At 40.3% G+C, this 139852-nt stretch overlaps 14 protein-coding genes across 25 annotated transcripts in view; 12 read left to right on the forward strand and 2 right to left on the reverse strand.

Moving 5' to 3' along the window:
- The first annotated feature begins 1398 nt into the window (after nt 1-1398).
- LOC114142063 (zinc finger protein 629) lies at nt 1399-11507 on the forward strand. The gene is made up of 2 exons (XM_028013113.1): nt 1399-1813; nt 7816-11507. The coding sequence occupies exon 2, from the start codon at nt 7874-7876 to the stop codon at nt 10862-10864; it is 2991 nt and encodes a 996-aa protein (XP_027868914.1). The 5' UTR covers nt 1399-1813; nt 7816-7873; the 3' UTR covers nt 10865-11507.
- Nucleotides 11508-12401: 894 nt separating this feature from the next.
- Nucleotides 12402-16571, forward strand: LOC114142307 (uncharacterized). The gene is made up of 2 exons (XM_028013522.1): nt 12402-12598; nt 14544-16571. Exon 2 carries the CDS (start codon nt 14589-14591, stop codon nt 16116-16118), a length of 1530 nt encoding a protein of 509 aa, XP_027869323.1. The 5' UTR covers nt 12402-12598; nt 14544-14588; the 3' UTR covers nt 16119-16571.
- A 1608-nt stretch (nt 16572-18179) lies between these two features.
- Nucleotides 18180-26201, forward strand: LOC114142002 (zinc finger protein 729). Of its 3 annotated transcripts, none has more exons than XM_028012990.1 (4): nt 18180-18331; nt 19930-20003; nt 20146-20311; nt 21545-26201. In XM_028012990.1, exons 1-4 carry the CDS (start codon nt 18287-18289, stop codon nt 24845-24847), a joined length of 3588 nt encoding a protein of 1195 aa, XP_027868791.1. In that variant the 5' UTR covers nt 18180-18286; the 3' UTR covers nt 24848-26201. The 3 variants fall into 3 exon arrangements, with proteins under 3 accessions (XP_027868791.1, XP_027868792.1, XP_027868793.1); XM_028012991.1 differs by having other exon boundaries at nt 20146-20269; XM_028012992.1 differs by lacking the exon at nt 19930-20003 and having other exon boundaries at nt 18199-18331.
- A 2708-nt stretch (nt 26202-28909) lies between these two features.
- LOC114141716 (trypsin-3-like) lies at nt 28910-30174 on the reverse strand. Its single transcript, XM_028012445.1, has 5 exons — nt 30008-30174; nt 29773-29929; nt 29428-29681; nt 29217-29353; nt 28910-29134 (listed from the first exon to the last, which is right to left on the reverse strand). The coding sequence occupies exons 1-5, from the start codon at nt 30045-30047 to the stop codon at nt 28985-28987; spliced, it is 738 nt and encodes a 245-aa protein (XP_027868246.1). The 5' UTR covers nt 30048-30174; the 3' UTR covers nt 28910-28984.
- Nucleotides 30175-33407: 3233 nt separating this feature from the next.
- LOC114141715 (myb-related transcription factor, partner of profilin) lies at nt 33408-38488 on the forward strand. Of its 2 annotated transcripts, none has more exons than XM_028012443.1 (3): nt 33408-33979; nt 35917-36342; nt 36415-38488. In XM_028012443.1, exons 1-3 carry the CDS (start codon nt 33724-33726, stop codon nt 37221-37223), a joined length of 1491 nt encoding a protein of 496 aa, XP_027868244.1. In that variant the 5' UTR covers nt 33408-33723; the 3' UTR covers nt 37224-38488. The 2 variants fall into 2 exon arrangements, with proteins under 2 accessions (XP_027868244.1, XP_027868245.1); XM_028012444.1 differs by having other exon boundaries at nt 36421-38488.
- Nucleotides 38489-39693: 1205 nt separating this feature from the next.
- LOC114141714 (zinc finger protein 62 homolog) lies at nt 39694-51240 on the forward strand. 2 transcript variants are annotated; one of them, XM_028012440.1, is made up of 2 exons: nt 39694-40145; nt 46032-51240. In XM_028012440.1, exons 1-2 carry the CDS (start codon nt 39746-39748, stop codon nt 49466-49468), a joined length of 3837 nt encoding a protein of 1278 aa, XP_027868241.1. In that variant the 5' UTR covers nt 39694-39745; the 3' UTR covers nt 49469-51240. The 2 variants fall into 2 exon arrangements, with proteins under 2 accessions (XP_027868241.1, XP_027868242.1); XM_028012441.1 differs by lacking the exon at nt 39694-40145 and adding an exon at nt 40156-40367.
- Nucleotides 51241-52268: 1028 nt separating this feature from the next.
- Nucleotides 52269-61936, forward strand: LOC114141769 (zinc finger protein 91). 2 transcript variants are annotated; one of them, XM_028012574.1, is made up of 3 exons: nt 52269-52639; nt 54635-56197; nt 60433-61936. In XM_028012574.1, exons 1-3 carry the CDS (start codon nt 52522-52524, stop codon nt 61713-61715), a joined length of 2964 nt encoding a protein of 987 aa, XP_027868375.1. In that variant the 5' UTR covers nt 52269-52521; the 3' UTR covers nt 61716-61936. The 2 variants fall into 2 exon arrangements, with proteins under 2 accessions (XP_027868375.1, XP_027868374.1); XM_028012573.1 differs by lacking the exon at nt 60433-61936 and having other exon boundaries at nt 54635-59618.
- Nucleotides 61937-62262: 326 nt separating this feature from the next.
- On the forward strand, nt 62263-72502 carry znf576.1 (zinc finger protein 576, tandem duplicate 1). The gene is made up of 10 exons (XM_028012572.1): nt 62263-62357; nt 62812-63279; nt 64772-65290; nt 65418-68869; nt 68953-69226; nt 69760-69957; nt 70036-70128; nt 70206-70392; nt 70553-70763; nt 70860-72502. The coding sequence occupies exons 1-10, from the start codon at nt 62324-62326 to the stop codon at nt 72099-72101; spliced, it is 6678 nt and encodes a 2225-aa protein (XP_027868373.1). The 5' UTR covers nt 62263-62323; the 3' UTR covers nt 72102-72502.
- Nucleotides 72503-74101: 1599 nt separating this feature from the next.
- znf576.2 (zinc finger protein 576, tandem duplicate 2) lies at nt 74102-77817 on the forward strand. Its single transcript, XM_028013331.1, has 5 exons — nt 74102-74208; nt 74913-75097; nt 75179-75294; nt 75568-75711; nt 76119-77817. Exons 2-5 carry the CDS (start codon nt 74941-74943, stop codon nt 76959-76961), a joined length of 1260 nt encoding a protein of 419 aa, XP_027869132.1. The 5' UTR covers nt 74102-74208; nt 74913-74940; the 3' UTR covers nt 76962-77817.
- A 3031-nt stretch (nt 77818-80848) lies between these two features.
- On the forward strand, nt 80849-87705 carry LOC114141321 (zinc finger protein 354C). 2 transcript variants are annotated; one of them, XM_028011777.1, is made up of 4 exons: nt 80849-81129; nt 81276-81716; nt 83435-84402; nt 86281-87705. In XM_028011777.1, exons 2-4 carry the CDS (start codon nt 81305-81307, stop codon nt 87088-87090), a joined length of 2190 nt encoding a protein of 729 aa, XP_027867578.1. In that variant the 5' UTR covers nt 80849-81129; nt 81276-81304; the 3' UTR covers nt 87091-87705. The 2 variants fall into 2 exon arrangements, with proteins under 2 accessions (XP_027867578.1, XP_027867569.1); XM_028011768.1 differs by having other exon boundaries at nt 80850-81108.
- A 1272-nt stretch (nt 87706-88977) lies between these two features.
- On the forward strand, nt 88978-93480 carry LOC114141346 (zinc finger protein 135). Of its 2 annotated transcripts, XR_003594816.1 has the most exons (4): nt 88978-89370; nt 89483-89756; nt 90219-91993; nt 92109-93480. XR_003594816.1 is itself a non-coding variant. In XM_028011806.1 (3 exons), exons 1-3 carry the CDS (start codon nt 89344-89346, stop codon nt 91697-91699), a joined length of 1782 nt encoding a protein of 593 aa, XP_027867607.1. In that variant the 5' UTR covers nt 88978-89343; the 3' UTR covers nt 91700-93480. The 2 variants fall into 2 exon arrangements, 1 of the variants encoding a protein (XP_027867607.1); XM_028011806.1 differs by having other exon boundaries at nt 90219-93480.
- A 12-nt stretch (nt 93481-93492) lies between these two features.
- On the reverse strand, nt 93493-107828 carry LOC114141334 (discoidin, CUB and LCCL domain-containing protein 1). Of its 2 annotated transcripts, none has more exons than XM_028011789.1 (15): nt 107635-107828; nt 103592-103813; nt 101808-101945; nt 100707-100758; nt 100221-100293; nt 100009-100142; nt 99883-99920; nt 99432-99623; nt 98343-98455; nt 97943-98117; nt 97749-97844; nt 97576-97669; nt 96297-96334; nt 96105-96215; nt 93493-94960 (listed from the first exon to the last, which is right to left on the reverse strand). In XM_028011789.1, exons 1-15 carry the CDS (start codon nt 107735-107737, stop codon nt 94542-94544), a joined length of 1998 nt encoding a protein of 665 aa, XP_027867590.1. In that variant the 5' UTR covers nt 107738-107828; the 3' UTR covers nt 93493-94541. The 2 variants fall into 2 exon arrangements, with proteins under 2 accessions (XP_027867590.1, XP_027867599.1); XM_028011798.1 differs by having other exon boundaries at nt 97749-97841; nt 107635-107827.
- Nucleotides 103881-119351, forward strand: LOC114141352 (glucocorticoid modulatory element-binding protein 1-like). The gene is made up of 11 exons (XM_028011826.1): nt 103881-107041; nt 108851-108977; nt 110642-110774; nt 111056-111114; nt 111309-111430; nt 112847-112950; nt 114662-114846; nt 115066-115203; nt 116882-117019; nt 117898-118005; nt 118099-119351. The coding sequence occupies exons 3-11, from the start codon at nt 110659-110661 to the stop codon at nt 118515-118517; spliced, it is 1389 nt and encodes a 462-aa protein (XP_027867627.1). The 5' UTR covers nt 103881-107041; nt 108851-108977; nt 110642-110658; the 3' UTR covers nt 118518-119351.
- Nucleotides 119352-125838: 6487 nt separating this feature from the next.
- The window catches only part of ptprub (protein tyrosine phosphatase receptor type Ub), a 222382-nt gene continuing 208368 nt past the window's right edge, over nt 125839-139852 (forward strand). For 3 of the 4 annotated variants that reach the window (XM_028012576.1, XM_028012578.1, XM_028012579.1), the window contains exon 1: nt 125840-126098. In XM_028012576.1, the coding sequence (XP_027868377.1) occupies nt 126020-126098 (79 nt within the window). In that variant the 5' untranslated portion in view covers nt 125840-126019. Of the gene's footprint in view, nt 126099-139852 lie in introns of all 4 variants that reach the window. The other variant, XM_028012575.1, reaches the window with a different exon arrangement.

The raw sequence follows: 139852 nt of genomic DNA on the forward strand, positions 1-139852 counted from the left end.
TCTGGACTTTCTGCTCCAGAACGTTCACACAGTGGTTTTGAAGCCACTCCTTTGAGATCTTGGTCATATGTTTTGGGTCTTTGTCCAGCTGAAAAATTAACTATCGCCCCAGTGTAAGGTAAAGGTGCTCTGGAACAGGTTTGCATCCAGGATGTTGCTGTACATTGCTGCATTCATCTTTCCCTCTTCCTCACTAGTCTGCCAGTCCTTCTGCTGCAAATAAATCCCATAGCATGATGCTGCCACCACCATGCATCATCACCATGTAGGAATGGCATTGGCCTGCTGATGATTCATGCCTAGTTTCCTCCAAACTTGATGCCTGGCAAACACACCACAGAGTTCAACCTTTGTCTCAGGTGCCTTTTGCAAACTCCAGACAGGTTACCATCTGCCTTTTATTAAGAAGTGGCTTTTACCTGGCAACGCTACCATATATATATGGAATATTTATGTTAATGTGATTTCTTGATTCCAGTAAATTTCCCAAAATCCCAAAATAAAACATACCCACATTGTCATAATGGGGTATTTGTGTGTAAAATTTTGAGGAAAGAGATTAATTTAATTCTAGTTCGGACAAGGCTGTAACTTAACAAAATGTGGAAATAGTGAAAGGGCTGCGAATATTTTCCAGATGCACTGTTGTTATCGCTATTCATTTTATACACAATGTGTGACAAGGTGGTGCAGTTCTCAGCATTGGGACCTTGCAGCAAGAAGGTTTTGGATTTAATTGTAAGTCTGGGGTCGTTCAGCAAGAAGATCACATATTCTTTTGTAAATGATTTCTCTCCAGGTACTCTGACTTCCTGTCAGTATACCTTACTCTAAATTGCTCTTGGGTTGAGTGTGTCCACGCATGGTTATTTGTCTTTTTGTTGTCCTATGATGGATGTATGTATGGATGGATGGACAGCCAGTCGTCCATAACATTGTGAACTAAACAAAGAATTCACAATGTTATTATTGTTAAGGAGCCAAACCTGCTTATTAGAAATATCTTAGTTTTGCCAGTGACTGCCTTATTTGCTGTGGATGATATGTTCGATCTATTTTTTTGTTATTTACAAACAGTTGTGAAAACTAACTATCTTTCTGCTGATAATGTTTCAGGGTATCACAACAGACCACAGAGACACACAATTTAGCCACAATCCCTTACGGAACTACCTTGTGCAACTTTTTGCTCAAGTCTTAACAAAAATGCTCCTCACAATGTGGCAGCAATATTGGAGTTGAACAAAGACTGCAATGGATTGTTTACGCCTTTCCATCTACATTTGGGCCCAACTAATCTGTATTTATACTAAAACAACACACAATCGACCAGGAAAATTATTAACTATTTCATACAACTTTTTTTTTTTTAAATCCTGATGTATCCCTTTAAGAGTTGACTCTAGCACTGAAATGGGGGGAGGAGGATAGAAGGCGGTGGGGGTTGGTTGGGGGAGGTTTGTGTGCCTTTGTCTATTTCTTGCCCCCCAGCGGTAAAATGCAATGACCACCCCTGCTCACTTTGACCTGTCAAATTCACTGTGGGCTCGGACACGAATGCCGTCCAAGCACGCATGCGCCTTGCGCAGTATTCCGCGCCTTCTGCAGGAGCGGTATGAGCTCCAGGGCTCGGTGATCTTCCTCCTGGCACAGCATCACGTTTGTTCAGCACCGAGCCCAGCTGCCACAGTCGCGGTGCTTCCCCAGAGAGACCAGGCTTCGCATGGCTAGATGTCTGCCGAGCCCATTGCTCCTCTCCCTCGCTGCCTTTGTGTTTGTTTTCCGACAGAAAACGGTCCTTTCCCAGTAGCTGGTGAGTATGTTTGGGTGGTTGCTCTGGTCCTGGAGCTCCGCAGCTCTCCACCGCTGGTTGTTTCGTACCTCTCGGGCCTCCTCCAGAACGTGGTCAGCCTCGTCCTTCCCGTGGTTAGCCTTCAGTCTAGCAGCCCCTCCGAGATGTTGGAGGACAACCTAGCGTGAAGGCTAGATGCTAACCTAAACAATTGCCGCAGAGAAAACGGAGCACATTTTTTTAGCGGCTCTTCAACTTAAACAGAACAAGTCGGCATTTTATTTACAACACATTTAGCGATAGATTGAAACGTAAATGTGGAAACCTGTTACCTCGGTGCTCCGGGGGTTTTACCCTAATTAGCCAGCTAACCTTGCTGCTCGGCACTGTTTATTTTTTAAAGCAGCGTCGATGTGTTGAGTTTCTGCTCACCGTGACTCTCTGACCTGCTTACTTGCCAATTAGCATAGACTCCTGAAACAGAAATGTGAAAATCTAGATGTTTTCTTGGCTGATTTTAAACTAATTTAACTAATGAATGCTTACGCTTTAAGTTTGATTCTGAACGGCCCTTCTGCACATTTTGCTCCGAGGTGTGTTATTATACTCTTACTTCCAATACTTGCACTAGTTGTTTGTTTTTTTTACCCTAAACCGTTTTGTAATAACACATCAACAAATCTGTGTATTTGATTTGGATTTATGTGATAGACCATCACCGTATAGTACATCATTGTAAAGTGGAAGATAAATAATAGATGGTTTCGCAAAAGAAATTTGAAAATTGTGGTTTGCATAAGTATTCAGCTCCCTGCACTCTGATATCTCAACCTAAACTCTCATGCTGAGGAGGGATAGCTGTAATGGCATAAGATAAGATGGATAAGATAGATAGAGATAAGATAAATCTTTATTGTCATTGTCACAAGGACAACGAAATTCAAAGGGTGCCATCAGTCGGTGCACATGCCCAAAAACAAAAAATAACTGTCTCACAATTCACACACAACGCAAGAATCAACAAACAACTGGCAAAAAAATAAATAAATAAAAATAAGAACAGCCACATTCTCACATACATCATTTATGATGATTAATGGTTGTTTTTGATTGCATTTAGTTTTGTTATTGCTATCGGGTAGAAACTGTCTCTGAGACGGTTGGTTCTTGTTCTGGTTGCTCTGTATCTTCTGCCTGAAGGCAGCAGTGTGAACAGAGAAGGTCCGGGGTGAGACGTGTCCTTTGTGATGTGTTGTGCTTTTCTTAGACAGCGGTCGCTGTGCAGGTCCTCCAGTGAGGGGAGAGGGCAGCCAATGATTTTTTGGGCTGTATTCACAACCCTTTGGAGAGCTTTCCTTTAAGCAGCCAATAGGCTACGTATGATTGAAAACTTATGGCTCACACCACCCTGAACGTACTATTTTGATGCATGGTGGTAGCTGCATCATCGCCTGAAGCTCTGGTGAGGTTTGACCTTCCAGCAGAACAGTGACCCTAAAAGAAAAAGCAAAACGTTTCAGTCTGCAGATGTGCAAAGCTAGTGTAAATCCTTAAAGACTTGCAGCGTTGCAGTCTCGCTATTTTACACATTAGGAACTCAGAATAATTATAAATGCACAGTCTGACATGTATATATTTAATAACTTTAAAACTGTGTCATTCTTCCCCAGTTTTACGTAATGCACAACGTTTTGTTGCTCTATCACATGAATATGTTTATGGGTTTTGAATACTTCTGTTTGGAACTTTTTCATCTAAGCTGAAATAAGCCTGATAGAAATAATTGAAACTGAAATTATTTTTATTTGGTGTTTAAGGGGTGGAGATGAAGATGAAGACTTTATTCAATGTTTCTCTCTGACATATGAGAATAATAAATTAGAGGGAGAATGAAAAAGTTCATAAGCATTATACCTTAACAGCAAAAGGGAAATACAACAGAAAAAGACATGATTTGCTCTCCTTGAGGAAGAGTGAATGTAGCCACCATGTTTTGTAGTTGAAGCTGAAGTAGATGTGTTCCCAATGGAACTGGGAACTGCAGATCCCAGTGGATTGACAGTTTCTGTCCATATCTAAGGATTTCAGACACCCTTCACAAACCTTCTGGCAAAAATAAAATCATAACTCTTAGTAGTCAGATTTACTTTGCTGCTAAAATATTAGAATATTTGCATTCTGTATTTTATCTCCAAAGTACATAAATTGTACTATGAAGCGAGAAATGTAATCAGTTTTTTCTTGGACCTTTTCTAGCTTTTATGGCAACATGAATTGTTTAAGGCAGTGTTCTCGTATTGCAAATTTTATCTGTGTCTCTGCTTCAGCACACCTGGCTCCAGTATAAGCTCAGTAGCAGAGCTCTGCAGAGTGAATCCGTTTTACCATTTAATTAAAGTGTGTAGGACAAGGGACGCATCTAAAAGTTGCAGGACTCCAGCCCTGGAGGAATGGAGTTTCAGACCACTGGAGTACATCCTCGGTGCATTCAAAGCTTACTGAATGCAAAATGAAAAGCGTCAGTGAATAAGCTGTTTGTTAATTAATTTACTAATCAAAGAAAATGTGAATCTTTGGTCTTGATGCAAACAAAGTATGTTTCTTTGTATTAAAGCTGTCGATTACTAATGAGGAAAAATTAGCTTCTTTTAACTGACAGATTCATTATTGTATACCCAGGGTTCTGGCTTTATGAGAGAAAAAAACATAAAGGCTACAGACACTTGCTTTGATGTATAATTTCTCAATTTTCTGTTAGATATAAACCTTTGCAAGTTTTACCTCAAGGTCGAACAATCAAACAACCAAGCATCCTATTGATTACATCAGATATATGGGCTTACAGAGAATTTTTTAAAATCTGTGTTACATTCTCTTTAAGCATGCTCGTATATAAACTCCATAGTTTCTCAAAAACTTCTCTGCCTTTTCTTTAAAGGAAATCCTGATTTCTGCTGCATGCTGGCTCTTATGTACTCTAATCCGCCATCTTTCCAGCTTTGATTACAGCTCTCATGGAGTCAGATGTGATTTTCAACATGTGTGTATGTGGGGAAACTAGGATTTCTCTCCAGACCTGATTCTTCAGACACTATCAGATGTTATGTAGGGCTGCGTATTAGAAAGTCTTGCCGTGGCAATAGTATTGCGATCATGGCATGTGGCAGTTGTCTTCCTTCTTCTCTTTCTGATCTGTTCTCTCATAACTCTGTGGCCTTTAGCATTCAGGACAAGGTCATTTGTGTCCGGTTTAAGCATCTGCTGTCGTGAGAATCTGTCCAACTAGATAAATATTACATTAGCATAAACAATCCAAGAATATAACAGTTGGAATGTATTGGCCAAAAATTATAGCACTACAAACAGTGATGATATAATGTGCAGTCCTGATGTCATGTAATAAAGCAGCTCAATGATTGAAACAAGGGAAAATAATTGTAGTACACAAAAATATTAATATATCAGATTTTGTTTATTATTATTACATTAAAAAATAGATTGTTTCTTTAATTTTCTTTTGTTTATGTAATACTATGTCACTTTAAATAAAACTTGATTTAAAAATATAATTTTTTTGTTCAGGAATATGAACTTTAACAAAGATAAAATAGTAGAACAGATTATTCCCACACTAAGACATTTTGACTTAATAAATACGTTAGGAAAATATCTGAAACATAAAGCTGGTCTAACTTTGTACAGAATGATGGCAAGTAATATAGTTTCATTTACATGTTGCAAAGGTTTCAGCGGCTTTGTTGTGTCTCGTGAAGCTTTCTCCACATTCTAGTTGGTCTCAATTCAGTGAGTAATGTCTTCTCCCAGATGGTAGATTAACTCACGACTTGGTGGCTCTCTTGACTAGTCGGTAATGATTCAGTAGGCTCCCTTTTAGTATTCCTCCTTCAAAATGATCACCAGCGAAGGAACCAAGACCCTGATGACTCTCTAGTCATCCTTACCGATCGTTGCAGTCTTCCTGTCAGCTAGACTGCAGTTCCTGTTGCCAAGATGGGAAAGCAGCTTGTAGGGGAGGCTCTGAGGACTGCTGTGGTGAGGATGGAGGAGGGGAATTTTCTCCTGCCTTAGCCTCCCGAGGAGTTGTTCTCGCTGCAGAGCTTTCTTCATCAGTCATGTGGACTACTAGATATTTAGCACTGCTGTACCACTGATAACCTTTATAGGGGAGCTGCTGATGCTCAGTGGAGATAAATATTTATATTCAGCCTTTTTTCTAAAGCTGCCAATAAGGGATGTGGTGCTTGGTCTCCACACCACCTCCACAAGTACTTTTCTTGTCGTTTCATTCTTTTCCCAAGGAGTCCCACTGCGGTTGTATCATTGATGTATGCAATACACTGGTTTGGGTTGAATTTGGTATCACAGTCATGCGCCATCTTATTGCCTGACATTGTCCTAAATTAAAGGCCTCATAGCTATACTGATGTAAACATGATTGTCAATATACATTCCTGGCATCCTGTTGCATGATTCTGGATGGGATGTATTAGAAAGCAAGTGAACATTTCGGCGTCATTGTAAAGCAGACACAAAGCACAGACTAAAGGATTAGTGATTGGGTCAAAACATCTCCAATACTGCAGCTGCTAAGAGGTGCTTTCTGGCAGGACAATGGACTCTACCACTAAACAAAAAATGGTTTTATGAGCTTGGACATTGGAGGCCCTGCCTTGCTAGTTGCAAGACTCAAATAATCTACTGTCAATGTTTTAGTGCCAGAGAACAAGTGTTATGTCTGATTTATATAATTCAAGCTGTAATTTTACTGTGATAAAAGGTTTTTGTTTATATTTTACCTAAATTACCCAACCCCTATCTGCACTGTTAAAATTTTTGCAACTAATCTATGGTTACATACCTACAGGTATATTCCAAAAAAAAAACTGTCTTCAAGTTACAGAAAGCTCTGACGACTTGGCAGCTTTTGTGACCTTGTTCTTGGGTGGGATGTTGTCAGAAACAAAAACATGCGTATCATGATTGAAACAGTCCATGTTAAGGCATTTCAATACTACAAGATATTAAGATGACAATAGCAGGTGTATTATTGGTATGTAGAATGCATGTTCAATTGGAAGAGATCATCTAACAATTACAGAACTTCTTTCTGATGTGAATATGGGATACACTGATATTGCTACGACAGTTTATTCAGAATATATTGTGCAGCCCTAGATCTGTGGTCACTGTTTATGACCGATTCACTGTTGGAGGTCTTTTACAATCCAGCAGAACTAAAACCACGCCATTTAATGTGATCTTTTTTTAATATTATTATTAAAATTACACTAACTGATCAATTTTAGTGAAACTTGAATACAAAAAAAAAATTCTGAAAAAGCATGGACATAATGGTATATTGTTCAGCAGCAAACAACAGCTACGAAGAACATGAGGAGTTTAAAATATAATTTTTTTCATCATCTGTGACAAGAATGAACTCAAAACCAACTTTTTTGTCCTTGTAGAGATCTGGTTAGAATCTACTGCTGCAGAATATAATTTCTGTAAAAAGAAACCTGATGACTCTGCTGATGGCAATTTGGCACAGCTGTCTCTTTAGGTCAGAATCCATCTTCTTCCTCAGGTGCTCTGTGAGGTCAGGTGTTGAAGAAAACGTAGCCAATACACCCGGAAGGCCTGCCAAAGCAGAAGGATTGTAGCAGCTTTTAATTGTTTATATATTTAATGTAGTAAAAATGAAGTGCTTATATGTTTCCCTGATTGAAATGACAATATTGTTTCTTATACCGTTTTTGAAAATGAAATCCCTTACACTGTGGGGGGTTTTTTCTTGTAAGATTTGCAATGTCCAGCTCCTTCTTTGTTACATGTATAGAATATTTTTTTAACTTGTAATTAATGGTTCACAGAATAACCCTTTTTATGGACAGAAAATGAATTAAATGATCAATTTAGGGTTGGTAGTGAAAATATTTTCACTCGAAAACATGTTTTATGTTGGTGACATTAATTTGTGTGTGTTTGTGTCTGATTTATAGGAATCCCAAGAGCTTCACCAGAAGACCACGCTTTGCATTGTGACGTTTCACCGCCACAATGCTGGGGTTGCAGGGAAATTCTTCAACGCCCAAAGTGTATCGCTGCGTGGCGTGTTCAGACACCTTCAATGGATTAGCCTCCCTATTGGTACATCAGGCTACTCATGCGAGTGCCGAGCCCAAGAGCTCTACCCCCCCTCCAGCACGGCCTAACAACAGTCTGGTGGAAAGCCAGGTTACGAATGATGTCCCAGCTATTGAAAAGCCTGTTTCATTGGCTCATCTGTCTGACAGCCCTGCAAATTCTTTCTACATTTGTGATTGTGGGGACGAATTTCTAGACTTCCATCTCATGCTGGAGCATAAACGTTCACATGTCCGCCAGCGACAGCAACCTGTGGAGGATAATGTTTCCCTGCCTGATGGAAGAGGGAATAATCATGTCTTTTCAGCCCAAAAAACATCATTCGCCCCCGTTCTAGAGGCAGGTTTAGACCTCAGCTCCCCTTCCACTTCCAAGTCCTCAGGCTCTGAGGTACCCACATCAAATGCACTTTCAAGAGATGTGGCCTTGGAAGACAGTGTTGCCATGGTAACCCCTCCTCATGGCCAGCACACACCCCCTCAAGATGTCAGTGTGAAACCAATTGAGGGCATGTCTACCACAGGAGAGCCTTTGCCAGAGAGCAAAGAAGACATGGATTTGGAGGAGAACACCAATTCTGTCTCACTCTCTGATCAGCTGGAAAATGTGCAAAAAAACAACATCCTCATGAAGCTGTTGGCTTCTGCGTATCAGAACTGCTTACTGTCTTCCGATTCTGAGAATGAAAGCAAACACAATGTCATCCCAAAGCAGGAAGACATTCCTATCGATATAAGCCCAGTAGCTAAAGCCGAAGCGTCTCAGAACAATGATCTCTCCATTGTCCAGATGAGGCGGCTGCTTGTTAAACCTGGAATAAAGACAAAGGCCCCACCCATCAGCAGAGTTCTGGCTTCAAGTAGGAAGAGAGTCGTTTCTCTTACTAAGACTATGTCTCCTGTTGTGGTTCTGGAGACCCGCCAAAAGCTCATGGATCCAACTTTAAAAGGGCTTTATGGAAGATATCAATGTGGCCGCTGTCGTAAGGTCTTTCCAAACTTGGACAGATTGACAGAGCATCATTTTTTGCACAAAAAAGAAAGGATTAAATGTTGCCGCCGTTGCAAACAGCTCATTATTGGACGGCTGCCTTTTTCTGACAATCACGTCTGCATTCAGATGAGAAACAACTGGCCAGCAAAGAATCTTCAAAACAAATCGCCCTTTGGCTCCAAAATGGTGCCATTTCATAGTCTGAGCAATGCCAAAAAGGTTTACTTCTGTCCGTTGTGCAAAAACAGCTATGCTCGAAGGTGGAACCTTAAAACACACAGGTGTCATGGTGCTAAGTCGGGCATCCAGGGTCAGGTTAGTCCTTCATTTCAGAGAATGTCAACGCTGACGTCAAACCTTGGTGCCCAGATGGTAGTCGAGGATGCAAATGAAGGATTTAAGACTGTCTCTGTGGGAACTGAACCTGGTGCTCACATCAAAGTTGAGGGGACTTCTCAAGATTCAGGGCTGTCTGCAGTTTCACAGTTGGCTTGGATGCCTCCTGCAAGAACTTTCCCCCCATTTTTCTTAAAAGCCTCCATGATCGATTCGCTTCAGGACCCTTCACTGGGTTCCCTCGAGGAAGAAGATGAAAACTGGAAAATGGAGGAGAGTAACAGGGAAAACGGCAACGAGGGGCAGTGGACAATCCCCTTAGACGATGAGATTCAGATGCTCAGTTCCACCAACAAACTAGGCAACAACAGACACCTGACTCAGTCTGGATCTGTCGAATACACAGAGATACCCCCCCATGCTCTGCCCTACTTTGTCAGAGAAGGAGTAAGGCGTTACCCTTGTAGCAGGTGTCACAAAACCTACAGTAAAGCGTCGACTTTGAGACGCCACCTGCTGCTCTGTGGAGTCAGGCCACCTGGGTTTGGGACTGTAGCTCAGAGTCAGCCTCACCGTGCCACACCTCTAAACACCACTAACATGAAACCGATGTTTTCCTGCTTTGTCTGTGGGAGGGCCTTCAACCGCAAAGACAACATGATGACCCACAGGAAGAGATGTCAGCTGAAGCGAACAATGTCTGGTCTGGATGGAGGGATCATGCTGCAGGGCTTGCAAGGCGACACGCCAGCTGATGGTCAGATCCAGGAGGAGAGCAGTGCTGGAAACTGGGGCATCATGTCTCTGCCATCTGTGCTCCCAAGGAGGGTGACGTGCGAGTGTGGGGTGGGATTTACATCCCCGAGGCTCCTCCTAGAGCATCTACAGAAGCATGCACAAGAGTCTTACACATGCCCAACCTGCGGAGAGACCGTTAATTCCTGGGCTGACTATGAGGTTCACCTGCAAATCCACATGCATCCTCAGCACAAGCTGGCAAAGGGACACCGATCGCAGCCTCTTTTACTAAGACTGCAGCAGCCACAGCCCACCCAGTCAGTGCTTCCACCACTGCAGAAACCGCCACGCTCAGAGCCATCCCAACACCTACATCTGCTCTCCGTAAAAAAGGGGCAGCGGATTGTGTGCACCCGGTGCGGGAATAGTTTTGCCACCCGCTGTTCCCTTCGTAGGCACATATCCTGGAATCGCTGCAAAGGCATGCGGGCCGTGAACCCCCCCACAAATCCACCCAAAACCTTCCACTGTTCTCACTGCAACTCTGACTTCCCCAACAGCATCAGCCTTGTGTTCCACCAGAGGAACGGCGCATGCAAACCTGCCATCAAGCCCGTCCGCTGCCCTGTTTGTTTTCGCTGGTTCGGCACCATGGACAGTCTGCAGAAACACCTGCTCACTCACAAGCAGTCCGACTCGTTCCGCTGCGACGTGTGTCAGGGAACGTACCGGAGCCTCAAGTCGCTCAAGAATCACCGTAGGAGGATTCATCGCATTCTGATCGGACAGCCAAAGTCAAAGCCGACTGCCGAATGCCATCTGGATTTAACTGACTGAAGGTCTCTCATAAAAATTGTGTGTATAAAAAGTGTCCATTTTTATATATTTTTTGTTCTTTTCATAATTTCAGATAATTTTCACTTTGCAGAGTCTAAGGTACTGGAGGGCAAATTTGTAAGCTGTTTTAGAAAAACTTTTAGAAGTTATTTTAGCTTGCAGCTGCTTATAAATTAACTTTGTCAGAGTGTACATTTTAGGTTTGAATTTAATCCCTGCCATTCATTAACCTTTTGAGTCTGTAAATGATTCCATAACTACTTAATAATCAAAATTCGTTCACGTTTGGTGATGTAGCTTCTTGTTGTTCTTGATGTTAATAAACATACAAGGGTGTGCAATGTCTTGAGTGTATTTTTAGTTCTGATACATTGATTTAAGGTAAAGTCATTTTTTTATATTCTTAAAAATGTAAGTTAAATTCATGAAGTTTGACTTGACTTAATATACCCTTCTTAGCACACTACAGCAATTAATAGAAGCTTAACACTTAAACTCAGTATAACCCACATAGGGTAACAGGTCTTAAGTGTAAATTTGCATTTCAAGTCATGTATTTTTATTTTTTATTTTTTTCTTCCCCTCAAGGTTTGTATCCTTAAAATGTGTGGAGCGGTAATAAAGATGCAGCAGAAAAAATGAATGTACTTCACTGTCTTCATTACAAAGTGTCAGGTCTTTAAATTAGAATTTTGTAGATGAAATAATTCATGTTTTGAGAAGTTAAAAATGTGGTTTAGGGATTTAATATGAAACTTAACGTATTGCAGTTGCTGCATCTAATTTTTACTTGGTGTGAAAAAAATGCTTAATCTGTTGCGAAATTTGAAGTCAAATGTTTTAACTGACCAAAAACAAGCATTTATAATCTGCGTTGAACATGCCTTTAACAGTAAATCCCCTGAATGTTGCCTGTACTAAAAACGTCTATTTGGGTGACACAAAAAACGAAATTGTCTGGTATTTGTTGCAATCTAATTTACATACATTCAAATTGTATTTCTACACAGTTTTGTGTGATAGGAAGACACCTGACTGAGCTCTGGAAATAAGTAACAATTTGTTTTTCTATTTGTTTAGGTTGTGATTTCACAATTAAGAAGCGAAAGAGAAAGATACATGATTGTCAATTTTCTAGAAACTAAATTTTAAGAGTTTTAAAGTCATATGTACCTACATATTTATATTTTAAGTGGTTAAAAGGAAATGTAGATCTAGTACACATATATCATCAATAACCATTTCTTACACCTTCATCTGTTATGAATATGAAAGGTGTTCAATGATTGGAAGGAACAATTTTTTAAGATTTTACAATAGGCTTATATTTCTACCTCATTTTATTTAGTTAGTGGATGACTGTCTCTACGTTTTCTGGATGTCACGCAAAAATAATAAAAAAATTTCCTCAAAGGTTTTTTTGTTACCAAAGGATGCTTTACAGTATTTAGACACGTTTTCTCAGTCACCCTTGAAAGAAGGAGGAAGTTCTTCAGCCGATAGGGGGCGGTAAAGCTAAGAAAACCCGGATGTGGATGTAGAAGAAAATACGTCCCCCCCGCCCCCTCTCTCGTTATTCGGATTGATTTGGAGGGCTAACTATCTGCTACTTGTTAGTGTGTAACACCAGCAAGTGGGCCAAGTTCTTACTGTTTCCGGAAACAACAGAGGACAAGCTTTTTTACTGTTTCAATCCAAAGATATGACACACTTTTGAGTGACGTTAACCTGAAGGTAAGGCGGTGGTAGCAACCGTGGTCTGTTTGATGCTAATGTTAGCATTGCAGGCTAATAGCAAGACAAGCCCGCGTTTAACAAAGTAAGGCGGCGAGTCGATTAAATGTGTTTAATGTCGCAGGATTTCTTTATTTCGCGTTATTACAGCGAATTATGTTCAAATACTCTTCTAGGGTTCCAGTGGAAACCTGTTTAGTACATTGTAATTATCTAGACGAATAGTTCATTCGCTGTTCGTGAGTTGTATAATTTTTTGGGGGTGATGTGCAACACCATATTTAGAAAAATACCCAAAGCCATTTTCTGAAATTATTAATGTTTGTTATCTTGAAAATTCATTTTTGCATTTTTGTAAATAGCGGGAAATGATAATTAAACTATTAAAAATGAAGGCTTCCCAGTTTTACCCAGCACTGAATTTAGTATCTTGAAGTTTTGTTTTTCAAGAATGATTTAAGTGACAGACCTGAAACAAAAGAAGGGAATCCGCTGGAGTTACTGTTAATGTTTATGTAGAAAAAAAAATATAGGAAGGGAGAAGGCAATGGTGTTATATGGGACATTAAGATCAAGGACGTGTATTTTTCTAATCTCCAATTATCTCAAATTCGAAGGTGTCTTCAAATATGTTTACAAGCAATGGTCTAGAATTTGTGTTAGAAAACAGGAATTAGGTAGGTATGGTGGGTTTTTGTCATTTTTCCACAACAGTTGTGTTAGGTATGCACGATATTAAGAAAATATGCAATTCTATTGGTGAATGCTGCGATGACGATACAATACAACTGAAATGAGCAAAAACCAGGTGCAAGATTCCTTCTGCTTGTGATTTATAGTGAGCAAGGATCCCAGATATTTGAGTCCATCTAACTACTGAAAAATATACAACTATTTCTATTCTAATAAGAATGTTTTATGTAAAATGGTGCTTTTAGTTTATATCTATTGTCTTGGTATTAAAACAATTTACTTGTGATTTCTTTATTACTCTGCCACCTTACTAACTCTAACATTTTTATGCTGCGTTAAACAACAAACCCCACGTCTCGCCTAATTACTGCTGAAGATGGGCACCAGCTCCACCTGCAAGGAGTCACGGGATAAACAAAAGATAGATGATTTGACAAGTGTCACCAAATGTATTACAGGCATACATGGACTATTCTTAAATAATTGGCAGACATTTGATGCAGTCCAGACAGTTCTACTCATCTAGCATATGTTTTTTTTTTATTGTAACAGTAAATATGCAATATCTTCTGCAGCATTATTTTGTGTGTCAAAACAGACAATTTTAATAAAAAGAGAATTAAGTGATCTAAGGTCACGTGTGTGGGTTTCCAAACATGGCTACTGTGTTTACAAAGCTACAATTTTGGTTTCATTTATGTTCCTGAGTTTACTTTAAAACCTGAAATGTTACACTGAAATGTTACACATCATGATCTGGGGTTGATCTGCTGCTTTTGGGCTTGGATACATTGTAAATTATTTTGTAATAGAAAATCTTGAGGGGTAATATTTGGCAAACACAACCAGCATACTAACTATGAGTGATATAAAATACACAAAATAAAGGTTTTAAATAAAGTCCGGACTAAACTCTGAATAAAAGGCTTTTTGTATTTACTTGTCTCTTAAAATAATTTCATTAACTAAACAGTAATGTGTAAAAGGTTAGAGGGCAGGATCAGATAAGTTTATATTTTTGTCTACTTGATTGTCAAACAAATAGTTATCTTGTATTTGCATTGTGAATGGGAATATGTGTGAAATAAATAAACTATGTTAAACGTGTAACAAATGAGCAAAAAAGTAAAAGAAAACAAATTATACGGGGGGAAATACTTTTCCGTAGTTGTGTAACTTAAAAAGCAAAAGATGCAAACTAAAGCTGTATTGTTATTTTTGACGTGCATTAATTATCTGTTTGACTTTACAGGAAAGGTGTTCTTGCAGACTCCACATCAGCTGTGATCGCACACGTATGCCCAGCCTGATCATGGAGCGCAAGAGAAAAATCCTGCAGAGCATCCTCGAGGATGGCAACACCATAGACCTAACAAACTCGGGCCACTTCTGCTTCAGCTGCGAGCAGATCTTTGCCAATCAGAAATGCCTCGAGGAGCACATGTGTCCCCTGGCGAGTTTCATCTGCTCCTGTGGAACGGAGTTTACCGAGTACAAAGACATGCTGGAGCACAGCACGACACACGAACCTGGGCATCAAGTGCTCGATCATAAAACGATCCGAAAGCGAAGGATCGAGAAGTACAGGGAAGAGGAGGAGAAGCTGAAAAGGTTGCAAGACGGTGAGGTTGTCTGGAAGGCACCTAATGAGGGCAGTGTACCCTCAGTTTCCAAACTTCAAGTACCCAATTCTTCAGGTCCCCCTTCTTGTGTTCCTCCACAAACAGCGCAGATTCCACAAGTGCCTGAGTTGCTTTCAAACCCTCTCCCCCAAGCTGCAGCCGTGCAGAACATCTTCGCAGATGTTGGTGCACCAACTGTGGACCTTTGGACGCTTTATCAGCCCGTTGTACTGTTGCAAACAATGACAAATTTCAGAAAGACACAGCCATACACTTGTGGTAAATGTGAGCAGGGGTTCATGTCAAAGGTGGCCCTAATTTCCCACCACAGCTCGCATGTGGCAGATAAAGTCTCCGGCTGCATAGGATGCGGGTTGCTACTGTCGAGCAAAAAGCTAGTGCCTCGATTTCACATTTGCAACTCCAGCTATCAGAGCAAGTATCGACTCATCACCGCGAAACCGTTGAGTTACAAGCCCCGAAGTGGAGCCAGTCCTAAAAAGAATCAGCCTTCGCGTCCACCTCAGGTTGTTTTCGCTCAGCAGCTGGAAAACCAAAATCCAAGTGAAGCTGGAAAGAGGAGTCGGCTACTTCTGGCCGCGGTCGCAAAGAAGAATCAGAACATCAGAACATACAACAATAACGCCAACCGAGTACCGACCATCACTGCTCCTTTGCAGTTGAAGAGTCAGAATGCCACGGCGTCCAAGCCTTACTCTGGTGTTTCCATCACAGCGAAGACTCCAAACACCGGCGCGTTCAGTCCGGGCGCTCAGAGGGATCGCGTCAGTCCTGCTGCGGTGCAGAAGGCGTCTGAGGACCCCTCGTCGCAGGGCAACTTCACCTGTCGGGTCTGTCATCTTCCGTTTGAAAGCTCCCAGCGGCTCCAGAGGCACAAGTGTGTCAAGGCCCAGGAGTTCATGGCGAAGCACATGATTGGTGGCAAACGAGATTACAAAATTGTAAAGGTAACACCAAGCGCCCCGCAAATGAACGGTGAGAGGAAGCTGGGATTTCCCCCTGCTGCCAGCATAAAGAAGCCCCAACACACGCCTGTCAGCCTGGAGAAGGTGAAGACATCGACCCCCGTCAACGGAGGCGCAGGAGGGGAGTCTGATGATGACTGTTTCATTGTTGAGAGTGGACCTGAAAAACCCGCTGAGATGATTTATCAAGTAACCTCATCAGTCCCCATAAAGAGTTGACTAGTGGTGTAGTGCAGCACATTATGTTTGCATGTCACTGTTTTATGTTGATTACCAAAAATCAACGTATTTCATCACACGGGGACTACATGCTTCTGAGCTTTCCTCAAACTGCTTTAGGAGTAGGGAATAGTGGTTCAAATGCTTCTTTCATAAGCCAGCTACCTTTTTCTAATAAAGTAAATATTCATGTAGACTGTTCAGGAGTTTGAAGTTGCTGCCCCTCGAAATGGGAATTTGTGTAAATTAAGTTCCTCTTCATGATATATGTGCATGGTTCATCCACTGTAGATGGGGAAACCAGGTACTGTGTAAAAGTTTTGTTTTCAATCAGGTTTTTAGTCGGGTGAGTTTGTTGTTGAAGCTGTGGGACTGAAACCTTTATTCCTTGTGTGTTCCTACCAGCTTTATGAATACAGTATATGATGTAATAAAGTATATTTTCAAACTTGTTTTCTTATTTTCTTCTTGGAAATATGCAAATTGTACTGGCAAGGCTTTCTAATAAAAACATAATACAGACAAGCCCAAAATTATTCATACTGCTGACAGATTTAAGCACAAAGAATTTTAAATTTTGCCAACATGTTTCCTCTGACTTGAAGTACTTTTACCAGTTTGGAGTGGGCCAGCCATCGCCCAATTTGAGTGTGATTTGTGGGGAATACTTTAGGTTAGGGTGATGGCCAGGAGGCCCTACAACCCCAAAGAGTTGAGGCTTATCACCAAAGATAAACTTTGGTAAACATTAAAGCGCTCTTCAGCAATTATAAGGATTTGATTGCTGTAATGCCAATGAATGGTTTATTATAAATGGCATAGATAATCATTGTCATGCCATTTATCATTAAAATGTAAATAAAACCATTTTTTTACAGTTTCATCTTTTGAGTGTTTTATTTGCTGTCACAAACATACTCCATTACATGATCATCGTATTATAGACATGAATAATTTTGGGCTTAACTGTTTGTACACAGTTAATCTAAATTTGTCCAGATGCCAGAAGAATAGTAAAATGGATATTTTCCAAAATTTCGACTTTGAAGTAAATATCAGCGGGGTTTATACCTTGAGGACAGGTAATTAAACGCTTTTGTTGTTAAATGTTCAGAAATATCTTTCTACAAATCTAACTTGTTCGTTTTTAAAAAACTGTCTGTTTATAATAGCACAATTATTTAAGTTGTGCCTCAGTTCTCTTGTCCACTCACATTTCGGAATAACCCCAACCCAACTACACAGGTTCTCCAGCAGAGGGAGTAGCTTGAAATAAATTTAAAAAAAACAATTGTGATTTAGCAAAGTAGATCGTCATCAATGCGTTTATGAGGCATTCACGGACTGCTTGGGAAAGCGTCATAACACACCGAGCGCCAGTGTAAATACCAAACAAATTACATTCGGAGGGTTGACTTAATTTCCTCTGTTTAATATTGTAATAAGGGAAAAGTGTAAAGTGCTGTTTGAAAATACAATTAGAAATTTGGTGAACAGGATGAGGTGCCGGGGGGAAAAAATGTGTCATTTATGTTTAAAGAGCAAAACAGCTTTTTGCCACTACTTTAGTTATCTTTGTATGATTATATTTTATGATATATGTGACGAAAACAAAAACAGAAGGAAAAGGGAAAATACACTTTTTCACAGCATTTATGCACAATTCTTGTTTTACTTTGTTGTTGTTTTTCCACATTGTAAGAAATTAATGTTTCCAATGTAGAACCGAAAGGCAAAACTCAATGCCATTCATGCGTCTGATGAGCGTCACATCAAAACTTTAAATACCATAAATCTCAGTTTAATCTCTATATCAGGCGTTCCGTTTATTCAGATCCAGTGTTACATTGAAGGCATTTGCACACTACACATTTTAATTTGTATCCAAAATGTTAGGGAATATATTCAAAGTAAAACATATTCGTGTATGCTGTTATTATTCCTAAAACATGCATTCCGGTCAGCGTCTTTTTAAATATAGCCGTCTAGTTATTGCTCTGTTTTGTCAAAAGCCCGTTGTGGTATTCCTCATTACTGTGGAAGCATCTTGGGACTTGGTGCAGTTTTTGCTATTTCTCTAGGAGAACACTCCCATTTCCGACGGAACGGGAAGTAGACGCTCTGTTAACCCCCACAGCGCTATTAGCATTAGTCTGGCCGCTTTGTGCATGGATAACGAGTGTCGTACTGCAGAAAACTGGCCCGAAAAGAAGGTAACGCCTTGTTCCCGTATGCAACTCCGCGTCTGGGTCACTGTTACACCGCAGAAAGTTGCCAAACAGAGAAAGAGAGCCAGGTTTGAGTTAGCTAGTGCTAGCTAGCGGAGCAACGCTTCGTGCACGCGACGCAGAAACCAATCCCGACTTGGTTTTTACCCCACGCAGGCAGTGCAGTGCAAGGCAGGCACTTTGTGTTTATTTCCACCCTTCACGCTCCACGAACCACAGCTGTAAAACTATTCGCTTACTCCTTATTGTTTATAAACAAAGTTTTGCCAGTAGACGCTGGGGTTAACGGGTTGGTGCGGTTGGCCTGCGACGTTTTAGGAAACCGAGCTAGCTAACTGGCCTGCAGAACCGTAAATGCCTCACGTTCACTGTTGGTCATGCTGCTATTAATTTCTAATGTTAACTGGTATCTGGATTCAGAGGTGAAGCCTTACTGAAAGGCTTGGGGAAATAAGTTCGTGCCGTTTTGTCTGATCGGTATAAATGGGGTTAAATATGAGGCACAGACACAAGTCATTGTTAGTCAGGAAGTCTCCATCAGATGTTCAATGGAGGAGAAGAGCGGGCTGATGTTAGCAGCAGCCTCTACATCCTGACATGCAGTTTCCCCCATGTTTTTCTATTTATTGGTCATGTGCAGTGCTGTGAACACGTTACTGTGTTTTTGTTAGTGCACGTCTCCACGTGTAAATGAGCTATTTAGGGATGCGTTATCAATAATCTCCAACTAACCAATAAGTTATTCTGTAAAAAGTCGTGTTTTTATGTGTTTAATTTAGAAACATATAATGAGATGAGAAATCTCATTATATGTCTGCAAATACCGATTTTATTCAAGTCCTATAGAAAGAGCAAAAATAGTTGTTTTAATTAACTTTTTGAGTAACAGGGACATGCTCATAGTAAAATAAAATCAAACAATTTCTGTAAAATGGCCCACATCCACTCTCTCAAAGCATTACTAAAAATCTCCTAATAAAGCCAAATTAAATATTTTAAAATGTGCAAACTAATACAAAATGCACACTTTTTGCATTCTGGCAAAACAGATGCTGAACACCATTCTGTAGGGACAACCCACTCAGTGACACACTTGTTTTTTTTCCATATGATTGACCCAAAGGAAGACGGATCCAAAGCAGCATTCACGTAACCAAACCATGCTTCAGCAGACTGGTTTGATGCATTTGCTTCATGAACTGCTGCACATGTGGCAGCTTCAGTTCACTAGTTTTCCCTCAGTAGCGACTCGTGCACCAGAAAGAGTTATTTTCAAAGTTACCTCTGATGTATCATGTGTCCACTTACTGGAAAAAGAAGTACATTTTGTTTTCCAGTTTGCTGATTGCTGATCAGTCTAAATCAAAATTGTCATCAGACAATTTCTCAGCGCACCTGATGCTTTTAGTGTTTTTAATGTTGCAGCTAGTGGATATTGCATACAGCAGACAAGTTACATTGAATGTAATAAGGTTATGTTGCTCATTTTTAAGTAAAAACTGTAACCTCTATAGCTGTATAGAATAGTATATTTTATGTTTTCTCCCACTGATATGCAATGAAGATTCCTTTGTCTGCTTCAGATTTATACCACCATTAACGATGATGCCCATGCTTGTTTATCATCTTCATACAAGCACAATGCAAACAACTACTTGTAAGCTGCTGACACAAACCACCACTGTGGCACGTTTTTCATGCTTTTCTGCTGTAAATGCTACATATTGATGTCAGACATTATAATTATATTGTTCTTGCATTTCACATCACTGCTTTGTTTGTCATTTTCTTTCCTACAGACTTTTTGCCATGGGGACTAAAATGTCGTTCGGCAAAGGAAGCGGTGATCAAAATACAGAATCTGATTTAACTTCTGCAAGCTCCCCCTGCAGTTTTGTTCACGCTCCATCAGACTGCAAGCAGGTAGCCACTGAAGAAGAAAAAAAAGTGCATGGAAAGCAAGAGGTATAAGAAAGGGCTGATGTTGAAAACTCGCCAGTTTTAGCAGTGCATGTATACAGTTTTAATTTTAAAGTACATCATATTATCTCACAGTCCCAAGTATGGGAACCTGCAAAAGTATTCATGCCCTTTGAACATTTAAACATTTTATCCTCAAACACTAAAATTTTATCGGGTTTTTATGTGTAATACCAGCTAACAGTAGTGTGTAATTGTGAAATTGAAGCAAATGGATGCCTGGTTTTTATTTTTTTTAGAAATAGAAACCCAAAAGGTGTAGCATGCATGGCATTCATATTCACCCCAAGTCAGTATTTTACAGAATCACCTTTCCATGGAATTGCATTCTAAAGTATTTTTGAAATTACCAAGAGCAGTTTTCAATATTTCACACAGATTTTCAATTAGATTTATATCTGAACTTTGACTGGGCCATTTCAACACATGAGTATGTTTTTATGTAAACCATTCAGTTGTAGCTCTGGCTTGATATTTAAGTCAATGCAGTGGTGGAATGTGAATATCTGCTCCAGTCTCAACAGTTATGTTGCTTCTAACAAGTTTACTTTCTTTGTCACCCTATCCATATTTCTGTCAGCTATCCATATTTCTGTCAAAACTTACCTGCATCTGCTGGGAAAAAAAGGATCTTCACAGCATGGTGCTGCCACCATGTAGTGTTGCTTATTATATTAAGGCCCCATCCATTCTGGAATGTTTTTGTCTTTTTCAAAAAACTGCCTCGTACTCATGGAGCCATTTGCAGAAATGGTTTCATTCAAAAAGCCTGTTTTTATTCCACAGACCTGTAAGTCTGTGGTGTGTGGGACATTTGCACAAAGCCACAACACGAGGTTGGCTGTAAACACAGTGGAAAAAATAAATAAGAATGTGTAAAAGCTTTATTGAAGTCCTGCAGCAGTTTCCTTTTAGATATGGTGCACAAATGCTAAAAAATATTTTCATTTTAGGAAAAAAAAATGTACCAGTGTGGACAGAGCCTAAATATGAATAAAATACATTGTGGTTTCTGGTTGTAATGTGTGGCAGATTGTGAAAATGTTCGGGTGCGATCAAGTTTTTTGCATGGCTTTGCATTATTAGCTAACCTATTTATCTGCATGCTGTAGTTGCATGAGAAAGGTAACAGTGGATCATAAATTTGTTTAATTCTTTGGAGAGTTTTCCAACCGAACACTTGTACATTAAAGCCTCTTTTACCTCATTATTCAACAGACACCTGGGGATGAGAGGTGCGGAGAGGACATGAGTGCAACAGATCTAAATCGGTCTGCTCCAAGAGCGTCAGAACAAATGGAGTCTGACGTCCATACGAGCTCTACAATTGCAGACCTAAAATGTCAGCCAAGTGAGGACGCGTTGTCACAAATGGGGATGAACAGTGGACCTCAGCTGACCTCTGTGAGCTCTCCAACATATAAGAAAAGGGCCAAACGAAGACGTGGTAGGCATGTTAAAGGCAAACAGGCTTTGACTGAAGAGAAAAAGGATTCAGAGACTGCTAGTTGTGATGCAGATCAGCATAAGGACGTCAGCACCACGATAGCTTTGTCAGCAGCTTCAGTCAACCACATCACTGGTGATTCAGACCGTCATGTAATCAGCGGATCATCTCAAGATGAGAAATCAGGTTCTGACGCTGTCCTGAGTGACAAAGTAGATGGTGAGGTCACATTGCAGGTAAGAAGAAGACGAGGACGACCAAAAAAATCTGAATCTACAACTTCTCAGCAAACTGCTCCAAAGATGCCCACACCTCGTCGATCTAATAACCTCGGATGGACCCTGAGAAGTAGAGGAGAGCTACACCCTTCAATGGAGAACGGAAACTCTGATGGCAATACTGACATAAGGATAACAGAGGGGACTTCTACAGACGACAGTAACCCAATATACAATCATGGCATTAGGAGGAGAAGAAGGACTAAGCCTCTGGTTAATGAGAATGTTCCAGCCAAAGTGGCAAAGTTGGATGATTCCATAGAGGGATCACAAGTGTTGAGCATTGAGGCAGGGGAAGCAGAGACGGATAAACAGGTGGAAAACAGTGCTGATAAACAGGAGACTGATAGGAACAGTAATGCTGATGAGCCTTTGGTACAAGAGTTGCAATCCTTTCCAGAGCCCGAAAAGAGTCCTGAAAAGGATCTGAACAGTTTAGATTTAGTGGATCCCTCTCAAACGGAAAGCTCTGATATAAAGATGTCCTTGAGGACAAATGGCAGAGAGGAGTCTCAGTTACAAATTCCTAATTCATCTGCTCATCCAGTAAATGCAGATGTGCAGAGGGCAGAAACGGCTGGCATGGCTTTAGAATCATCCTCTGATAAAACACTACAACCTATAACTGTGAAATCTGAGAATATTGAGATAGAGGTTAATGCTTTACCTCCTGTGTCAGATAATCATGCCTCTCAAAACAGTGCAGACGCCTCAGTTACATTACCAAACAGGGCTCATACAGTCTATAGGTGTAAGAAAGGTGGCAAAAGAAAGAGAAGAGTTTTTAAGGTTTCCACGAGCAACAACCATGTAGAAAAACAGGAGGCTACCCCTGAAGTTGAACAGAAACTTGACTGTGGCAATGTGAAGACAGAAGCCAACTCAGATGTCAACGATAATATCATTTATGTTAAAAAAGGGGGCAAAAACATGCTAAAATGCAGCTACTGTGGCCGTCTATTTAAATTTCTGTCTCAGTTGATCGTCCATCAGCGCATTCATACAGGAGAGAGGCCCTTCAAATGTCCAGAATGTGGGAAAGGTTTTACCAAAAACTCCAACTTGAATCTCCATCTCAAGATGCACCTAAAGAACAACATGTATCAAAAATGCCAGCTGTGCAAAATCAGAGTCTCCATCTCGCAGTTCGCCGCACATATGGAGACACACACTCAGGGGGTGAACGAGTCGGCCCTTATGTATCCCAACAGGAGAATAGAAAATCTAAGCCAACCCAGAAGCAACAAGAGTGCCCAGGAAATTCAGAAGGAATCTGCAGAGAAAAAAAGCAGCAAAACATGTCAGTACTGCGGCAAGACGTTCCCATTCCAGTCCGCCCTCAAGAGACACGTCCGCATCCACACGGGAGAGAAGCCTTACAAGTGTGACATATGTGGCAGAGCTTTCGGGCAGTCTTATTTCCTCCGCGTGCATGAGCTGACGCACTGGACTGTGAAGCGCTACAACTGCACCCGCTGCGAGAAGTCCTTCTCCCACTACAGCAATGCCAAAAACCACCCGTGCAAACCGGTAAGCGGCAGCAACGACTCCCAAGCCAACAGACGCATAAAGCCGCTGCTGACGTACACGTGCTACATCTGCAAGAACGTTTTCGAGCACCTGCAGAACTTCAACAATCATATGAAGGAGCACACGGGCACCAAGCTGTTCCGCTGCTTGTATTGCGACAAGCTGTTCAGCGTGATGTCTGATTTCGAAGCCCACCGGACTCGATGCACAGCAGAAAGGAACGTGTTCAGCTCAATAAAAGAGGAGGAGATGATGTCGATGATTCGTTACAGAGTGCCTTCGCATAGCACTTCGAAATGCAACAGTCCACCTCGTGTCACGCCTTCAGATTTTAAACCCCAGAAAAAACAGCAAAGCATTGTTCGTAAAAGACGCCCCGCTCATTTAAGCAAGCCGCTTCAGATCCCAATCAGCCCCCCTCTGCCTGTCTCGTATGTTGTCTCAAAGCTAAACAAGTTGGATAACAGATCCGATCCCAGGAAATACTTGTGTCCGAGCTGTGGGCGTCAATTCCGGCACATGGGCAGGCTGCGGGCCCACATGCTCACCCATTCTCCCAACCAGACATTCCCCTGTACCCAGTGCGGAAAGACGCTGGGTAGCTGGAAGAAACTATGGATTCACCAGAGGGTCCATCGGCAGCCAAGCGGCCGTTTCACGTGTCCCCGGTGCGGGCAGGGTTTCCGATTCGCCAGTTCTTACAGAGAGCACATGAATCAGCACCCCGACTACTACTGGATCAAAGAGAGGCCAAAGAAAGTTTCACTGCCTTATCAGTGCGAGCAGTGCACATGTAGCTTTGGGACTCTTGATCTGCTGTTCACTCATCAGCTCTGCCATTCGTCAGTGCTAGACCTACGCAAGGAGCCCAATTTAGTGTTGCTCACTGATGCTCACAGTTCTCAGTCGAGAGCCAAAATTGCCCCACCTAGCGAATTTGCACCATCTGCTGGCAGAACTAGCTCTGTTTTATACTCCTCACAAAAACACCCAGATCTAAATCCTCCAATGCAACCTTTAGACGTAAATTATTCTACTCATTGTCCCAACAGGAAACATTTAATTGGCACCAACAAAGTTAAAGAAAATGGCCCTGGAAAACCTTCTACACTCCTAAAACATGTGAACTCAACCCGGACTCACAATACCAGCAAATCAAACAAAGACTCCTCAGACAGTTTAGAGTGTGCTGTGTGTGGAGTTATATTTCCTTCAGTCTCAGACCTATTTCACCACTATATGGACCACGCAAGAGGCCTGGTTTAAAGTAATACATTTTAAACACTTGTCAGTGTCCTACACATCACTGTAGAGCGAGGTTAGACTAGTTCCACTGAAAGGTTATGGTTAAGAGTTTACATTGAAGGAATCATAGGATAATCTATAGACACCAGCTTAAATTTAGAAAGATGACTCTGTATGATTCTTCCCTTTTAACATGAGATTCTTAAAAAAAGATGAAAACGGTATAAAGCTGCCTGTGCTATCAGCCATCGGCCGGTTAATGCCATCAAGGTATACTGAGGTTTTAAAAAAAGTTACATTTTCATAACGTATAAAATTTTATATCACAAAAAGGAAATGGGGCACAATGTTGCTCTTGAATGGCCTATTAGCCGTTTAAAATTGTCTCTTTTTCTCGTACTGATAAGTACCTATTTGGTTGTTTGGGAATATTCTCTTATGCTATTTTGTTTGTTTTCTTAATACATAGATATTTTTACACAAGGTTGTCATATAGATTTTCATATTCATGGAGACAAACCCATGCCTAATTGTTAAAGTTTATTCTGTATATGCGCCTTACCTTAGTTTGTCAACGTAGTTTCTGTCTGTTTGAACAAACTACCTGAAAACCTTTAGATGTGGAGCTCTAAAACTTTAAAATTGCTCAAGTATGTCTAAAACTGTAGCTGTGTGTCAAAAAAAGCATGTTGGATTATTAGTGTTCTGGGTAGCTGAGTTACTCACCAGACTCCAATATTTAATAGTGGGATTGGATTTGTTTCTGAAGAATGTGTTTGGCTACGCATAAATTACTCTACATAGAAAAAGCATAATAGCCCCCCCAAGAATCTTCTTCTTGATCATCAGGAATTTAATAATGGCGTGAGAAGGTTTTGTTTTATGTGCCTGTTCTAAAATAACATGAGCTGGTTCTGTAAGCATACTACTTTGAATTGATGGCTGAATATTTTTCCTGACAGTCAATTGCAGAGGGTGTAATTGATCGTGAAATGTCACTGTGAACTGAACATCCACCTGGTGTTTTCTGGACTTGGTTTATTTCTATGGGAACAATCAGAAATGAAAAGTGATTTGGTCGCAGACACCCATCAGTATTTTCTAAGATTTTAAGACTGATTACCGGCTTTGTACATGTTCGTTATGATGGATTTCAATTTGATAACATCCTGATCAGTACACTGGTCGACAAACATGCCCCTCCTGTAGTATCTGAACTCTCGCAGAACATTAATGTTTTGCTCCTTGTCTTGTTGCCTTGAGTATTTTGGAACCATGAAATACAGTTTTTTTTTAAGAAACACATTTTGTTTTGTTGTGTATAAATTTATGCTATAGTTTGTCTTAAAAATAAAGTTTCTTTTTCCATATAAAACTGTCTTTTTCTTATGCTTATAAAACTTTGTGAGGATGTGGTTGATTCATCCTTTTATTTTCTTGAAGATGAGAGGAATCTTGACACTCCAACACTAATACAGTTATTGGAACATGTAAAATGTTTGAAAAAACAAAGATGCTTGAACATTGCAGGATTCAATATTTGGCTCTTCATCAGACAAACGGATACAAATCATAAGTCAGTGTGCAGATCTCTGTTCATTCAACACAAATTACTGAGTTTTCTTTTATTATAACTTGCATAGCTGGTAAAATAAGTATTAAATGCAATGAGGCGTTGATATAAATTCATACCAGTCAGTAACAACCTAAGAAATCTACTATGAATTTAAGGGTAGTAGGAATTTGAAGTATTGAAACTGCTAACATTTTTCAAGTGTTTTCTGGAAAAGCCTTTTTAATAACTACTAACATCAAGACATTTTCTGTATGGAGAAGCTAGTCATGTTTTTCTTTGATGTGACTTTGACACAATCGTTCTCATAAACTCTTAGAAACTCCACAGGGTCTTTTCTATGCTCGCTGAATTTATCTCCACTGATTTTTTTATTATATACCAGTAAGGTGATTGAGTGAGTTTAGCAGATTTACATTCTTTCTTTCAAACCAGTTACAACTTTCTTTGGGTTTCTTTGATTGGGTCTTGCTTGGAAATGTTTTTATATTCAGATTGTTATTAAGAACCTGATACATATCTCCTTTCATCCTTCCCTTAATTAATGTAGTTCCAAGCTTACATTTTATTTTGTGTTGTGAAACATTGTTCTTTGTATTACAGCTGTAACAATTTAAAATGTATGTAGCAAGTCAATTTTAAATCTGTACATAACTAAATTTGACTTTTTGTATACAATATATGCACATTTGCTTTAATGCAGTGTCTTCTAAAGTTGCTTATTCTGTACACTATATCACTTTTAAATTCTGTCAGGCTAGTCAGGGTTGAATTGTCAGCACAATTAACCATAGAAGAATGAGCAAAGTAAAAACCAACAGAAAAACTCGGTATGTAATTTTAATTATCTATTGGTCACATTGGCATGGGTTGCTGATGTTTGCATCACTTGTATCTATTTAACAGATGGCTTCATGCTGCACGTTTCCAAACGTGTCTGCTTAGTTGGAGGATATGGCGTAGATATAATCTATTTGCAAGACAATGAGAAAAAAAATGTGTTTCTATATGTACAGCGACTGTAAATTCTTGATATCAACTCTACATGCTAATATTCCTTCAATCTGCTATTTTAAAGTAAAAAGAGTATTTGCTCCTGAATATTTCTCTGAGTTGTTTGAAATTGTGTTTGTGTAATGTTTAGCCACACTGTGTACTGCGGTGATGTAAAACTAGTAATTTCAAGAGGAATTTGTGATGTGTTTTACATTCTTGTGAGCTTGTTTTTCTTTTTAATCCAGGTGAGCAAGAAGGTATACGTACAGCCTTACCCTGGAGCCTTCAGCCTCTAAAAACTGTCTGCAATGGAATCCCCTTTCAGAGTCCATGTCCATTCCAGATGTTCCCAGTTCATCCTCACAACTAATTAGGATTTACCTGGTCCGTCTGGCAGTCCCACCCAACCGCAGATCAAATTCCCCGACCTTCTGTTCGCCAAAGTCTTCAAGACATAACAAACCAGTTCTGTGGATACAATACACAAATTTGATCGTATACCTTTGGGCTGGCATCACATTATGAGACACGTGATGTTTAAATTAGCATGCTGTGATGTAAAACAGTGCTTTTTTGCTCGCCATAAAAAAGCACTGTGCTTCAGATCAGGGAGGAGATTCCTCAGTACCGTACCCCGCCAGCTAACAAAATGGTTGAACGCACTCCATAGTCACTGACGTTTCTCATCAGCACGTCAGAACACCCAGATGGCATCTTTTCCAGGACACCATCCAGAAACACCAAAATGTCTGACTAATCTAAGCTGACATTCGATGCAAAAATACAGACAACAGACAGAGCTTTCCTTCTTGTAGCTTGCAGCACATTGAGGCTCAGTGGCTGTGCCTTTAATAAATGCCATGATAATCTTTGTCATCTACCAGTGGAAAGAATCAGTGGTCAGTTTTCATCAATTATAGATGACTATTTTATGTTTTTAGATAGTTTATTCTATATTTTATTAATTTAGAGAAGTTCTTATAGCTGGTAAGCTTTCTCAGTGGTGGATGTTGTGAAGCAAGCAAAGGTAGAGATGTGAATTGAAGCCATTTATTGTTGTCATATTGAAGGTTTCTTCAGATACAGCATGGACAATATTTGTTTAACTCAGTTTGAGAACATGATGTTGCAAGTCCAGATGTTGTAGTTGCACACTTTGCCATGAACATCGGACCTTTTTCTCATGGCACAGCTGTAACACCAGACCACTCTGCCCTGTAGCTTGTGTGTCCTGGGGCCACGGGAGACAATGATACACAGAGGAGAGAAGATGAGGCAGGGGTCCTTACCTCCCTCTAGGAATTTGGCGCAGATTATGTTGGAGTTGTAGTGTGTTACTCAGATTCAATTTAAAGTGAAGAGTGCATTTTATTATCTTTGGCCAGATGTGATGGTAATGATGGCATGAGTGTGCAATCTGTTTTTGTTAATCATAGCTTTCTATTTTCTAGTTTATTTTGTGCTGATTTAGAAAAGGAAATTGTTTATCCAGGGAAATAAAACAAACAAGAACATTATTTTCACCATTTATTTGTCATAATGTCAGATTCTTCAGTTTCATGACAGATCTCAATGACTTTATTTTCCATCTAGTTGGAGGACATGGTGTTGCGGATCCAGGTGTTGTAGTTGCAGACCTTGGTGTAGACGCCAGGCCTGTCCCTCTGGGCGCAGCCATAACCCCAGGACACAATGCCCTGAAGCTCACCATTGCACGCCACGGGGCCACCAGAGTCACCCTGAAACACAGAGAAGGTATGAGTTAAAGACTTCTGAAGATGTACCTGTTTTACCAAATGCTGTTTTTTGTTCATGTTCTACCTGGCAGGAGTCCTTGCCACCTTCCAGGAATCCGGCGCAGAACATGTTGTTGGTGATCTCTCCAGGGTAGGAGTTCCTGCAGCTGGTGTCGCTCAGGATGGGGGCATCCAGGCACATCAGCTTATCAGGGTAGTTGGCTAAAGCATCATAAATAAATATGACTATCCATACGAAACTACAATGCATTGTATATAAATGATGAGGCACTGACTTCCAGAGGTGAGGGTGTTTCCCCATCCAGAGATCAGACAGGTGGTGCCGGCGCTGGCGCAGGTAGAGGGCAGGGACACGGTGTTCACGTAGCTGTTCAGGCCAGCAGGGGAGTTCAGCTTGATCATCATGATGTCATTGTCCAGAGTGTAGCTGTTGTAGCTGGGGTGACGGATGACAGTTGAGGAGTCGATGAACTGCTCTGTTCCCTCGCTGACAGCGATGTTGTGCTCGCCAAGACGCACATTGATGCGGCTGCAGAGAGAAGGAAGGTTGCACATGTCTCCTGAAACTTTGTGAAATGTAAGAGATTCTTTTGAGCTAAATCCACAGATGATTGACTTACGACTGGTAGCAGTGAGCGGCGGACACCACCCAGGAGCTGGAGATCAGGGAGCCTCCACAGAAGTGGTAGCCAACGTTCAGAGACACCATGTAGGGCACAGAGTTCTTCCTGCACTCGTAGCCGCCAATGATCTTGTCGTCCTCAAGGGGAGCAGCATCTGTAAACCAAAGTGTAAGACTTTTAAAACCTTGCTTAATATAATACAAGAATAAATGAATCCTTGGGAGGAACTTACAAGCTGCAGCAACAAGAGCCAAGAGAATGAAGTACTTCATGGTTGCACTTAATGAATCCACACACCTCTGGAGCAGATTCAGTGGGTTTATATAGATGGGAACTCTCTAACTTCACCGCTCTTTATCGGTCTTTATCAGTCCCCGCTCTCAAGGTTTTTCCATCTAACTTGCTCAGTGATTAAATATTATCTCACCTGGGAAAAAGCCTCCTGGTCGAAGATAAAAAAAACAAACACAGAATCCCACATATCACCAGTTTTTAAGCTGACTTGTCTAACATTCTTTAATATGTCTGTGCACTTAAAATCAAATATGTTAAGACTTACGGTGGCTCCTAGATGTGTATACATTCCAGTCATAATTTCCAGATTTTATCACGTAAAAAATGAGTTCCAGATGAATCACCTCAAACGTTTTTACATCGTGAAGTGACATTCTGCACCACTCAGATGAAAAATCAAACAAGTCTACTAAAGAAAAATATAAATAAATCTGCAACAACTTGCTTTTTCATAAACATGTATACCCTTCAAAAATGTTTGTTGAAGTATTTTTTTATTTTATTTCTGCTTTCAGTCTTCTTTGACTATCACCATGAAATGTCACATATTGTTTTGGCAATATTTCCATCGCTCTGGTTTGTATAATTTTTTTTCTAATCTATCAGATTGTTATCACATCTTCTCTTCATCTGACCCCCCAAAAATTCTGCCAAATTTACACATGAATTCTCCTTATGCTATTCCAAAACCTTTCAGCTTTTCTCAGTTAAAGCAAATCTTTTGTTACTTTGATTGTGGACAATAAAGTCCCTTGTCATACTTGGTTTCTAGTTAACAGTAAATGTTTTGGGTCAAAGCTAACTACTGTTTGGAAATGTTTATGATTTCATCCAGTTTGACAGAAATTATGGTTCCATCTGATACAGCTGTATAATTACATCATGTTGAGCCTTTGAAACCTCTCCAAAACTGTCTTTGGTTAAAGAGTGTAAATCACCAGATGTTAAATGAATTAAAATAGAGTCCCTAAAATTAGTGGCAGGTGTGTTCCAATAAGACTGAATGCTGAAACTGAACTAAAAGGTGCGTAAACAAAGTATTAGCTCAGTGTCAACCCAACCTTGCAACGTTTTAAATAAACATATTCCTACCTCCAACAGTTTTCTTAATTTTGCAGCTGAATAATACCGTTAAAATTTGGAAATTGTTCATCTTGTTTCTTTTATTTTGACGACAAAATCTAGCAACTTTTTATATTGCAAAATATAACTTGAGCATTTGGGGATCCAATCTTAGCGAGGAAATATATACGCTCTGTATTTGTTTAAAGTCTTAAATAACTGATGTTGAAGCTCATCTGAGTAATTTCCTATATTCTTTATTCTATATATTTCTTACGTTCACAACTTATGTCCTTCTCGCCGCAAAATACACAAATAAGTTAAAATATCTAGTGTTATTCTCTAAGTAATTTAAAATGGTTGGTTTTGTTTATTAAATGCAACATTTTTGTGTTTGTTGGTCATTTGAGAAAGTTAGAAGAACCCAAAGTTTTTAAACCTACAATTTTGTGTACTTTGAGAGATTGCCTTTGGACAAATTCCTTATCTTTGTATGCTTAACACAGCTGGTCAGAGCAAGAACTTACTTTCTTTTTTCTAAGAAATCAACTAATGTGACGTGTGAAAATTATGCTGCTTCATTAAATTATGAATAGTTACTTGGGGAATTCTGACATATTTGTAGGCACCTTAATTGGCTTCTCACCATTTAACATAAATTAAAGTTAAGAGTTTTAACATGCAGTATAGAAAAGTCACAAAATCTGTCTTTGCATTGGAAATCTGCATTTTTAGGCTGGTCAAGAGCAGAACAAAGGAAAACTCTTAATTATTTATTTCTGTTTAAACATAATATTTCTAGGTTTCAGACTGCACTACTTGCTCTAGTCAGTGACTCCGAGAATTGTTTAGGTCTTTAATTCTGAAATTTTTGTATAAATATAAATTTACATATAAATATGACACTATGTATAGTATTAAGTCTACATATTTCTTAATTTTTTCCCATTTTGCGGTCTTAAGCCTCTATTGCAGTTGTATTGTATGTGTCAGCCTTACTCAAAGTGGTGCATATTTGTGTTGTATATCTGAAAAGTGTGGTGAGATTTTGCATTCAGTCCCCATATTTTGCAGAAATTATGACATCTTTTAGCGAATGTCTGCAAGCTGTGCACATCTTTGCCTGCATTTTCAATTGGAATTAGGTCTGGTCATTCTAAAATATGACTATGTGTGGAGCTTCATTACTTTATAGTAAGTCTGGCTACACTCTAAGTGTTATCTTCTTGTTTCTCCCAACACTGCCCAGTATTTACCTCCATCACATCTTCCCATCAAATTAGACCAGCTTCAAAGTCCTAAAGCTGTTTTGGAATCTAACTCTGCTTAAAAACTATTGTTCTTTAACAAATATTTGAGATCTTCAGAGAACAGCTGTATTCACTGAATTTAAATGACACAAAGAAGAACTAATTATGTGACTTTTGAAGATAACTGGATGTACTGTTAAATAAATATAAACGTTAAATAAATATAAACGCATGCCACACCTTGCAGATTTTTGTATAGGGAAAAAAAACATTTCTTCCAGTTCATATGTTCTATTTTGTGATGGTCTGTCAAATAAAAGCACAGAGGATACATTGCAGTTTGTGGTCCTGACATAATGAAATGTGAAGATGAAGAAGAGGTGCTGGTATTTTCTCCCACAGCACTGCAAATGTTCCAAAAAGGCATCATTTTAGTCAAGCTTAGGCATGTCGGATAAAAAAAAAACTTGAAGCCTCGAGCTGACTGTTCCTGAACGCCGCCCACCAATGACGTAGATATTAAGCGACAGTCTCCGGGTCTGTATCGGCTGCTAACAGGAGCTTTTTCAGTGTTGTTGTTTGGTTTCACCTCCCATGTGGACTCGTCTTCAGGTAGGACTCACCGTATTATCCCCCCGTTAACCGCCTCAGCCCAGCTCGACGCCGACAGCTCACAGGAAGCGGCTGCTTTGCCCCGCAGCTCAGGCTAACAGCTAGCTCCATTTCAACACCATCTCTTAATGTATGCGGAATGCGCAACCATTGCGGATGTTGTGCAGAGAAAAATGCGCAGCGATGCGACACAGAGCAGGGGAAACGGCGTTTTGAATGGGCAAGCAGCGGTATCATGACTGTGCAGCCCAACTGTTAGCAATGTTTTGTTTTGTGTTTCAGATCTAGAGGAGAGTCTCCACCTGGAGGATGCTGCTGTGTGTCAGACAGGTGGAGGGGTTCATGTAGCCCCCCAACCTGCACCTTATACACCCTCAATGTGGGAGTAATAACACAACAGTGCAGCTGAAATGGACTGAAGGTGCCACAAATAGACAGTAAAGTGTCTATAAATGTACAATCAGAGAACATGATTGTTTTAATTGCCATTCTTCCAGTATGACTTAGACTTTTTTCAAGGGATACTGTTTAAAACAGTATTTAAAAATAGTTACATTTTATATTTCCAAAAAGGAAAAATAAAATAAAATCACTTCAGAGTGTCTGTGCAACTGTAGCCATGTTAAAATGCAAGCTTTGTATGAAGCTTTGAGCTGCAGTTAATGGGGAGGGGGCTGCCAGTACCAGAATTGGCCCGCCAGTCAGTTCTGCTCTAAACCAGGTCTGATCCATGACTGAGTACTACGAGGAGGGGGGGCTGCTGTACGAGCAATCACCTCCCATGCACATCAAAGTGGAGTCCCCGGAGGGAGCCTTTGGAGGGGCAGCCTCAGAGAACGGCTTCCCCAGGGAGGATGAAGACTCGGAGAACAGCTGTGACCAGACCAGCGCCTTACCTGGAGGACTTCCCTTCAACGTGGTAGTGGTGCATCCCAACATTATGGCCCCCGGCATGTCATCAGATGACCTTTTGACCATTGAGCAAAGTAAGTTTGTAAAGGGCTGTTTGTTTGTTTGTTTCTATGTAAGTCAACAATCAACTCTGAACAACTTCCCTGTTCCTACTGAAGAAAAGCTTTTCCCACAAAATGATGCTGCCACCATCATGGTTCACTGTGGGGATGTGTTTTCACGAAGTTGAGCAAAATTAGAGATTTGTAGATTTGCAGTTTAACCAGAGGATCTTGTTTTGTGCCTGCTGTAATCACCACAGCGCTTGTGGCAAAAACAAATCAACTCTGAAAAGTCTGGATGTTTTTCTAATTAAGCCACTGATGTTCTAAAAAAAACTGTTTATGCTGAGATTAAATGACTGTAAGATGGACTTTTTATGAATTAGGTGTTTCTAGAAGACAGTTGGTAGTATAGGATGATTATGAGGAGATAAATTCAAGCACACCAAAAGTTTTGAAAATAAGGCAGAATTTAATTTCTCTTTACAATTATGCAGCTCTAAATAAAATCAAATCCCAATAACAATATTTAAGTTTGGAGTTGTAAAATTAAACTGTAACTAAAATTATTGTCAGGCATGTAAGCCATTATAAGATTTGTTGCTACTAGTTAGTTAATCTTCTTTCTTTATACGCTGTTCTGAAATGCAGTTAAGTTTATCTTTAAAATCAAAAAGACAGTTTGTTTGTTGCAAAAAGCTCTGCTTTAATCGATGAGGGGAAAGAAACATCTTTCGACATTACTTTATCCATCTAAAAATGTTGAAACGAGTCATTTATGTAAGTAAATATTAAACAAAAGTACATTCCTACAAATCTTTTGTGTCAATTATAAGGCTTGTATTTTCAAATGTGACTCAGAATTATAGCAGAAACAATATAATCAACAAAAAATTATTTAATTAAAATTATTATGACTACATTTCACTTTGCTCCTACGTTCTTATAATGTTCTTTGAGTGTACTAAATGCAGAAGGTATTTTATTTATTTACTTCTTTTTTTTGCATAACTCAGCAGTCCATGTTCATGTTGGAAGCATAGTGCAGTGCATGGAATAGGACAAGTTAATGGCAAATTTCATATAAATAAGAGCTGGCCTTTTGGTATTTTTTGTTAATTCTCTATGCTATAACAGGCTTGTATCTGTGTTTTACTATATGTTTCCAGAGGTTGTGGTTTTGTGACTCTAGATACATTCTATGTAGTGAAAATACGTGGTAAATGTTCATAAATGTTACAAAATAGTGCCCCTACCTACACTGACCAGCAAATCATTTCAGCTGTACTAATGTCTGGCAGCAACAGCAAATTGTATTGAGGTTTTATCACTAATCGTCCCCAAATGGTAACTAAAAACAACCGAAATACTGACTCCTATATTTTCCTTGAACATTTGTTTATGAATAAGAATTCTGTTTATTTAGACAGATGAAAGCACTTTGAGATTTCTTTAATTGTACATTGTGTTTATGTAATATTATCAATTTATCGTAAAAAGTTTACAGAGTAGAAGACGATTCAAATCAAAATTTTGTAGGAATCACAACAATACATATTAACTACATATTACAATTTACTTGCTAATGACTAGTTAAGTGAAAGAAACAGACCAAGATGAACCTAAGCACTGCTAAAGTTAAAATTATTTTTCCTAGTGGACCAGTGTTCAAAATCATATCGTTTATGTTGATTAGAGGTATAAATTTAGATGAAAAAAATTTTTAAGCAAAAATATATAATAACGAATCTCACATTAGATGTTTGTGTTTTTGCAAATTGATCACTTAAGTAAAATGTGCCATCTTATTATCCATGATTATTACAATCCAATTAAACATGTTTTGTTTGACAGAAATTAGAGTAAACTTCTTTAGGTAATTTTTGGTTTTTCTGATTTCATGTCTGACAATTTGAAAAAGAAAGTTTTTTTTAATTCAGTGTAAGTAAAAATATGACTTTTCTCCACAGACAGAGCCATGTCGGCGGCGCTGGCCGCTGGCGGAGCAGGTAAAAGGAAGAGTCGTTTCAGCGGGGCGGAGCTGGAGGTGCTGGTGTCAGAAGTCACCCGGTGCGAGGGCGAACTCTTTGGTCCCGCCGGGCGACTCCGGCGGAGAGAGAGAGAGCGCATATGGGCGGGGATCCTGGAGAGGGTCAACGCCGTGTCCCGAGTGCCGCGCACGCTTCGAGAAGTCAAGAAGCGCTGGGACGACCTGAAGCGGCGCAACGGAGGCAGGCTGGCAGATGCCCGCCACCGCAGCTGCTACCTGCCGTCCAGCAGGGCGGCGTCGATGCTCGGGCGCTCCTCTCAGCCGAGTCCGAGGCTCCAGCAGCAGAGACAGAAGCAAAGCAGCAGACCAAAGCCTATTTTCCCCTGCTTCCCGGACTCTGACCCAGGTAACAACAGATCTTTTTTCTTCTTTTTTTTGTGCAGCTAGATTTGCAGTAACTTCTGGTCCCATCACGCAGGTGTAGGAGTGGATGGATCAGACAGGGATGCTTTGGAGAAAGAGGAGGACATTTCTGAGCGTGAGAGAGACATGGGGGAGCCTGAGTGTGAGGCAGTGGAAAACAGCATAGATGACAAACTGGGATTGGGTCTGGGTCTGGGAATCGGACCCCCTCCTACGTCAGAACGATGGCTGCCTCCTTCTCCTCTCTACAGCGCTCCTTTCTTGAACGGCAGCCCCCAGCCCAGCAGTCCCCAGCCGTCACTCGGGACGCAGCAGGGTCCTCTTGAAGCCCCGCCCCGCAGCTCGTGGCTCGAAGATGAGCTCCGAGGCTTAGGGGAGGCTGCGATTCAGCTGGGGAATCGGGTGGAGAAGAGCCTGCGGGAGTTCGGGGAAAGCTTCAGACAGGACATGAGAACCCTCGTCGCTTCACAAGAGGCACTAGCAGTCAGTCTGCAGCAAAACAATGTCCTCTTGCAAAGGCTTCTGGGAGTGCTGGAAGCCCAGCAGCAACCGCAGCCCCAGCAGCATCGAGGACAACAAGCCCACACCTCACAAATGCCTCAGCAACAGCAGCACTTACAGCCACAGCAGCTACAGCACATAGAGCAACAGCATCTGCAGCAGACGCAGCAGCATCACATGCACCTACAACAGCAGCCGCAGGTAACCCAGCACTCTAATAATCAGCCAGCGGTAGCATCAGCACCATCATCCCCAGAAATACACGGCACTTTTCCCCCTGACCCCGCCGCAGACACAAGCGGAAACCTGCACCGGCCGCGACGAGGGAGAGCTCTTGACCACAGGCGCAGGAGACGGCGCTGAGAATGTATTTAAAAAAAAAAGAAAACTGTCAATGTTTGAAAATGTGATGCTCTTTTTACTTGCAGTATTTCTGTAAAAAATGCTAGTTATATATCCTGTTTCTCATCTCACTCCATATCCGTAAGCCATTGTGTACTTAGGTCTGTTTTACAGAAAGGACTGAAGCAGTTTGTTGAAGTAGACTCACGTTAATAGGGTGGCCTTTACATTACCCTTGGTACCACAAAAATGTGTGCATAAATCTGTGGTAAGAAAATATTTAAACAAAGTGATGGATTCACTTTACAAACTTTTCTAAGAGAAAAAAACAGGATTACTATGGTCTCTGATGCTCAGTTCGCATGTTTCTCTGCAAAGTTCAGTGATGCACTTACAGATTCAATCCTGACTCGGTTTTCCTAACTAACTTACATCATCATCATCATAAAGTACTTGTGATCTGCACTTGTTTCCATTAATTGTAGTTTTGCAGTTTTTGTAAGTACCTTCTAATGTATGCTTGTGCTTTTTTGGATTTTCTGCTCCCTCACTGAAAGGAAACAAAGTTAGGGAAAATAAGAAAATCACATTGAACCAGAATGGTGGCACTTCTATTCAGGGCATTTGGTCGCCACTAGGCATGGGCTGGAATGAGGCACTCGTTTCATGATAAGCTTCAGTGAAAATATCAAGTTTCAGAGTATTAACATGAAAATTTAAAGGAAATATATGAAACCTAGTTCAATTTGAGCTTTTAGTTAAACAAGCTGTCAGCTGAAGTTTTACCTTAATGAGAACAAAACATAGCACTTTTTTAGTTTCCACACCATGACAATCCATGTTTTTTTGTAACCAAAAATATTTTCCAATAGGCAGGTTTCTATGTTATAAACAACTTTTCTTTAGGTGGTGACAGGCCTATGTTTGTACAGCACTTTATCAAGTCTGAGGACTCCAAAGCGCTTTACACTAGAATCCGTTTTTCACACAATGATGGCACCACCGTCAGCAGCCAAGCCAGGTGAAATGTCTTGCGGAAGGACTCGACGACAGAGACAGACGGGGCGTCAACCCACTGGGTACGGGACGGACTTCCACCCCTGAGCCACTGTTGTCTTTCTTTAAGTTTACAGCAATAGGTCGGGGAGGGTCTCCCTTTCGCCTCCAATCAGTAGTTTTTTTTCTGGCACTGTGTGTAAAAGAGTTTTCAAACTGACTTTTCAAAACCCGGGTTCACTTGGCAGCAGAATCAGGGCCTCTACCAACTAGTTTATGTAAACTATGATTTATTTATAATGATTGTTCATATCAGTATTTGTCTTAAAACCTTTTCTTTTCTTTTTACAAAAGTTTGCAAAATTTTTGTGATTCTATAGTTTCCACAGGAAAACTGGTAATATTTCTTAAAAGGTACATTGGTTTTTCCTTGTGTCAGAAAAAAAATTAGAAATCAGCAGATAGGCAGTGTGCAGCAAGAAGTTAAAGACGGGCCGACCTGCCGTTACAACTGGGAAAAACTTAAATGTGATACTTTCTCTGGTATGTTGTGGTTTTTTGATGATACTACTAACTGGCCCATGCCTAGTCACCACTTGCTTGTTCTGTTTCAATAGTTTTCGTTATACTTTTCCAGGTTTTGTCTGGACAACATTAAGCTATGTTCTAAAGGTGCATTTTGAGACAAAATTGTTATATTTTAAAGCCTTTTTAAATATATATATATATATAGCTATATATATGAAAAAATACTGTTACGCATCACAGTATGATTCAGACTTCAGCTCGTGTTTATGATGAACTTTTAAAGCATTCATTAGTATCTTGCAGCTATTGATAATCTTGCATGCAGTATCATGGACGTGTTTGTAAATAGTTACAGAGGAGCATTAAATGGCCATCATCTATGTAGTTTTGCACAAGTTATATTTTGTAGATAGATGCCATCAGATGAAATGTAACTAAACTTAATAAAATACAACTATGAGCTGCATAAAAACAACGCATTGTTCACTTGTGGATTTGTTACAGCATATAAAAAGTCATTTATATATTACCGAGGTATACATTTTATTTTAATGAATCCAAGTTTGTGGTCATTAAAAAAATTGAAATGATAGAAATGTAATAAATCCAAGTCCTTGAATTGTTTGCGATAATTAAAAGTGTAAGTAAATTATAGAAACAGGGTTAAAATTCAAAACTGATTACATAATTTAATTTAAAACTAATTAATAAAAAAAACTGGTAATCATTAGAAGCACATAAAGTTAATGTTGTTTGACAGACCCTGCTGCTTGACCCCATGTCGAGTTGAAAAGTTATGGTGACTTATAATAAAGTTTTACGTGTAGTGTGTGCAACAACAAAGTCACAACAGCAGTAAACTGGAAATGTGTAATTTAAAGCTTCTAATGTTTTTCCTAGATAATGAAGCGCGTCTGTTTGTCAGCAACAGGGGTTTTATTTTGAAGGTGCCGACCGGAAATGCAATCCTGGCTTCATGATCCTTGTGTGCTTCGGACAAGGGGGTGCATGGGTGAAACATGGCCGCCGCAGACCCGAAGTCTCCGAATCGACAGAAAACCCCCGCAGAGGAGGTGGACACATCTGGGGAACAGGCCGCGGCGGCGAAGTCCGGATGCAGCCCGAACCAGACGGATGGGGCGGCGGGCGACAAAAGCAGGGTCTGCCCCAACGGCGAGCTAGGAGCCGAGGATGTTGGCAGCAACGGCGGCGCCTCTGTTGCCAGCCATTCTGGGGAGGTTGCTGTCGAGTCCGTTGCTGGAGCAGCAGACAAAACGACATGCGTCTTACCGGAGGACCGTGCAGCGACCGAAAAAATGGCCGAGTCCCTCGACAGCCAGCAGCAGGCTTTCGACTGGTCAGAGACTGAAGACGACGAGGAAGGGGCGAAAACCCAGACGAAGGAAAAGGATAAAAGTGGTATGCCAACAATGTTGATGTGCGTTAGAGTTAGCTTTAGCCTGGGGCTAACCTGAGGTAAACTATCCCCTCCTGCTCCCGTGCAGACTCTAATCTCTGCTAACGTTATTTTTCATAGCAAAATCAAACCCACGTTGTAGACTAGCAGCTTTTAACATGACTTTCTATTTTTATGCATGCAGTTGACCAGCGTGGCAATGTTTACTTTCCGACTTTTCGGAGGTTGGTCTTTATTTTGTTTATCATGTGCACAAACAGAAAAAAATATATATTATTGCAGATTTAACCAATTCCTATTTGTAGTGCAGCTCTGCACAGAATAAGAGATGGGCGATATAATCTGAAGGTAAACGCTCCACTGCTAGTTTTCAGGTTAATTTTAAATAATTAAATAGTTCTACCAGAATACTAATAAAAAAGAATAATATTGCTTACAAGTGAAATATTTACCAGTCATCAGAGAAAGTGAAACTCCTATATTATATAGAATCATCACACACAGCGATATATTCCAAGGCTCGGTTTCTATTAATTCTGTTGATTTTGGCTTGCAGATAACTAACATCCAAAATTCAGTGCCTCAGAAAACCAAAGTACCTTGAAAAAGATCATTAATTGCAATTCATGGTGCCACACCCTAATCAGCTAACTAACTCAAAGCACCTTCAAATGTTTCCTGAGTCTTTGAACCGGCTCTCAGTCTGGGTCAGTAGGCTACACAATCAGGGGATGAGTGCTGATTCGACAGATGTCCAGAAGACAGTCATTGACACCCTTCACAAGGAGGGTAGGGTCATTGCTGAAGAAGCTGGTTGTTTAAAAGTTCTGTATCCAAGCATATTATCAGAAAATTAAGTGGAAGGAAGAAGCGTGCAACAATGTGCAACAGAAAGGACCGTCAAATTAAATTCATTACAGAAGTGCCGACACACATAAAGACGAATATTAGAAATGTCACATTTCCCATTTCAAGCCTTTTCTGAACATCAGACGCATCTTACCTGTGCTAAGGGGAAAAGGAACTGGACTGTTGCGCAGTGGTCCAGAGTTCTGTTTTCAGATGAAATTAAATGAATTCTGCATTTCATTTGGAAATTAACATTCCAGGGTCTGTAGGAAGAGTGGAGAGGCACAGAATCCTTATTGCTAGACGTTCAGTGTGAAGTTTCCACAGTGATGGTTTAGGGTGCCATGTCATGCTAATGTTGGCCCACTATGTTTCCTGAAGTCCACAGTCATTGCTGCCGTCTACCAGGAAATTCTAGAGCATTTCATGATTCCCTCTGCTGACAGGCTATATGGAGATGCTGATTTTATTTTCCAGCACCACTTGGAGCTGCCCGCACTGCCAAAGGTACCAAAAGTGTTCCTGTTCTTGATTGGCCAGCAAGCTCCCCTGACCTTTAACCCCATAGACAATCTATGGACTGTTTTCAAGAGGTACATGAAAGACACCAGATCCAACAAGGCAGACGATCTGAAGGCCGAAGCAATCAGGGCTTCTTTTACACCTCAGCAGAGCCACAGGCTGCCATGGCACATTGATGCAGTAATTCATGCAAGAGGAGACTCAAGAAAGTATTGAGTGCATAGAAATGTACATACTTTTATGTTCTTTACCATTAAGCCATAATCATCAAAATTGCAAAAACTTAAAAGCTTGAAATATCTTAATCTATGTGTAATGAATCTCAATAAAAGGATTGTTTCACTTTCTGCCAAGAAATATGCCACTTTTATGTAATATTCCAATTTTGTAGGTGTACTAACTTATTCAGACCTCATTACCGCCAACTTTTGCTACTTTTGTAAATGTATATTTAAGTAATTCATAATAACTAAAAACCTCCATCCATTGAGTGTGAAGAAAATGAGACCATAACAAATATTTTCTGTTATTATTCCACTTAATTACAAAAGAAAAACAAAGTTATTGCTTTGATAAAAAAAAATATATTTATATATCCAGAGCACTTAAAATCTCCTGCATCCTCATAGAGCGAAGGGTGTGACACAAAAAGACTCCAGTGTATGATAAGAACAACACACTGAAGCATTGTGGTGGTTGCTTCATGCTCTGGGGTCACATTTTTCCCCACCAAACCAGTTTCAGTGCTTAACTGGTGCTGGCCTGGTGGATACCTTTTTCTGCGTCCACCGCGTCGCAAAGTCCAGGCCTAGCCCTGAAAAACCTGTTCTAACGCAGCACCTGCTTGCAGCATGAACAGAGGAAAGAACTTATTTTGTTTGGATGTAAAAAGGCCGGTTCATGGAGAGCACCAGCCAATCAAAATGCGAAGAGCTCCATTTTTTAAATAATTCTCAATCAGACAGATTTAAAACAAAGACAAACTGAAACCAGAATAGTAGAAATAGTAAAATGACAAACAAGCATAGGAATAACATTGACTGACTCCCATATTCCTGCAGTTTATTTTGAAATCACCCATGACAGATTTAAAGTAGGTCAATGCCCTGCTCACAGCTGATTATTTCCCCCTGAATTCATACGTTTTTTTTGGACTCAGGCTGTTAATGCCCCACCCCTGAACATTTCTGATTTTTGACCACAAGTAGACATCTAGTGTCTGAGACACTTTTTTTTCTTTTTATATGACTGTTTACACTAGAGCCACTTTGTATGTTTTTTTTTGTTGTTGTTTTTTTTAGATGCAGTACTGAAAATCCAGTTGCTTTTGCGTCCAAGCTGGTCACATTCTGGAGCTCTGAGTTTACCTCCCATTTTCCAGCTGCTGGTTTAGATGAAAGATCAGCAGAAAAGGATTGTGATGCGTTCACAAACACTACATGTGGTTTAAAGAGGCTTTGTTGTAGTATTGTGGGGATATTAGGGTGTCTGTTGGCAGGAATAGTGGCACAAAGATTATATTTGTGTGGTTAAATTGTCCCGATTCGCTGTGATCAGTCACAGAAACCAGGAAGAGATGGGATGAGGCGTTTATGACGTGGTTGAAAACCAAATGGGTTATTTTACAGAACATGTTAAGAACCGAAACTTAAACTATGGAAAAGTCCTGAGAATGGATGAAGTTATGAAAAGGTTCAATTTCCCATCAGTTTTGATGTGAAACCTTCAGTTGTCTAGTAGCTCAAAGTTGTAAGTATAAAACTGCTTTTTAAAATCTGATGCACATCTGTGAGAATTTTCAGGAATCTTAGAAGAAGAGGTGATTGGCTAATTTAAAACTCAGTTTTAACTCATCTATTGGCCAAAACTTTACAACTGACTGGCTGGTCCCTGACCTTCCTCCTCTCACCTTAGCTCAGAAGTGATAGAGGAACAAAAATATCATTACGTTATAATCTTCCTCCTTAAGACCAAAGAAGTACCTGATACTTGATAAATTTGGCGGTTTTGGTCAGCTCAATTCTTGATAACGATATTAGGCAGTCATGTGTACCTTACCAATTGTGTGGCACAGAATTATGGTAGATATTTAGGCTGTCTTGACATTTGCTTTAAGGTTATTTTTGTAAATTTATAATAGACACTGATTAGCACCAGACATTTGCAGTTCTTCTTATGACCTATAGTAAACTATTTGTTTTCTACTAAGTTTCTTAAGAATTCAGAAATCTCGTATTTTTTCTTAGAGCAGTTTAAGACTACCTGGAAAGGTGCAAGATAAACTTTATTGAAACTGTAATTCTGAACTGCTTTTGACAACTAGTAAGATTTGTTAGTTTATGGATATTTTAAATTTTCTGATAAAAGCAGAAAAGTAATTTTAACAAAATTAATATTCAGGATTTTAATAATGCTGAAAATAAATAATGATTTTAAATAATGATTTTTAATAATAATAATTTAATAATATGGATTGACTTTAGGGCTGCATATTAGAAAATCATGCAGTGGTGATAATATCGGTAATTACTGACAATAACAGTTGTGATATGTGTCCGTTAACAATACAGATCTGCAACTTGTGTAATGTGCTGGTCAGCAAATAATGCACTCCAACCATTTTGTCATGATATTATTGCGCACGCTGATATTGCAATAATAATATATTGGCGACATATTGTGTCTGTCTAATACACTGAAGTGGAATTAACAATATTAAAGCTAATTTCATTCGAGTGCAACTTAATAGGAAAAATAATCTATCTTTATTAAATGTTTCATTTGTAGCACTAGAGACTCTCATTTCTATGAAACATAAATATTGGTTTTATATATTGTATGCATTATTAATAGCTTTGTCTCTTTTAAATGTTAATATTGAACTACTGACTACAACCAAAATTTAATATGATTTGAAATGACCAGAAGCAAAACAAACACGGTTGGGTGCATAAAGCCTGGCCCAGGTTTAATTAAACCAAGGCCCAGATTGTGGGCCCAGAACCAAGGCCTTAGCATTTATTCAGTGGAAATTGTAGCGGATAGATATGTTTTGCATAATAATGCATTCAGCAGCCTAAACAAAAACAATATGTATTGTGCGGTGCTTTTGAGTCAAAGCTAAAATATCAGCAGAGCGGGGATACTGTGACTGTTGGGCAAAAGCGATGATGATGAGGAGAAAGATGTGTGCCAGAGGTTGTGCGCTCTGCCTCCTGCACCACCGTTGCTTTCCTGGTTTAGTCATATTCATTTGTGTAGATTACATCTGCACAAAATATCAAATCACAATCGTCACAATATTAATGTGTGTATTATCAGGAGCAACTGCTTGAATTCAATATTCGGTATACAAACGTATATTTGAATTGACAGACTTTCTAAAATATTCACTCTAAATTGTCCTTGCATGGTTGTATGTCCTGTGATGGATTATGACTACATAGCAACGATGGATTGACTTTACTGGCCTCAAATCCTAAACTTTATTGTTATAGTGTCTGAGATGCAAAGTGGTTGAGATGAAGAAAAAAGACAAGGCATAATAATTGACGTTTCCATTACAGTGTGCAGCAAGGGTTTACAGTTGCAATTGTTCCTGAAGTTTTGCAGCTCTTCTTGGAGAGCTTTTGAATATTTGAATACATTTAAACAGAAGAAACCTATAAATAATGCAAACTGTTCATAAATATATTTTAATCCCTTGATATTAAACTCCGCGACTGGGTGTTTATGTGCAGGCAACCAAATCAATTTTACATCATCCTATTTTAATTATCCTTAATAATTTAGCTGATATTAGTATATGAATGAATCAAATTTAAATTGGCTGAACTTAATTAAAACAAGCCACATACTTGCAAGTGACATGAAAATGTTAGTCTCTTACATTTTGAATAACTTGTGTAATAGAAACTGTTTTTTTTTGTTTTGTTTGTTTTTTCATCTTTGGGGCTGCATTTGTGATTTGAAATAAGGCTTAATTTAGTTCTCCAGTCCAGTCTTCTCTCGCTTGTTTGAAAAGTTCAGCAGGCACAAAACGGACGACTGCGGTATCCCCATTATATTTGTTCCAGGGGCTTTTCCTTGCACTTGAAGTGGTGAGGGGGGGGGGAAATAAATAGCTGTTTCCGTTAAAAGCTTTAGTGCAGCTAACATTTCAAGGACTGTGAATTAAACTGTACTTTTCAATAATACAAATGTCCAAATTGATGAACGTTCAGCAGTCGTTTAAGCCAACAACTGGTATAGATTTGAATGACCAAAATCAGAAGCCTTAAGAGTGTTGGAGAGATTGTGACAATGGAACAAAAGATGGTAGTAGGGAAGATGTTGGCTAGTTATAATTAAAATAATTACTCCCAAAGTTTTCCTGGTGTTATGCAACTCATTTCCTATTTTGCCAACTGGTAGCTCTATAGATAGCTTTAGATCTGCAAGTCTGCTGATAGTGCAACAATTTCTAATCCTGTGAAGTTTGATTCAGCTGTATGCTGTGGTGTGCTTTTGTCTTTCAGACCTCAAAGTTGCTGAGACTGTTAACAATGCGAGGCAGGACACTCCTGCTGAAGCAGAGTCAGAAAAGACTAAGGATGGGAAGAGTTCACCAGAGAAGTCGCCAGTTGAGGACCTGCGGGGTGAAGTCGACGCCACGGAGGACAGGGCAGATGACGACGAAGAGGCAGATTCTGCAGCTAAACAAAGAAAGTGTCGCTGGGAGTGTAAAGAGTGTGGCCAGAAGTTTAGCCAGCGCGAGATGTTCAACCTTCACCGGCACTTTCATGCGCACGAGGACGAGCTCCTGCCCCCAACCTGCAAAGAATGTGGCCTTACCTTCCAGCACCGCAGCAGCCTCATCAAACACAGGAACCAACACAAAGAAAAAGAGGAGAACCTCGAGACTACAAAGTTGGAGGACGAAACACGGGCTCCATTTAGGTATCAGTGTGCAGAATGCAAGAGGATCTTTTCTCAAGTGAGTAAACTGAGGGACCACGACTGCAACAATGCAGCAGAAAAGCCTTATCATTGCACTCTATGCCGCCAAGATTTCCAGTTCAAAGTATCTGTTACCAAGCACATGATGATGCATTCCCGCGAGTGCACCTTTAAATGCCAAGAGTGCAGCCAGACTTTCCCAAACATCATGTCTCTGCGCTTCCACCAGAAATCCCACGCTGCTCTTAAACCATATGAGTGTCCAGAGTGCGGCATGGCTTTCAAACACTACTCCGTCATGGAAGACCACCGGCGCAAGCATGTCGACAACAGCCGCTCTCACCTCTGCAACATCTGCGGCAAGACTTTCAAGTACAGCAGCCTCCTCCATCAACACCAGTACCTACACACTGGTCAGAAGCCTTTCCGCTGCCCAGAATGTGGCAAAAAATTTGCTTTCGCCCAGAACATGAAGGCTCACTGCCGCCAGCACAGGCAGCGAGTAACAAACTCATCTGGTGAGCCGCCTGCAAAGCAGCCTTTCACTTCTGGACATGAGGCAGCTAAAGGTCCCGAGAAGGAGAACACCCATACGAATGAGGATACAAAATGCACCTTCAGCTGCCCTCTCTGTCCTCAGACCTTCTATGTTGCAGCTAACCTAAGAGCGCACATGCAGTTCCATGAGGACGAGTATGAAAAGCAAGAGAGGCTACTTCAATATCAAGTGGTGCCCAACAAGCACTGGGAGAAGGGACACACCTGCCCACACTGCCCCAGTGTTTTTCGGGATGAGCCTGGTTTAAAAGGACATCTGTTAAGTGTCCATAAGCCAACTGCACAGTATTTAGAAACCTTAACTGCACCAAAAAAGCAGCTTACTCAAATAAGCAGCGATAACACGCAAGAGAAGGTATTAAATATTAAATCCTACAAGTGTTCAGAGTGCGGAAAATCATTCCGGCACCGCTCAGTGTTAGAGCTGCACATGCGAATACATTCCAAGGACAAGCCATACCAGTGCAAAGTTTGTGGCAAGGGTTTTAGATTCAGCAGCTACCTGCAGCAACATCTCATCATCCACACGGGCAAGAAGCCGTACAAATGTCCAGATTGTGGGAAGGACTTTGCCTTCCTTCAGAACATGAGGACTCACCAGAAGCTGCACCAGCAGAAGCCGTTCCGCTGCACCAGTTGCCGTAAAGGGTACAGCAGCGAGGCCCAGCTCCAGCAACACATGTTGTCGCATAACGGCGATAAGCCGCACAAGTGCGAGCTGTGTGACAAGAGCTTTGGCTTGGCATACTTGCTCCGCGACCACATGAATACGCACACAGGGGAGAGGCCTCACCGCTGTGAGGAGTGTCACAAATCTTTTTCCTGGTTCAGCAGCCTGCTGGTTCATCAGAAGATTCATGCTCGCAAGAAACAGGGTCTAAGTCACTACAACTCCTACCCCTCCGGTGCCAGGATGAGAGGCAGGGGCAAAAGAGGAGGGAGGTCAACGTGGGGGTGGCCGAGACCATCCGGGGTCTCAGAGATAGTTGCTCCTCAACAAAACCTTTACCCAGTTTCACCTCACAGGGACGCTGACTTGCACAGGCAAGTGCGTCAGCAGCCCTTGCGTCCACGCGTGGATTCACAAACGAGGCATCTGACCGAGGCGTGGCCATCTGAACCGCACTCCCAGTCGCTCCATTGGAGCTTGGACAGTAGAGAAGTGCCTGCACCCTCACAGCACCATCCTCAACCTCCACAATATGACACTCCAACTCAGCCACATCATCAGAGGAGTCCAGGATGGGCAGATATGCCCTTAATGGGTCTTGGATCGGCTCCAAACTTGGACTCCCACATGAAGGACAGTACTTCTTCTGTCCTGGGCTCTCATGTACCAAAAAAAACCAGCCCATCGGCAGTTAGTGAGATGACGCAACAGAGGCAGCATAAACTGTCGTCATGGAATAGCACATCAACATCCACAGCCATGGCCTCCACGAGCTCTTTGCAGCACGATTTCTCCGTTCCCACCTCCTACATGGACGGAGCAGCACTGTGGAGTGTCCGGCCCACTCCACTGACAAATTCTCAGAGTTCCCCAAACAAGCTCAGCCAAGACCTGCATCTGCCAAGATGGCCGGGTGGTCCCGAGCCGTCCACGCCTCCCAAGAAGGAGGAAAGGCTGTGGGACATCAGCAGTCCTCCAGTTATGTCTTCGACTGTTACTCAGCCAGAAAAGACGTGGAATGGCTGCGAGCCGCATAAACCGTGGGCATCTGGCCTTTCAGGTGCCCCCGCCTCAGCTCAGATAGACCAAACCAGCTCCATGCCAATTTCAGCTCCCACTTCTCACGGGGTTGCCAACAACTTGTGGGACATTCAAACGCCTCCAGGGGTTCCGAAGACTGTGAACTCTGTGGAAAAATTAGTAAATAACCATGAATTTCAGAAACAGGTGTCACCCAGCTGGAGCAGTGTGCAGACCCCCACGCAGAAGGTCCCCATCTCCATCCAGTACGAGCCTCACCGTTTCAGTCAGGGGATTGGGACTCCAGTGTGGGCCTTCCAGAACAACTCTGTCGGACCTCAGGCTCTGCTTCCCGGCCAGCTCAAACCAGGGGGCGGTCAGGAGCTGCAGCAGCAGCAACCAATGGCGACGGCCGCTCAGATAATCATAAACCAAGCTTCTCCTTTTTTCTCCCCTCCGCTCGCCCCTCTACCTCCTCTGGCTTTGCCCGGCCCACACCCCCTCCACTCTGTCGCGGTCCGTGCGATGCCCAGACCTCCACACCCGAATATCTTTTTCACGCCACAGTCGGTCATGACTGAGAGGCCACATATGCCGCAGACCCTGTCCCTACCTCAGCTCCCACCACAGACCGAACCTCACAAACTCGGATCCCGTCTGCCTTTTCCCCCGGAGCGGCTTCTCCAGTGCATGATCTGCGGGCTCTCACTTCCCCGCGAGCTGGATCTACAGATGCATTACCTGCAACATGCACAGGGGGAGATATGACATTTCTACACTAGTAACAAAACTTAGTTATGTTTTTATAACTGTCTGTAAAACCTCATTCATTTGACACTTTGCTGTTCTGAATCGAAATAATACAAAAAGAGACATATGTGAAACTAGACCCAATTTGCACATTTGATTTTAAAGTTTGTAAGACTGTGCAGTGTGTTTGAGTGGAGGATGTACACGTGTGTTAAATTGGTTTCACCGTCTTTTAAGATCATGTCAGTGGTTCAGATTAATGAGGTTCTGCAGGCTACATTTCATTTATTGCCAATGACGTTTAGATTTAGATCTTATTAGGAAGTTTTCTAGTTCAGTCCACGTCTTGAACCATTTGTACTGTGTTTCTCCATGTACAGTATACGGTGTGCCTTTTATGAGTACAGTCTGCATGTCTGCTGTCTTGGTATTCTAGGCCCTAGTTTGTGCTTTTAAAGTAGACTAAACAGTGTGACCTCATTTTGTTGAAGACAGCGCAATGCTAAATGTGCTGAAAAGATGGGTTATGAGGTCAAATTTATTTTAAAGCATACATTGACTTGCAAAAGTATTTATAACTCAACGTTTTTTGTTTTTTGTTTTTTTTTTGCATTTTTGACACTTTACAACCAGAAACTTGAATGCATCTTTGTGGGATTTTATGTGATAGAATTAAAAAAACTGCAAGGTGTATAATGAAGTCGACTGTACCAAATTACTTTTGAAGGCAACAGAATAAGCCTCTCTCAACAAGGCACACCAAATCAAATCAAATTTTATTTGTATAGCACATTTCAGCAGCAAGGCATTTCAAAGTGCTTTACATCATTACAAACACAGAAACACAATGCAACATAGAATCAATAATCAAGACACAGCATTAAGTCAAGTTCCATCAATAAATTTGTAATTGATTACATTTCAAATACAAAATGGCGCACCAGTTTATTTGCACCATTTTCCTTATATTTTGTGGTTATACGTTTTTCTCATAGCATAAAATCCTAATGCTATACATTGTTTGTGGTTGTATCGTGACAAGACATATAAAAAATTAAAGGGGTATGAATAATTTTGCAAAGCACTGTACAAATAAAAGCTGCTGACCTACCGGTGTAATCTCTGCTAGAAAGTTCTCGTATGCACACAGAGCCATGGGCCGGGTCCAAATGTCTTGCCAATCAACACAGTAACCATTGTGGGAATCTGGCTGAAGCAAACTGTCAATAACAAAACTAACTATATGTAATTTAGAAGCTCCTTTTATGTGAAAGGTTTTCAGTAAAATGGATCATGCATATTCACTCACAATTAGGAAAGTATGACACTGTTTGAAAGTGAGTTTTGTAATAAACCAGATTTCAATTTGTAATTTGTCTTCTTTTTTCCAACAATAAGACAAACTGGTGTTAAACTTTAGTTAAATTGATCCTGTATGAATTTAACAGAAATGTACCTATATTTATAAAACCAATTCCCACCTATAAGTGTTTAAATGTATTTTTGTGATCAAACATTTCATTCCATGACTGTAGCTTTAGTCAATTTCAGATTCTCATTGTCCCTGTTTTTTAAAATGGAGTAGCTTCACTGGGACATTTATCAGTCTGGAAACGTTTTACTGCTGTACAACAAACACCTTTATTGTTTGTAAAAGAATAATTATTTCCTTTTTTGTGCATTTATTGGTTACAAAACTGACCCTTCTACCTCTACCTTTGGTTTTAGCATGGAAGTTTCTCCCATCATGTCCTTACATTGGATTAAATAAAATCTGCCTTTGATTATAACTTTGTTTGGTCCTATGTTTCACAAATGTGAGAAGTTATTTTTTGTTTGCATGTTTATCCTATTTTATCTTGCAGTTTGGTGCTTTTGGAGACCCAAATGTCCTAAAGTGTCAGATTTTAATAAACATATACATAATTAAATGACTGCTTCAGATGCCAAAAATGGTTACAACTGGAAGCATACTTTAAAAATTTGTCAAATAGAATTGTTGTTGAACCTCTATATCAATTATTCACCATTGTATAATCAGTCAAAACTTACCCCAATTCAGTAGAACAAATTATTAAACATCATTTAAATTGGGACTCTTATTAATTATTCAAAACATAACTGACCTAGAAATTTTTATTTCCAGGCCATATTGACAGCCTGAATAATTTGTAATGGAATGGAAGCTGGGATAATAATAATAATAATAATTAATAAAAAAACAGAAATTAGAAAAATTATTTTACTAAATCTAAACTTGGCATAATAAATTACATGTAAGCAATTATGAGTGCATTCAACTGTTTATCAAATATATTTCAAACCTTGGTTGTGAATTTAAAAAGTATTTAAAGATTATCTTAACGTTTGACACAATGAGCACTTGATATCAAAAGCCCTGATATCAGCTCAAAACTGGCTCCATTAACATTTTGTAGAGTCCAGGTGTCATAAGTAAAAATATTTCTGATTTATAAAAGCTTGACCTAAAATTTTTAAAAAGAAATACAAAACTGAAACTGCATTTTTGCTTTAAGTTATTAGGAATGGAATTATGGAGATAATGTCAGCAAAACAAAACACAGAGATAACAAAACGAAATATACAAACATTGAAAACGTGCTTCTTAAAAACAGAACCATGTTCAGCTAACATTTGAACGAACGAGAACAATGAACCATTAAAAAAAAAAAACTAAAACATAAGTCACCTAAACATTTTTCCTGAATGAAACTCGTATTTATAACAAGTTTATTTAAGTCTGATAAGTCTCCAGCAGGAGGCACTAATCGTGCATAAGTAGAAACCAAAACAGCAGAAGAAGAGCTTACACTACAACCGACTGAAATGCGCATGTGTGAAACAGCAATCCGTTGATTAACAGTTGGTTTAATTGTGGTGATCATTTGTTCTGTCCTCTACTATAGTTCACTCTCGCTCGTATTATCATCTGCTAATCTTTTCCTATCCGCGCTGTTTGGGTATTATTACGGAGGGTACACTAAATCCGCAGCTTGCCCGACGAACATTAGCGAAAGGCAGCTAACGTTAGCAAACAGACACAAGGCAAGATGGACGAGACTTCTGCTGCAGCAGAGATCGGAGAGGAGAGAGCTGAAAACGTGGCCGGTAACGTCGACAAAGACGATGAAAACAACGAGCATTCATCTGCCAAGGATGCCGCTGACAGTGAGTATCCGCTCATTAAAAACCAGCACAAACCAGACCGATATGTTGGCCAACCATGCTGCGATGGTTACCTTTTCTGCACTAACTTTAACCTAATATCATAAACATGCAAGATTTAGACTAATATTCCAATTTAAATGTAAAAAAAATAGCACGAATTTGCCAACTTGCGTTATAGAATTACCGGGGCGACGAGTTTTGTTACATTAGTAATTGTTTTGATAGTCACCATGTGTGTAACACAAGACCAATGTTTTGTCAAGCCCTTTGTCCTAATTTACATTTTGCCTCTAAAAGCCTAAACGTTGTTGCTTATTAATGTTAGTTTTATTGATCGTTATTAGTCTAACCAGGCTTTCTGAAGGTCTACATTTTATTTAAGAAGCCGGGAGCTTTTTCAATCAGTATTATTAGTGCAAATCTATTGAGTTGCTGTTGTGCTTTCCTCAGCTAATTAGCTATCAATGCTAAAATGCATACATATACCTGAATCGAAATGAATGTTTCTAAAAAGCATAAATGTGGTAAAGGTTAAGCTTGTCATAAAAAAAAAACTAATTTATAATATATTTAGCTATGTTTAGTACATTGCAGATAAAATGTAAGACACTGGCGTAATCTGAAGGCATTCAAAGAACTTTTCATTTGCACCAAGATCAGATCTGAGATGTAGAGGTTAAAGACTGAGGCAGCTGAAGTGTTTTTAAAAGTTGAGATTTTGGGTTCTTTAAATGACTAAATCTGCTTAAATAAAGCTTTCTAAATTACTATGTGAAGCTTATTAAATGATCTTTGAATGTTCTACCTTTTGTAGTAGATAAAATAAAGGTTAGCGAATTCATGTGGGTCAACTTAGAAATAAAACATTCTAATTTGGATCAAAAATAGATTCTCTTTAGTTAAATCCTGAAATGACTTTAACTAGTTCTCCAGCAGGATTTTTGAATTTTAAAGAGAGCGATGTACAACTAAACATTTGTTGTCACTATATCCACGGAATGTTTGTCAGAAATTTTCTCTTTGCACAATAATATCTGGTTGGGTTCTATCACAATCCTCTTGTAGGTTGTTTTATTGTATATTAAGTTTTCCAAACAAGCCAACTGATTTAGATTCTGCTGAATGACATTCACTAGATAAGCCTATGCTCCTGTCATTTCTCTCTACTCTATCACTATTGTCACACTCATTCACTATTACGGCTTATCGTAATTATGATGACCTCTGGAGGTTGGTAGGAAGGGGCCCAACTTTGATCCCCGATTCTGTGTTGGGGAATCGGGGATCAGCCTTTCAGCTGATAACAAAGTGTAAAGTGTTGGTCGTTGACGGGAAGTGATCTAAAATGGGCCAATTACTCAAAGTTGGGGGGAAATAAACAGTATAAAGAGCAAATGCATCAAATTCTTTGATCTTTATTCATGTGGTTGCTATATAAAATAACCTAAATGTGGTTTGAATTGTTAGTGTTGCCATAAGGTGGTTTATGTCACAATTTATATCATGGGTTTCATATGCGAGTCATGAATACAGTGAACTTTTAGATTTGGTGTTCTGTAGAGATCTATTTAAGATAATTTAAACATGATTACGCTCCTTGTTTGGATGGAATCACTCAAAATTAAGACTGAGTAAAAGTGAGCGACTGTGGTTTAAAATGTTGGCATTTAAACTCGCTTCATATAGTCACATGCATTATTAAGGTCCCTTTTTCTATTGTCTTTGTATTTTAAAAAGTAGTTGTTTAAAGCAGTAAAATAGTAAATAAAATGTTCTGTAGTTGAACACTGAAAGAAGTTCATTTCTGTTCTTTAAAACGAATGTGAATTTGCTGTAGTCTCATTTTGTGCTTTTTTTTTTCCTGTAAACTTTAATGTGCTAAAAATAATAATAAAAACATTATTTAAGCCTGCGTTTTGTTATATATTTTCTTTTAATTTCCTTCTTGGAAGCAGGAGTCTCTTTGACCTCCTATTTTCCCGTTTCTATTTCTAGGGGACGAACTTTTCTGCTGTCGGAATTGCGGAGAAGCTTTCAGCGAGGAGGCTGCGTACTTGGAGCATCGCCTTCAGCATCCTCCACAGAACATGCATTTAGACAGCCGGTCTGATGGTTTATTTGACTCTGAAAAGGACAATGAAGCACTTTATTTTTGCTCTTACTGTGCACTGTCATTTGTTGAGATGAGCGAACTGCACTTACACATGAAGGACCACGAACAAATCCCTCTGAAGGGGTCTGATATTAATCCTGGAGCAACAAAGCAGCACGCCTATGAATGCGCAGATTGTGGCAAATCGTACACAGTGATTGGACACTTCCTCAACCATCAGCGCTCACACAGACAGCCCTCCAAATCGGTTTTTCACGACTTGGAACATTTAAAGAAGAAATCGTTTCAGTGCGAGTCCTGCGGAAGAAATTACTCTCGTGCTTCGGCTCTCGATGCTCATCGCCGCTGCCATCAAGAGAAGCTGGTAAAGTCGAAAAACAGGAGCTCGGGAGAAACGGTTCAGCCGGCAGAGTCGCCAGCAGAAGTAAAGCCATGTGAAAACCCAACTGAAGAAGATAGTGATAAAGTTTTTAAATGTTTGTGTGGCAAAGGTTTTTCTAGCATGATGCGGCTGAAAACACATCAGCGATTCAGCCGTAACACGCTTTGCTCTCCGGAGGAGATGAAGCAAAAACCAAAGAAGGGCTGTGGTGAGTTTTACTGCAGTGAGTGCAACAAGGCATTTAATGGCCACATCGCCCTCTTTAACCATCAACGGTGGCACGCTAATCACTCTGATAACACCGCAAAAAGGTTCCCGTGCGAAGAATGTGGGAAAGAGTTCATGACTCTGACGTTCTACTACAGACATCAACGCACAGCACACAGCGATGAGACCCCATCAAAATCGTTCCAACATCAAGTCTGTCAGCTTCAAAAGAAGGCGTTTGAATGTAAAGATTGTGGGCTGAAATTTTCCAGGGCTTCTGCACTTCAGTCCCATCGGCTCCAGCACACCGATGTTTTCAGAGAAACGGAGAAGGCGCATTCAGAATCCACTCTGCCGTCTCAGCGGGGATCAGAAAGCGAACAGAAAGTCAGCGAGCACTTGGAAGCGTCAGTGGAAGGAACAGCGAAAGCAGAAACCATTCCTCCAACCAATGTGGGCGGAGGACAACAGATAAACGAAATGGATGAAGAGATGGAGAGCTATGAACCGGGCGACTTTAACGTGCAGGTGATCAGTGCAAGTGAATCTGAAGACGAGGGTCTCCAAGAGACAAATCCTGATCTGGAACTGCTGTGCGAGTCAGATCAGGATATAAGGGAGGATGCCGAAGTATACCCTGGAAGTCTGGTTTCAAAACCGGATGTGGACTTGAAAATAATCCAGATTGACTTTGCGCAAAGCTTGCAGTGTCCGCCGATAGAGAATGAAGCCCAACTTAAAACTGCAGAGGAGAGATTTGGTTGCCCCGAGTGTTATCGGTGGTTTAATAATCCCTCATCGCTGCGCGTCCACAGAATGTGGCACACCGTTCGTAGGAGAAGACATCAGAATCAAGGTCAGTCAGAGGAAGTTTACAATTGTAACACATTTCCTCATGAAACACAAAGCAGTGGTTCATTGATTCAGGTCGAAACAAGCTTAGAAGAGACCGCTTTCACGTGCAGTGACTGTGATCAGGTTTTCACCCAGTTACCTGCTTTATTGTCGCATCAGTTACATCACCCCAAAAGAAAACAGTTCCAATGCCCACATTGCACATCATCCTATTTGCATGCAGCCAGCTTGTACAACCATTTGAAAACCTGCGCAACACAAAAGAGGGAGACTATTTCCGTCAGTAAGAAAGAGTACAATCCAAAGAAAACCCTTCTGGGTCCAAAGATTTATCATTGTGAGCAGTGTGGGAAGGGTTTCTGGTCCTTGGGGGCATTTTCTCATCACAAGCAAAATCAGATGGAGTGTGTCGATTTGAGACTCAGAAAAGGCGTTTCAGGATCTTTGCACTCCAACGGACGCTCGCGCTCCACAATCAAGGTGGCGTGTCCCGTTTGTGGTAGGAAGTTCCGCCACAAAGGCATCATGGCACTGCACATGCGCAAGCACGAAAACGGAGACCACAAGTGCGAGATCTGCGGCCGCTCCTTCCGCCTTTTTTCCAGCTTGCTGAGGCACGAGGTGGTGCACAGCGATCTGTTGCTCCCACCACCTGCCAAGTCCTTCCAGCATCAGCTGGAGCAGCTGAAGAAAAACACATACGCCTGCCCTGACTGCGGGAAGCTGTTCTCACGGGCCAAAGCTCTGCAGTTTCATATGAAGAGCCACGGCTACGAGACCGGTCACTCTCCATTGTCAGCGGGAACTGCAGAGGCTCTGAAGGATCTGCAGTGTGTGACGTGCTTTGCTCATTTCACCAAGAAGTCCTCCTTAAGGGCTCACCAGAAGCTTTGCAGGAGTAGATGCAGTGAGGGAGGAGGGAAGATAGAGCAGTCTGAAAAGGATGCTACAAAAACCGAGGGTATGGATACCAACATGCCAGAAGTGTCCAAGCAAATAAACGAAGGGGGCAGTGATGCGCAAAAGATGGAACAGCACCTAAAAGGGAGTGATTCAGGCTCAAATAAATGGAAGTATCAATGCAAGATTTGTAACAAAAGCTTTTCAACGGTTGGAGCCATGAACATTCATAAAAGAACTCACATTGAGTGCAACAAAGGAGTGGCAAAATCAAATTCACCTATCTCGCTAGTGTTCAAAATAACTAAAAAAGACGAGCAGAGTAAAGGACTGATTCACTGTTCAGACTGCGGAAGGCGTTTCACAACCAAGTCGGCGCTCGGCTCCCACAAACGGTTGCACAGAAACGAGAAGTGTTCGTCGTCCTCACTCGAAGATGCTCTCAGTTCCGTTGGCCATAAGACGGAGGACGAAGGTTTTAAGTGTCAGAAATGTGGGAAATATTTCTTCAACCGTCATGTCCTCCAGCGCCACTGGATCTTTAATCCTCAGTGTCTGACCGGAACGGATCCAGAACCAAATGCAGATCTGGAGAGAAACGGCTCTGCAAAGCAGTTTTCATGTCCAGAGTGTGACCAGACATTTGGGGAAGTTTCACTTTTAGCTTCTCATTATGAAAAGGAGCATCGTATGTTTTTGGAGTCAGGAAAAACTCCAGGAACTCCAAATTTGTTAGCTCTCGCCTCAGAACAAACTGACGTCAGCCACGCTGGGACTGAATCCTTGTCATCTGTCTTGAAGACTAAAACTCATCAATGCCCCCTGTGTTCCATGACTTTTGAGAAAGCAAGAGGTCTTCGTGCTCATAAATGGCAGGCCCACTCAGAGGGCAAAAAGAGCAAAATGAACCTCCTGCTGAGAGAAAATGTTGAGCAAAGGTCCTTAAAAGATGAAGTTGAGCAGACCGAGCACCCTGTGATCAATTCTAAAGAAATGAAGGAAGTTAAATCGGACCCTGTCGGACCTGTGTTGTGTCTCGACTCTGGAACAAAGTCCAGCTCTGCAGAGGCTCCGCATCCCCCCAACAGGGCTTGCTTGGAGGTGAAGCAGAAGACGGAAACCGCTGAAGCCACAGACGAGGTTCTCCGTCTGCCGAGCCGTCTTTCTGAAAACACAGTGAAATACCTCTTCAAGTGCGATAAATGTGGCAAAGCTTTCCAAACCGAGGAGCAGTTGGAAAGCCACAAGATCAAGGCAAAGAGCCGGCCCTACTGCTGCGCCCTGTGTTGCCACGGCTTCTGGACGGAGAGCCAGCTTCAGCAGCACCTTGCCTGGCACGATCAGGTGCGATGCCGCCTCCCTAGTGAGGTCCGCCTGTGGCTCAGCTCTGCTGTGACCTCAAAGCCTTTCAAACCCAACTCCCCCAATGACGGCAAAGGAAAGCTTCTCCCACCTCCTGCCGCGAGCGAACCCACCCACCCTCGACCCTGTCCGGCTCTCGACGTGCAAGCATTGCAGCAAAGCCTTCCATTCGCCGACAGCGCTACAGAAACACAAAGTGCAGTGCATCAACAGCGCGCTGTACCGCTGCTCCGTTTGCCCCTGGAGTTTTAGTCGCATAGGAGTTTTTTGATCATCAGCAGAAATGTATCTGGGGCCTCCACCGGAGACCCCGGCAGCCTTAATCTGCCTTGAATGTGAAACTCCTTCACCAGCATCTTACATCGCATGAGCATAGATTGTGTTTTTGCTTCATGTTGCAGCTTTGTGACACTTTTGGCTCCCCTACTCTCAGGCTTTCCTTTACACTGGACCAGTATCACTGTAAATGTGGATGTGCAACTGCTTTCATAAGCTTCGTATGTCTAGATGAATGTCTAAACTTTGCTCAACCTTTTTGCATTTGTGTTTGTAACTAAAGAGAACGATGGATATTATTACATTGCCAGAACTTATGCATTCACGTTTTAAAGATGCTTCATTAAAAAAATGCACTCTAATTCAAAGGTCTATAAAATAGATTGAGACTTTATATGTAGACATTTCCTGCTGTTTTAAAATGCTGTGAAGTTTTAGTTAATGAAGTACTGCTGTACATATTTCCTATCAACTTGCATAGTAGTGAAGTAGTTTGTCTATTAAAGCACATTCTTCAGTGTTCGATCTTTTTTCTTTATAGCTATGTATCTCTTTGTTGTGGATAGAATAGCCTACTCCTGAATATGGTGTTTGTTTCTACTGAATTGTTGTAAAATAGAAAAGACTTGGTTAATATATTTCTTATTTTCATTTCTTTATGAACTGTTTCATTTGACCCTATAAATTGCCGTTTCAGAAACAGAAGAAAATAAAATAGTTTCAATCTTTCAGTTGTGTTGTTGATTCAGCCTCCATTTGTTCATCGAATTGAATAGTTTATGATGATTCTTTCTACTTTTATTTACCTAGAAATGTTTATTCATGGTTTCATGTTTGTCTGAAATCCCAAAAAAATAAATAAACATTACCTGAGTAAATTAATCCATTAAGGTATTTTTTATTATATTTTTAAATTTGAGTATTTGCTCAAAAGATCAACTTCACTGATAAAACCCAAAGCCTGTGCTGGGAATCTGCTGCTTTTTGTGATTATAGTTTAACATCTTTGGGTTTTTAGAGCTCAGATTGATCTTCAGTCCTCAACAATCCTTTTAAGATTTGTGCATCAAATTAGTTCTTTTCTGTAACTCTGAATTCATATTGGTTCATTGTTTTATCCCTTTCTTCCAGCATTTTGTTTTCGGAAACAGCCACATTGAACCAGGGTTGCCCAAACTGTGGTCCAGGGGCCATTTTCTGCTCTTCCCATACGCATTTCAAGAATTGAATTCCAAAAAATGTTTTTTCCACAGATTACTGAGAACGTCGATCACTATTAAAAGTGGCACTCCCTTTATATGGTTTTATACTTTTAGAGATTCCAGTCTCATTTCCAAACAGAATTAAGTTTCTTAAAGGACTTGAAACAATTTTCAGTCTTAGTCTTTAGGTGTATGAATAACTCTGGCTTGACTGTATGTGCTTCATTTAATTAGGCCATGTATTTTTCTTAACTCTGAACACCTTATTTAAGCATCATTGTATAAGAAAATAATTTTACCTTATTATAGTTTTACTTTGTTCTAAGATTTAAAAACACGGGTTTATGATTTTCTTTAAAATTTTTCTGACCGTGTTTTAGGCATAAACAGCTTTTCAAATTGCTCATTTAAAAGCATCAGCAGAAATAAATTCAGATAAACCAGACAGGACAGTTTTATGTGAAGTACTCATCTTTTTCTTTTCTTTTCTTTGCAGCCAAAGAGAATGACATAACATGTGAGGACTGTGGCCTGACGTTTACTGTCATGGACGCCTACGAGACTCACCTGCACCAGCACGCACTGGACGAGGAGGAAGCCCAGCCGAGAGACAATGAGACTCCCACAGAACATGTGCAAGACGAAGAAAACAAATGCGAAGACTGGAGCGCTGGTGTGGATGGTTGGGATGGAAACGGTTCGGCACAAACCCAACCTCCTCAGTTAACGCAAGGCAATCGGTTTTCTGTGAATCCCACCAGATACGCATGTACAGTTTGTGGGAAGAGTTACACCTACCTCGTGTCATTTCAAAAACACCAAAAAATGCATGAAAAACCACGTGAAAAAGAAAAAGTCCAGAACCCCGTTGATCCAAACTTGCGTCTGTACGAGTGTCCAGACTGCGGGATGTCGTTCATCAGGCGAACGCGACTGGTCAGCCATCTGAGAGTTCACAGGTCCAAAAGGCGCAATAAATTGCCCAAATGTGATCAGTGCAACAAAGTCTTCATTTCTGTAAAGACGTGGACGGCTCACCTTGAGCTGCACAAAGAGAGGCGGTTCTGGTGTTTGAGCTGTGCTCAAGGCTTCCTGAATGAAGGGTTGCTGGACAAACACTTGCAGAATCATAGTCGGCGACAGCAGAACCACAAAGCTGACGACAGAAGCATCCACAACGCCAAGCCACCAGTGAGTCCTCCAAAATTCCAACGTAAACAAAAGCCTCATGTTTGCCCTCACTGTGGCAAGAGGTTCTGGCGTTCCAGACAACTCTTTAGACACACACAAAAGCATCTTAAATGTGAAGGCAGGGTCGCCACCGAACCTCCAGGGAGCTCTGTGATGTATCGAGAGACGGGAGACATTAAAACAGAAACGTCTATAAGTGAAGGAGAAAAACTGGAGGTGGATGCGAGCATGAAAGAGTTGCAGGTGAAGGAGGAAGGCGTGCAAGGTGAGGAGCAGAGTCCACATGCGGCGGCCGAGGACGGGGATCAGGAAGACTCTGAGGATTCAGACTGTGGAGAGCCTGGTCATCACTATGAGCTTTCAGAACCCCGCCTCTCGGACGACCAGCCGAGCTCAGAAGCTGCACAGTCACCAACTGGAGGAGAGATTGAGAAAGCAGAGACAAAATTTCACAGAGAGCATAAGTATTGGGAATGGGAGTGCATTGAATGCGACATGGGCTTTGATGAAATGGCAAAGCTGCACTCGCATTATGTAAAACACGCAACAGGGGAGTTACCCATACCAAAGGAAGAAATTGAGGTTTAAAACCTTTCAAATGGTTTATTTTTTTTGTCTTTGTATTACTATAGGATTTCAGCTTTTTAATAAAATGTTTGTGTTTTTTTAACCATGCTTCTGAGTGTTTGAAATTTAAATGTTTGTAAGATGACATGCAGAGATAAATGGGAAAAGGTGGAAGCTGGAAGCAAAATAATACATGCTTGTACTTTGTAAAACCAAAATAAAAATAAGTCCATCCAAACTGAGCTGAACAGTCACTTTGCTTTAACTTTAGATTTTGTCAGAACATCCACAAAGCCGTGTATGAATTGATTTAATAAGCAACAAGCAAGACTATAAATTACACATAGTCAATACTCTGTAAATAATACATTTTCAACTGCAAACCTTTGTTTTTAAGAGTACTGTAAGTTTTGCAAAGTGTTTTTGTAAAGCAGATAAAAATAATCTCAAAGTGTTCAGTGTTGTATGTTAAATCCTTACACCATTAAGATGAAAAAATGAATTATTTACAAGAGTTCATTTGTATTTGCAAAAAAAACAACATATCCCATAATTCCCGCGTGCGCGTCTCTTGTCCGACGTAACGTCGCGCGCTCTGCATCTGCTCGGCGGTGGCTTTGTGAGAACCGATGCAGAGATGTTTGGGCTGCCGAGGCGGGCCAGGTAACGTATATCTACATCCTGCTCACTCATTACAGGCCGAGCATGTGTTTATGAAACAGGAAGAAGAGCTCAACGAGTGTATGTTTATCTTCTATGGCCCCGTAACAGACGGGAGAGGCGGAGATTTACGTCCTGATTTTGCCCCAAATATGTGAATGAGGCTAACCGGGCTAATGTTACCTCTGAATCGGATGCGTTTGCAGCGAGTTTATTCATGAAGGCTCTTAGCGTGCTAAAACTGTTATAGCAAAAACAAAAAACAGATTTTAAAGTCTTCACGTTTTACCAGCGTCCACCAGCTGCCCTACATATCTACCAGTACCCTATTGTTATTCAAATGGTTTAAGCCCAGTATCCCAGCTGTCTCCCAGTGGATAAAGCAGCCCCTTGATTTTTAATCAGAGTGTAACTATTGCTATGCATACATGCTAATGCATTTTGTACCTTTGTGTAGTTAGGAAAAAAGGAAGTGATTTCACTGTTGCATGTGAGACACTGAAGCAGAGAGCCATGCAGAGGTCACCAGAGGATCACCCTGAATCCAGCCTAGTGGTCATGTCTGATGCAGAGCAGCAACAGGACGCAGAGGCTCAACCGACCCAAAGCAAACCAGGTGGTCAAGAGGGGAAGGACAAACCAGATGCTCCTGCTCAGACCACCACCACACCTACAAGTATGAGCTTAACTCCTCCACTGGATAAGGAGCCTGGTGTCCAGTCACAGGCAGAGTCCAGGGAAAATGCTGGAAAGACGAATACAAGCCCTACTGCAAAGCCCTGTGCCCCACCAGGACTGGCTGCTGAGAGTGATGGGCAGGGAGTAAAAAAACAAGGCAAAGGTTCTAGCAATGGGAGGAGATATGTTTCTTCCATGGATCCCCTGAAGATGGACATGTCACAGTCAGAGGTCATGCCTCTCCCATGTGAGTACTTCACTTACTAATTTACTACACACATGTGGGCACTTAAACTTTCAAAGCTTTGTTGAATCCAGCGTTGATGCAGGTTTTGATTCAGTCTGAGTTCCACTTAATATCAGTTGGTCAATTAAAGAATTATAAACAGTAGTAGCTCAAAAACGACTCAGTTTTACCTGCACATTTTTAGAATACAAAGTGTTTTCTTATTTCTCTTCAGAAGTCTTTCTACATTCTTTGGAACAGGACTTTATGTGATGCATTTCTGAACATGATTTGCTGAAATGAAATTATATTCTTACAAGAGCTGCATGTCAAAACAGGCAACCCTAATTAAAGAACTTTTATAAAACTTTTAAGTAATACTGTTTGTAAACAAAGAATAAAGACAGTTAAAGCCATGCCTTCAGTTTACATTGTAACCTGTTTAAAAACTTCTATTCAGAATCAATAAAATATATACTTTTATATTTTTTGTTGTCACAAAACTTTAATAAGTGATCAAAGTTCTACCTGTTTTTTGTAGTAAGAATAATCATCAGTAAATCGACATACTAAATAGTCCTTAAATCAGAGTCATGATGTTCATCAACAGCTACACAGAATATTTTGTCATGAAACAAAATTTTATAATTTTTTTGTATTAAGTTACTTAACCACATTAACAGATTATTTAGGTGATTAAAAAAAACCCTGTTCAGGTGAATAGTGTATTGTTCGCCACTTGCTAAAAGAAGGAAAACAGTAGATAAGAAATTATATTTTGTGAATTTTTATGGTTTTGTATTTCTTAAACTTTTTTTGTTCTAATGGATACCTGGATTTTCTCCAGTTACTCCAACTTCTTCCCTCAGCCCAAAAAGATGACCTTTAGGTTTATTCAGGGGTTCTTTTTTTTAGATTGTTTTTTCCCACTTTTACTAGATATTCAATAATTATTACAATCACTTAGCATAAATACTACCTCATAGCTTCTGATTGTAGTTGACCATGAGTTCTCAGGGATTTTTGCAGCAACATCCTTTCCAGTCGGCCCACAGGATGGTTCTTATTGTCTTTTTCTTGTCAGAAACATGTCCATTTCACACTTGCTGTGCCAGCTTTAGGAGCAAAGCAGTTTGATAAAATTAACTGGCAGTGAATTAATAAGGTGAGCATGGTAAAAAACAAACAAACAAAAACATTCAAATAACATATTTTATAATAATGATTGCAAACCATGATACAGTTTATAATTGAACAATTATGATTAAAAATTTATGCTTTAAAACATTTATTAGATTTATGTATTTAATTTTTCTAATCTTCTGAAACTACCTCTAACGCCCCCTAGTGGGCCCCATTTTGAAAAACACTGAATTAGTTGGTGTCTTTATTTGCTCTATGGCAACCTGCCCAGGGTATATTCTGCCTCTCCATTTATAGGCAAGAGAATTGAAAAGGCTAAAAATACTGACACATGTTAAACTTCTGAATCTCCTCTGTTATTTTTCTGCAGCATCTCAGCTCTCTCTGCATTGCATAGAGTGCCATATAATCTTCAGCGACCTCAAAGGCAAAGAACGTCACATGAAGCACAGTCACCCTGCCGAGTACGAGCAGTGCATCCTGAGGAATTCGCTTTTTGCCTGTTATGTTTGCGACCGCCACTTCACAAACTCAACTGAGCTCATGGCCCACCAGAAGGCCCACCCAGACAAGAAACCCTTCAAGTGTCCGATCTGCAGTCAGTCCTTTAAGAAGTCATCAGAGCTAACGGCCCATAAAAAGATTCATTTTGGTCAGGACGGGTATGCCTGCAAGGACTGTGGCAAGTCTTGCAAGACGCTGACATTGTTAAAGTATCATCAGCGCAAGCACTCAGGAGAGAAGCCTTATGTTTGCAAGGATTGTGGAAAGAGGTTCCCCTTATCGAAAGCTCTGCAAAAGCACGTTGACTCACATTCCTTAGATGGAGCTGAAGGGGTTGAAGTGGATACAGTGTCGACTGCAGCAACGACAACATACAAAGCTGATGGTAGGAAGCCTCTTTTTGACTCAAACATATTTTTATTACACATTTTAAAGTTTAAATAGATAGATGGATGAATTGTAATTTTCTGACTTATTAATTAAATGCCTCCTAATTTTTTGTCCACCTTTAGGTGCTTCTCCCAGGGTTTACATTTGTTCTGTGTGCAAGGCCACTTTCAAGAGTTTCAGAACACGGCAGCAGCATCTGATAAAGCACAAATGTGATGCAATCACTAACCCATTTCGACCTGGGCTACAAAATATCCCTCTTATAAGTCCAATATCTATTTCCCAACCAGCGCTATTGCAAGTGGAACCCAACGGACCTCTGCAAAAAGTCGACGCCAATATAGACACTGAGCAGATTCGGAAACTTATTGAATCGTTGGGAAATGTGCAGAAAGTGAATCAAGTTGTTATACTGGGGCAGGTGCCACCAAATGCCCCACCACTGCGGGTGCAGCAGGTGTCAGAACCAGCAGCAATGGTTGCTTTGAATCAGGGCCCACCACAGATAGATTTTATTGGACTGAAACCGACAGGATCTAAGACACTTCAACTGGACACTTTTGTCAGCCCAATGGATCAAACAATTATACTGGAGCCTATTACTCCAGAAGGACAACTGGAAACCCCCTCCTTCTCAGAGCTGGGCTCCCATGTAGCTGCAGAAGAACACGTGGAGTTGACACTCATTCCGGCTGAACAAACTGAAAGACTTGAAGAAGAAGCAGTGCATCAAAACCTTCAACAGCCTGAAATTAGTCCAATGAACTATGACCCCAGTGTTTGTCAGAATGAGGTAGCTGATCTCAAGGAAAACCTTGAACAAACGTTCATTTTAGAACTTACCCCTGCTTTAATGCCAGCTGCGGAGCTCGAACAGTCTCAAAGTGAACCACAAAATGAGGTTATTTCCTCTTCTTTGGTTCAAAGGACCGAGCAGGAAACTCCTGATCTGGCTCCAAGTGACACTGTAGAAGATGCAAAAGAGACCAAGATACCAGTCCCACCACTCACACCCACAGTTGAGTTGGAACTTGCATCAACACACCCAGAGGAACAGGACCTGTCTTCCTGCCCTTCTGCTCCACCAGAAACACTCATACAAGCTCCAAGTGAATCTGACGCAAAGAAAAATACAGATTCAGATACAGAAAAGGTAGGTCTAGATCAGATGCCTGCTATTAATGAAAAGACGAAAGAAAGGGACGAACAGGATTTTTGTAAAAAATGTCCAGAAAAAGAAAAGAGCAGCTTGTCTACAGACCCTCAAGTAGAAGCTCCGTCAAAATTAGAGACCAAAGAGGACCAGCAGAAATCAGAGTTACCTGTGAGCGTCATGTCAGCCCAAGAGTTAGTGAAGGTGCGGAAAAGAAAACCTGCTAGGACCTTTTTCTTTCAAGGATATATGCATGACCTTGTTGGATCCATATACAGGGACGATTTTCAGATTGATACCAAGCCTGCCAAGCGCCAGCGGACTAAAAAATCTTGTCTTGTTGTCAAATTTGGTCCACAAGGCAAGGACAAGAAATCCAAAAAACAGAAGAACCCGGAACAAGAACAACCGCCGATACAGGACAATTTGATAAAAAGTAAAACACCTCCTAAAAAACTTCCAGAGAAAGTACAGAAAGTACAAACACCAAAGAAGACTGGAAAGGGGAAAAAGGATAAGACTCAGAATATGTCATCAGGAAGTGACACAAAATCGCCTTCAACTCATACACAACAGGTGAAACAAGTCAAAGACGATGCCAAGAAGAACAAAATGAAAAAACAGAAAGAAACCAAGGAAGATGTAGTGCATATCAGTAACCAGAAACCTGTAGCTATGCTTAAAAAAAAAAAAGCAGCAAAAATAATACAAAAAGATCAACCTAAGAATCTAAAGGAAGTGAAGGGAAAGAAAAACTTAAAAGCACAAAAAGTCAAAAATGCAGAAGCCACCGATTCAAACATCAATCAAGACTCTCTTCTTTTACTGAAAGGTCACAAGCAGCCTCAGCTAAAAGTGTACAAGTTAGACAGTTTAAAGGCTTCAGGCCCGACTCAGGAGGATTCACCTCATGATTCGCAGTCCACAGATATTTCCAAAGCAGGTGGGAAGAAAAAAGGTGCAAGAACCCAGAAAAACCAGAAGGGTTTGTCCCTGTTGTCGTCACTACAAGCTACACGTCAGCAACCGCAAATAGTACCCACCAAGCCAAAGACCACCAGAAAGCGTAAAGCATCTTTGAATGTTGAAACTGAAGGTGTGATTACTTCAAAGCGTGCCTTAGAATGTAAGGACTGTGGGGAGAAATTCAGCGAAGTTGCTTCACTTCAAAAGCACAAGACAACAGCACACATCATCGAGAGTCCTGGCCTCACCTACACCAATGGAAACATCTTTGAGGGTGTCTCTGGATTTGATCTTTACCGGCTTCCCAAAGAGCATGGTGGGGTGGTTAGGGTAATTAATGCTCCCACAGACTGGGATACTGAGACTGAAATGGGAGAGATGACGTTGGAAGACCGTGATCGAGGTGTCTCCTTTCCAGCTTTAATTCCATCTCCTTCCCTACAAATCCCGCCTCAGGATGTTGAAATAGGTATCCATGAAGACACCGTTGAAAGTAAAACTGGGATAGAAGATCACTTCTGTAACTCTTCTGAACTTCAATCTTCATCTGATGAACCCAATAACACAGAGACTCAGTCGAATGTGATAACTGAAGCCTCTTTCCCTACCTCAACTGAGCCTAAAGGTTCTAACACTGAAGAACCAGTGGCACCAGAAGAAGATACGCAGGAAGATCCCAGGAAGAACCTCAACTTCCAAGCTAAAGTCCAAGGAATAGCAGATGAGGATATCAAGGAGGATGTACTTCTAGAGGTAGATTTGGTCACTGTTGGAGAGCAGGAGGAGCTAGATGATGCTGATCCCCAAAATGAATCCAACAGAGTCTACCAGTCAAAGAGTGAGATCACTGGCAAAAATCACAAGCAAGTTGGTAATGAGACAAGAGAATTCAGTCTAACCTGTCAGACTGTGTCTTGTTCTACACATCGGCCAGAAGTCAAAGAAGAGGAGGAGGAAACACTGGTTCAGAGGAGAAAAGAGGCAGTGAAAGAAGTTGCTGTGACAGGTCAGAGCAGAAGAGGAGAACTTCTCAAAAGCGATTTGATCTCAAGGACAAGTTCAGGACTGGAGCAAGAGCACGAAGCAGATGAATGCTGGATAGTTTATGAAAAACAACTACTTCCCTCTGGTTCGGAAACAGCTGACCAAGAGATTAGCACAAAGACACAACCCAGTCCTGGGATGAAGACCATCAAAGATACTCCACCTGTGGCATCTTTGCCTTCTGTTCATGCAACAGTTGAAGAATCCTCTGAAGAAGCTGCTGCGTTGGAGCTGAGGTCCCTTACCACTGGTGTTGACGAGGTTATGAATCAAAGACGGTTGCAGGGAGAAGAGGAAAGGGAGAGTGACCAGTCTCCTGGCATCATCCTGGAAAGGGTCATTTCCTCTAAGCAAGGACCAACGGCTGACAGGGAGATGAGCTCGCCAACAGGAAGAAGCAGTCAATCACAGGTGACTTTTGTTTTTTGTACCCTTAGAAAAAAAAAGATTGAACCTTAATTGGGATTATAAAGCAACATTTGTTTTTGTACCAGGCTACGGGTAGGATTACTGAGAACGAGGTTCAAGTTCCTGAAGGCCATGAGATCAAAGTTGAAGAGAACAGCTCAGACACTATGTTAGTTGGACTCACCTGTCAAAACAGACAGAGTACCACAGGTGTGCAGCCAAAGCACCATCAAGACATAAGAAGCATCCTGGTGAAAGAGGAAAGCAACTCTGTGGTGAACGATACCCTGAGCCTGCAAGGCAGTAGACACATGCAATGGAATGTCGAACCAATAAACGGTGAAAACACAGACATCCCATGTAAGTACCCAAGAGCCAGCATTATCTTTCATAAGATAAACCACAGAATGAGGAGCCAAAGAGTGTCTTTTTTTTTTTTTAGAAATCTGGGAGCATGAAATTTAAAAGAAAAATTACATATTTAAAATATTTTTTGTTGGATTTACTCAATCCCTTTAGATTTAAGATATTTACAAATTAAATATTTTGATATTGACAGCTAAAACCTATTTAATCTGATCAGCTTTAGTAGATGTTTATCTATTTATTTATTACTGCTTAATCAGTTCAAAGCCAAACACTTATACTATCTTATTTCTATTGACTCTAGGTTGAGCCTTCTATGCCAAGCAAGATCACTTAACTTGGCACCTTCCTAACTCAGATATGAGCGTTACCAGGCTCTTTACTTCTAAGAAAAACATAACGGAATAAAAAACAGACATAGAGAAAGATTCATCTAGTTTACAATTAAACTGTGGTGAAGGTAACAAGGATTAGTGAGCACAGTAGTGAGCAGTGGAACGATAATATTTTTGGATTTTCGTTTTCAGTAACAGAGGATGGGGATTCAACAAAGGACGTTAGTGTCACTCCAGACTTCAATTCCAACCAGTGCGTCTTTTACCCGGTAAAGGAGGAGGAGAGGGAGGTCTTACTGGGGGCCACTCAAACCATTACAGAAAGCTCAACCCCTGAAGGGTCTGCCAATGCAAATCCGTCAGACTATCAGAGTGCAGATTGTAATGCACGTGAGTATCTGTCTTAGCTCTCTTCACATTAATCTTTTTACATAATATTTTATTTTAATCTTAAACCTGATTAAATAGATGAAAGAAGATCATCACCACCGAGCTATCAAGAGTCGGTAGTCCCAGGTCTCCCATCAGAACCAAGTGTCGGTGACTTAACAGATGGACACGGTTTGTTAAGCATTAGTTTGAGTTGATTGTTCATTTAATTAGAATGTTTTAACTTAATATACTCTTTGATCTTTCAGCTGCTTCAGATTCTGAATTGCAGAATCCATTAGATCTCCGAGACTTTCTCCTCCAGAGTTCTGATGACGAAGACACGAGTGGTTTTGAATTATCTGAGCCTCAACTGGACAAGGAAGCAGAAATTTTGGCTTACTTCAACAAGAACCAAACAAGCGGCAAACAGCTGCCTCATCAGTCCTATTCAAAGTACAATAGCACTTTTTAAAATTTATTTTAAGCTGAAGCACAATCAGGATTTCTCCTGAATATTGTAGTTTTGGCTTGTTGTTTATATCTGTCAGGAACAGGTTTTATATAACAGACAAAAGAATAATCACCTATTCTTTTTTTCTCTTTTTCTTTCCAGGATTTTGCCAAATTCAGCAAGTCATCTTCAAGCACCACATGATGACAACAGGACAGAAAAGCCTATAGATTACTTCTCTGAATATTTTAGTTGGGATACATGGGTAGAAATTGCAAGTTGTACAAATAAACTTTCCAAGATCCCAAATCCTGTGACATGCAGAGAGGTTGCACGCTTCGTTGGGATCCACATTGCAATGGGAACCTTAAAGGTCTGTATATTTTCATAACTTTCTCAATGACTGGAGGAGCTGTCCAATATTGTACAATAAAGGATGATGTTTAATTGCTCTGTTGTTACTTTTCAGTTTCCCAGTGCGAGGCTCTACTGGGAAGATCTAACGAAGGTCTCGTTGATAGCTGAAGCCGTGCCACTGAACCGATTCCTCGACCTGTCTCGTATATTGAAACTTTGTTCTTTAAACGAACCAAAAGAAAGTGTTACAGTTCGTCAGCTGGGTGACAGCAGTCAAAGTTTAGTTTCTGGTCATGGTGACAGTCGGAGCTCAGCAGAGCCAAACAGTTCACAGACAGATGATGATCCGCTGTGGAAGGTTCGTCCATTATTGTATCGCTTCAACGAAGGATGCCGGTCGCTGAAACAGCCAGGGGATTACGCCATAGACCAATACCCAGTAGCTCTGACTGGAAAGATTCACAACAACAGGCCCTCTCTCCAGTGCACTACATTGATTGGGCTTAATGGTTTAATCACACACTTGGATCTTGAACTAACTCCTGCTGAAAACCAAGACACAGTCGAAAAGATGGTCCCCAAAGGGAGTACGTTGTTCCTCTGTAAACAGGAACTCTCCACCCCTGCCATGCTGGAGCGCCTTTTAGCTGCTGGGATCCATGGAGCCGGCAGGGTGGAAGGAGCGCGGGGACATATTGGGGATGAGTTTGTGAGCTCTGATGGGAAGTTGATGCTGCGCAGAACACACTGTGGCTTCATGCTTTCTACTGCAGGCAATGGCCAGAGGAACATGGTCTCACTCATAGACAGCTTTGAAAAGGCCCAGACGTCGGCTCGTCTCAGCAGAGATTTGCTAAATCTGTACTCTACTCCACTCACGGTCTCTTTGCCGACCTGTTGGCCTCAAGCGGTCCTGTGGCACCTCACAGATGCGGCCCTGGTGAACTCCTGGCTCCAGTACCGGCAGGATTACAGATCGGCATCTGCCCCAATGACGTTCATGGCCTTCAGACTGGAGGTGTCTAAGGCTTTGATTCTCTCCAGCGGGTTGGACACCCAGGACTCAGTTCCCCCACAGCCTCCTGAGGAGGACACTCACCATGCAACAAGTGAAACGCCCAGTCCGGGTATACTGGAGGAGAGTCCTCTGCCAGACTTAACCACCCGGTACGATGGTACTGGCCACTGGCCGGAGCAGCTTGTAGAGGGGGAAGGAGGAAGGTGTCGCTTTGGGGACTGCCAGAGAACATCACGAGTGCTGTGCCTTAAGTGCTGCGTCTTTCTTTGTATCTCTCGCAACCACAACTGCTTTCTGAATTTTCATAATCAAGAGGGTTTGGGAGAGGAGCAGTAATACTGTCCTCACCCTGTGTTTTTAAATAATTGCTTTCTGATTTAGAATGTAAATGTTTTTATGAAGTATGTGAAAACTGCTCCCCTGCTATTACATTTTTTAGATGATGACTTTTACTGGCAGTCCTATGACTTTGTTGTACTGATGCAATGCAGTTGAAACAACTACTTTGTCGGGGCTTGTTAACTCACTGGACAGATGTAAATAGAATTTTTCCTGTAGATGGAATTTCACAAAACAGAAATTAACCAATCACTGTGTTGCAAAATACTGTTACCAGGAATGTGTTATTGTTTTTTTTTCATATATTTTTACACGTTTTAGTTTTAAGTCCATGATAAAGTTTTCCATTGAATAAATTTCTGTTATTTATTCCAAATAATAAAACAGTGGCATGAAAAGGTCTGTCCTTTTTTTATATAACAGTAAACCAATACACTTCAACAAGCAGCCAGTACGGGAACATCTCATAGACTATCTTAAAGAAATTATAGAAAACAATTGAAATAATTATACATAAATTACCACTCCATGAATGGGCTTTGCTTCTTGAGTCTGGGTTTACGCCAATTGCCAAACTGGTTACTTTTTTAACCAGTTTTTCCTTCCACTTAACTTTCCAGTAATTTTCCTGAACAAACTTTTTTTTTTTTTGCAGTAAGCCAACAACATGTCACTCAGAGTAATTAAGCTGTATAAGTAGTTTTACTTTTGAATTGAACTAAAAATTAAGTTTTGTATTTTATTGACATGTCCCTGTAGGTATTGTCATAAAACTGAAAAAGCTTTATGTAATTCAACAATCATTATTAGTACGGTAGTGTTCTAACTAATGTCAAAATGTATCTCATTTTAAGAAATGTTCATCTCACAGATATACTAGTTTTACAATATTAATAGAGAAGTTATGCAAAACATTAAATTGTAATAGTTTGTAATATTTATTAGCTACATTAAGTTACCCCAATCATACATAAAGGTGCCCTGCTTAACTTGAATTACATTGAGTGAAAGCCTTCGAATTTCCTTCAAAATGCTGTGTAAGTATATCTTCTCAATATTTATAAAATATGTTAATTTAGTCACATTAGATTCTAACTTATTCTTTTTTAATAAATTAATTGGACTTTCATTACACTTCATGTTAATGTGTGTTGCATTAGTATCAAACTGATAAATGTCCAAATATGTGAAAGGAAGAAAAAACATGATTTCACTTTGACAGCATATCTTACCAGAAGTCCTATCAGTTCTAACATAGGTAGCCATATTGCATTTTAGGGTTGATAAAAAACATTTTTCTCTGTCTTCCTACTACTTTTCTACCTTCCAGCTTGGAAATGTTAACCTCAACTAGTGTAGTTTTGTTATTCATTGTGTGAAATGAGGTTGAACTTGTTCTAAAATATTTGACACACTGATCCAATTTTCCATGAAACACTTGTTGCCACTGTGCAAATTCAAATAAGCCCATTTACAAAAACCGTAATTATCATCATTAGATGCATTTTTGCGTTCAAAATCTTATAAATTATATTGAAACTGAATATTAGTAGGGCCGTCGTTCTGTCGGTGTGTATAAAAAGTTTTTAAAAATCAGGTACTTCTTTTGAGTGGTGTTGGGTCACGTGATTTAACTATCAACCATAGAGCAACAATGTATAGAAACACTTCTAATTTTCAAATTTGCAGCGTGTCTAATCTGCGCTTTTGTGTGCATTAGTCCAATTTATTGTTTAGTAAATCACACTATTACTAATCAAATGTATAATAAAAAGTATATAAATAGAACGTGTTGCTGATTTGTAAGTAACAGAAGGATTTATTTATTTATTTTTTAGTTTTATTATTGTGCTGATAATTCTTGATAATTCAGACTCGTGGTTGTTATCAGCGCCATAACTTAAGAACATCTACGTTTTGACACTTTATTATTATTATTTTCCTAATCTGAATCAAACTGACCCCACCGAAGAGTCCAAGCGGCAGCCATCTTGGCTGTCCCCATCACCACCAACGGCAACGCGCAGGAGGAAACGCACGATCTATGTGTTGTATTTCTAGGGTCAACTCTCTCAGTCAAACTAGCTTCAAAAAGCGGCTCGAGGTAACGTCCCCTTGTTTTTAGCATAATTCTATTATTCATACATTAGTATTGGTTTACTGTATTTTCTCAACGCGCTTCAAATTGGTTATCAACCTATAAACGGTGTGTAAAATATAATTTTGAACTTAGTGCGGGAACAGACACGAAGTCTGGTTCTTTTTTGAATGGTAGGAGTGTTGTTAGCGCTAACTAGCTGCTATTAACCCGCTCAACTAGTCTGCTACTTTGTTTCTACCATTAGTTACATGCAGATACACATATTAAAGGAAAAATAACTGGTAACTGGTTGGGTTCATTTTGCTACCTGGATACAGGTTCAGATTTGAATCGTATAGTTTTTATTATGTCGCAATGTTTCAAAGTGGCATGAAGCTAGTTAGCTTAGCTGGCGGCCTTAGTGTTACGTTCAACGTCAGCTCTAGCTACAACTTAAGAGGTTGATTTGACTTAAATATTAAATAAATATCAGAGTACACGTTTTGTGGAGTTTTTAGACATGTTATTTGGAGTTTTTTCCTTTTACATTCTTAATTAGTGTTTTTTTCAGTTTCATATTTATTCAGCATTTCTGTTTTGTCTTTATGGCACTGTGTTGTTGACGAAACTAAGGTGGTTTTGCACGTAGTATTTGAATCTGAAGAATTTAGTGGGTTTTTTTGCACATTCTTTTGAATCTTGAGTTGTCGTTTTTTGTGTGCATCCAGCAAGGCTGGGTTGCAGCAGTGTCGTAGAATGGACTCAGACATTTTGAACATAGAGGACATAGTGATGGGACGAGGCTTGCCAGAACCACCACCACCACCACCACCCGCACCTCCCCATGAAAAGCCAGCAGCGCCATACAAACCCGTCATTTTGAACGGACCCCCGGTTCCTTCGGTCCAGTCCTGTAAGTGCTTCAGGGGGCCCAGTTTGAAGAAAGTTACTAGCATGAACAGAACCCTAACCGAGTCTGCGTGTGCTCTTTCAGACCAGCATGAAAACCTGCAGTGCTTCCAGTGCTTCATCACCTTCTGCAACGCCAAAGCCAAGGAGAGGCACATGAAGAAGAGCCACAGGGAGGAGTACAAACAGCAGCTTCAGCAGGTACAATTAACTAGTAATAGTTAGTCCATTGTCATATTTGACTCGTCTTGGTTGAGGGAAATGAATATCTCAAAAGTTCAGTGTTTTAAAACATTTTGCTATCTTAAAATTTGATTTAATCACATAACATAATCACGTAATTTATATTACTAGCAATTGGTTCCCCTTTTTCAGTGTAATTTAAGATGTTTATTTGGCTTGGGGAGTAAAAAGGAAGTGATTTAGCCTGAAACAGTTTTAACTCGTGTTTCTCTGTATTCAATGTCTGCACAGGGAAACACACTGTTTACATGCTACGTGTGTGACCGCACGTTTCTGTCGTCTGAGGAATTAACGCAGCATCAGCCGACACACAGCAACGACGACAAGCCTTTCAAATGTGCTCACTGCAAGGAGAGCTTTAAAACGTTCTCCGAGGTAAGATTTTTTTTATTGCTTAAACAAATTTCTCAAATGTGAAAATTGGAAGCATTTAGGAAGCTGATTGGAAGCTGTCAGGCAATTAGTGCATTTCCAACTTGCTTCGCACACACATTATCCCTCATTTTTTTACATGTTTTTTTTTGGTAATGCTACAAGGTGAAGTGTATTTTATTGGAAATTTTGTAGGATAGATGTAAAGAATCCTTAATTTTCAAAGGTTTTTATGAAGAAAAACCTGGACTTTAGCATCCCTGATCAGCATAAAATCTCAAAATGCAGTAAGGTTTGTGATAGTAACATGACAATGTTTAAAATGTCTAAAGTGTCGGGTTTGAATTGCATACGATGAGCATTGTGCTCAGTACTTGGGTGTAATATTATTCTGCTTTGATCCTTTGCAGCTCACAACCCACAGAAGACAGGTGTGTCCAGAGAAGCTGCTGGTGTGTAAAGATTGCAGCCAGACCTTTCGCAGTCCTGGACTGCTGCGTGCCCACCGTCTGACCCAGCATCCACGCCCTGATGAGAACGCAGAACAGCCCGAGGATCCAGCCAAGCCTCATCGCTGTAAGAAGTGCGGCCAAGGATTTGAAGCGGAGTCTGAGCTGCAGGCGCACCAGGAGAAATACCCGGAAGGCCAACAGTGCAACGGCAGCGCTTCTCCTGTGAAGAAACGCGGTCGCCCGGCCAAAGCCGAAGACCCGGCCAGTTCTGAGAAAAAGGGAAAGCGGAAAAAGAAGGATGAGGCTGAGGTTTCCGAGGAGGCGACTAAGGCCGCCGCCACAGCGGAGCCTGCGGTAGCAGTGGGAGAAGACAAAGGAAAAGCAGGCGGAGCAAAGCGAGGTCGTCCTCCTAAAGCAGCAGCGGCGTCGGAAACAGAAGACAAAAAAGGTGCAGAGGATGACAGTCCAGCAAAGGACAAGAAACCAAAAGAAGACCCCGCTCCGCCTCTCCAGATTCCGTGCACGGAGTGTGACCTCGCCTTCCCCGGTTTGGTTCAGCTGCGCGCTCACAAGAAGGAAAAACACACCCCACGGAAAGCCCATCCCTGCGAAGAATGTGAAGAGAGTTTTGCCCGTCCCGAGCAACTGGAAGCGCATACGTCACGGGCTCACGCCGTCGGCCGCTTGTCCTGTCCGACCTGCGGGAAGAGCTTCAGCCGGGAGCGCACCCTGCTGGCTCACCAGAAGAGCCACCCGGAGGAGAAGCCTGAAAACCCTGAAAAATCAGGCTCCAATAGATAATTTAGACATGGGTAGCCCACAGAAAGTTTGTGGTTTTTCAGTAACTTAGTCATAAAATGTCCTTTTTTTTCTTTGAAATTTGGTCGATGCCACAGTTGAGATGTTTTAAACAAACTGGGAACGGTTTGTAGAATCAGGTTTTAGTCGGTTTTTAGTTTGATTATGAGTCGCTGAAGATGGACACATCTCATAAGTTAACTAACCAAGTTTTAAACATTTATTACACTGTTTCCCATGAAACAGTTCAGTTGTATAAAGAAGCAAGTTTAATTCACTTTTTAAATGATTTTGTTTTTAGTTTGAAGTGTGTGTTTTTGAATTTATTTGGCATTTTCGGTTGATTTACTCACTTTGTGAGGGTTTTTATTTGTAATTTCTTTTCAGTCTTTATTTCCCCTGCCCTAACAAATACAAGTACATACTTTAAATAATTAGATATCCTGTAGAGATGCTGTCTGAACATTAGACTGTATTTTAAAAAAAATGTGTTATGTACAGTTTCTGTTTTCATTATGGTTCTTATTTTACTTCTTATCTTTTAAATTAAATTTCAATGTCAAAAAAATAATAATTCTGTGCTTTGCCTTGAAAGGACAGAGGCTGAACACTTCAGATCTAATCTACAGTGTTTGGCATGTGGGTGGAAAATAACCTTTATAATCCTGACTTTTCTTTTACTGGAAATTTCTACATCCTTTTTTTTACTTGTTAAAGTAATATTTCCTGTCTTAAAAAGCTCCAGATTCCCATAAGAAATTGTATATCATATTATTCACTTGGTTTCTCCTCACTGTGTCTGAACACTGCAAACATGTAATAAACAGGCTGTCCCAAAGGGAAGCCACTGATGAAATAATTTGTTTTGTCTCTGTTTTCAGTTCTCAGTTGGCAACACGCTGATCCATAAGAACATGTGCATTGAAAATAAGGTTTTCATTTTGGTGTTTTGCATTATCAGTAGGGTTACTGATGCCGAGAGAAAACATTGAAGATGAAAGTGTGTAAACAGCTTTTGGTGAGGAGAGGTTTTTATGACTTTGAAAAGTTTGGATATTTCTTGTCCAGAGCACAAAGATGTGCATTTATGAACCTGTTTTATGACAATAATCAGTAAAATACTGAACAAAGGGGCATCTTTTAATGGTGGCCTAGAAAGGGCTTTTTTTTTCATATGGCAGCATAACTGAAGCTTACAATGATTTGTGTAGGTTTTGTAGTTTCATATTTGTAGTTGCAGTCTTTCTATCAGCTAAGAAACCTCTCTTTATTCTACACTAAATCAGTCAAATGTGAGACGATCTGACTGTCCTACAGCAGAAGCTTGGGTTAAATTGGGTTGTCTCGCAGCATACAGTGGGGCAGACCTGGGACTGAATAAATATAAATTTGCATGACAAGTCAATAGGAATGGCTACTGTTTGCACCCTAACAAATATTCCTGTGCAGCCAGAGTCACTGATGACCAACCTTAGACTGTAAAATATGATTTATTTATCTCTTCTAATACTTGATTGTTACATCTATATCTGGAACATTTGTAATCCAAATGTTACCTATATGGCGGTTGTATATAAATAAATTTTGTTTGACCGATTGTTTAACAAGCACAATATCATTGACTTGTTAAACCTGAATTGATTTAGGATGCTTTCAGTGTGTAACATTTCTACAGTATGTGGGAAAAATACTTTTGGTTTCTTCAAAAATATTGTTGAAAGTCTGTCCATCTATCTATCAGACACTATCAGTGTGTGAATGCACAAAGTAACAGGAGGAGCTCATCGGGAAACCATTCACACGAAACACGCCAAATGCAAATCTACAACACACTACAGGCAGGAATGAAAACATTGAAGTTGCTTATTCAGCCCAGGCAAAGTCCTCAACCTGGTTGAATTGTGTGGCAGGGCCTTGAAAGAGTTGTGCATAGATAAATGTCTGCAAATGTTGCATAGAAGTGTGTGCCAAAATTCCTCCATAATGATGAGAGACTGATAGCATCGCAGAAAATGACTACTACAAGTTATTACCCGTGAAGGTGATTCACCGGACTGATGAGTCACATTGGCTGTAGCTTTTTTCCATGACGACAACTGTCTACTGTATTGTGTATTGTCTCATTCACGGTTTTATCTGTCATGTGTTAATTAAATATAAATGTTAACAACTTTTATAATCAAGTTCTTTGCATGGACTTGAAACTCATCATGAGTAATACCCAAGTGCTTCTTGGGTATTATTTTGTTCTTTAGATCTTCATATTGAAACTGTGATGCATTTTGTTTGTAATAAATCATGAACATTAAGTTAATATGCACTATTTTTACTTAACATTATAAAACACATTATACTTAACGCCTCTTTAAGTTCTCCAAATCATATGAGATTTCAGCGACCAAATTAGTAGTGTGAAAATGCTCAGAACCTGTAGTTTTCTAAATGACTTTGATCCTGGTAGATAACAATAGATCATTCATCCACTTGTTTCGTAATCTAAAAACCCGGGTCTTGTTTAAGGATCACACACTGCTGCCATCTTCAGTGGCAATAAATAATATTTAAAGGCTTTTTATCCATTGATGCTGTGTTTGTGGAATTTTTGAATAAAGTGATAAATTCTGCCAAAGTTGCTGCAAATATTTTTCATGGTAGGAGTCCATCAGCTATCTGCTGATTGGATATTATGAATTAATCAGGGCCCTGCGACAGACTGGCGACCTGTCCAGGGTGTACCCCGCCTCTCGCCCGGAACGTAGCTGGAGATGGGCACCAGCAACCCTCCCGACCCCATTAGGGACAAGGGTGAACAGAAAATGGATGGATGGATGGATGGAATTAATCAGGTTGACTTGACATTATTTTAACAGCTGAATTTAATTTAACATCTTCTGCCTCCTTGTTTTTCATTTTTATGTGTGAAATAAAACATTAATTAATTAATAAACCCATTTCTTTCTAATGTTGCAGAATATTTTATTGCAGACAAGCCCATAGTGACTCTGGAGGAGCCTCAGATTGAAGGGACAGAGCAAACATGTTCAGGGGTCTCAAACTCCAGTCTTCGCAGTCCTGCAACTTTTAGATGTGCCTATGCTGCACCTCACCTGAATAGAATAATTAGGTCGTTAAGGCTCTGGAGAACTGATCTACACAAGGAGGAGGTAATTAAGCCATTTCATTCCAGTGTTTTGTACCTGTGGCACATCTAAAAACTGTAGGACTGCGGCCCTTGAGGCCTGGAGTTTGAGACCCAGATGAAACCAAAACTGAATGTTTTATGTACAAAACCTTTTAAGACTGAACACACCATCCCCATCCTGACTCAGATTAGCATCAGGATATGGGGATATGTTTCTTCAGCAGGAGCAGGAAGGCTAACTGGATACAGGGCAGTCAGTCCTGGGAAAAAGCCTGTTAGAGGCTCCAAGAGAACTGAAAATTAAAGTTGTTAATGGAGTTTTAGCAAAGGAGAACTGGCAAGAGCAATAATTTGCTGGTAGAGACCATGGGCCACCGTAGGCCTGTAGCAGTAACGCATCGAAAGATGGTTCCACAAAGTAATGACTCTGGAGGGCTGGTTGGAAATGCATGCCTAAATATTGAGATTCATATTTATAAGGCTAAAAATGATAACCATGATTTTTTTTCCCCCAACCACAATGACCCTTGAAATTTGTGGAAGTACCCAGTAAAATGTTATTGTCAAAAATTAGAAAACCACTGATAGCTTTCCTAGTTTTTCATCACCAAATTATTTTCCATATTGCCACACAACAGCATTACTCCATTAACTTGTGCTTTTATGCATTAAAAACAAAAAAACCCAGAAGTGCAATACCACTCCAGGGCAGCAGGTGGGCCAGAGAGCGCTATAGTGCCTCCCTCCCCTCCTGCCGCTGCTTCGTGCGTTTGCCTTTGTTGTCCTGGTCGCCGTTTACCATGGAAGCAGGTGAGAGCATTCGGCGGACTGTTTAGTTGCTATCGCTCTGCTTCCACGCCGTGCTGGCTACTTGTCTCGTTTTATGTTTTTTTTTTTCTTCTTCTGCGCACAATATGTGTTCATTTTGGTTTGAAGAGCGCAAACATCGCATGTAAAGGCGGTGAGCGTACGCCGTACCACCACCATCACCATCATCATTCCTGCCAGGTGAGCCAGCGAACCAGTAAGGTGTGCCATAAAAGGAATTTCCGTTGGAAATAAATCCAATAATTAAAACGAGGAAGAGCCCGAGACGTTTAAACATGTTAAAGGCGAGTTTTAATCCAGACTTTAATCCAGGCTAATGAAAAAAAAAATGTGCTTGTTGTTTATAGGGAGTAATCAAACGCTCCTTCTGCCAGCAATGTCCACCGACTCCACCCGTGATATCCTGCTGGCAGATCCGGGATTTCTGGATGTCCCGCCTGAGAGAGACTCTCCATCAGGACGAAACCGGTCGGAAAAGCCTCTCCCACACTCTGCCGCCTCCATGGGAGACGTAAAGCAGAGGAGGCGGCTCAGAAGCGGACAAGAAGCAGTCAACGGGGCTGCTGCTCCTCCTGCGGGATCCACTAAAAGCGATCATTCGACGGAGGAGGCCCCTCAGCTGGGGGCGGAGCCGGGGAAAGACGGACAAAAAGACCCCCAGGTGGAGAACATAGAGGCTCGGCAGGAGGTGGAGGACGACTCGGACGACAGTGATGTGTCCGAGGTATTTGAGGAAGAGGAGTTCGATGAGGAAGAAGATGAGGAGGACGAGGAGGAGCTAAGCAACGGTAAGACTGGATGAAATAAGGACCTGTAGTGGATTTAATGGCACATACTGCTATTAAAGAAAATCACTCGTGTTAACGCATAAAAGATGTACCGATCACATGATTTCTGACTGGTTATTGATTTTTATAAAGCTCTGACCTGTCGATGCAGATCTTACTTTATTTTCACTTCCTTTTAGAGCTATGAAACAAGTGGCCCTCTGGATATAGTTGAAAATTATTGATAAAGCGCTTAATATAAACCGCATCATTAAGAATAAATAAAGACAATCACCCAGTTTAAAGGTAAAGAAGAAATGATGGAACAGTAATACGGCTAGTATCACAAATTTACAATTTACAATAAAGAGGAAATCACTATAAGTGACATGTTTCCAGGTTAGACCTGTGTGTGATTGAATTCAGCCCCCCAGATTGCAGAGTAAGCAAACCTTTACTTTAATGAAGAGACTTTATGAAAGTTGCCAACATTTCCTAATCCAGCATATTACATGGCAGCCGTCATGCATCTCTTCAAAAAGATAAAATAAAGCAACTTTGCTGTAAAAGCTTCAGATTATTTGCTGATAAACTGCTTTTTTTTTTTTTTTGCTTCCTCCAAATTCATGTTTAGACATCCTAAACTCCTATCCTGCCTCTTTTAGTAAAAACATTCACACTGAACGCTGTTGTTTTGCTATGATATGGTGCCTCGACTGACCGGAAACAAGATTAGATTTTTAGATTTGGACCAGCTAATCGCCCATCAGTACTGGTTCAGCAGAGATTTTGACCACTAGTTGGTTTATAAATGGATCTCTAGTCATTTTAGCTGTTTGGCCTTTAAGGGTACTTACAATCCTTCAGGTCATTTGGACTATCTCTAGACTGCATAGGAGTGGCGTCAACGTGGACTAACTCCAGCACTTCTCGTGTTGTGTTCTGGAAGAAAATTTCAGTACATATAAAACAACTGAGTAATAAATCAAATATGTATTAATGGGAGACTTTGGTATCATTTTCCCTGATGACTGGGACGTTTAATATTGAGTATTTTTAAATTTCAGTTAAAGCTGTGACTAAAGGGGCAGTATTATGTAAAATAGACTTTTTTTTAGCTTTATGTTATAATGTTATTCCCTCATCAAAAACACACCTGGTGTGTTATGTTGATTCTTTCATGCATGTTTGAGAAATCCTCTAATTTCCATGACAACCATTCAGCTGTGCAAAATGCCTGGATGAACCTAGCACCGCCTTCGTGACGCAGCTCCTCCTCAGAGCTCCTGAGCTTCCGCATTACAGATGTTAAAGAAGTCAGCGACTTCCCTACTCAGTTCTTTCAGACTAGTAAGCAGCAATTAGCAGACACCTAGTGGAACTATGCATCTGCTGAGCTCATTATACGAGCTTCTTCTCAGTGAAATGCTGGTAAAAATGTTAAGTGGAGTTTCAGAAACAGCGGGAGTTTTTAAAGAGACGGAGGCCCAATTTCATGGTGTAAGTAAAAAAGTAAAAATTCTTTTTTTTAACAACTGAAGGTAACATAGTCATTTGATTGTGCTATAATATTGCACTATTAAATCAAGTCTATAAGCACCTGAGAAAAATAAATTTTCTCTAAAAAATATACCTGACTTTATTAACATCTGCCTTCAGGGAGAGTCTTGATCCAGTAGTTAAACGCATTTGATTTGTTTATTATTCATCAACTGCTTTCCTCTCTGTATTCCCCACAGAGCAGAGTATCTCTGGTGACCACCGCTGCAGCGTCTGCGGCCTTCAGCTGCCCTCCAAGTTTAAACTCCAGGACCACATGAACCTGCACACGGGAGCGCGTCCATACTGCTGCGCCGAGTGTGGGAAGCGCTTCTGTCAGATCTACAACTACCGGCTCCACCTGCGCACGCACGCCAAGGCCAAACTGGAGCGCCACTGGTGTCGCATCTGTCTGACTGGCTTCTCCTCACAGGAAGACCTGAAGCGGCACCTGTCCAGAACGCACTTCGAGGAGCAGTTCTACGAGTGCGACCTATGCAAGCGCGTGTTTGCCTCGCTGAAGGAGTGCGAGAACCACGTCCAGCTGCACAAGTGTATGGTCAACATTGTATGCGAGAAGTGCGGCCGCAGCTTCCGCACCGAGAAGTCTCTGGCACGGCACAAGAAGAAGAGGTGCCTTCACAGCTTTAAGTGCACGGACTGCGGGGAGACGTTCGCCAAGAAGAACGCTCTGCTGAAGCACAGCTTCTCGCACCTCGGCTTGCTGCCGTACACGTGCATACGGTGCCGCTGCCACTTCCGGCTGGCCAAGTTGTACCGGCAACACAAGTGCGAGCCTGAGCGCATCCACTGTGTGGCGTGCCTGCGAGAGTTTCCCAGTCAGGAGGACTTCCAGCGGCACAAAAAGGACACTGGCTGCTGGGGGAATCAGGAGCCCAACCAGAAAACAGACGAGATCCGCTGTCTGGAGTGCGGCCAGAGGTTTGACACCTCGGACGAGCTGAAGAAGCACGCCGGCGCTCACCAGAGGGTGCTGAAGTGTGCGGAGTGCGGGAAGGGCTTTCGTTCGGCCTTGCTGTTGATGTCTCACATGGGCGGTCACGCCGGGCAGTCGCCCTGCTTCTGTCAGAGCTGCGGGCTGGGCTTCCCTCACCAGCAAAACTACGACATCCACCTCAAGACCTGCGGAAAGACTCCTCCATCTGCAGTAAGGGAACGACTTTTAAAGGATCAATCTGGTGTACCTGCATTGTTATCAGTTTTTTGGTAATCGGGGTTTAAAAAGGAATCAAAATAATGTAACTCTTGTACATGTAGGATGTTCTCTTAATCATAATTTTATTCATTAAGGTTTGGGAGAGAGGCTTTCAATTCTCATCATTCAGATAGTAAAAGTTAAACTGTGATGCTCAAAAAATTATTCTTTAAAACTGAAAAAAGTCAAAATATTAGACCTTGTTTATTTTACCTAGATTCATAAATACAGCAGGTGAAATAAGTATTTAACTCATTACCAGTTTAAATGAACGTACTTCTAAATCGGACATGAAATCCTCACCAGACGTCTGTAACAGCTAATCCAGAAAAAAAAGTCCAACTGATATGCATGAACAATGTTTAATACATAAAATAAAACAGGGGAAAACAGTGAAAATCTTACTGAAATTTATTTAATACTTTGTACTAAAGTCTTTGTTGGAGGAACTAGAAATATTAATCACCCAAGTGTGATTTTCACCCATTTTTCAACAAAAGTAGTTTTTAAATCCTAAAAACGTCTTCTATGGGCTTCTTCTATGAACTTTAACCTTTAGTTCCTTCCCTTCATATATTTTCTGCAGGATTCAGGTCATGCGACTGGCAGTGCCAACTTTTACCTTTTCTCTAAAACCAGTTACACATAAACCCACTGCTGTCTGACTACTTGGCTTCTAGAATGGTACCTGTAAATATCACTCTGTCATTCATCCATCCATCTGGCCTCATTGCAACTTCAAACTTTAGTGTAGTTTATTAAGATTAACAGACCAACACAAAGCTTTCCAAACTCTATGAAAAATGATATTTGGTTTGAACATTTTTAACAGAATTTGTAAAAAGTGTTGCATGTGTGTTTGCAACCCCCCTTAATTCAAACTTTGTAGAACCAGTTTTCACACCAATAAACACTAGACATCTTACGAGTATGTAACTGGCTCATTTTCAGAAATTGTTTCCTTTTTGGCACTCTGTAATACTGACCAGGTTTGTTTAGTGCTTGTCTCATATTTGTCAACAGATTATTTTCCATGTGCTGTAAATTTCTGCTTCTCCTCTGTGGGCCTACTGACTGGTTCTCTGTTGTCCAGCCTGTTAGTTTAGGTTGCCCTTACCTGATTTGTAAGGGCATTTTATTGGGAACATTTTTAAAACTATGTGTCATTTTCCTTCCACTTAATAATTATGCACTGCTTTGTGCTGGTCTATCACAAGAAATACTAATTACTATTAACAGAATAGAGTTCAAGGGAAAAAAATAACACGGTGAAAAACTGTCTTTTATTGAGTAATATCTAATCGTTTATACTCACTCGCCTCTACGTTTTATATTTCCAGATTCCACATGAAGATCGTGGTGTAATGTGTCTTTTGTACAGTATCTGACTTTGTCTTGGAGTTTTCAGGACACACAGTTTTAAAACTTGGGTTTTAATATGCTTCTGCAAACCAGAAGCATATATCTGGATACCAATAAAAATAAAAAAACTCATTAAAAATGTCAGACAGCTTGGTGAGGCGTATAGTGTCGGAATATGAGAAAACAGGCCAGTGTTTTTATTATTTCTGTTTGCTCAGCATGTTGTTTTTATTATTGCAAACATTAAAACATCATAAACATTTTTGACCACTAAAAAGAAAACAAAAAAAAATGTTATTTCAAATTTATATTTTGAAAGAAAAATGAATGGCGGAGTGTTTTTTTTTTTTTTTTTTTTACTCTTAACTCACACTAACCAACATGTCTCATAGTGACTTAAACAATTAAGCTTCTCTCCCTTATCACTGTGAGTGCTTTATTTTAATGGTTTTGGTTTGCTTGTTGCAGAGCGTTCCTAAGAAACGTCATACCTCGAAGAGCTCGCTTCCTGGGAAAAAAGATCTAAAGAAAGGCACAAAACCAACCTCTGCATCCAACATAGCCCCCGGTTCTAACGCTGCCTCAAACAGCGCTGCTGCGCCAGCGAAGGATCCCAGTAGTCCGAGGCTGCTCAGGACAGAGGCCGCGTCCTCTGACTCAGAGGGATTGTGGACACTAACTCTCGATGAGAAGCCGCCTCCCGGTATGAACCTGGTCGTGTTTCTCCCCGTCTGTCCGAGTCAAACCGACGGGCTGCCATCCGGGGTCCCACAGACACTACCAGTCGCCGCCGTTCAGGCCCTGCCTCAGGAGTCGCCGTCGTCACTGTCGAGCAACGAACTGCTGGGAGTGACCGCTGCTGTCGGAGCGTCGCTCAACCCCTGCCTGGAGTTGGTCACAGGCTTCCTGGGGCAGGAAACAGAAACGCCTTTGGATTTGTCCAAAAAGCTAAGCATGCTTAAAGACACTCCTTTTGTTTCAGTCAAGAGCGAGCCGAGCGAGTACGAAATCTCAGCGCAGGCTAACGATTCAGAAAAGCGAGGGAAAAGACACGAAACAGAGGGGCAGCTGGACACGTGCGGCGGGGCGAAGAGATGCAAGCTGGAGCCCGCGGTTGACTCTCCTCTCGGTGCTTACACAGCATCACTACTTCCTGGAGTGGAGGTGAAGAAAGCGTCTCTCTCTCCTGGTCCCGGTGTTGATGTGTGGTCCTCCACATGCAGCCAGCTGATAGACTGTAAACTAGAGAAAAACATCAAAATGGAAATGGACATTTAAAAGCTCAGCCTGTGCTGATGCATCAGAGGAAAAAATAAAACTCACCCTGCAAAGAAAATGCATCGTATTTTGCAATAATTTTAGACAGGAATTATAAATGGCACTTATATTGTATTCCCAGTAGTAATAATATGTGCACTTGAAATATTACACGAAGCAGGAAATATATCTATCATGCAGATTTATTATAACGACACGTCTCATTTCTTATTATGATTCCTTCAGTTTGTTGGGACTTTGAACAGAAATCTGGCAATAAATGGAAAAAAAACTAAAGGTGGCCTGTTTTCTGTTTAGAGTCAACAAGACATTCCACTGATGTGCAACTTTCTGTTTGAATGTGTATTCTGGATGAGGTGTGTGGAGAGAAGGCAGTTATGTTGAATGTCTGTCGGCGCCTGAAAACCTTGATTCTTTTACTGTATATTTGTGTGGGAAATCAACATTTTCCAGTGTTTGTGTGTACTTTTATTTTTTACTGCAAACATTTCAGTATTTAAAATGCTACAAATGGTACTGGTATTTGGCCAATTTGGGATTTACATTCACTGTGTTATGTATAATTCAGTTATACTGTTTTTCAAAGGCGAATAAATATTTGTTTTTTAAGCGAGATCCCTTTTGTGTCGTGTTACGATCGGGTTTGTTCCCACAAATACGGTCATGGATCCTGTCTGCTGATTTGTACACCATCCCCAGGTGAGGTGATACACATTGAAGTCAGAGGAAAGACAAAAACGTTTAAAGTTTTAATAAAGTGCCCACTGATTCGGTCTACATGGTGGATAATCGACAAGCAAAACCTATGTTTCCGTGTCCTGTTTTGACAGGAATCCTTTTCTTCTGGCAATGTTCTTAAAATGACAGCAAGTTAATTTAGCGACAGACTTCATGAACTCAAGTTCAAAGATATAATATGGTCTCTGCACGCTCTTTGTTCTTTAACTCAATTGAGTCTAGTTGGGTCCAGGGACGTACCTGTGACATGTCCAGTGTGTTTAGCTGCTCTTTACCACTAAACATTGGTGATGGCCACCAGTTCCCCCATGACTCTGCAATATTAAGCAGTGTAGATGATGGACAGAGTCCAGCTAAGCGCTGATCTGTATTTTTAAAGCAAAAATAACTTCTGTTTATGTGGGGACACATGAGGTTTAAACCTGTAAGTCATCTGCATACATAAGGCTATGATCGTAGTCTGTAATCTATTGAGCTCCATAAGTGATGTTTAACTAATTGTTTGAAGAAAAATACTTCCATCCCAGCAGAAACCCTCATCCAGACTGCCACATAGGATCTTGAGGACCTTGAATAAAAATCCACCTGTTTCCAGAACTGTAACCTGAAACAGTTTTCACAAGGAAAGCACACATCAGGTCCAGACAGAAACACCTTGCAGTAATATTTGATTTTCCAGTTAGTTAGGAAGAAATACAAGAATAAGTACAGACAACTGATTCGGTCTCGTCATCTTCATTATAGGAAATTGAGTTAAACGTTTATCTTATAGTATGTGGCTAAGATTTATTTGTGAAAGTAGGATATCAGTTCATGGCTCTGCATTTCTGGTGTTCTTAAGAAACTGTTTGTTGTCTTAAGTCTCCTTCCCTTCTGTCTTTCTCCAGTTTAAACTTAAAGAATGTCCATCCATAAGGTGAAACATGGTGGTGACAGTATCAGGCTGTGGAGATTATCGGTTTGAAGATGGATGGAGCTAAACAAGGGTCAACAACACTGAAACCCAGCCCCAGCAAAAAGCTAAAAAAAAAAAAAAAGTAGTCAGAGCTTAAAGGGAACTCCTTAAATCAGAGCTTATTCGTGAGTTGGAATGGTCCAGTCAAAGTTCACACTTGAATTGATTTAGTTTGTGTAAGATGTGAAATTTGATGTTCATAGACCTGTTCAAAGCCGCATCATATCCACAGTAATGCTACAAAAAAATAGTGTACTTTAATTTCGTACGTTTAACGTGATAAAATGAAACAACAAAAAAGTCATAAACTCTCTCGTGACAAGTAGGCCTCCTCTGTAACTGAAATGGAGGGATATATTTAGGCAAAATATGTCCCGGCGATGTCTTCTAGGCGTCACGTGTGTTTGCACGTGACTCACTAACCCGGAAATAGATTGTCTGACTGGGTGTGTTGATGTCAGGACAAAACGTGTGTTTACTTATTTTATTGTGGCTTTCGTTGTTTTGACACCGTAAAGGGGCAAAGCAGAGAGGTCCGTCCTTCGCCGGCGTTGTAAAGTATGGACAAAGACAAGAGCAGCGATAATGTGAGTAAAGCTATTCGTTCAATCATATGGGTCGAAAGCTGCCTGTTTAAAGAGGAAATCATGGTTCCAGCCGACGTCACGGCTCTTTTTGCTCTTCATGTACGTGTCGCAGCATGCACAGTGCTCCTGGATGGAGATGCACCAGTACATCAGTGATCTGCTCTCATCTGGAAACCAGTCCAAAAACTCGCCAGATGTGAGAAACGCGGCATGGGGGACGACAGCTGTGGCTGTTGCTGCTGGTGCGCCTTTCGGACTCAAAGCGTCCTCGCTGCAACCCCTTCAGCCTCTGCAGACAGTCCAGGAGAGGAGAGAGGCAGCCCCGGGCAGACCGGTCCATGCGGGGGCAACACACAGGAGGGGAGAGGCCAGAGACAGAGCAGAAGGTGGCATCAAATATGGCAGGCTGTTTTAGCATACAATCAAACCAACCTCCTATCCTGAATTACTTTATTTCCTTTAAAGTATAATTAATTCCACATGGTCCACATAGAGATTTTAAACAGAGGTTTATAATCTGTCACAATCTTATAATTTCCAGATTGTGAAATTATAAGCAAGTTTATTGATTAACATGGCATTCCTCCACACCTATACTAAATATCTAATATCTAATTATTTAGTAATACATGGTGCTTTTATTTGAAAGGAAGTTTTAATACCAATTAAATAAATATACTGAAATTACAAATTAAATGTTTAAATACATCTTTACTAGCGATCCCAATAAATATTGCAAGCACTGCACCACCTCTTGTTCCACGTCTCAGTAGCTGTTGATTTTCCTTGTTTATTATTTTTAGTTTTGATAAAAAATATGTAACACTTTTTTTCTTCTTGTTCCACAGGTTTGGATGAGCATCATGCCTGCACCTGCCCCGGCTGTCCTTTCTTTAGCGCCTCATCCTCCTTTGAAACTTTAGCATCCCGACAGTCGCTGTCCTCATCTCTATTAGCTCAAGCTTCATGCCAGCCCAAAGACCTGAGCATGAACCTGTGCTCTCCAGACACCACCGGCGCCGCGACGGAGCAGGAGTCCAGGCCGTCCGACCGACCACAGACCAACGATGCGGACAGAGGGACCCGGAGCCAGAACCAAAACCTCGACACTCCCTTAAGACCCTCAGCAGGCTCTTTGGCTCCTCTCTCCATGTTTCCCTGCTTCTGTTGCCACCGAGGAGTACAAACCTGCGCTCACCTCATGAACAGTCAGGAAAGCGCCGACTCCCCCTTTTCCCACACCCACGCCCACCATCACTTCCATCACCACCACTGCCCCATATCGTCGTGCGTTCCCTGCCCTCAGCTGGCCCACTCTGCACAGCTGTCTGCTGCCATTCCCTGCCTGTCCTGCCGATGCTCGCTTCCCACCTGTCCTCAGGTCTGCCGCCATCAGCACAGAGAAGCCCAGCAGCAGCAAGAGGAACGAGGAAGACCCCTTCTGTCTCTGCATCCCTGCATGCACTGCCCCGCCTCCTTTTCCAGACCCTCTCAGCTGCTGCAGCACCAGCGCTCTGAGCACGCCCATAAGCAGCCAGGCTTCCTCTGCACGGAGTGCGGCCGAGCCTTCAACTCGCACAGCAACCTCCGCATTCACCTGAACGTGCACACCGGCGCCCGGCCCTACTCCTGCACTGACTGCGGGAAGAGTTTCAGCCAGTCAGGAGCTCTGAAGATCCACAAGAGGATTCACACAGGTGAAAGACCGTATTCCTGTGACTTTTGCGGCAGGGGGTTTCCCCATCTGGCGGGGGTGCGGGCCCACCTGCGGACTCACACAGGGGAGAAGCCCTACAGCTGTTCCCTGTGTGGGAAATGCTTCACCCAGTCAGGGGCTCTTAAGATCCACACCCGCATCCACACAGGAGAGAGGCCCTTCGTCTGCAGCCTCTGTGGGAGGGGCTTTTCCAATCGCTCCGGGATCCGCTTCCACTATCGCACAGTCCACTGCCTGTCAGCTGAATACGACGGGGAGGCGAGACCCAAACCAACGGGATGCTCTCCGGGCCGTCCAAGAACTCTGCCTTCGACCAGCGGTGGGCCTGTGACAGACAGGGCTTCAGCTTCAGATCCTCTCAGTTCCACAGAACTGATCCCTACTAACCATGGGAGGATCCCAACTAGTGGAAATGAGAGCAGGTCACCAGCAGAAGGAGCGGGCAGCAGCAGAGAGGAGTTGCCCTATGCCTGCGAGGATTGCGGACTGCGTTTTAAAGACGCCCCGACCAGGAATCGACATCAGACCCTGGCGCACTACTCGCACGACGGCCGGGTTGAGGAGGAGAATCGGGCACAAAGGAGTGAAAATGTTCAGAATCAAAACGAATGAAAGCATATTAATGTTGGTGTCGGTGCCTTGCAAAAGTATTGACATTCCTTGAAGTTTTTCCCAATTTTGCCAAATTACAACCACATAATTCAGTGTTTTTTGGGGGGGATTTTGTCTTAAAGGCCAACCCAAATTGTTGCATGAAAAGAAAGTGAAGGTAAATGGATATATCCATCCATCCATCCTTTCATCCATTTTCTTACACCCTTTTGCCTTTGGTGTCGGGCGGGTGCTGGTGCCTATCTCCAGCTGTCAACAGGCGAGAGGCGGGTTACACCCGCAAGTTCATCGCAGGTAAATGGATATATAATTTACAAAATCTTTTACAAATAATCTGAAGTGTGAAAACCATTTCTATGCAGCTACCAGAGTTACTACTTTGAAGAACTTCTTTTCTCTCTCATTACAGCTGCAGGTCTGTCTCTACTAGCTTTGCACATGAAGACACTGGATTACTGGTAATTGTTATTTGTTTCAGTTTAGTCAGATTGGACGTAGAGCCTCTGCAATCATCTACTTTCATCTAGAAACCTAATTACGAATTATATTTAGAGCTGGACTTTGACTGAGCCATTGAATCTGGTTTGATTTAAATTATTCATTTGTAGCTCTGGCTGTATATTTTGGGTGATTGTCCTCCATGAAGGTAAAGTCATCTGCAGCCTCCATCTAGCTTTCCATGGTTTCTGACCGATGCTGAAGTGAACATCACAGCATGATACTGCTGCTGCCATGTCTCACTGATGGAGTGTTCTGGACAATGTGATGTTACAAATCACCATACGTAGTATTTCACATGTAGTCAGAAAGATTCATTTTGGTCTCCTTTCTTCTTCCACTTCTTCCATATGCCTGCCTCCCTTCATGGCTTTATTTACTAATTAGGTGACTGCAAAAGGCAGATAGCACTTGATTTTATTTGAGGGTCACAGGGTGTCCGTACATCCTTAAAAAGTCGTAAATTAATGGATCTAAAATTAAGGCTTTAAAATGTCTTAATCTATTAAAACAATTCAAGTTGGCCTTAAAGACGTATTGAATTTTGTCGTGGCAGGACTATTTAATCTGCTTTAGTTAGTAAAGTTAGTTAGTATTTAGTTTTTCCTCGCGGGGCTTTACGTCAGTCAACAGTAGCGCGCATTACGTTCTGTGACTCGAAGCTAATCAGGCTACAGCTAACAAGCCGCTACTTGCAGCTCATTAGTATAAGATAGCTAACTAGTTGGTTAGCTAGCTTTTTTCCGTCTGTCATGGGTAAATGCACATTTATCGGCAGTTCGTCAAGCACCAGATTTACCTATTAAGAATTGTATTTCAAAAGAAGTTGCTGCTGTAGAGGGAAATACTGTTGACAAGGAGAGCAGGAACTACGGAAGCCGAATGACGTAAGAAAAAAGATGAAAGGGAATTTATTTTGTTAAAAATGCTAAACCGTGCACAATGTCCACTTCACAATTATGTGCTATTAAGCGTTGGTCGCTCACATAAACCCCCAATAAAGCACGTTAAAGGCTTTATTGAGTTCTGCTCTTGACAAGGTATCAAAAGGTGTGGACACTTTTGCACGGCTCTGCACCGACAGGACACAGCAGCGAAATCTGTCGACTGTTTTGAAGTTGTTTTGTGGTTTGTTTCATTCATTGCTATGTGGAAGTACGGTAAGTTGCCCATTTTATTTTATTTTATCACATAGATCATTTAAACAACGAGGCAGACTTGACTGACTAGTGTTGTTGTGTGGCGCCATTTCAGGTTCAGGACCATCTCTACCAGTAAAAAAACCCCCCAGCGTATTGTTCTTGATAACATTTTTAATTGTGCCTTATTCTGTAGTGAGAGGCAGCTTCGACACAAAACTTTTAAAAGCCAAAGTGTAAAGGCTAATTCAAGAAACGGCTGACTTATTTAGAAGACTGCCATTTATATTCAAAGGATACAATTCAATGTGATTAGAAAAAGTGCAATTTCTTGCTTTTTCCTTTTTAGTAAATATTAGATATTGTATTTTTATACAAATTAAAGAGTGGACACAGAGGTATGCCAGATACCGTATGTGACACACATATGAAAGGCAAATAATCCAAAATAGTTTGTTTTGTATACAGTTTTAATAATGACATCCTCTTGAACTGCTTCCTACTTCGAGGACAGTGTTTGTGTTGATGCAGGTCCCTGATGAAAGTCATACTGTAGGTATGTGAAACTTTTCATTCTCGTCACACTTTCATCCTGTATCTTTGTGCCTTTGTTGTGTTACAACTCCCAAGTACTTTAATATGTTATTTTTCCAGACACAAAGTTACACATGTCGTTCAGTATTAGAGATCTGAAGCTCACAAGAGCCACCTAGTGGTTATATGTGGTCACAGTTAAAAACCAGTGTACCATTAACAGTGTTTCTTCAAGAGTCTACAAAGCGTTGTGAACGATACGAGCGAGTAACAATCAATCCACTGTTTTGCTTTAACCTTTTTAAAAAGACGGATGTGTACATTTCTGTAAAAGTGCAGCTTGTGATTGAACATTTCATTGGTAGACTCTCTGCGTCTCAGACGCAATCAAACCTGTAGTTTCTTTGTGCATTCTATGGAATAAAAACTGTACAAGTCCATAACTTCCTGTAAGGAAATATTTTGTCAACATGGCTCTCAGATCTTGTGTACTGACTGGTCCACCCCTATGAATATGGGGGTGGGGAGGTCTATAGTGACTCCTGATGTCCTTGAACATCTCTCACTGACACTTTCACCCTGCTGAGCATGCTCTGGGTTAGTGTCCTCTTAGGATCTAAGAGTTCCTCTGGTCCAAATAGATCTGTCCTCCACATCTGATCTCCCTGCATTCACAAGGGCTCCTCATAAGTGTGCTTTTGCACCAAGGAGTCACTTGGCTTGGGCTCTGTGTAGACTTCACTGGCAGGGCGAGGGCCGCTGGCGTGCAGAGCAGGGGTGCAGTAGCCATTGAACAGCACCCTATGTGAGGGGCAGTCGTACTGACTGTGACCGGAGGGTACATGAGCAGGTCTGTGCATAATGCCGTGAAGCAGCCCTGACAAGCTGGGCGGTTTGTGCTCAGGGGGAAGCTCGCTGAATGGAGTGGCGTACTCTGGCTCCGGGGGAAGTGGCTCGGCGTACTCTGGAAGGTTGCCAGGTGTGTCGTAATGGGTGCAGGTGAATGGAGTGGTGTAGCCTTCATCTGAAGAGGGTCTGAATGTGGAACCGACCTTCTGTCCAACAGATGGAATGGCAGGAGCAGCATAGTCTGGGAAGACAAGAAAAACCCCAGTCACAAGTCACTTCGTTTTGTCAGGTGCAGCTGAATAAAACAGAAATGTTTATTTATTTCAGTGATGTAATTCAAAAATGAAATGCCTTCAGGACCAGTCACAGAGATGCATTTAAAGCATTTAGCGTTGGTAACTATATAGTGATGATTATTAAAATTAAGTACAGAAACAAATAAAGCTCTAGTAGTGTATTTCCCCTTAAACACAGGCTAATAAGGAGAAATGGATGAGAGTTATGGCCTTCTAGTTCTTAGCTCATTTTTGATATACAGACCTTTAACTGATATGTAATGATTCAGAGGAGCTAAAAAAAAGTCCTCTAAGTATCTGTTTAGAGCTATCCTTTGATTTGCAGCTATTGAATAACATAATTTTATATCCTGTATCCTGGACAGTTGTTCAGTTTTACGACAGGGTTTATGAGTGGATTTACTGGTTCTGGACGTGCTGATGACATGTCCAGAACCAGTAAATCCTGGAGGTCGTCAGTAACACTTTTTAGATTTAGTCCAACAGGAAATAAATGGATTATGGCATAAAGTATATTTAAACGCAGAGTAGTTTGACTTCTTTAGGGCTCTCATATAATGTCTAATTGTATCACATTGTTGAAATAATTAATATTTCTGAATGCTAATAGATTAATAATTATTGCATTGATGTAAAAACAAGACCACAAATGGCATTACTTAGGTAATGGGAAAATAAAAAGTTTGGAAAATTATTTTCTACATAAAATAAATCTTATCAGACTATGAATGGACCTAACTCTGAAGCTCACTAAGTGATAATAATTAAGATTAACATGTGCCAGAATCAACACTTTAGTTACTGAGTATCTATGTGAAAAGCTGAATTACAAGCCAAGGGGCTCGATGAGGCAGCGATGGGACTGGTGGTGGGAAGGCAGCCTTTATCAAGCTCCAATTAAAGGGTCTCTTTCAAAGCAACTCTGCAGTCCGAAGAAAGGAATGTTTATGCAGAGACGGGCGATGCACTGAGCCAGGACAAAGAATGGTTAGGCCTCAAAGACAGCCTGGTTGGAGCTGCTGAGAGAGTGACTGCTGATGGCAGGGCTGGGTTGACCGAGGAGAGCAGAAAACATTCCTCAGTTCTCACCGTTCAGAGGGGGGCTCGGCAGAGCGTCGTGCACGCTTCGCACCAGTGGGTAGGAGATGAGCTCCGACTGTGGACACGGGAGACTCTTTGCCTTAAAAGCCTGACAGCCAACTGATGTGAAGACACACAAAGTCAAATTCAGCGTTTTTGACTCTAGACTTGAAATATGTTAAATTTATTAGCTTAACTCACCTGTGGGCAAGGAGTTCTTCATTACAGAGTCTTTTTTCCTGCAAGAGAACATATGAAGGTATTTTACAACTAGATACAAGTTTTATGGACTTTAGCAAGTTTCCATGTAGTATGGTAGTAAAATATTCCTCATCCTAGAACACAATACAAATGAGAAGATTTAAATAAGTTATAATTGCCATATACTGTGCTGGCCAGATGTTAACATAAGCATACACTTATGATTAACGTTAATGTCATATTGAGGGCTTTGCTTAGAATTGTTCTTTTTCCATGACTAAATAAAACTGAGTGAATAAAACAGGTCAAGAACACAAAACTGGTGTTGCAGGTCCAGTTCTGCTTCAGACTGGATGCTTTTTATTTAGTTTTTCCCTACAGACGGTCTCAGATTTTTCTAAAGCATGCTCTGAAACACACTGTTGTGTATTCTATGGACAGCTGGCCATGTGCAGGAAAGCTCTTTGAAAATCATGAAACTCAATGCCTCACAAGTGGCAGTAGGAGTTCCTGTGCCACTGATTTATCCCAAACATGTTAATGGTTTTGAAGTCCAAAAGGCCTCTGTTTTAGACTCATCTGTTCTGATTTTTCTCTGCATTGTCTCTGGCAAACTTTTGTCCAGGCTTTATATTTTTTTTGACGAGCAAAGATTTTTTTCCGTTAAACTGCTGTTGTCTCTTTCTGATTGTACAGACAAATTATGACATATTAGGGTTTGTGGCAGCTTCTCTCAACATTTTGATTTCAGAGTAACCTTACCTGGACAGATAGACCTGGATATGTTGTAGAACTGATGTTAGAATGCATAAACCAGGGTAGCATATAGATTCTGCAATTGTCTCAACTTCAACACAATTTCAAATGCATGGCCTAATAAGAAAAATGTTAAACCTTTTGAAGAGACTTGATCAATTCTGATAAAAAGAGTGCTCAAATATTCAGCCAGAATTTTGCCAGAAGCTTACTGATGGCTATGAAGTGTAGTTTTTCTGCAGCTTGAATGGGCATATTTAGCTGGAAGTGTATGAATATCTTTGAGACTTTATGTATAATTTTGTGTTATCGAACCACTCTGGAAGAAGAAATTTTCAAGTGCATCATTAAGAGCCCCAGAAAATACGATATTTATGCCAATGGAAAGTGTATGTAATCTTCTTACTGGAACTGTAGAGTCAATGAAAACAGCTGAAGGATTCATTCTAACAATAATCCTGCAGAAAGTCTGAAAGTGGACAAAATGTGCAAGTGAAACCAACACAACGTTGATGCACAATACCTTCGCTTCCACCAGATCCTAGCCAATAGACAGCTGCCACACATCACCAGTCCCAGGACCACTCCCACTGCTATGATCACTGGCTGACTGTGGGCTGCAGCAGAATATGTGTGGAAGGACAGAGTGAGGTTTGCTGAAACAGACTAAAATCAATTGACATGCAAAGTACATACTTAGTGTTGTTTCCACAGACAGGGCTTTCTCAGTGGGAGTGGGTGAGGGGCTAGGGTTCAGAGTATCCATGTTAAACTTGATGGATGGAGACTCTGCTGGAAAAGAAGCAGCACCTTTACATCTGTAACACCTGACAGCCAGTGCAACTGTGTGAACAGATAATATTTGACTCGAGCAAACAGGATGTGCTCACCTCCGGGAGGCCGTGACCTCGGTGTGACCTTGACTGCAGGGCAGCCTAAGAGCTGAACCCGAGCAGAAGCTCTGGTGTGCCAGCTCAGGGGCTGAAGTCGAACAAATCGAGCAACGATAGCAGGAAACAAGCTGTTGAGCACCCTGAGGTGGCCGTCTGTGTATGCCTGAAACACCTGGAAGCGAATAAGAAAAAACAAGATAAATTTAGCAGCTGTTAAAGAACCCTGCAGGGCTTATATGGACAAAAGTTTTGTTACTTTTGTGTCTCTAGCAGTTCAGTGTTGGAAGTAACATTTAGGTGCTACTAGGCTGGATTTGTTCATTTGCCATACTCTGTATTCATGAATAAGTCTAGCAGATGAACTGACTGCATGTCAGACACATGGTGGAACACCAACCTTTTTTTCTTTGCTCATAGCATCTTTGTAAGTCTTCCAGCTCTTTCTGTCCTTGCTGAATTGCAGACTGTAAGATTCCATGTAGCTCACAGATGATCCTGTTGTCACTAATCCTGGGGGAAAACAACGAGAAGAAGCATGTACATATTTATTATGAGTTCTTTCCAACAAACAGCTTAGCTGGAGCACTAGTTTCTGTCCTAACCAATATTTACTGCTGCCACCAACTTTGGATATCGTCCTGGTTTCTTTCTCAAAATTATTGAGAGCTATGGGTTCCACTCTTTGTTTTATCTTTGCTAAAGAAAGTCATCCTGGTGCAATGCTTCTGCGCTGAGATGCATTTCTTTTCCTAGACAAGCAACTGTCAGTGATATTTCTCTTCCTGTTTTTCTGCTTGCTGGCCCAGCATCAGTAATACACCTGGCAGATTTAGATTTGGAATAATCTTTTTATTGTGACCATGATAGAAAATACTCCTAACATGATGATTCAATGTAGATTTTTTTATGTCTGTGCTGTAAAAGATTTTTTCCCCAATAACTACATGCGTTTTGTTATCTTTACACTAGAAAGTGCCTTTTAGCTCTCTTTCTTTGATGGCTGATTGAGATTCTTCTGCCAACCAGTTTTCCAATAACAAACAACTCCTGAACCATCTCTGTTTGCTCCTTAAATCCTTCTTGCCCTTTAACCCCCTGCTTGTTGTGGAAAATGGACAACTATACTGGACTGGATTCTGCTTTAGGCATCTTCCTGTTCAAAGGGAGCTGTTCCTGTTGCTGCATGCTTCCTCAGGATGAGGGATTGCTGCAAAGCCAAAGACCCTAATAAATTGGCTGGCCTTCTTTAGGTAGAGAGAGTAAAGCCGATTTAAATTACTGTAATATTAGGACCAAAGTGGACAGTTTCCAATTATAATCAGACAAGTGAATTGGATGGGACTGGATTTTACCATTTAACCTGGACACAGAGGGGTTCTAAATAAATGGAGGTAATGTTAGTTATTACAATATGTAATATAAATTAACTGAACTGACAAGAATTGGAGGAATTAGAGAAGCAAAAAAATCTATATATATTTTTTACCCGTCACAGTGCTCCTTTCAGACAGTTCAATCTCCACCCACGGGTTGGGATCCCTGTGGTCTGCTGTCCAGAGCAGGAAGTCGTGGCTGGACTCTGTGTTTCTGGAGGCTGAGAACACTGTGTGCTCTTGACTGTTTTTGTCCCAGAAAGACGATGCATTTAGAGCAGATACAGCCAGGATGTTGCTACATTCTGTTTGGGAATGAGAGGAAAGGAAGAACGTGTCCCATTGTTTTACACTCTGCGCTACAGAAATGCTTGTGTCTTAACTATGTTAATAATGAAGAAAATGTTTTATGTCATGCTGCAGAAAGCTGACTGCTAAGGCATTATGAGATGCCCAAATTTAAAACACAGCAGCTTCATACAGAGAATAAATTCAAGGAATGTAAAGCCATGCTTGAGGGTGAAACCCTGATTTCTAAAAAAAAGACAGAAAAAAAGCTCCTACCTTTGCTAAACAGCAGCTTCTTATCAGATAATGACCCCCTGTCAAAACGGCATCAAAGAAAGGTCAAACAGGCAGCTGGCAAACGTCACTGTGATCTTTCATTGAGATAGCAGCGCAGGAACCAACGTTTTAGAGAGGACTCCATTGGCGAAGGTGGATTCATAGAGGGTGAGACTTCTCCCCTGATTCACAGTGATCCGACCTCCCAAAGCGTCAGACGTAGCTCCACTGTGGACCGCAGACTTGCACAAAACTGAAGTCTGTGACATTTAAGAACAAATACAGTACTTTTAAACTTGGAGTTAAGTTTTAAATAAAAGAAAGGAAAATGTCCTTACGTCTCTGTAGCCCTGCTCAGAGTTTCCCCAAATCTCCCCCGGGACATTTTTGCAACCAGCTGGGCAATACACGCTGAGGAGCAGAATCACAGATTGGAAAGAAGCTCCACATACACACAGTGTCTTGCAAAAGTATTCACACCACTGGAACTCCTCTGCATTTTGTCATATCCAGACCAACACAAAGCAGCCTGTAGTTGTGAACAGGAACAAAACTTAGGACTAAAAAGCTAAAAAATAAAGTATCCATCTTCCCATCAGTATCCAAGGTAAAGCGTTCCCACAGTATGATGTAGCCACTGCCATGTTTCACCAAATGAATTGTAACTGCAGCAAAATACGGTTTACAAAGTATTACAAGAGCATTACTTGGTGTTGGTCTATGAAATAATATCCAAACAAAAGTTAATGTTATGCTTATAATGCAACAAAATGTCAAAAACTTCAGCATGTCGGATTGTGTCTCAGTCTCTGTATCAAACTTACCTTAAATGCTGGAAGCTAAAATGGGATCCTCTTTGTAAACAACTAATCAGATCTGTAAAAAAAAAAAAAGCAATCAGATGCTAAAATTAATCAACACTCATAAAAGGTGTAGAAACATGGCAGTCTCTGGCTTACACAACACCCACGCTCCCTCAACACACACACACACACACGCACACACAGACACAGAGTCATACAGCACAGATTCAGGATGAGACAGTCTGGCATGCTCTAAGCGTTCTATATTAGGAGAAAGGCAGTCGTCTCTGTAATGTGACTGACGCTTTTGTTGCCGTCCCTTAGTCACACAACACGAGTCTCGCCAGCAGCTCTTCTGCCATCATAGTTAACAGATAGAGGTCTGTGTCTCTGCTCAAGACCTCAGCTCCAGATACCAATGGATTTTATAAACAACTAAGTGAAAAACAGGAAACTATGATACAAACTGCAAATACAGAGAACTTCACTGAAAAAAGAGAACAGTCTCTCATTATATCATAGCAACGAGATCCAAACAATCATTTGTAGCATACACAGAAAGATCCAAAACACCCTAAAACTTTATTTATGAACTAAAATACCCAGAAGTATGCTAATATTTAAACCCCCCCATGATGGATGGTTTGCAGTCGGCGGCGCTTGGCCTTGTTGGGGAAAAAAGGGAGGTGAATGACCTGAGTAAGCCTGTGACAAGGAGACTTACTCTTGTTCCTGAGTAAACACAGCAATGGAGAATGAATGCCGATAAGCCGAGACTCATACACACGCCTACACTTGCGCACACACACACACACACACACACACACACACACACACACACACACACACACACACACACACACAGGTAAACATTAACAGAACAGTGAGCATGACAAAAACACCAGTGAAAGCTTGTAAATAAGAACACAGACAGCTGGTAATCATGCATTAAATGAAGCTGGGATTATGTGCTGTTCGTGTCCTGTAAGGGCAAAGCACAGGGGTAATACAGAAACTATGTACTCCAGGATAGTGATAGCCTACTGTCTCTCTAAACACCACTTGTTCGTATTGTGTAGCCTAATAATTAAGCAGAAAACAGAGGGACTGTTGCAGACGTACCTGGATGTTGGTCTGTTGCGTAAGAGAGCAGAAACCCTCGTCCAGAGCGGTGAGGGCCAGACATGAACGTTACCGTCACTTCGTTGGTTTCAAGAGTCACATTGTTCATGGTTGCATTAAGCTTTCCACAGACTGGGCCTGGAAATAAACAACCAGTCAAAGTACAGAAAAACAACAAAAATCTTGAGTAAAGTTAAATTAGTTCACTCATGCCCCTTGGACTTTTGTACATTTTCTCAAGTTGTGTTTGACTTTCTGTTTTGCTTTTTTAGAAATGTTTTCCAATTCAAAATCAGAAGGAGTGTGTTTGTCTTCAGTCTTCCTATTTGCAAAACCACATTTTGTTCAAACAAAGCTGTGGATGTTTGGGAATATGCCCTATTGGCTTTTCACATGTAAAGGTGGACATTTTTTGCAATCCCTGTTGTGAAACACGGTGGCGGCAACCGTCATGCTGTGGGGCTGTTTTTTTTTTTTTCGACAGGAAATGGGGAGCTGGTTGGGTTTGACGGGAAGGTGGTTGGAGCTGGATGCAGGCCAATCCTGGGCTAAATGCAGATACTCACCACACTCTGATTTTTATTTGTTAAACTATAACGGTCAAACTGTCAAACAAACAAAAAAAATTCCTTCTACTCCACAAGCGCACACTACTTTGTGTTGATCACATATAAACCTCATAAAACACATTGAAGTTCGGCGTTGCAGCATTACAACATTTTTAAAAGTTAATGGAGCATAAATAGTTTTGAAAGGACTGCTTTTCTTCAGACTAAGTAAATGTCTTTTGATATTTTTTTTCCTTTCAAACCGTCTTCTGACATTAATCATTAAGACATAAAAGGTTTTCTTTTTGACCCAAGGGACGTTATCTTACGGCATTTTGTAGTACTAGTTCATCTTAAAGATTTTACTTTGGGCACAAAAAACTACTACATAAAAACTGCCAAACAACAAAGGGATGATGAATCTCTCAGGTCTCCACTGATTTTACAAGCACATACTGTTCACTACAGTACATTGCCAGGACTGGAAAGAGACTAAAGTCAAACAGCTAAAGTTAAAAGAAAAGAAAAAAGGTTTTAGATCCAGAAACTGAAAAAAGAAAAGAAGATCCGTCTTTATGGAAGAAAGATAAAAAGGTATCAGTCGTGGTTAAAAAATGTTTATTTCCTTCTTATTTATTCTTCAAGAAACCTCGTTAAACTTCTAGTGCTGTCCGTTAATAATCCTCTTTATTGAATGCAGATACAGAAAATATACTTATTCACAATCATAAGCAAACAAATAAGCTACAACTATACTGGTAACCTTGCACTGATAGCAGACAAGGATTTTGTATCTTTTTAATGACAATAAATGCTGCAGTATCATTTGGGCTCGGAAAAAAAAAGAAATTTCTCACAAATCCCTGACATTTATAGATAATCTACATTAGCAGCAAAAGCCAGAAAACAATGAACGCTTTGGGGCTTGAATAAATCCAACAACCTTCAGCACAATACTTATATCGCCATAATCTCCCAGCCTTGATTTTTGGTGCGCTGTCAAAAATCTGTAGCCTCAGGACACAACCTGACACAGCTGGTTGCAAAACGTACATGTGCTTGTTGCAAAATAGTGTTCGTCTCCCATCGATGTTTCAGCTAAATGGCATGCTATGACTATAGAGTCATGCCGGTAAGTTCTCTAATAATGGCACGGAGCATTTAAGTCTGTCAGCAGATAAGCTGGCAAAACGCTGACTGCGTCTGAGATCACAACGAAATTGTAGGTGAACTCACCCAGTCTCCGTTCTCCGCTCTTGCCGGTGATCACGATGGATCCGTTTCTGCAGCCTGGGCTGCTCTCGATGTCAAAGTCTCCAAACAGCAGGCGGAGCGTCCGGCCCTCCTGCACACGCAGCCTCCATTTACACCAGGCGTTGCTGGGATAGGTACCCGGGTAGTTGGGAGAGGCTATGGTACCTGACTCCGTTCCCAGCAGCGCGTGTCCACAACCATTACCTAACAGGAAGCAAGAACAAAATTAAGAGGGCAATGAAAATAAATGATAAATAAATGAAATGTCAAAAAAAAAAATTAATTCTGAATATCAAGAAACTAAAAGTTTATTAATAAATTACTTATCTATGACTTCAGCTGTACAATATATTGACTTTTGAGTCAAGAAATAAGAATATTGCAACAGTATTGATTTCTCTTGAATTTTTTCACCTTTTGTCGTATTAAAACCCAAACTTCATTTTAGTCCGATTTTTTTGTTTGTTTGTTTTTGTGGTAGATTAACCTTAAGTAGAACTTAATGGTGAAGTGGGAGGAAAATACCACAAAACCTGCCATAGTTTCTGAATTGGATTCAGGCCTGGACTTTACTGGCTTATTCTAACACTTAAACATGCTTTAATATAAATGTGTAATTGTAGCTCTGGCTGTATGTGAAGTGTTGCTGTCCAGCTGTTTGGGAGACATCCATCCCTCAAATCTTTTGGCCTCTGTATTTAGTTGGCTCCATCCATCTTGCCTTGACCAGCAGAAGAGTAGCATCCCCACAGCATGATGCTTCCACCACCAGGTTTCACTGGTGCTGTGTTTCATTGGAAACATGACACCGGTCTAACCAGTTCAGTTGCTTTATGAACAAGCCTGGAAATGTTTGATGGAGTTTTTGTGATCATTTCTCAATCCTACACCACTAGGGTTTTATGATTAAACCAATGAAGTGATGGTACTGGAAATACTGTAAGACTTTTTTTTGTTAATTATACATTTGAGTGTTAGAGACTTCTTAAAGTTACTCTTGATCTTTAATTCTTTATGTCTTTGGGGATTGTTTCAGTCATTTTGCTGGTAGCCCCATTGCCTTGCATCAAGAAAGTGTTTGTTTTCTGCCACACTTGGCCAAAAGGATCAAATGTAGCTTTTGAAGGACTATCGTCTGCACTCGGTATTCATGTAGACAGATTTTACTTTCAAACCAGCTGTGAGAAGTGAATTATTGGCTGCACTTTAAGCAAAGGCAAATCATCTTAACCGCAGACAGGTCTGTCATAACTTTCCTAAATTGAATAAAGCGAATATTAAAGGCTTTGGTGAAGCATTGTTTCAGGACAAATGCGTAACAAGTCCAATCGAAACAGGCCCTGCAGACCTGGACATGTTTATATTCATAACTGAGTGATGACACAACTAGTTGTGAAGGAAATTCCTCAGACTATAGCATAAGCTGAACAAGTTGCCAAAATACTTATATTAACAAAGGTTAAAATACAAAGAACTGCATATTTTGGAGGAAAATCTATTCATATGGGGAAAAAAAACATTTCAGCCTTTAATTTGTTACATCCTCTGACCCGAGTGCGCTGACTAAAACGCTTCTACTGGAACAGAAAACACAAATATTTAGATACCTTGTCTAATATCTGTGTTGCTCATAGGAAAAAAAAAAAAAGAGTCAATTGAGTCAGAGATTAGTGCTGTGGAAGCTGTTTGCGCAAATTGAAGCCCCCACAAAAACTCCGGAGGTGACACGTACCAAGAATGGTCAAAACTTGAGTAAGACATCGAGGCCAGACTGAGCCTAAACATCACTCCCAACCCCCTCCACCCATCCATACATGGCTCCTAAACCCCCAGATAACCTTCCTCTGTCCCTGTGTCACACATCCTGCATCACACTAGCCACCCCCAACTTCCCAACAGCTCTTCGAATCCCACCACAAACCTTTGAATGCTGCTTCCCCTTCTCGGTTCCCCAAAGGATTCTGTGGAAATGCCAGAGTGACATGCTGTTGCTGTGGGCACCAGAGCATGGATCTGTCACTTTCCGGTGGGAGGCCACAACAGCGGCAGTGCCGGCTGCGTTCTGGGTGGCTGCTAATTGTCTCCTGCTGGCTGAACTCCTTCACCTGCAGTCACTCTGACAAACCCGTCTGGTTCTGATTGCATCAAGGAGCCGATGCAGTGCCTCGCAAAAATATTTACGCGCCTATTAAAACGTTTTAAAACCGCAAACTTCAAAAGCACTTTATTGGGGATTTTATGTGACAGATCAGCAGAAAGCAACCCAGAAAAGTGCCAGAAAAATGAGACACGATGCTTATCAGAATGTGGTTCAAATAAAAATGAATTTGTGCTCAACCCACTTTACTTTGATAATACAAACAAAAAATAAATCAAGTAGTGGTAGAGAGAGTCCACTTGTGTGTAATTTAATCTCTGATTAAATACAGCTTTTCTCTGAAGGTCTGAAGTTTGTTAGAGAACATTGGAAAGCAAACATCATCTTGAAGAGCAAGGAACACAACAGAAAGGTCAGGGATAAAGTTTTGGGGATGTTTAGAAGGGTTTGGTTATAAAAAAGAAACCTTTGAACATCTAAAGGGCACCGATTAGTCCATCATCTGAAAAATATAAAGGGTAAAATGACAACTGCAAACAAAGAGTGTGTTAATAAGCGAATAATAGGTACTGCAGCCATGGTAGCACTGGAGGAGCTGTAGTGAGACACAGCTCTGGTAGAGAATCTGTTTAAATGTGAACTCTGCAAATCTAGTATTCTTTGTAAAAGTATGAGGAGGAAAGTTCTTGTTCAAAGAAATCCAAAAGTATGTGAAAACAAGATGCCCCGGTCACATGAGACCAAAATGAAACCTTCTGGCCAGCGTACACGACACCGTTTGTGTGAAAAAGAGACATTTTACAGACATTTAACAATTTCCCAGTGGGCCAACATAGCAGCATCATGCAGTGGGAATGTTTCTTCAGCTGTGAAAGAGAAGCTAATTAGATGGCAAGCTGGAAATTCAGGGCACACTTTTGTTTGTAGCAAGAAATAACTGAAAGCCTGTGTTTTTGCTGTACACTTCTGCACTAGTTGGAGGTGCAGTATGACTTCAGCTTGTTTTGACCAGTTCAGGAGATCAACAAAACAGGAATTTAAAGTGTTAAATAAGCAAATGCTGTTTTTCCACTTAAGTTTTTTTTTTTGCTGGCAGGTTCTTACAGGTCCACACTGGCAAACAGGATGTTCACCTGTCCTACCTGTCACTTCATAGGATTATCCCCTACAATCTGCCAATCACTACAGAGTGAAAACAGAAAACAGGCTGAAGTAGAGCTCCCAAAACCTGTTTTGGATTACTATTTCAACAACATGATTCAGAATCAGCTTCCGATATGTGAGGAAACCAAAGCCAAAGAGCCAGACGAAAACAACAAAGAAGATGATTTGTGGTGTGTAGTCATAGTCTACGCTGGAGTAACCATTTGTCTCTCTTTGCCTCTGTGTGTAAATATGGTCAGTGTGATTCATGCTGGGGGCTTGAATGCAGTTTGGAAAAGTCTGTGGTAAGGATAGCTGGGAGCAGCAGGTAAACACATGGACAAGGAGGAGTATTCAAAGAATGTGTCCATCATACCACATGGGCGACCTTTGTACCTGTGTGCTTTATAAGATACAGCATTCTACAGTCCTATTCATAAACACATTAATCAAAACTTGATTTTGACTCATACACAGCAGCAAATATGTCCCAACTTTCAGAAAAAACGTTAGCTGGGAAACCAGTATAAAATATGTGTCTCAGAAATGAGTTGGAAAGTTAGGATACTAAAAAAATTAAGCCACGTCCTAAAGCTTTACCTGAACTCCTGTCGCTTTTCCGACGTTATTAACAAAGTGTTATCTTGTAATAATAAATGTCTAGCAGTATTTAGTTTTAGCTGTTACTCAGCAAAAAGCGAACGTGATGTTAGAAATTCTGTTACGTCGCAATCATTTTTGTTTGTATTACCGAAAGCGTCAACAGAAAAGGGCTTTTTCTTACCCTCCTGACAGCGAACATCACCTAAACAGGCGCAGAAAGTAATCCAAACACTAGCAAAAACAAACTTCATTCCATCCTCGATGCTTTTGCTCTTTCCAAGCATGATTTCCAGCCCTGTCCGAGGAAAAAAGTAAGGTGCATACTTCGATGGGTCGAGTTCTCGCTTCAATAAAAACTCACAGCAGAAAGTCCTGCGAATTTACTATTGGCCACGAGTCTTAAACTCGGCTTCCTATTGGTTAGGATGACTACCAATCAAATGATCCCGGGCATTCCATTCCAAATGTATGGGACTCCAAATGTGTCTCTATTTGTTCATTCTAGCACAGCGGGTGTAGAGGTTTTTGTAACACTACCTGTGTAAATGCTATGTTTAGGAAAAGCAGCATACCAACAAACTATCTCAAAGACAATAAAGAAAGGAAATAAATAATTTTGCCCACGAATAAAACAATCTACCACTATCCACTGGGACTACATTTTCACATGAAGAAAGCAGTGAAGTTATGGTCCAATTATGATTTCAACATGAAGTCCAAGAGAGCATGTTCAAGAAATATTATCCTCCAAAAGAGGTAAATGACATAGATTGTTAGAAGTTACTCTAGATAGACACAAACTAAAGTCCCAGGAAAAATACTAAAGGAATGTGAGAATCATCTAGCACTATGTGAGCTATGTTGTTCTCACTCAGCGACTTTTCAAAAGTCGCAAACAGTCCATTTAACTCGCAAAATCACAAAGAGCAACAATTATCAATCCCTATTGTGTGCCTTTGCTCAGTAGTTGTTATCAACTTAAGTGCGAAACTGCCATCTACTGGTGAAATATAGGCAACAGCAGAACACGTCAAGCATACGACTGCCTTGTAATCCCAGAGCACTAAGAATACGATACTCAGATATTAGTGAAGTCTATCTTATGCAGCGTTTTATGTTTTCTGTGCGTGTTTGTGGTGGAGGAATTTAAATGCAGGGCGAATAAAATCGCCCTGCCCGTGAACTTTTACAGTGGAGCTCAAATCCAGCCTCACGGGAAAAATTTGACCGAGTTACACATCGCGTGCCAACAGAGCGGTTCTCGTGACAGCGGGACAGATGCTTCTCAGGCAAACGCTGCCTTGGCTGCAGGAAGGGCAGCGACACAGCTTGGCTCATACTGCCGTGTCCCTCTGAACAAGCGGAGGACTAATTGTTTTACGCTGTTTAAACCGTAGAGAGTGTGAGGAGTGGAAGTGGACCCCCCCCCCTCGCCCCCTTGTGGATCCTGTGTGGGACGGGAACGCACGACAGGAGAGTGCGTGATGCCGCACCAACAGACGTCAGTGTGAGACTCTGAAGAGGGTAAGCAAGGCACGCAACTGTCCGGGTATGCTAATCCAATGTAGACTAATATAATATAGCTTACAGCTGTACAGACTAATACAGCTAAATATATTTAGTTCATTATAGTCTGTCTGATACTGTGATTAGTTGTATCTTGCTTTCGTTAAGTTTCCCTGACAGATAGGCTGTTTTTGTTTTATTATTGCAAAGACTTCAGCTGCATTTGCGTTCACTGTCAAATTGAAAGTAGCTTATGAAGAGTATAAGAATTAAAATTAGTTTCCCATCATGCCTTGTCTCGCATAAATGACTAAACATTTCAAGTTTAACTTTCTACATTTAATCCAGACATTAAAATTCCTGCAGCTTATTCTGTGTTACTTTCGGCCTCACAGCCTTCCTGACACACTGCTACAGCAATGCCACTATTGTTTCAAATTTTCCCCAATTACAGATATGCAGAATCTGTAATTGGGGATTACAATTGGGAATCACACAAACACACAGTGTTTGTGTGATTCAATAGATTGTTTTGTGCCCATCTAATGAATGGACATTGACATCAAGAACCTCTCTGAAAACTGTGGGTTTTTGCTGAAAGACACAAACGAGCAAATGTCATGCAGTGGTTGAAGTTGCGGCTGTTTGAACATTTTTGCTGCTTTTTAAAAACGTTCTTCATAGATAATAAAGTTTGTCAGTTGAATTGTACAAGATACATTTGCATTAACCGCAACAAAAGAAATGGTTATGAAATAATTCATCATCATCAGTTTTTTTTTTACATCAATGTAGAGGTATAACCACATTTGGAGATTACGGCTAAGGCCAAAATATTCCAAGTTATTTAATTTCACTAACATGCTCTTTCTGGCAAAGGATCTTTGTATGGAGCTAAAGATTAGGAAAAGAGCGTTTTCTAATCTCAAAGCCTTGGCGTTCATCACCAAAGATAAATCCATCGGTCATTGAGACAGTCATTTTTGGCATACTGTTTTAGTAATGATATTTTTTGGAGGAACTTTTGGTCTCTTCTGTTGCCTGATGCTTTTGTACAGTCAAATTATTTTAATTTTTTGTCACCTTATTGTGAACGAGGATTTTAGCTGAACAATGTAAATAAAATGTCAGGATTAGCTTGAAGTTGATCAAATTTCCTATAAACAATAGCAGGTGTGAACTCAAGACTACTGAATACTAACAATAAATCAAACCAGGGTATTGTTTTTGTCTTATCCCCCATCCAATAGATTGTTTTTTTATTGGACTGTATGGGACCTCTCACACTAAAGTTGGAAAATGTTCTGAATAAGCTGCGTTCCTCATCTAGAAAGTCCCAGCATGCAGAGGCTGTTTTAACTTTGGCATGAATTAATTCTGAAACACTATAAAACTCAACAGGAAAGGATGTTTATCCGAAACATGTAATGAACAGTACTGTCAGGTCTAAATACCTATTAGAGACAATTTTAAACAAACACAGGAAAGACAAGAGAGTTAAATTCTTTGTTCTCGCGAGGAGAACGGACAGAGATGTGCTTTCAGTTACAAATCTCCAACCGCTGTAACTACAAGGCTACATGATACAACAAATATTTGATAATACTAATAATACAATTTACCCAACAAGTACTTGTGTTTGATCTGAACATTAATGTGATTCACCTGTTGTCTCTGTACAGCCCTGCTGGGAGGTGTGATGGCTGCTGCTGAATGGGTCTCTGAGCCTTCAGGCAAAGTCATGGTGGTTAAAACAGAGAAGCAGGATTGCAGGGACAACAACCATCAGAGACAAATCATCCTGCAGCTAAATGGGTAAGAAGATTGCGCTGAGGGGTACAAGTCTGCTCATTGCCTGGGAGTTTAAATCTTAGTCTTCATCTCAGAATCACATATTTAAAAAACTAAAGCCTGGAGGGAATACAAAACAGAAAACAACAGAACCAGTATTTTCCCATTATATTTGTGTGTGAGCTAAACTGATGTAGAAAAATGTCTGTTTGTATTATATGCTGTAAATTCTTAAGTTAACACAACAGTGCAGAGAAAGTAAAGTAAGGTTTATTTAATTTCAAATGTTATGTCGCCCTCTGCAGGCTAAATGGCGACAGTGCTGGTACTGCCACCACAGTTTTAGCGATAGAGACACATCAAAGTAAGTAAAAGCATGCAAACCAAAAATATTATCTCTTTAAAACTTAATGAACATATACAAAAACACACATTTTGTTCCATACAACAGAATCAATATGTGTAGTACTCAGCATACTGCTGGGTGACAATGTCAGTGTTGTAATTGTTAGACTATTCTTCCTGTGATTTCTTTTTAATTTGCTGTTTCCTGTAAAGGTGACTGTAAAGCCGATGAAACAGAGATAGAGTACGGCTACCCCATCACTTGTGGAGACAGCACAGCAGTGCTGCTGTTTAAGAAGTTTGTCTGTCCTGGAATCAATGTACAATGTGTTAAGGTAGGTCAATATGCTGAGTCTGTCCAAGAAGTGCTGATTTATTACTGGAGAGCCAGCCCAGGGTACACTTTTAAAAAAATCCTTGCTTTATTGTTGTCCCTTTAGGTTTATTCTTCCTCTTACTGTCTTGGCATTTAAATCAGAGACTAATCAGGAAAAAGGTTTTGTCCTGGGGACACAAGTTCAACTTCTACCAAACAAAAACAACAATAAAATGGACTCATACTTTTAGAGAATCTGTTAAACTGTTCCATATTTCAATAAACTGATCACACTTACAGTGCTTTAACATTTTGTTTTGCAAAGAAAACATGCACCTTGTTTCCTGACAAATAGACCCACCTAATAGACATTTTATGATGCTCCAAATAGGTGACAAAACATGAGGCTTTGTGACAATAGCCTAAATTTCCATCTGAGTATTACTAGCAGAGGTACTGATTGACTCTTCCACAGGTTTTCATATAAAACTATGCATTATCAGTAGCTTTAGAAATCTTCTTGATATTTAACACATTAGGTTTAGATGCTTCACTGAATCTTTATCCAACTAAAAGACCAACATCGTCCCGTCATTGAATTTTGATTCATCACAAAATACAACTTTTCTCCAGTGATCAGTTTTTCACCTCTGCTTTTTCATCTTTAACCCACAGTAACCATGGTCTCTTTTTCTGTTGATATTAGAAATGCTTTATATTTGGATTTTCTATACATAAGTTCTATTTTCTTCTGACATTACCTCCATTCGTTTGTTGTGCATTTTTCAATTTCCAAGATGTGCGACTTTCAGTTTCCTGTCCCTTTGTGTTTTGACCTTTGTTGCCTTTGGTCCACCTGTTTTCTTTCTGCAAGCTTTGCTATTTGTTTGTGCCTGTCATCACTTTTATACACAGCTGAGTGCTCCGACACACTGAATTGAATTCCTACTTTGAAAGACTTTTATACATTTTTTCCATGATGGATCTCCTGTTGGGGAATGATTTTCAATCAAAAAAAAAAAAAAAAAATTCACTTTACATTTTTCTTAGTACATTTTGCAAAGCCAGAATGTTCAGATGAAATAACTCCGTGTCAAATCTATGATTTCTCTTTTTCTACTAAGAGAAATGGATGAATGAGCTTCCTCCAAAAAAAGTAATTTATATTTTCATGCTAAGATTTGCTACTCCTATTGCTTGAGGCAGTTTTCTCCCATCCTTTGTCATTTCAAACTCCACAGATTTCCGTCTACATTGTAACACATTTATGATATTATTAACTTAATACCTTTCTATATTTCTTGTGTGGTTGGTTGAATTGTAAATTATTCCACAGGAATAAAACATAAGATAATCATTACATGGGTTAACAGCCTGTTTTACTTTTTATATGACTGTTTACATGGCATAAATTGCCCCGTCTGGCTTTTTACAGTTCAATGACCAGCTCATTAGTCCCAAGCAGTTTGTACACTTGGCAGGAAAAGCCACTCTGAAGGATTGGAAAAGAGCCATCAGAGTGGGAGGAGTTATGCTCAGGTAAGATTATGAAGCATTAAGAAACATCTGTCTTTCTGCTAACAACCTTTATTTTCACTTTCTCGTTCCAACTGTCATGTTTATTATTTTAAAACACATGAATGTCACGACTTGTGCAGTATCTTGTACCATCCAAATTTGTTCATGTTGCAACCACAAACTTCAATGTAATCTGTTGGGATTTTCTGTGATAGACCAATACAAAGCATAAAAATGGAAGGAGTAGCATACCTGTTTATTGTTTTTAAAAAAAAATCAGCATTTGTATTTTACCCGTCTTAATCTACACCTACATAAAATCCAGTACAACCAGTCTTCTTTGAAGGGAGATAATAAATAGGGTCAAACGGTGTGTAATTTAATCCCAGCATATGTGCATTATTCTGTGAAGGCATTAAAGGTTTGTTGGAGAACATTAGTAAAAAAAAAGCCAATGGAGGAGCTGCAAAGATCCTCTGCTCAGGTTGAATTGGTCTCTTAGATAACTTTTTATACTCCACAAATCTGGCCTTCATGTAGTGGCAATAAGAAAGTCATTGTGGGAAGACAACCATTCAAAGTTTCACTAGGAGTTTTCCACAGGCTATGAGGCAAAACCAACAAACATGTGGAAGAAAGCACTCTGCTCAAACAAGACCAAAAGGGAACCTTCTGCATCACACTCAATGTGGCTGAAAACCAAATCTGCAATTCCTTCTGAACACACCATCCCCCGTTTGACAAATGTCAATGATGCCATGATGCTTTAGTAAACTTTTTTCTTTACATTGGAAAGGGAAGCTGGTTAGAGTTGATAGAAGGCTGCAAAAAACTTGAGAGTAGTGCAAATGTTCACCATCCAACCGGAAAATAACCAAAGCCAGAGCTACAATGGTTAGGATTAAAGCATATTTCTTTATGAGAATGGCTCAGTCAAAGCCCAGTCCTAAATCCAAGACAGAGTTCGTGGCAAGATTTGAAAATAACTGTCCACAGATGGTTTACATCCAATCTGACTGAACTTGAACTATTTGTGTGAAGAAGGAATGTGAAACGGTTTCAGTCTGGGTGAAGAGAGAAAACTCCAAACGCTTGAAGAGAAAGATGTTTCTACAAAGCGTTGACAGTAGAGGAGTTGCCTACAAATGCATGCCACACTGACCATAGTTATTATTAAAATATATTTTATTGTCATGGTACTTATCCACACAACTTTGTGTTGGTCTGTCATGTGAAAAACCAATAAATGCAGTTACATTTTGTGTTTGCAATATGATCAAATGTGAAAAAACGGGGTTTTAATACTTTTAGAATTCACTGCAGTGAACCACCTACAGGATTTCTTTAATGTAAAATCCAACTTGCACATCTCTGTTTTAAGTGTCTGTCTGAGCCAGCATACCAGAGGCAGTGGGTAATCACAACTGTGATGATAGCAGGATCAAATGGTTCACATATAAGCCTTCGAGCAGCACTTCTCACCTCTTTATCGTGTTTGCACTTGCTGTTGGTGTTGCTGGGAGGCAACACACAAAACCCAACAGGCGATATCTGTTCTTTTTATCTTTATGCCTCCTGAGGGCTGACCAACAAGCCCCGCATCAAACAAAATAGCGAAAGGCTGTTAGGATTGTTCAGACCAAACGTCCCCCATGCGACTCCAAAAGCTAAAAAAAAAATGTTTTCACAGACACTTTGCCGTATTATTGTAACCCGCCTGTCCCCTTTGCAGGAAAATGATGGACTCTGGCCAGATAGATTTCTACCAGCATGAGTCAGTGTGCAGCAACACCTGCCGCAGCACCAAGCTCGATGTGCTGATGAACAGCACCCGGCCTCCTCCAGGGGCCTTGGTGCAACCAAGCCTGTCTTGTTTGGCTCTCGAGCCTGATGGGGGACAGCTGCCTACAGTGACAGGTAGATTACAGTTGGCACTTAAAGTTTCCTGTTTTCATACCAATCACATATGCTTAAACCACTGTTATAGTATTGAAATTTCAAACCAAGAAATTGAAGATCACTTTGAAACCAAGCACCAAAATATGATAAATATTCAGAATTTGAAGCTAATTTTACACAAACGTAACAGCTTTAGCCCTTTATTAACTAAATATGTCTGCTTTGTTCCTATTTAAGGGGAAGCTGGCGATGCAGTGGAGTTGGAGGAGTCTTTGGAGGAAATGATTGGACCGGCATCAGAGCAGAGTTCAACACCACTTGTAAACTCCACAATCAACAGACATCCTGCCAACATGAAGAGAGCTGATTCACTTGGTAAATAAAAGACAAAATAATGTCTATCAATTCAATGTATATGTTCAATAAGTCACCTGGTATTCATCATTTCAGAAAAAAACACATCGTAACATCAACATTCAAACATGGCGGTGGCAGTGTGATAGTTTTGGGGGCTGCTGAGCTGCCCCAAAATTCATGGTTCATTATTCAACCATGAATTTTGCTTCTACCACAAAATCCTGAGGATGTCCAACCATCAGCTCATCTCAGATCTTAAATCAAGGTTATGAAGCAGGACAGTGATCCAAAACCAAACTTATTCAAGTCTAGACTTAAATGTGATCAATGTTGGATAACTGTGGCAAAAGCATTTACAATCAATCATTTTAAAGCTTGTGTACACTTTTGTACTAGAGATGCTAATTGTGGAAGGTACTGTATTTTCAGTTCTGTAGAGGGGAAAGTTTGTCACCAAAAAAAAATAAAAAATAAAAAACATCTGCCAGATGGTAATAATGTGCAGAAAGGATCTTTTCTCAAGAGAAGAGGTCTTTTGTAGGGCAGGTTCTCAAAAAGATTTACACAGGGTTTGTCCACCCATCGCTCTCATCTCGCCTCTCGCAACCACGAAAGGTTTGACCTCTCTGACACAGCGAGCCGGCGAACCTCTGAATCGGCAGTTGTGGGATGCTCCTGCCGACTTGTCCTTAAAAAGTTGCTGACCACAGTCAGGGGGAAGAGTCATGTCCATTTATAAAGCCGCAGACAGCAGCTGACATTTCCAGGTGTGGCCTTTTTACTTGCCGGGGCTGCAGCTTTGATTTAAAGGCTTTTAAAGGTGACCTGATCAGGCACTGTTCCAGGCGGAGCTCAGTCAGTAAAACAACCCGCTGATGATGCCCTGAAAAGCAGATTGAAGTGCCTCGCTGCACGTTCAGGATTGCTTGTCGCTGAGTTTCGAACAAGTAGATAATTCTCAGCGAGCGTGCTCAATCTCTTGAGCTGGAGCTGTTCAGCTCAACGGAAATGTGCTTCATTCTAGTTTGTATTCCCCTCATGGAGGAATAAATTAAACAAACTTATAAATGTAAATGGGAACTGGAACACTTTCAAATATTTTACCACCGTGACAGGAGTTTAAGCAAACATCAGGGGGCATACATTCATTTCCTCTAAGATAACACATCTAGCATGCTCTGCACTTCATCACCCTAACCTAACTTCTGTTTTTATCAGTTTTGTGCCGACATCAAGTTATATTTCATTCTCCTTCAAATATGTCCTGCCCTCCTTTCTGCCTTCAGAGAGCTCCTCTTTCCTAACCCATTTTCCTGCTCTTTCCTCTCAACATCTGTTTCCTATTTAACACCTTCTCCCTTTCCCTTTTTTTAAATGGTTTTTTATCCATCTATGGCATCTAGTCCTGTCATTTCCTATGTTTTCTACTTGAAATCACAGCCCCAGATGTCCCCTTGCTTCTCCTTTCCACCACATTTGTCACAGATTACTTATTAATATTTACTGTATTTCTTTACTTTATTTTAAATTCAGCATCCCACACTGGAATTCATATCTTCATGTGCATCAAATCTATACTGGTGCATTTGTGGCTTTCTCTAATTTCTCTGTGGCCATTTTTAAACCTCTTAATGGAAGGGAAAAAACCAAACTCTCATATGCACAGAGTTCTTATCATGTAATTGATCCTCTTCAGGTAGAGTGATGAGACTTTGGAGGGGTGTAGCGGAGTCTGGCCTGATGGTGGATGTTCTGTCTGGTCTCCATGCTAAACTTGTGAACACCCTTCAAGGTGTCGAGCTTCGCAGCGAGAACGGCAGCCTGCAGGAGACAGGTACGCTCCCAAACTGTGTCATCACATTCACACATTGTGCCTTGCAGAAGTATTCACAACACTTGAACTTTTTGCTTTTTCCCCACATTGCAATTTCAAGATTCTGTTTATTTAATTGGGATTTTATGTGGCAGACCAACACAAAGTAGTGCAGAATTATGAAGTGCAAGGAAAATTATCCATACTTTTAAAATACTTTATAAATAAGAATCTGGAAAGTCTGGCATGCATTTGTATTTAACCCCATGTACTTCTAAATAAAATCAAAAGCTATCAAAGCTATGAAATACAGCTGACATGTGTGTAATTTATACACACTATTAAACCAGATGTACTGTGAAGTTTTTAGAGGTTTTTTATGAAAAATTTATGCAGAGATTTACAGCTCAGGTGGAAGTCTATATTAAAAGCAACTCTAAGGTGTAAACTCCACCAATCTGGAGGAATGGCAGACAGAAAACTGCAATAAGAAGGTTTTTTTTGCAGTGCAAGAAACACAGTAATCATGTAGAAGAAGAAACTTTGGTAAAACAAAAACAAAATTAGACCTTTTGACCTACATGCAATATGTGTGGCAGAAAACTAGAACTGCACATCATAAATTAATCTTCACAGATGCTCTTTGTCGAAAACTGATTGAGCTTGAGCTGTTTTGTAAAAATGTATCTCAGTCTAAACCCCAAAGGTCTTGCAGCTGTAAATACGGTGTACATGGTTCTGTAAAGGATCGAATATGAAGGGGGTTGAATATAAGTAAATGCCAAGGTTTTGGAAAAAACAAACTAATAAATATAGATTTTTTTTCACCCGAATTGCTTATGTACGATTGAACAAAGATTGTTATTCAACACTTTGGCTTACTTTTTTTTTTGTGTCAGATGCTCATATACTGAATTCTCTGTGTGAGATGTTTGGACTTTTGGACTCAGTGAAACAAGCCCTGGACCTTAGGTGCACTCAGAACCAAGAGAGTAAAATCCATCACGGTGTGTATGTTGAGAACGCTGCCAGAGCTGATACATGACCCACACGTTGATGCTCCCGGTGGATTTTACTAACTGTCATCTTGTTTTGTGTAGTGCTGGATGAGATCTCGGAGGAACACAGGAAGCAGAGCTGCAATCAAAGAAAATCTTACAAGACCTCATCCTTGAAACACCTCCGACCTCACCGTCAGAGCCAGCAGAAAAGCTGTTTGCACAACTTGCTGCTGAATGAAAGGACAAACACAGTGATCCGTCCGCTTTCTTTCACTGGTTTATCTGCTGCATCTCATGCTCAGGTCTTCAGCCATTTCTCTGCCCCCGCTGGCTGGAGTCACCTTGTTGGAGCCGGCAGGACAGACGGAGTGGGCCAAGGTGGCAACGAGAAAAAAGATACCTCAGGAAAGAACAAAGAGATGAAACAGAAGACGGTACTTCTTCCTGGAGATGGTCCGATCGGATGTGATGAGGCTGGGAAGACAAAAAGCTCACATGGCACCGAGAACGTTAAGTAGATTTCTGTGACTCAAACTGAGAGGAAAATGTAAGAGATTAAATGAAAACCCACAGTGGAGACTCCACATCCACTAATATGTTGTGGAACAAACCTTCCTGACTGTGAGGTATCCCAAGTCTATTGGATTGGGTTTTTAGAACCATCAGATGTATGGTGGATATATAAATTAGATCCAGATAAAGGATACATTTCCAGCAGAATTTCCTGAAGAACAATGTCTTATTAATGGTTACATTATGGTGGCTGACTGGTGTATAAATGGGTTTTTTGGTGTAATAACTACAGAAACAGAGGTACAGACACACACCAGACAAATTGTGATGTTTACAATAAGCATTGGTTTTAGGCACTTTATAAGAAAAATTCAATCAAAGAAAAAAATATTAACCACTTTATTGACTGCCTGACCTGTAATGTACATTAATATATATATATATTTTATTTTTTGCTTTTATAATGATAAAACACACAGTATTCAAGGAACTTAAAATACCATTTTGCTTTTTAATTCTATACCTTTTTTGTAATCTCAGTTCACAGCAAATTACATCTCAAGTAACTTTACAGGAAAATTAAGCCATCCAATTCATTTCCAATTATCTAAAAAAAGATATCAAGAATCAAATCTAGTCAGTTCCTGATCTACATACCTTCTAACTTAATCCGAATTATAATTACAGTCAAATTCAATTAATCATTTGAGACCTATTGGTAAAAGGTTAAGGAAGGCAAGCTGAATGCATAAAGTATCAGTGGAGGACAGTAGGGAGACAGACATAGAAGCACCCAAGTACTGCAGGTCCTTGGAAAGTACCAGCAGTACTTTCCAAGGACCTGCAGTACTTTCCAAGGACAGAAATACAAACGGAGAACACAAGGTTAACAGCAGCAATAGCTCACTCTCTGATTTTGTCCATGTAAATCCACCAAATTACTGAGCTCAGTGTATCTTCTGTTGGAAGAATAATACAGACAAGACACAAAATTAAATACAGCAGAAACGTCTTTAATATTTTTGTCCTGGTCTGGGACATGTTCTCAAAACAAAAGCAGAAACTCAGGGGTAGCTTCTAGAAAAGGAAGATAAAAAGGAGAGAAAATAAAAATGTTAAATTTATGGATATTAAACAACGAATGAATTAATTAATTCACTCTATTAATCCCACTGGATGTTCATTGTTATGAATTTTGTTAAGATGTGTGTGCTTGTTGAGTGAGTATACTATTTCCCTTTTTACTAGAAAAGGTTAACTGAGGCACTAAAGCTGCTAAAATAAGAACCTGTCTCTTGTAATGCTAACACTGTTCTCTATTCTTACCTCATAAATCAAATATTGGCAGTCGAGACAGAACACTGTGTGAATGTTCTCAAACTTCAGGGCAAATGGTTTTAATTTAGAGGACATCTCAAACTCTTTTGACAGAAATATAGTATATATAGGAATAATAAAGATTTCTTTATTATTATTAATATTATTATTTGTATTTTTTTCTTACAAATGTATAGTTTTATAATATGAGTAATTAAAAAATATTTCATAATTAATCTTGCTGTAAATATTTGCCCAATTTGAATTAGAGGACATGTTTATTGCAAGTCAAGTTTGTTGTTTAAATTTACAAAACAAACTAATAAGTAACCATACTTATTTATGTTTTAAATGTGGCCAAGATTTAAATGTGGGATATTTTGATTTAAATTGCAAATTATATTGTAAAAACAGGTTTTATTGTTTATTTGTACTTCATTGCACATAATATGCAGAGAGAAATAATAATTGAATTGGTTTAATTGCTATTGGATTGTTTTGTCTACACACCAAGTTAAAAATATCAATTCAATTGACTAGAGCAGTGGTAGAATGTGCTGATGTATAAAGCTTACAAATTAAAATGAATCTGTAATGGATGCAACTATGCAAATACTAAATGAATATTTTACAAACTACATACACTTTAAATCAGAGTTGCCTAAGTCCAGTCCTGATCTGTGCTATCCTCCATCCTTTGGTTGAATCCCGTCTTAAACACACATGAATCAAATGTCTGAGCTCCCATCTGAACATCATTTGTTCAGATAGCAAATGATGTTTGCTATCTGAACAAACATCATTTGTTCAGATAGCAAATGATGTTTGCTATCTGAACATCATTATTCAGTCATTCAGTTTTCCAGAGGTCTGGTATCGAGTCCATTCATTTGATTCAGGCGTGTTGGAGAAAGGATGCATCTAAAATTTGCAGCAGAGTAGCTCTTGAGTAGAGGACTTTGGCACCCTACTTTAAATGAATGAGATAGTTTTATTAGCAACTTATGAAGTTTACTCTACAGTATATTAAATGAATTAGATTTGTTTTTCATGTTAAACAATAAAGGACACATTAAAGTAAGTGTTTCATAATTTACTTGTTATTTCTTGATAGTTGATCAACCATTAAATGAAATCAGTTTATTCACAAAACACACTCTACCCTGGGCCTGTTTTTGAACTTTAATGCAGGTAAAACATTTATTACACATATGGGTAAATTTTATTTGTGGTTTATAGCTCGCTTTCATTTAAAAACTTTCACTTCACTTGCACTTCTCCCTGATTTGAATGCCACAGTTCAAATCAAGTAAACGACAAGTAAATGACACATAAGAGAGCATAACTCGTGTTTTCTTCAAACCATATCTGCTTCCACTAACCCAACGATCACAGATGTCACTTTTTTTCGTCAAGGCGGCCTTTCTGCAGAAATAATCATCCAGCCGTTTTTCCTGGTATGATTTCCTGTTTGTGCTCAGCACCGCTCTGCATGCCGAGGATGAGATAGACAGTGACGGTGTTGCCTTTGACAACTTCTCTTAGAACTGTGATGATATGTTATTACACATTGGCGCACAGCACAGCCTGTCCAGATGTAGGTGTTTGTCTGAGGTTATGAGTGGCAGTCTATAAAACGTCTGATAAAATGACTATCATCACTCCATAGCTCTTAGCATCTCTGCTGACACCTGTCCTGCTGTTTGAATTCGCCAGTGTTTTTCAACATCACATTACTGCACATTGAAATGCATTGCAGCGAAACACACCCCAATCAAAATACTTCCTTTGTTTCAATAATTGTGCTTTAAATACATGTCTGTCGTATATCAAGCAGGTGTAATTACAGGTTTCGTCTTGACACATGTTAGTCTCTATACAATTAAATAAATTATCCGGAGTGCAATGCATTGTTTATTTACCATTCTTCTGGATGAATCCCTTCTAATAATATTAGACTCCATGTGGCAAACACCTTTTGGAAATAGCAAACACAATTATTCGGCCACCTTTAATTTAATATTCAGCTGTAATGTCTACACATAACATCTAAATTGAAAGATGTATAGCCAATTTAGTTCTGAGTCACAGCTAAATGTGTTATCCCAAAGAGGGCCTGCTTCAACATCAACCTTTGTGCTAGATGTTAATATAGAGTGCTCCCCCCTACCCCCCTTGTTTTGCTTTCTTGTCACACCTAAGTGTTTCAGATCAGAAAACAGCTCTTTTGTTCTAAATGAGGTTTACAACAAAAAGTGCTGCAGGCCTCCCTTGCAGCAGCCAAAATGGGTTTATGATTCATCTTCTATGTGAGAGGTCCAAAGCAAAATGGACACAAAAGCTCTCTCCTCGTTTGCCAAAAAACCCCAAACATCTGCAATATGAAAACACTCATTCCTGGTTATTTGAAATGCTTGGTTACAGATGCTTCCTCACTGCTGTGGCACCAATTAGGTTTTAGGGACAATTCTTTTTCCCCCCGATCAAGTTAATTTGGATACCTCTTTCTCTTTATATATAGAATCAGAATTTAGGATCATTTTCTGAAGGGGAATGTGAAATAAATACAGTCTCAGACAATTGGAGCTTAAACTTTTAGCAAAAGTTACCAGGGTAGTAGCTTCCATTTTGCTGCCTCTCAGTTTACTTTACTGGAAAATCTTAACACAACTGTGAAGATCTAGTCCAGATGAAAAGGTCATTCAGAGTGGAGAGCTCACTTTGAACTTGAAACCTAATCGGACACAAAGAAAAAAGTGAAAAAAGAAAAACTAAATAACACTTTGCAGGAACTTCATACAAAAATTGGATCAATAAACAAAGTGTGGAATGCAAAAAGAAAAAAAAAAAACATCAACAGAAAATTCAGTTGTGAGTTTCCTGTCAGAGTCCTTGAACTCAGCTGCCTTGGCAGCCAGCAGCCATTAGGTAGGGAGTCTTCACAGGAGCCTGATCAGCCAATCAGTTATGGACTTTGGACAACTTGCAGGACTGGCCAATGAATGAGAAAATATTCTTTTTTTTGCACCACATTCTTCAGACAAGTGAGAGAGCAACAATGTAAACAATCAGAGATTGCAAATCATGTTTCCTCCAAGCAGAAACAGTTTCATACTCAGAGTTTCCAGCAGATATTTTATTGAATAAAACGGGAAGCTCACTTTGAATTAAATAACTGTGCTAGAATTTTTACAAGTTATTATTATTCTTTTTTTTAGATTTTATGACTGAAGATTATTAAGACAACACTTCTATTATACAAAAATCTTTAAGGTAAAAAACATATTTAGGTTGGTGACATTATCAATAGACTGAGTCTATTATCTCAGGTCAGGCAAGGATACTTTGAAATATAGCATAGTAGCAGCAGTCAGATGTGTGTAAAAGATCAAGTCTGCTCTGGCCTGTTTGCTACATTTGCATCATGAGAACGCTGTCCGTTCTTATGAACAACTTACGTAACAAGTCTATGAACACATCAGATGAGCTGGCAAAGATGTGTCAGACCACTTACTTTGAAATAATTATTACATCTGTGCCATATGTTTGCATTTGCTTTGTGCACATTTCATTAAATCCAAAAGTGATTTCTGCAGTCCAACATTTCAAGGACATAATAACGTAACCAGCTGTTGCTAGATATGGAGAAAAGTAACCCCATCAGATGCAAATTTAATACACACAACATGTCAAACTTCCTAATTTATGGAGAAATATGCCTTGCAGCTGTCATTGGAAGGTGCAAAAGCATGTGTACCTGTCATAACTGAGAGAATATAGGACTTATCTCGGCTGTAAACAAAATAAAAACAAGAAAAATGGAAACCAAACCTTTTCAGTGTAGGATATTTTTATATATATGGATCTATGATACAATTCTTAGACACAAGAATGTATAACATTTTTAACTAGCTCTGTCAAGGTAAACACATCATCAGCTATATTATAATAAGGTTATTATAAAGACTGACATTCTGAGGTATTGTGCAAAAATAGCTCAGTGTCAGCCATTTGTTAATGTTTGTGCTTATAAATGTCACCTAGAGTCTGGGTGTCACAATCCTGCAATAGACAGCATGGGTTTTGCTATCATTATGCGATTTGGGGTGCAGCATGAAGCAAATGACAAGACGGGACGTGTTTTTACTCCCCATTCTGGTGTTACTTGACTGGCATCTCTGGAAAAAGAATCTAGCAAATAAAAATTAATCTGTCACTTTTCAACTTGATATTATTAAATCAGTGCAACAAAGGGAGGAAAAATGACAAAAACCTCCCAAAACAAAATCATGTTAATCATTGTAATTTCTATGGGAACGGGGCCTACTTGAAAAATAATCATGACTGGGTGACATTTTAGGTAGCACTGCAAATGTTGTTGACTGGCATGTTGCTGTCTGAAATAACAAGAACATAGACCTGTTGCCACTGCTGACTCATGTTTCAGCAGCCAGTACCGTTTTACACTGTCTGAATTTATCCCAAATGTTGCATCTTTAAACTATGCTGCCTTGCAAAAGTATTCATACCTTATTGAGGTTTTCCACATGTTGTCACATCACAATCTCATTGGGATTTTTGCGGTAGACCAACACAGAGTACTGCAACAACTGAGAAGTGGAAGAAAAAAGACACATAGTTTCATTTTAATGGTTTACAAATAAAAATCTGAAAGATGTGGCATGTATTTGCATTGAGGCCACTTTACTCTGTTACTCCTAAATAAAATACAGTGCTTCCAACTACCTCTAGACAGCTGTGTGTTATTTAATCTTAGTATAAATAGCTCTGTGTGGTGTGTTAGACAATATTATTGAACAAAGAGCATTGTGATCAGGTTAGACCAAGGGATCTATTGTTACTCTGGCACAGCAACTGCAGAGATGCTCAGCTCAGATGATGTGACAACATGTTGACAGGACATTTATTATTTATGCACTAAACAATGCTTCTCTTTTTAGAGAAATTGCAAGAAGTTTCTTTGATTAGATTAGACCAAAATGTAAATCTTTCCCTTCATGCAAACTACTACTTGAGGCAAAAAAGAGAAAAAAAATACAGACGTTCAAGCATTTCTGCGAAAAGATACTCTAAATTTTAACAGTGCAATGATGAGACAAACGGTGTCAAAAGGTATTTTACTTTTTTTAAGAGCTGAATTTCATCATATCTTCTAAAATTTGTACAATTAAAATGTTTTGATAATATTATTTTTATTTAATTAGTGTAATTTCCAATCAGGATCTCAAGGCCTGATTGTGAATCAACTTGTTGATTCATAACCACAATTGGACCACACGTCTGTAAACCAAAGTCCAGACCTTAATCCAACTCAGAATCTTTCAAGGCTTGAAACCTGATATTTAATGATGTTTTCCATTCAATTTGACTGAGCTTGAGCTATTTTGCAAAGAGGAAAAGGCAGAAACATCTCATCGGTTTGTAGATGCGCTACGTTGATAAACACACCTTTGATAACTTGTATTTGCAATGTTAGGTGGTCCTACAAACTGTTGGTTTATATTAGCTGAAACTAAACTCAATTCAGTTTTCAGATTTTTATTTCCAAAAATGTTTTTCCTTCCACTTCACAATTATGCAAGTCTATCACATAAAATCCCAACAAAATACGTTGAAATTTGTGGTTGTGACTTGACGATGTGAAAAAACAAAATTCAAAGGGTATGAATACTTTTGAATTTGTATATCAAGTCAAACTTCTACTAAAATATACGTCAGCCAAGAAGAGGACGTTGTACAAAAAATCTGCTATGTTCCCCCAAAGCAGCCAAAGATCTTCTATTTCCCACAGATGTGACAGATAACATGGGATTTTGAGCACACGGTCACACTCGGTGTCGAGTTGTGCTTAGCCGATGTCAGAATACCGGGGTGCCGTTCCTACATTTGACCACTTGGAGGCGCCCGGCTCATGCTTTGAGTGGAAAAGCTGAAGGCTGGGGAGGGAAAGTGGGCTCGGGAAAGAAATTTTTTCTCCTGAACTGTTTACCCTGACGTCAGTTTGCAGAAGTAGCTCTGCCCTGTCTCCCTCCAGTGTCTCGGAAACTCCACTCAGTTAAAAAACAAAACTGAGGGAAATAGATGGACTCCGCTTTGCCTGCTGCCGCCTTCCTGGACCCCACGGAGTGAATGAAATGACTTGTTCGTCACATGTAAAGTGGACTAAAACATGTACACGATGAACACCTGCGCCTTTCTGCTGATTTTAAGTGTCCAGATCTACGCCGATGGCATCGAGGGGCCAACAGGTAAGACTGGTGTAGATCTTAGTCTCATACAGCGAAGCTGGGAAGTTTTTCTTTCTCTATTTTCCAAACATGCGTGTGAAAGTCTGCTGGGAGGAAAAGCGGAGCGGGTCTGGTGAAAGATGACAACTTTGTAGCACAGCGTTCCTGCGTTTATCTGCGGCTTTTGTCCCGTGGCGACTTAGGAGTTTGACAATATTACTGTGGAAAAAACTTACACATTATTGCAAACTGAATCCGATATTTTGGACATAGCCTAAACAATTTTTATTTATTTAGAAAGGCACTCGCCAGAGTGCGTTGAATTTTTGCTAAACAACACGGTCCTCGGCATCTGTCTGACCCAAGCCCACTCAAATTCCCAGGTAGATTAAAAATATTTGATTATGTGGACAAAACTCAACTAACTGAGAGAGAAGAAGGGGGGAGAGAGAGGTATAAAGTGCGAAGAAGATGTGAGTCAATATTTGCAAGTCTCCCAAATCCCCCCACATGCCAAATCAATTCCTTCATAGACTGAAAACCTGCAGACTTTCCTTTCTGGAATCAGGTTTCATAGTTGATTCAGTGACTCCATAAAAAGTTTGACATCCCAGTGTGGGTTGTTGCACAGGAATCATCATTGATTACATAAACCAAAATCCTTCTTTCTCTATGGAGAACTTGTCCCCATCGATTCTCAAAGCTGCAGATTTCTTTTTTTTTTTTGTTTGTTTCCTCCAAGGTGAGCACAGAGCCGGGGCAAGATGAGATGGAACCAGTGCAGGTTCCAGCATTTATTACGCCCTGGGCGAGCCCCTCCTTCATGCACCCACCAACTCCATTTGGCAAAAACCAATAGCTTTTTATTACAGAAGGATTGAACCAATAGGGACAAAAAACAAACAAACAAAAAGCCGATCTGTCTGATATCATAAGTAGGCTAACATAAAACATTATGACAGTGACGTTTTGGATATAGCGATAAATATTGTCTGACCTGAAATATGAACTGCTTTTTTTCTGCTATAATTTCCCTACTAATATTATTATTTATCAAATTTTTTTAATACAATATTGATTATACATTTAGCTAAGCTTAACCCACGGGATTAGTGGGATTGAGGAAAGCCAACACAGGAGTTTATCAATAATTTTAAGAAAACTGATCAGAATTTTGTAATGATAGTCTAAATTGCAATTTAGGTTTAACAAATATTGCACTTCAATGCTAGGGTAAATTAATTCCTAATGAACAACAGCAACAACAACAAAAAAAATCAAGATGACCATTTTTGTGTTCAGACTAGTTTTAAAGGATCTTCAGTCATTGTAGGACGTCCAGATCAAGTTTGACAAGTCAAAGAATTTTAGATTTTGAATCAGAGAAGATCAAATGCAGACCAGAGGCTCCCAAAAGTGATACTTAATTATTACATTGGAAACCATCATTCAGCCATGACTTGCAGACTATTTTATGTAATTATTTGCTACCTCATGCCACCCCTAATAACATGCTACCCTGAGCAGTGAGCCAAATCACCCATATCAAAAACTGTGACCATAATGAACCCTCAGCAGAATTTAGTTTGGGACCATTGTGACAGCGTAAATCATTTTAACTGTGCAATCAACTATGAATTTCTTAAATACAGAAATTTTAAGATGTGACTTGCTAATTATATTTGGCATTAAGTGCCACAACATTAGCCATTTAAATTCTCCAAGCCTTAATTATTTGCATAATCATTTAAAAGGATTTCAGAGAAAGTTCCAGAGTGAATAGAGTTGCTTTAAATAAGTTTGAGTAATGCCTCACTGCATTTCCCCAAGGTTGCTGTGCACTGGTGGTCAGCTGTCTGAAGTAAGGCTAACGATAATGAATGACAAACCAGTGAAATTAAATTATCACATAATTTTAAAACTATGACTAACATGGTGGAAATGATTCATAGTTCATTGGTAAATTGAGAAGTCAAGCTGTTTTGAGGCCCCTTGAAGCCCTAGAAGGTTAATTTGCATTGTTTTGGGCCGGCTGTGGGTTAAGCTGCTGCCTCTGGGCTTCTGGGGTTGCAGATAGAGGAGACTCCTTCTTTTTATTCATTTCATTTTATGTTATTGATTAAACTGTGTTATTTCAGCCTTTTCCTGCAGTCATCTGTGGCCCTAGTGTTTCAGCAGGATAAAAATCTTTTCAAAATTCAAATCAGTCATGGAGGTGGACAGACACACTGGTTGAAAATAAACATGTTTTATGGGAATCCGACACAGACCTTTTCGCAGTCATTCAAATTCATGCGCACACTCAGCTCTGTTCCCTGAATTTCGTCTGGTATTTGTTCTATTAGCCCTATGCTGGCTCTTTACCCTGAAAGCTGATATGAACTGGGGGCCTGTTTCTGTTGCACACATCCAAATGCAAAAATTTACCTCTTCAGGGGAGATAAAGCAACGGGGAAAAAAGCATTACCACCGATAACATTTACACTCCGGGATGCTTCAACGATGCGACGCACTGATCAACAACTTTAGACGGAGATCCACTCGATATTTTTATCATTAAGACAGGGCCCGTTCTTCGTTTTCATTAGGTGTAGGCACTGTGTGCACAACTGAAGCAGAAATGAGAAGAAGTGAGTGGAGCACGTCATTAAGAGGAATGGGCTGAGACATTTGACGGATTAAATCACACGTACAGGTAATTAAAAGAGCTGAATGGAACAGCAACGCTTCACTACGGAACGCTGTGTGCGACCGTCTGTCAACAAATATTTACATGCTGTTTGGAGTTCAGTTTCTGAGCCTCGCAGCCAAAGCCACTGCCTTCCCGTTAGCCTTTAATAATCACAGCTGGCAGGTGTTGAGGCTTTTCTCCCCTTTTGTCATGCCTCCTCTTCGTGGAAAACAGATGAAAGGGCAGCTTTGATTCACTCTTTTTTTTTTTATCAGGCCACACCCTGTTTGGAACTCTTTATTCGTTTCACCTCTTCTAATAGACACATTACCTCGTTACAGCCGCATGTCAGTGTATTTTATTGAGAATTAATGTGATGGAGAAACTCAAAATAGTGCATGAAGTGTGAAGAGAAATATATGGTTTTAAAAGGCTTTAGCATTTTGTATTTAGCATCACACATCCCTCTATCAACCCTGTGCAGCTTCCTAGTCTCTGCTGAAGAAAAATATCCCCACAGCATGATCCTGCCACTGCCGTGCTTCCTCTGGGGGATGAGTCTGATGTGTCTTTCTTCCTTTTCCCATTGTTTGTATTGCCACATGAAACTCTATCAAATACAATAAAGTGTGTGGTTGTGAAAAATGCGAAAAAGTTCAGTGTGAAAACTTTTGCAAGGCACTGTTTGTTTCATTCTTCTCTGTTGAGTTCAAGGCGTTTTGTATTTTCTAAAGGTCTAGCTGTCGCTGCTCAGCTTTGCAATATGGAGGCTCTTTCCTTCACTCGACTGACTGCAGGGTGGTTGATAAAAGGAAAAATATGCTATAATTGTCCAGTTTTTGGTGTTATTGTTAGAATTGGTGTGTTTTGAACCTTATCTGACTCTTTCACGCTTCTTAATTCTCCTATTTGCCTTTTTACTGCTGTTTGCACACCAACTGTCTCCTCTATTAACAGTGCAGATTCTCAACTGAATGGTGTAATTACCTTGTGACTGATGACTCATTTCCAAGATTGATCTAAACTTAAGGCAGAATATCCTTTTTGCTCATTCGACTGAATGAGATAACACTTGGACTGAGATGAAAAGGCCTGTGAAGCTGAGACTGACTGGCCAAAGCGTGGAGGGGAATAACTAACACTTTAGGACTTTTGGTTTAAATTGCATAAACATCAGCATAGGAAACTTCATCTGGTACAACAAGCACATATGAGCTTTCGGAAATGAAGATATTATCAAATGATCCTCGAATGAAGAAATCAAGCATGACAGAAATGTGTTTATAAATGGAAGCATTTTTCATTTATCATATGTGGCTAGAAATTGTTGCAGTGCACCATTTCTTGCCAAGTATGTATGACGAGACAGCATACTGTACCTGAACACGATGAGAGTAGGAGGACTCATTTCACAGCTGCTCTATTTAAAACAAGACTCGGCCATTTTGTTTGTCCTGTGTTTCATTTGTAGATATTTTGAAGATCAGGACTGAAATTATAATTCAATATTACACATTTAAAGACTGAATGGTGGGAGATTAGTTTTGTTAGAATACTGATGTAGATATCTTTTTTTTGCACAAAATGTGATGCTGTTTAATTTTGGGTTCTTCACACTTTAGCTCAGGTAACATTTTAGCTGCAGATGACCATGCTACAACAGGTTTTTGATGATCTACCAAAGTAGAGTGATTGTATGATCATATCTAAGACTCTCTGCCCATTGCTGTTATATGGATGGCTTTATAAGTTTTTTCCCTCCCTTGGTTTTGCTTTACTTCAACTTTTCAGTATTAAAGGTCAGTTAGACTTGAAACAATTTGACAAAATTGCACAAACAGAAAAATCTGCTTGTGCAAGAAATGTTCTTTCTGCTAAATTTCTGTGATATGTTTCTCTTTACACTCTTCACACACATTGCTACAATTTTACTGTCTATTTATAAAACACAGTAATGCAGTTGGTAGCACTTTTGCCTTGCAGCAAGAAGGTCCAAATTCTGGCCTGGGGCCTTTCTATATGGCGTTATTATGTTCTCTTTGGGTTTTTTGTCTGGATACTCCACCTTTTTTTCCACAGTAAAAAAACATGGCAGGTCAATTGAACTTAGGTATAAATGAATGCATCCTTGGTTGCTTATCCCGTGTGTCTGTGTTGCCCTGCGATGAACTGGCGGCCTGTCCAAGGTGTACCCTGCGTCTTCCAAAAAGACTGGGGCATAAGGATAAGTGGGTATAGAAAATGGATGAATGGAAAGGCTGATGCAGTTATACATTAACATGAACAAAGTTGCTTTTTATGCTGCTGCTTCAGATGAATGACACTCACTGCAGTAATGCTTTTAAACAATAAGCTGTTGCTTATTGTTTAAAAGCAACAAACAGCAACAGGGTTAGAAAAAAAACTTACTTGCTTTTTTTCCCTAAGACATATTGTAATAATTTTTCCCGTTTTGGTTATGTTCAACTGAACATACAGATAGAAAAATGTGCTCTCAGATTCTACGCTGCTGCTTTTGCTGTATGACGACAGACACTTGTGGCGAGAGCAACAGTCCCACAAAAAGTGCAAATGCAAGAGACATTCAGTGACAGCATGGAGTCACCATTAGCCTTATTCATAACTTACTGGTAGCTTGCAGAAATAGGAGGGGGAGGGTTATTGCTACTTTATGGTCTATAAGAATACATAAAACAACACACAGTTTCCGCCATCTTAAAAATAGAAACTGTTGCAAACTGTTCCAGTCTTCACCATTTTTACCATTAATTAATAAAATCAAGTAAGTAAATAGACTTAAGTGTTTGCGGCCATAAAATCATTTAATTCACAAATACATTTAGCACACTCTTCTTATGAGAGTAGTTTTATTCTTGGGTGTTTAAAAACAGTTGAGAATTATTTTTCATATTCACATTATTTAAATATGATACTGAAGCAATTTAGAAGTTGAATGTTTAGCAGACTGTTATTACTGGAACATTTTTCATCTAAAGTTGCCTCTCACACATACTGGCTTTGAAGAGTCCATTAGATGTGCTCAGTCTAATAAGCATATGTCTGAATAGAAGCTAAAAAGGAGCTCAAGATGCATTAGTGAAGAACCAGTGGTGGAATAAAAAATATTATTATTAGGAAAGTGTTTTTTTTTCTCCTTCTCCTCACTAATCCTCTGAGTGGAAGTGTTTCCTGCAGGAGCAAATGGCCACCATCTGTGAATAGACTATGAGAGGGCGATGGGGCTTGGACCTTAATCAGACTTCTGGAAAACACTGGTTGATTTCCATCACTGTGGGATCGCAGGCAGTAATTCAGACAGCAGATGGAAAACTTTGCGTCCAGGAGAGGTGGGTTTTTGGAGGTGAAGGACATGGGGAGGGACCGTCTGAGAGAGATAAGATGAGAAGCACAGAGGGATTCACTCAGATGGATGATTTTGTTTTCAGCTGAGCCCCTCAGCAAGCCGAGCTGTGTGCGATTAGGTAGTGTAAATGAGATGAGCCCCGTGCTCCGCATCATGTCTGACCTATAGTAATGTGGGTCTACGTGTAGTAGTGCCACACCTCTATTGGCTTACTCCCGCTACTAGACTGGAAAAATACCCTCCGACCATAATGTGCTGGAGGAATCCTGCTCCCCCCGCCCCTTCAGTGTCAGGACGATTAATGTCGCCCTTCATCTGTGAAAGCATGTGGGCCCTCCTCCTTTTCGAGCCGGTCTCATTTCTCATTTGGTCGTGATGGATGTAGGTTTGAACTGCGCTGACTGCGCAGACATTCTTTATGTTAGACCATAGCTCTGATGTATCCCTTGAATGCTACATTTGATGAATCCTGCTAAGCATTTTCATGTTCTCACTCTCATTTAATTGCCACATTTACAGCTTTGTTTTCTTTGTGTTTGAGGCTCCATGTTCAGACACATTTCAGTAAATTTGAATGTCACTGTAAAGTACATTTTCAAAGCAAAACTAAAGCCAACTTTGCTGTAGTAACTAAGAGTTAAACCCATTTATGATGTAGGGTCTGCACAGACAGTGATATTTTTCAACCATTTATTTGTCAATTTTAATATTAATGAGTTGCATTTAGTTAAAACCCAAAACCAAGACTGTCGCAGGGAAACCTACGCCTTAAGATAAGCATCTCACATGCAATATGCAAATAAACAAAGATTACTCCATTCTTCTTATTTATTTCATCCAGCCGGCTTACAGAATCGTGCTGCTCTGTTTCACTTCTCTCTGCTGTGAATGAAATGATTCTGATGCCTCGTTGCTTCATGTTACTACAGAGGATTACAAGGTATTGTGTATTGTTTGTTTCTATCATATCTTAAGGTGTTTTTCCAAGCCAGAATGTCAAACCAGAGCAGGAGGTCTCCAAAGTCTTATAGAGACAAGGCGATTATGGGATGCTCCATTTGTAATGCATTGCCTGGAGGGAGAGGGCGCTATGTTTGCTACATTATTTAAAAGAAATGCAATCAAACAAATAATTACATTGTAGACATAGTAATAGATTTCTAAAAATAAATAAAACCAAGCACTAGCTGAAAGATGAGCTTTGAATCCTCTTTTTAATGCTTGGCCAAATCCTTAAAAGAACTGTTAGGACTGACTTCATAGTTATCCCACAGACAGTCATTGACACTCTCCACAAAAGTTAATTGCTAGAGAGTCTGGTTGTTATAGTTTGTAAGAATATAATTGTAAAGTTAAGTGGGTGGAAGAAGTTGCACAAAAAACAGGGAAAGCTTTTAGAGAATCGTGAAGTGAGATTCACTAGGAATGAATTGTGACTGGAATCAGTGCCAGTATTTAGGAGATGAGTTAAAACTGTCATATTTGTTGTGTTGAAACACTCTATCTAGAGATACAGTAGCTGTCCTTGGCTAGGGGGAAACAGGACTGAGAACCAGATCATTTAGTGACTAGAATCTTCTGGGAGACTCTGACCCTACAAACTGGGAAGCACTGAAATGCTCAGTAATTCCCAGTGTGGTTCCTGCAGCAAGAGCGGAGAGCTCCACAGTCCATGTTTAGTGAGACCCACTGTGAAGTTTCATTTCAGGTGCCATGTCATCTGCTGTTGGTCCACTGTGTTTTATTAAATCTAAAGTCACTACAGACATTTACTTGGAAATTTTGTGGCTCTTCACTGACTCTCCTGTGAGAAGCTTCATGGAGATTTTCCAGCAGACCGTCTGACCTGGTAACCTGATACAAACCAGACCCTTGTTCTACGCTTTGCTTCTTACAGAGGGTCTGGACCTTTGGCTATTGAAAAATAATTGCTTTCTGGAGGTGTGAAGTCTGATGAGGCTTTTTCACAACTAGATCTGACTTTACCCAATTGCTAATGTTTGTCCATGACGTATGTTATGCACCAGTTTCATAAAGTTTACTGTAAATTGTGTGCACTGTCAGCAACCCCATTGGCAATAGTGTCACAATGTTGTTAGTAATAAAATGACTTAAACATTCCTCTTGCTCCAACTTTAATAGCTCAATGTTTGGAAATGTGGCCAACATGGATTGAATGTTCACTTCCTCTGCTGCCATTGCCAAGCTACAGCCCTCTGTAGGCAGAAACTCAACGTCCTCATTCACAACTTCTTCTGTTCACTTATTGTCCCAGTTGAAGTTCTGCTGGAGAAATTGAGCTCAATGGGAGTAATCCCAGACACGGTACTGAAGGAAGATGAGAATCAAGTGGAATTGCATAGGAAGGCGTTGGCCAGGCTCGTGACCTGCCTGCAAACTGCCTTCTTGCTGGGTGGAGGGCAGTTTGCCTCCACCCAGCACTGCAATGATAAAGTAACACATGCAAAAGGAGCCCTGACCAAGTATTGAGGGCAAATGTAAATTGCACTGTAGTATCTAGAATGAGCTGGAGATTCTTGCTGGGAAGATGGATGCCTGGTTTTCTTTCCAGATCTTTTATCCCAATGACCCAGTCTGAGATAAGAGGAAGCAAATGGATGGATGGATGTAGGAGAATCCTAATTTTATTGGTCATATGTTAATTTTCTTAAATAACTCACTTTTTTGCCTTCATGAATTCTATGGGATAATAAGAAAAAAGTAACAGAAATAATATTTAAAATGGTTCACATTATTTCATCTATCAGTTTCAGTGATTTTTGTCTACATGGACAGATGCTTGTTTGATCCCTCCGAGGCATCACACAGTGAAAGTTATGTTTCTGGAGGATACAAAGAACAGATTTCTGTTTTTAAAACCTTGAAGACAGACTGTGTGTTTCCAGTTATTCCATTTCTTTTCTGTGTGACTCCGCTTGCTTATATCAAGTCTCTCTCTGGTCAAAGGAGAGCACTGAAAGGAACCACTCAGATGGAAAAGAACACCAATTGTAGATAATTATACATGATGCTTATTTTCCTGTCAAGGCCTCTTCTTCTAAGTGTGTTATTGAAGGGTCAAGAATCAGGACACAGGACATAGAATCAACAAGAAAGAAATAAAAAAGCTAATTTCCCCTCTTACAAAAAAAAGCTAAATAGCCATGAGACATGTGCCGGTGAGACTCCTGAGTAGCTGCCATGGCAGCACCTCAGCAGTGCTTGTTTCTATTAACCTGAAAAACACCAGCCTCTAGTCATCCGCATCCTGTTCTGTAGATTCCTGAGGGGTTGTCAACTTACAGTGTAAATTCTTTGCCTAATTTTTCATACTTCTTTTCAGTTTGATGAAATACTCTAAATCTAGTCTGAGCCGCCAGGGACCAAAATCACAGGGATTAACAAACCAGTTTAGATTAAACAGGCAAAGTGGCTAAAATAGCTTGTCAAATCTGCAGTATAACAATACCATAATAGAAAACATGATTTTTCACACCTTGTTCCCTTTGAGGATGTTTACATGCAGCATTGTATTTAGTAATTGTGCAGTCAGGGAGAGTAACACAACCATTTAAATGGTGGTGCCAAATACACATTAGATAAAGGAAATAAAATCTGAGTCAAGTAAAGATGAAAAACAACACGCTTGTTTTTAAGGAACATGTATTTTATTGTCTCGTCATGTGACCGAATTTCTTGATGCATCTTTATGTTGTCTTTGCAGAACCAAACGACAGACGTCATTATGATCAGTGTTGCTTTTGACACAGTAGAATTGTGTTTTGGTGTGTTTCCTTGCAGAGAGACCACTAAACAATCATTTTAGAGATGCAACAAAAACTGACTGGTGGTAAGAATTGAAGTAGAACAGCACACAGAAACTTTCTACCTAACGTTCGATCTTACTTCTGGGAGAGAAAAACTCTCCCAGAAGTAACAAGAATAACAACAAAGCTGAGTGGAGTTCAGCAAAGATGCTCTGTTTTAGTTTTTTCAGCATTGATCCTTTGTCTTTGAGGAAACATTATGAATCAAAACATTTTGGCAGCCTTTTATTTTACATGAATATAATTGTCTCTATTTTGTAGGGAATACTCACAGAGACTTCTGTGTTAGTAGTGCTAGCCACGCTAGCATTCTTTAATCGCTATTAAAGAATGCTAAAACAACAATATGTCAGCTTTTTATTTATTTTTTCCATTCTTTTTGAGTGTCCATAAATAGTTTCTTCACTAGTTCTGCCTTTATGGTTTTATGAATTGTTGCAAATTGAGGTAAAGGATGGTTTGACAACAATAAGCACAGTAACTTATTAGAACTGGTATAAATAAAAAAATTATGCACTCTTATGAACAGGCTTATTTGTGTCTGATGTAAACCTGACTTAAACTGGCAGCCAATATGGTCCATTCTCTTTTAGGACTTATTAAGTTGAATGTGACAACAGGAAGTCTTGACCAAGCACACACACTCTTCAAACGTAATTTAAACATATATTTCCTTACCAGACCATCCACAAACCATTTTACACTTGTATTTAGAAAATTCACTCTGATGAGTGAATATTTAAATATTTATATTGAAATCGAAACAGAGTAAGTGTATTAGTTCATTGCCTTTTGAATGCAGGAAACCGCATCCTGAAGCCTCACCAGGTCAAAAGAGGTCGTCAGCAGCCACCTCAACGGGATTTTCAGGGTTACTGTGACACCTTCCAGCACCCTGGAAAAGATGCCAAGACTTGAGAGATTTACAGTTTGTGGCCTGCTGTGGCCTGTCTCTTCCTTTTTTTTTTTTTTTCACTCAGCAGCAGCCACCAGAGTGCAGGTTTCTTAGCTCCCTCAGCCAGGTGTTATTAAAGTGGTATTGATCTTTGGGACGCTGGGAAGTCCATTTGACTTAAGTTTGATCAAAGTGGCATCCAGCCTGTGGTCTTTGAGCTTCATGTGGGAGTGGGAAATAGTCGGTGGGACTGGCAGGGCATGCATGACGGGGGACCGGTATGTAACAGAGAAGTGAAACCTGGAATGTGGAGAGTAGAAGATGTGGAAAAAAAAAATCTGTCAATTCTCAAGCGAGACTCCTTTTCATGTTACTGCTTTAAATGACAGATTTGATGCTCATTTGTGCTTAAAAGTTTGCAAGTTTCTCTGGAGTAGTGGTCAGCGAAACTTGATACCAAACACAGATGGGCTTGTGTTTATATCCTGGATATGATAGAGTGAGGCTGCACAGCTTTAGCGCACAGACAGATGTGCAATTATCCAACAAAAAAAGGAAGGGAAAAAAAAAAAGGCAGAGCTTTGAGTCGCAGCCGTTTTGGTCCCTGCATTTTCTTCCCCAAGGTAAGTGAGATCCAGACTGCAGAAAGTGGGTCTGCAAGACGGATGCTGCGAGTGCCGTTCCTCATCCCCTACCCAGAGGAAAGAAAAGCCTCCTGAGCAGTTTATATTTAGACTGCTGGCTGCATTTCAGTTCTTTACCTACATCGTCTGTGTCAACATATTTACAGCTGGTTTCTTCAGTTTTTACCGGAGAGATCCCAACGTGCTGCGGGTCAAAGATAAAGCTCAGGATTGTGGCGATTGTTTCTGACCTGTTGTTCAGAGCTGCCTGTGTAGTCCCCTATTCATGAAATAGAATAGGGGAAACCTGAGCCACTGACACTCCTTTAAAAGTCAAAACATTCTCTGCAGGATATTTCTCCCCCCTGTCGCGCTAATGTGGGCTTAAGCTTTATGCCATGATGCCTCCTATCTAAAGAAGTGATATTTCTGGTCTGACCAGTTATTTCTGAGCTAGAGAAACATCCTGCAAGGGACCTAGCCATAAAGCCGAGCCACTCCGATTTATCTCAGACTCGTTAAACCGACATAGACGTTCACATAAACTTTATCTGGATGGTGGAAATTGAAGAGCATTAAAGTGTAACAGAGCATTGATAATGTCTGCTGTGCTGACTTAAAAGGGAACAAAGTATTTGAGAACTTGCCCAGTGTGGCATCTAAAGCTAAACTGCAATCTTTTCTCCTTAGTAATTCATATCCACGGAGCTGAAGCTTAGGCAGTTCCTTGGAATAGTGTTCACTTTCATGCATTTTGACACATTTTAACAAACTTCACTGTGTTTTATATATTATAGACCATCAAACAGTTGCAAATAATTGCGAAATGAAAGGAAAGAGGGAGTGGGTACTTAATCTCCCACTGAGTCAAAACTTTGCAAAGCTCATTTTGATGCAATTATAGCTAGAGATGGCAAATTAGACATATTTTAGCAAGAAAGCTGCATTTTAGTCAGATTGGAAGGAGATAACCTGATTTCTTGTAGAGTTTCCATCTGGACATTAACTGTGTTATTTTAACAAATCAATATGCTCATTATTAGTGGTGGGACTTGATTAAAAAAGTTAATTGAGCTAATTGCAAGGTCTGTAATTAATTAATCTCAATCACATTTTAATCGAAAACCATTTGTGGACAAAATAAGCAGCATGCCCAATTTCAAAAACACTTTTTGCTGCTGAATTACTGAATAGACAAGAAATGTTAGCTCAACAACAAAGATATTTGTAGTTTCGTAGTCTGTCAATTAGGTCACTCAATCATCAGTTTGGTGCAAAGTGCTTTTAAAACCTTCCAGCTTTCTGGTGTTTTAGGAACCCCTGATCATTCAAGTAACATTTTTAGAAATGTGGACTGTGGGATGTCAGTGCTTGTAACTGTTTTTAAAGCAAAAGTCAACCAACCAATCAATTTTAGTCAACATTGCAATATTAATATTGGTCATATCACAATTGCAAAGGGCTGATTTGATGTAGTATGTCAAGTGCCAGGTCTACAGACGCTGCATACTGATGATGGTCACACTTTTATAAGCTCCCAGAGCATGATGAGACAACATGATGATGAAAAAGGATAAAAAGTTACAAAATATGTGGGTTAATCACAAAGGATATTGTTATTAGAATATTCAGCACCACTAATAGCGTTCTATTATCTTCTAATATTGCTAACCTGCAAAACCCTTAGGCTGTCAACAAAAAATATATATTTACCGAGATTAATGGTGGATTCTTTTTACTAATTAGATCACTTCTGAATGCAGCTGGTCCCACTGGATCTTATTTAGGCATATCACTGTTTGAATTGTTTTTTAAATACTTAACAAAGGTTCAAATAAATCCAATAATGTGAGTTAATGTTAAAAAGTTCAGTGGGTTTGAATACTTTTGGAAAGCATAGCTGTTATTTTTACCCTTTTCCTTCATGTTGACTTTAAATCGTTCTGCCAGCAGCAGACTCATGGCAAAGCGGCTACAGCGCAGTGCAGCCAAGTGCCGACTGGCGGTAAATCAGCCCACAGACTCATCTGAAACCTGTTGAGCATGTATTACCTGCATTTAATATATGATGAATAAAAATTAGGTCATTCTGGGGGCTGCGTTTTATGGCACTTTCCAGTGAATCTGTAATTTTTAGTCTCTTTGAAATCTCAGTAGAAAGGAAAACATCTGACTCACCCAAATTGATGCAGTTCCACCGCCTGGATGGGAATATTGCACACAGTTTCATCACAGTTCCAAGCTGGGAAAAGTTGCTGCAATTTCTGCAGAAAAATGAAGGTGTACACAGATTCTTTTTCATGCAATCATCAGGGCTAGAGATGCTTTGGATTGGTGTCTGATTTAAATGTAAATCAAGGAAGCAGATCTGAGCGGTGTTCTAGTGTGTTGTGTT

This window comes from Xiphophorus couchianus, chromosome 3 (assembly GCF_001444195.1).
Source record: "Xiphophorus couchianus chromosome 3, X_couchianus-1.0, whole genome shotgun sequence".
Classification (NCBI taxonomy): domain Eukaryota; kingdom Metazoa; phylum Chordata; class Actinopteri; order Cyprinodontiformes; family Poeciliidae; genus Xiphophorus; species Xiphophorus couchianus.

Bases quoted from the DNA above. Each gene is read 5' to 3' on its own strand.
- znf576.2 (XM_028013331.1), top strand. From the start codon at position 74,941: ATGGACTCAGACATTTTGAACATAGAGGACATAGTGATGGGACGAGGC. The intron at 75,098-75,178 runs GTAAGTGCTTCA...GTGCTCTTTCAG, and splicing joins GGTTCCTTCGGTCCAGTCCT to ACCAGCATGAAAACCTGCAG. The intron at 75,712-76,118 runs GTAAGATTTTTT...GATCCTTTGCAG, and splicing joins GCTTTAAAACGTTCTCCGAG to CTCACAACCCACAGAAGACA.
- LOC114142307 (XM_028013522.1), top strand. From the start codon at position 14,589: ATGCCCAGCCTGATCATGGAGCGCAAGAGAAAAATCCTGCAGAGCATC.
- LOC114141321 (XM_028011777.1), top strand. From the start codon at position 81,305: ATGTCCACCGACTCCACCCGTGATATCCTGCTGGCAGATCCGGGATTT. The intron at 81,717-83,434 runs GTAAGACTGGAT...TATTCCCCACAG, and splicing joins CGAGGAGGAGCTAAGCAACG to AGCAGAGTATCTCTGGTGAC. The intron at 84,403-86,280 runs GTAAGGGAACGA...TGCTTGTTGCAG, and splicing joins GAAAGACTCCTCCATCTGCA to AGCGTTCCTAAGAAACGTCA.
- LOC114141352 (XM_028011826.1), top strand. From the start codon at position 110,659: ATGGCTGCTGCTGAATGGGTCTCTGAGCCTTCAGGCAAAGTCATGGTG. The intron at 110,775-111,055 runs GTAAGAAGATTG...CGCCCTCTGCAG, and splicing joins ATCATCCTGCAGCTAAATGG to GCTAAATGGCGACAGTGCTG. The intron at 115,204-116,881 runs GTAAATAAAAGA...GATCCTCTTCAG, and splicing joins GAAGAGAGCTGATTCACTTG to GTAGAGTGATGAGACTTTGG.
- LOC114142002 (XM_028012990.1), top strand. From the start codon at position 18,287: ATGGATAACGAGTGTCGTACTGCAGAAAACTGGCCCGAAAAGAAG. The intron at 18,332-19,929 runs GTAACGCCTTGT...TGTCTGCTTCAG, and splicing joins AAAACTGGCCCGAAAAGAAG to ATTTATACCACCATTAACGA. The intron at 20,004-20,145 runs GTAAGCTGCTGA...TCTTTCCTACAG, and splicing joins CACAATGCAAACAACTACTT to ACTTTTTGCCATGGGGACTA.
- LOC114141769 (XM_028012573.1), top strand. From the start codon at position 52,522: ATGGACGAGACTTCTGCTGCAGCAGAGATCGGAGAGGAGAGAGCTGAA. The intron at 52,640-54,634 runs GTGAGTATCCGC...TTCTATTTCTAG, and splicing joins TGCCAAGGATGCCGCTGACA to GGGACGAACTTTTCTGCTGT.
- LOC114141346 (XM_028011806.1), top strand. From the start codon at position 89,344: ATGGACAAAGACAAGAGCAGCGATAAT. The intron at 89,371-89,482 runs GTGAGTAAAGCT...TACGTGTCGCAG, and splicing joins AAGACAAGAGCAGCGATAAT to CATGCACAGTGCTCCTGGAT. The intron at 89,757-90,218 runs GTGGCATCAAAT...CTTGTTCCACAG, and splicing joins GGCCAGAGACAGAGCAGAAG to GTTTGGATGAGCATCATGCC.
- LOC114141716 (XM_028012445.1), bottom strand. From the start codon at position 30,047: ATGAAGTACTTCATTCTCTTGGCTCTTGTTGCTGCAGCTT. The intron at 29,930-30,007 runs GTAAGTTCCTCC...TTTGGTTTACAG, and splicing joins GGCTCTTGTTGCTGCAGCTT to ATGCTGCTCCCCTTGAGGAC. The intron at 29,354-29,427 runs GTCAGTGCCTCA...ATGATGCTTTAG, and splicing joins AAACACCCTCACCTCTGGAA to CCAACTACCCTGATAAGCTG.
- LOC114142063 (XM_028013113.1), top strand. From the start codon at position 7,874: ATGCTGGGGTTGCAGGGAAATTCTTCAACGCCCAAAGTGTATCGCTGC.
- znf576.1 (XM_028012572.1), top strand. From the start codon at position 62,324: ATGCAGAGATGTTTGGGCTGCCGAGGCGGGCCAG. The intron at 63,280-64,771 runs GTGAGTACTTCA...ATTTTTCTGCAG, and splicing joins AGAGGTCATGCCTCTCCCAT to CATCTCAGCTCTCTCTGCAT. The intron at 70,393-70,552 runs GTACAATAGCAC...TTTTCTTTCCAG, and splicing joins CCTCATCAGTCCTATTCAAA to GATTTTGCCAAATTCAGCAA.
- LOC114141715 (XM_028012443.1), top strand. From the start codon at position 33,724: ATGACTGAGTACTACGAGGAGGGGGGGCTGCTGTACGAGCAATCACCT. The intron at 33,980-35,916 runs GTAAGTTTGTAA...TTTTCTCCACAG, and splicing joins CCTTTTGACCATTGAGCAAA to ACAGAGCCATGTCGGCGGCG. The intron at 36,343-36,414 runs GTAACAACAGAT...CCCATCACGCAG, and splicing joins CTTCCCGGACTCTGACCCAG to GTGTAGGAGTGGATGGATCA.
- LOC114141334 (XM_028011789.1), bottom strand. From the start codon at position 107,737: ATGCTTGGAAAGAGCAAAAGCATCGAGGATGGAATGAAGTTTGTTTTT. The intron at 97,670-97,748 runs GTATGTACTTTG...ATTCTGCTGCAG, and splicing joins GTCTGTGGAAACAACACTAA to CCCACAGTCAGCCAGTGATC. The intron at 94,961-96,104 runs GTGAGAACTGAG...TTGTCTTCCCAG, and splicing joins GCCGAGCCCCCCTCTGAACG to ACTATGCTGCTCCTGCCATT.
- LOC114141714 (XM_028012440.1), top strand. From the start codon at position 39,746: ATGGCCGCCGCAGACCCGAAGTCTCCGAATCGACAGAAAACCCCCGCA. The intron at 40,146-46,031 runs GTATGCCAACAA...TTTGTCTTTCAG, and splicing joins GAAGGAAAAGGATAAAAGTG to ACCTCAAAGTTGCTGAGACT.